Source organism: Lytechinus pictus, chromosome 12 (genome assembly GCF_037042905.1).
Source record: "Lytechinus pictus isolate F3 Inbred chromosome 12, Lp3.0, whole genome shotgun sequence".
Classification (NCBI taxonomy): Eukaryota; Metazoa; Echinodermata; class Echinoidea; order Temnopleuroida; family Toxopneustidae; genus Lytechinus; species Lytechinus pictus.
In genome coordinates, this window is record NC_087256.1 from 7,420,244 (window position 1) to 7,557,824 (window position 137,581).

Below are 137,581 nucleotides of genomic sequence, written 5' to 3' on the forward strand. Positions count from 1 at the left end.
GAAGTGGATATTGGCCATGAGTGTATTCCTATTTTGAAGGTTTGATATCTAAATTTCACTTTTAAATGTTGCTGTAACATTAACGCTGTCACCCAGCAACATTTTGATACATGAATGACGTATTTATGGCATATACAAGCGGAGATATGGCAACTTACATTTCACCTTTCCCTCAAAGGTTATTGATTTTTTTTTTAAAGTTTTGCTATTTTACATCGCTCTTTAAATTCGAATGCAGAAAAAAAAGTGATACCACAATTTGAGACTACTACCTACCTAGCAGTAATCTAGAGGGTCCATACTGTCCCCCCTATGGTGTCAAACCTTTTCTGTGGTGGGGGTTGTACGAACTCCTTAAATAGGGCCCCTATGAGATTTTGCTCCCGGACTAGAAAGGGAGGGGGCATGTTACGTGGATTGTATTAAGAATATGATGGCCATACCTTGTTTTGCAAGCGGGAAAGATATATTAAAGTACTCTTCGAAGTATGTGGTGAGGTTAGACCCGATGTCCAGTGAGTATTGCGTATTATTGACAGCCTCCGGACGCGACCATACTCGTAACTAGATTGATTTAAAAACAAAAATATGACATTGAGTGAAAGAGCACAATGAAAGTTTTTTTTCAATTGATTTCTTTTTCTTTTTGTTGTTTGTTGAGGTAGCCCCTATGAACTCTGCAGCACAGTTTTCCACCGCATAACATCAAAGGGGGAGTTTCGCTCCACGAGGCATGACGGATTCAAGAACATATATAATGTACTATCAAATGCCCTTCATGACAATGAACAGTCTAGAAGTCTTTGTCGAAAATTGGGAAATAAAACAGTAGTTTCGTCCAGGACAAGATACATTTTTGTAATTTTTATCATCTCCGAAATCTTGTACGAAAACTGCCGTGCCGATTCACCATTTTTGACAAAGACATCCAAGCTTGATAGAAAAGAAATCTCTCTATCTGAGTTTCTTCTTCTGATTGCAACACATCAATGCTATATAAAAAGAATACCAATACTCGTTTGAGCCATTTTGATATAGTGATAACGGTTCGTTTAGGTTATGAAACAAACGATCGCGTCCATTAGAATTTTGAAATGTGTTATAAGCAAACTTTACTTTCACAGGTCCATGTGTTATACAGTCACATAATTATGATAACGTATTTTTCATTGAAAAAAAAACAAAAATTTATTAATTTTTCTCATTTTGCTTTGGTTAATCAGTTTTCTTTTTTATCATTGAGGCATTCGGCTTGATACAGACCTTTAGTATGTTTCATCAATTCGAGATCATGTTCCAGGCTTCCAGCAATTTCTTTTTGGCAGGTGTTTGTAATTTTTATCAGTGTTGTGTAGTTGATATCCAACGCATAAAATTAAGACTATGTGAACATTCATGACTGATGAATGAAGTTGAGAATGGTATGTATAGCTTATTTGAAAAGAGGTGTATATCAGCAAATACTTCATTTCAAGTGAGTTATGTATTTCTTCCTCTTGAAAACAAGTAATAATTACACTTACTCAGAATACATCATTATATATCGACGGAGATAAGGATATATAATGCGCGGATGTATTTTGTTCATCAATAACAATGATACAGTTATTACAAACTTGGTGAAAACTACCTGACAACAATCAATAAAAATTAAAAACTAAAAAAAATCACATGCTTCTTTTCTTTTCCCATACAAGACCTATTCATGACTTTAATCATTTCACTATTTGGTTATGCATTATTTCCATAAATATATACTTTCAAAGCGAAATATACCAAGCAAATATACAAGAAAACATAATTACGTAAAATATGTAATTATGAACGACCAATGAAACACACTATCCCCCACACCCTCACACACACGCACACGCCCGCACACAAATGGGCGGCGTTGTGGCATGCCCCTATACCATCGGGGACAGTGGCGGACCGTGACCCGGAGGAGACAAAGCATTGGGGGGCGCAGCGTTGTTCACAAACAATACAGTGCCCCTCCAATGCTTTGTCTCCTCCGGGTCACGGTCCGCTACTGATCGGGGATCAAGTTACAAAATGATACGGCCGTTCGAGCCCTGGTGAGCGTTTCATGAAAGGACTTGTCGGACGTTTTATCCGACAAGTCCTGTTTTATCCGACAGTTACTACAGTAACAGTGCTTCTCAACCAATCAGAATCCAGGAAAGTTGTCAGATCTGACAACTTTTTGGACGAAAATATTGATGAAACGCCCCCCAGGTCACGTCTTTCGGATAGTAACGTTAAAGGTTGGTTCCAGACGTAAATTATCATATCTGATTGACACACGTCTGTCAAAACTCAAACAACACCCCCCACCCATATATTCACACACACCCTCACGCACATCAACCATCAGCATAATCGATCAATGGGATAAATGGAAGGGGGCCAAAGCTACAACTCACCAGAATACCATTGTCCGTCCATGTTTCCAGCTTATCGAAGTAACCAACAACGAAAGCCAGGAGGTAAGTCGACATCTTGGGCGTTGGTAGATATCTGGAGATCGTCCATCCTTCGATCTCGCTCTCGTTCGTTCTCGTTTCCATGCCGTTGGAGAGGGCAACCATGTCGTCACGGTGTTCAATCTCAGTTCGGAAGACGGCCTTGAAGTCGGGTTCGTCGAAACATGGGAGAGCTTGACGAGCACTGGTAGGCTGCATCTGGGTTGTGGCTAGCCATCTACAAAGTGGAAAGAGAGAGGGAAAGGGGGAGGGGGTAGGGAGAAGAGGGGGAGAGTGAGAAAAATGGGAGCGAATGAGATATCACGAAGATGAGAAAAAGAGACTGTATTTGTGCCCTTTGTGCGCCAAAATGAATAGAACTTGTGTGAGCAGGGTTGGATCTAGCATTAAATTGAGGTAAGGAGAGGGGCACTTTTTGAAGAAAAAAATGACAAGGCCAAGGTGCATTGGTTTTGTAAAAGTTGCAAGCTGTTGTTTAAGAGTTTGATGTCTCCTCTGTAAAGCGACAGTTCTTCCTGAAAGTAAGTACTTTTTTGTATTTTTTTAGTTGCTGATGTTTATTGAAGTAAAAACATATTTCTTCTCGGATTTAAGAATAGTTTTCTGTTTTCGTTAAAGGTTTGGGTCTCTCTGTGTGTGTTTAAGAAATTTGTCTAACATTTTTTTTCTGTCTAAAAAGAATACAAAAAATACTGATTTCCAACATCTAAATCAGACAAGTTGATAAAATTCTCGTATTTCCCCCAATATAGGTGTAGTCTACTAGCCACCTGTTTTTTTTTTTTTTTTTTTTTTTTTTTTTTTTGGGGGGGGCTTTTCCTTATTCCTTTATTACACTGTATATTAATGCAATATGCAATACAATACAATAATGCAATATATGGTGTGTGCAAAATTACTTGTATTGGATAATTTGTTATACCTTGTTTCATATTATGTCACTTCGCTTTTCCTCAAATGTTCCTCAAATCGTATGTTTTATTACTTTGTATTATTGTTTTGAATAGAATATTGGCAGATGCCAATGATGTACCAATAAATTCATTTTGATTCAGTTCATGTATTTTGTGCTGTTTTTTTTTTTTTTTATAAATGGACTGAAATGAACAAGTTAAAAAAACATACAAAATACTCCGGCACTTTTTTAAAAAAAGCACATGAAGATAAAGAAAAAAATATGTAAGCTCACCTTATTTCATTTCCTTCCTGGTAACTGCTACGGTAGAATCCCGACAGTCCCGCTCTCAGTTGGCCGAGGTATTCGATATATAAGACATAATCTGAATCCGCTTCAAGATCATTGGCAAGATTGAAATGAACGAATTCGTACTTCTCTTCAAGCGAATGGCTACTGATAGTAATATAATTTCCGTTGTAATCTCTCAAAGTGTAGACACCGAGTTCTATATCTAGTAAATGAAGTGTGATAACGTTGGTTGGTACATCACATCTGAAGTGTATTGTAACTCTTCCATCAAACGTGAATATTTTGTCTTCTCCGCCATCCTGGATGACAAGATAGTGAAAGAGGCAGTCATTGTCAATCTATTAACATAGCATAACATAATTAAGTGGCGGTGGTGATTTTTTTTTAAACCTCATTGCTAAGAAAGCATGAATGCCTATAAGCAAAGAACCATAAGACCGAAATGAGGATAAACGCCTTACCAAAGGGCACAAGAGAACCAAGTCATGCAAGTGCGAGTCGAACCTAGTCTGCAGGCACAGACCCTCATTGGAACTTTGATCAACAAGTGTGCCTCCACGCAAAGACTAGCACATACAAAACTTGCTGTTCCAATACCTTCGCGAGAGAGCCTTCAGTACACAAGGCATGAGTAGGCTGCACATTCAGACCCTTAACTCGAGCGAAGGGTTTGCCCAGCAGACTAAATCGAACCCGTGTTACCGGAGTCCAAACCCCCCGCTCTACAGACTGAGCTACATCACACATCCACACGTGTGCCGTTCTAGGACCTCTTGTCATTGGACCCCCCCCCCCCTTCCTGGATAACTACTCCGATGATAATGACAGTTCCCCCTCGGAAAAACCTCGTCCCCCGTGCCACCCTATGCGTGGAGGTTAACCCGTTGTTACCCCTCCTTATAGCAAACCAAATTCTTATTAAAGGTAGTCAGTCATCCCTTATATAAAAGATGTCATCAACTAAACTGATCCTTATAGGGAATTTTTCAGGGGATGGATAAGGGACAAGGAGGGGGAATGGGGAGGAGAAGAAGGAAGTGTTCTGGGGGGTTCGTGCGGGGCTGTTCCCAAGAAGCTAGTTGTTTTTTTTAAGCTGTTAACTGATGCAAATCTTTAATGTGAATATTGATTAAAGTGCATCAGTCGACCTTCCATAGGCCGAATATTCGTCCGAGTCGAAGCATTTTTAGACCAGATTTTTTATGCAAAACATGTGTTATAAAAGTTATACCAAAGTCGAATTTCTCCCTAGCTGAACATATTTCGGTAGTAAAAAAAAAAAAAACTTAGCTTGCAAAGTTACGTAATCTTCAGTTTGCATACATCGGCTTAAATAATTATGCTACAATAATAAACAGAAGAACATATAATGAGTTTCTTACTTCTGGATAGAGGTATGGTCTAAGGTAAAGATCGTAGGAATCCGGGATGAGATCGTACGATAATCGCCCATTCCACGGCTCTACGGTCGGGGCTATCGTCGTAATGTCCCCTTCTGTTGTTCGGCGTGGTTCCGTAACGGGTGGTTCTGTTCGCTCTGGGGTCATCCTCGGCGTCGTAGTCATGGGCTCCTCTGGAGGCTCGGTTGTTCGGACCTCACAAGATCGGTCTGGCAACAAGGCACACATACATCCTACAGCTGTTATCACGCAGGCTGCCGTGATGCCGATGAACACGAGTTGGAACGTTGTCAGGAAAATACCCCCGCTTTCCTTTTCTTCCTTCTCAGTGGACTCGAAATCAAACTCTTGTTTAGTCATCCTTTCCTCATTCACACACCTTACTGTACCATTATAGAAAATATAGAAAAAAGGCCGAAATAGTTGAGAAGAAATATACTGTAATTGTTCTTTATCTGATGAATTTAGGTTCGTTCAAGATTGACCGGTCAGTCATGTTTTCCCAGTTTTCAGTTTTTTTATAGGCCTTATAGTATCTGCATTGAGATTTACTCATAGTCATGATACTATTCTCTAGCAATTGAATACATTTTTAATGGCATTAATTGTCGATCCTGTTGGCCATCGTAATGAAAATGATGATTACGATGGCGGTGGCGGTGGTAATGGTGATAATTTGGTGATGACGACGATGACGATTACAGTGGTCATGATAAGGATTATGACGAGAAAGTATCGAGACGATCGACGATCATGAATCTGGTGGTATGATTGTGGCGTTGGTGACAGAGGTTCTAGGGGTGATGGTGGTGGTAATGATAATGATGATGATGACGACGATGATGATAATGATGTTGAAGCCTGAAGATGGCGAGAATAACATTAATGATTGACCTGCAACAAGAATTATGAAGATAATTGAATTGTGATGAGGTCGTGGTTGTGTTGGTGGTGGTGGCGCTGCTGCTGATGATGATGATGAAGATGATATTGTTGCTGATGGTAATGGTAATTAAAATATTACCGATGGTGGCTTTTATGATTAAAAAGAAATAAGAAATCTCACAGAATGATAGTACAAATGGAACTAGGAAATTCGACACGACAATAGTTTTAAATCATTAAAAAAGTGGTTGCACAAATTAAAAATAAAATATATTCTCGTCAACGATTTTCAGGCTCCCAACTTTCCCATACACCAACTATTCACAACACGGTATAAACAGCTAGCAGAGGGAGTATGATTTTGATCACATTTACATAATAATTGATTAATATAGTTAATGATTATGGGCGAAAACAATAATGGTATCAAGTATAAAGGTCGAGTAGATCATTGCTAGGCAAAATTAATATAATTGTTCATGTTGAACTATGAATGGGCGAGAGAGGTAATATTATGGCATGACTATACACACCATAAATGTTTACAGATGTGATCGTATTTAACATCACAATTCTGCATATTATTGTGAGGCCGATGTGTGACTCGAAAATATATTCAAGAGTTGAGAGCAACATAAAGAATAATTTGAAATGACTTCGTTGAATTGAATTCTAAACAAAAATATACATTCTGAACAATGAATCATAAATTTCTATTAAAAAAATAACCCGCATATATCATTGCGCATCCTAGATTATACAGAAAATATAAGAATAATCATTTCTAAAACGTTAATCCTCATAAAATTGTTGCAATATTCAAGCCTTTGAAATTGAAGATTATTTGTAATTTTCCCCCATTTTTTCAGTCGTTCATAAATATGAAACACACCTGAAAGAATAAAATAAAGTAGATATATTAATCATTAACGCTAAACTGACATGCAGATGCAAGATTATGTCTTTCATACGGGACAGATAGGTCATTGATACCAATACAGTCTGATAAATTATAATTTAATCCAATTCCATTTCATTCAACTCAGTCTGATTTTTAATTCTACTAGGAAAGAAAAAAAACCTAAATCAATATTGAGTATTCTCCTATGAGGTATAAATTCAGGCAGATGACTTTTTGATGAGATACCTTATCTTCTTGTTCTAAGGTTTCTCTTATTTAACCTGAAAATCCACCGTATTATCCCGCGAATAAAAAAAATACATCCGTATCCCCAAAATCAATTCAAGATGACTCCATATGGCTGGGAAATTCACCATTTTACTCAAAATGATAACTTATCTTAATTTTCACAGACGATATGGCGTGTGTCTCATACACAAGGTATTAAAAGATGGTGTTTGGTAAGCCTACTACAGACTGCCCTTGATATTAAATATTGACGAAAAATTCCTACCTGTGAAAACAAATTGGCTTCTTAACACAATTCCTTGCAGTGTTCTTGTCCGATTGAGCTTCTTGTCTGAAGTGCCGACGGTGGAGTATCAGCGTATATATGCATTATTGCTGTTCTATTATTATCTATGACAACTGTACGGTAATTCTCCATCATCATCAGTTTACTTTGGACCCTTTTCACACTGGCCACATTTAGAGATCTAGAGGGGCGATAGATTGGTACACTTGATGATGTTATAGAACGTTCCTTTCCCAAATTTGAACATTTTGGGGAAATTGTTAGACACTCTCAGAACAAGCCAGTTGAAAAGTGGGTAAGATGGTCAGAGAGATACAAATATTATTTCAGTTAACGTTATTTTTTGTTGCATTTGACTAGAGGGTCATTCTCAGAAAAACGTACCAATTGATGAGAAGAAAAACCGTAAAAATGAAGTCGACATAATGGTTTGAAAGATGCATATTGTGAAAGTATATACCATGGATGTGAAAGTGGCAATAGAAAAAAGGCAAGTCGCTGTTGCTGACCGGATTAAACCAAGCACTGTATATCAATGTTACGAAAGTTAATCATTAACATTGTCCATCTTTGTTACTCAATGATATCACTTTTGGAATAAATGAAACAGAAATGCACACAATATACAGTTGAAGAGTGGTAACAAAAATCGTATTTAATTAAACAGAAATTTGTGCTAGATAGAAAAATATTCAATATTGTTTTTCAGAAGCAGTATATTACCAAGTAAGCTAAAACAAAATGCATCATGATAATCATTGCACGTCTTTCGTTCAGTTTAATGTTTTGAAAGAGGCAACCGCTTAATAACTTTGCATCTATAACCTGAGATCCTATAGCATTATTAGGAATCGCTCAATACTTCATCATCAAACCCTTGAGTGGCATTTATACTTTTCAATCTTAGTTACGGAAGTTAAATCAAATTTACGAATTGAAATACTTATTATGTTAGCGAAGGAAAATCCATATTTAGGTATTCGTATAACTTCTTTATAATATTTCAAAACAAATGTGAAACACATTGCTTAATTTTGCCCCCCTCAAAACAAAATGTTTAAAACGGAACAAGAAACGGGTATCTTTCATTGTTGTTGTTGTTGTTTATAGTTGGAATGAGAAAACCAAAAAAATGGCGGGCCACAGAATTGTAGTTCAACTAAAAAGTTAATGGACCTAAAGAAAACATGCCAATCTGATTACGAAAATTTCCAATGATTCCAATGATGTTATTAATTATATTGGTGCTAATATTGATGAACTTAAAATTGATTTAGATCCAAATGATGGGGCTTCGAGTGTCATATCCTCAAACTACTATACACTCAGGCTTCAGCCAAAAACATTTTCAAAGGTTTACCTTCTTCCTGCTTGTCTATTTTGCATCTAAATAAATTTTGAACAATTTCGTATATTTTTCGATAACTCAGGTGTTCCCCAAAATACAGTAATATACGTTTAACTGAGACATGGCTGTCAGATAAATATATTAATATGAATGCACTTCCAGGTTATGATATACTTACAAAAAATCGTGTTGATGAAATTGGTGGTGGTGTTGCAATTTTTGTGCTGAGTCAATTTGAGTATGTTATTATTGAAGATATGAATTTAATGATTGAAACTGCAGAAACTTTATTTATTGAAATTAGTGATCGTGATAACAGAAAGACTGTATTGGGAGTTGTTTTTAAGCCTCCTCGCAGCAATAGTGCTGATTTTCTAGACACTTTAAATAATTTACTACATTATCATTCTGTTCAAAACAAAAGATGTATCATAATGGGAGACTTTAACTATCACCTGTTAGCGAGTGATACTAATATTTTTGCAAATGACTTTTTAGAGACATTCCTTTCTGCCTCCTTTTTGCCACTTATTTCTAGACCCACTAGAATCACTAACACTTCCGCAACTCTGATTGACAATTTTTTCTCCAATATACGTTCGGAATTTAAAGCTGGTAGAATTATCTCAAACATGTCTGACCATTTCCCAATTTTCATGTATTGTTCTAATCAATATCAGCCAAACAAACTTCCCGATTATGTTACTCAATGATATCACTTTTGGAATAAATGAAACAGAAATGCACACAATATACAGTTGAAGAGTGGTAACAAAAATCGTATTTAATTAAACAGAAATTTGTGCTAGATAGAAAAATATTCAATATTGTTTTTCAGAAGCAGTATATTACCAAGTAAGCTAAAACAAAATGCATCATGATAATCATTGCACGTCTTTCGTTCAGTTTAATGTTTTGAAAGAGGCAACCGCTTAATAACTTTGCATCTATAACCTGAGATCCTATAGCATTATTAGGAATCGCTCAATACTTCATCATCAAACCCTTGAGTGGCATTTATACTTTTCAATCTTAGTTACGGAAGTTAAATCAAATTTACGAATTGAAATACTTATTATGTTAGCGAAGGAAAATCCATATTTAGGTATTCGTATAACTTCTTTATAATATTTCAAAACAAATGTGAAACACATTGCTTAATTTTGCCCCCCTCAAAACAAAATGTTTAAAACGGAACAAGAAACGGGTATCTTTCATTGTTGTTGTTGTTGTTTATAGTTGGAATGAGAAAACCAAAAAAATGGCGGGCCACAGAATTGTAGTTCAACTAAAAAGTTAATGGACCTAAAGAAAACATGCCAATCTGATTACGAAAATTTCCAATGATTCCAATGATGTTATTAATTATATTGGTGCTAATATTGATGAACTTAAAATTGATTTAGATCCAAATGATGGGGCTTCGAGTGTCATATCCTCAAACTACTATACACTCAGGCTTCAGCCAAAAACATTTTCAAAGGTTTACCTTCTTCCTGCTTGTCTATTTTGCATCTAAATATCAGAAGCCTTAACAAGAATTTTGAACAATTTCGTATATTTTTCGATAACTCAGGTGTTCCCCAAAATACAGTAATATACGTTTAACTGAGACATGGCTGTCAGATAAATATATTAATATGAATGCACTTCCAGGTTATGATATACTTACAAAAAATCGTGTTGATGAAATTGGTGGTGGTGTTGCAATTTTTGTGCTGAGTCAATTTGAGTATGTTATTATTGAAGATATGAATTTAATGATTGAAACTGCAGAAACTTTATTTATTGAAATTAGTGATCGTGATAACAGAAAGACTGTATTGGGAGTTGTTTTTAAGCCTCCTCGCAGCAATAGTGCTGATTTTCTAGACACTTTAAATAATTTACTACATTATCATTCTGTTCAAAACAAAAGATGTATCATAATGGGAGACTTTAACTATCACCTGTTAGCGAGTGATACTAATATTTTTGCAAATGACTTTTTAGAGACATTCCTTTCTGCCTCCTTTTTGCCACTTATTTCTAGACCCACTAGAATCACTAACACTTCCGCAACTCTGATTGACAATTTTTTCTCCAATATACGTTCGGAATTTAAAGCTGGTAGAATTATCTCAAACATGTCTGACCATTTCCCAATTTTCATGTATTGTTCTAATCAATATCAGCCAAACAAACTTCCCGATTATGTATCTAAGAGGCGTGTGTATATAGTGATATAAATGTATCTCGTTTGAAACAGAGTTTAGAAGAAGAATCTTGGGATGATGTATTTAGTACAGAATGTGTTGACGAGTCCTACGAAACATTTATTGATATCTTCATGTGTCATGTTAATGAAAATATTCCTTTTGCAAAGCCCAAGTCCAAAAATTATAAAAGATCACCCAGACTACCTTGGATAACGAATTCAATTCTTCGTTCGATAAATAGAAAAAAATCGATTATACTATAAATATATATCAAGATTAACTGAGAATACTCGGAGACAATATACTAATTATAAGAATATACTAACAGGGGTCATCCATACTGCTAAAAAGGCATATTACCATGATCAATTTAATCAATACATGAATGATCTTTAAAAAACATGGAAATTGATCAATTCTACCGTCAATAATGGACCAAATTGAAAGTTTTCAAACATAACTAAGCTTATGCATAATGATTCTATTATTGAAGATAAAGTTCAGTTGGCAAATATTTTCAACAATTACTTTTCACAAGTTGGATTTAAGCTCTCTATATTTATAGAAGTATACCAACAAACTCCCATTCATTTCATCAATATCTGGGGGATAGAAATCAAAGTTCTATGTTTTTCTCTCCTACGAACGCACAGGAGATAATTAAAATTATATCTAGCCTAAAATCAAATAAAAGTGCAGGATTTGATAACATTGATAACAACCTTTTACAGAAAACTATGAATATAATTGACCCTCTTATTTATATATTCAATTTGTCATTATCATCGGGAAATATTCCCAAATCAATGAAAATTTCTAAGATAATACCAGTCTTTAAAAAAGGTGATAGTTCTTTAGCAAGTAACTACAGACCTATTTCATTGCTTACAAACTTATCTAAAATTCTTGAAAAATTGGTTCGCATATATGTTTTTTTTTAAGCACAACATCCTATCCGATACTCAATTTGATTCCGGGAAAGGAGAAGCACTTCCCACGCAATACTTTCTTTAGTTCAAACAGTTGCCAAAGCTTATGACAAGTCTTCGAATACGATTGGTATATATGTTTTTAGATTTTTCAAAAGCATTCGATACAGTTGATCATAACATTCTCCTTTATAAACTTTCTCATTATGGAATTAGAGGGGAACCACTAAAGTGGTTCAAGAATTATCTAACCGGGCGTTCACAGTTCGTTTCACTTGATTGTAATATTTCTGAACGTAGACATGTCCTTTGTGGAGTTCCACAGGGCAGCATTCTTGGCCCACTTTTGTTCATTACTTATATAAATGATATTGATATGTCATCTAGATTGCTTCAATTTATACTTTTCGCTGATGACTCTAATATATTTCTGTCGCACCCCGACCCAGAGCAATTGACGCAAATATTCAATGACGAACTAAAAAATGTTTCTAATTGGATAACAGCTATAACAAACTCTCTCTTAACCCAGAAAAAAACTAGCTACATGCTATTTAGCAACAAGATTACGACTGTACCAAAAGATGTAATTTTAAATGATACTGTCATTCAAATAGTGCGATCTACTACATTTTTGGGACTGATCATTGACGAAAACTTTCCTGGAAATCACATATTGATAATATTTGTAAAATCATTGCTCGCAACATTGGTGTCATTAGAAAATTAAGTTCCTTCTTACCCCATTATATTTTGTTATCATTGTATTCAACGTTAATTTTACCTTACTTGAATTACGGAGTTGTTGCATGGGTAACGCAGCGAATTCTCAAATTAATAGACTTTTTATTCTACAAAAAAGAGTGATTCGTATTATTAGTCATGCAGAATTCAGGGCACATACAAATATTCTGTTTTTGAGAAATAAAGTCTTGAAGGTAAAAGATTTATATTCTTTTCAACTCGGACAGTTAATGTACAACTTATCAATAAACAATTACCGTTACCTTTTAATGATATGTTTGTAAAAAATGATACAATTCATAAGCACTTCACACGCCAGGCGAGTTCCTTTCATTTACCTCTGAATAGAACATCGTTTGCACAGAAGACATTTGTTTTTACTGGTCCAAAATTATGGAATTCTTTTTCAAAGGATATTATACAATGTAATTCAATACAAAATTTCAAAAGAAAACTTAAAAAATATCTTCTGAAGTCATATTAGATTATCGTTTTTTCCCAAAGTAATGTAATTCAGAACTTAATATGTAAATGTATTTATTAATTTCTCTTTGTATATATGTTGAATCGTTTTATGATTTCTGTATACAGTGTATACTGAATCATTTATTTTTATTATTATTTATTTATTTTTATTTTTATTTGTTTATTTTTTTATTCATTATATATATATATTGTTTATTTCTTTATTTTACCTTATTTTCTATTAATAAAATTAACTTATAAAAGGGGGCCTGCACCCTACAAGCTCTGCTTTTTAGTTGGTCTCCTTCCCTTTCGATTTCATGGTATTATTGTATTATAAAAAATGATTTAAATGTTATATTTTGTAAATATGTATATTGAACTATCATTGTAAAAGTAAAAGATTGAAAGAGAAAATAAATGAATTGAATTGAAATTGAATCTCAGGCCCGTAACCAGGAGGGGTCCCTGGGTTCTGAGGAACCCCGCCGCAAGTCCAACAGCAAAGAGGGAGAGAGAAAGGAGAAAAAATAACCAAAAAGGAGAGGAGACGAGGAAGTGAATACAAAAGGGAAGGTGACTGAAACAAAGGGTTTAAATTAGGTCAATATGCAAAAAAAATCTACTGTCTATATGATTTAATAGCGATTTGAGTTTCATTATTTTGTTTCAGCGAGATATACACAATTATGCATCCTGTTAATGATAACAAAAAGTGCTGAATATAAAAAATGTTTGATAAGCGAGATATGTATTACATTCCTAAATTCCAACGAACAGTGAGTGTTTGAAATATCCCTTTTCCCTGTTTTTAGTTCAGTAGGCCTATATAATTTATTTAAGCGCTTTTCATTCACATTAGAAGGGTATATACTCTAGGCTGAGTATTGTTTGAACGTATAATATCAGAAAAACAAAATACTGCAAATATGATCTAAATTGGACAAGGAATAAATAACAAAGTAATGTAATTTTAAAGATTTACAGTATTTCGTTGAAACAGTTCAAGGCATGTCTTCATGAATATTAAAAGGCAAACTGATATGTTCATACCCCCACTTGTTCTCTTGTATTTTATTGCAAAATTATATTATTTTTTATTCAAGTCAAATTATTTTTATTAAAAAACGTCCGGTTTTCATATCTGAATATTACAAATTTTCAGCTGGCGCTTCGCGCTTGCATCATTTCCTTAGCAAGACACCCATATTTTATGATTACTAAAAGTGAATATAATTTCCAGCTTTGTGGTCTAAACCTAAAAAAAGCTCAAGTTTCACATTTGCAATTACAGTTTATTTGTTATATATCTTGTTGAATGAAAACGTCCCTAAAGTTTCATTTTTGTCAGAAATATAGAAAAAAAAATTCAGCGCGCGCTTTGCGCTCGCATTAATTATTCATTTAGATTCCCATCATTATAACTGGTACAACAAGTGCTTAGAATGCCAAGCTTTCTGGTCAGGATATAAAACTATATATAGTATATAATACTAGATCCTTAACAGAATTGCCAAAGTGCATTAAGGTGCGTTATGGATGCTGTTCAGTCATACACTTAGTTGTCTATAATAGTCCTTCATTTCCGCGTAATACATGAACCAATATGATACTTCCCTATCAATTATTCATTAATGAGTATCACTCTACTTGCAAACACGTTATCTTGTAATATCAGTCATTTTGAAAGGGAAAATCGTGGCAGTATTCGGAGGTTAAATTGAGTTAGGGACAAAGTTAAAAGTGAAAATAATATCAAATCGATCACCAAATACCAAGCGCAATACGTCAGACAGCTAACCCAAGCTGCCCTCACCAGACATTAATGTAAGTAAGAAATACAGAATACATAGGAAAGAGAATGATAGTAAAATCTAAAACTGACCAGAGACAGTACCGATTCTAACAAATGGCAAAAACGTAATTGTAATGAATGAAAAGCTTTACAAGCCACTAGTCGCAAATGCTTTGTGGAGCCAGTCTATTAATATCATTGTGTTGATAATATTTGTTGAGAAAATGTTCAGGGGTGTGAAGCTATAGGGGCCATAAGATAGTCGAGACACTTTTTGTGAATTGTGACGTTTTTAGAATGACCCTAGAACGTGGTAATTTTTCTGACTAAAATAAACTCATTGTAAGATTTGACTAAAAGTATTACAATAGCCTAAATCAAATTGATTTCACTTATTGTATTTTGCAATTGCATAACTTTGCTTTGATATATTCAAGAACCCTTATCAGACCCGTGGCCAGCGTTTTCAATCAGGGGGTTCGATTTCAGGAGCGGATCCAGCTTTTTTTCACGGGGGGGGGGGGGGGTGCTCAAAAAATTAATTTACAGTTTCCCGATCAGCTGCTCGAAGAGGGGACGGGTAAGTTAAAGGATATTTTATCTTTATTTTCATCAACAGGGTAATGTATCTTATAAGACGTTAACAGATACTGTGAACGCGAAGCGCGAATTGAACCGTTTAATATGTATTTGGACCTAAAATGGAACACTAAGCACTTTTGTGAATTGTGATCATGAACCAAAATAACCAAAAAAATTGATGCGAGCGCAATAGCGCGAGCAGAAATTTTGTATATTATACTGATCTGAAAAGCCGGGACTGCTTTTAAAGGAATCATGAGAATGCGAGGGGGAAATGTGAGCAGTATAATTATTTATACTCAGTCCTGGAAACTGGACATTCTAAAAACTTTTAGTAAAGATGCGTAGGCCTAACTAACAAAACAATGATGCGAACACGAAGTGCGATCCAGAAGTTTGGATACACCAACATGAAAAAGGGATTTTAATGACCTTTTGTTGGAATCTAGGAAAAGGATGCGAGCTCGCAGCCCAAGCTGATCAGTTTTGACAATCAATCACACCTGTATATTTTGAGAACTTTTTGTAAGAATTCATGAAGAAGATAAGTACTTCCCACAAAACAATGCGAGCACGCAGTGCAAGCTGAGAGTGTTTAATATTCTGAAAACGTGATATTTCAACCATTTGTTTAATCATGAACAGGGCCGTTTAACATCACGGCGAATTATTGTTGCAAGAAATTCCTTTACTATTTAAAATCAAATCACCTGAAAATGTAAATGTAATTCTCAATGCACATGATTTTGTTTGGAAAACGCTTTGTTCATGATGAGGAATCCTCATGTTAATCAACAGCGACGTTAGACTTCACCGTCAAAATATAAACAATATTGGGGTGTGGCTCTTTGGAAAACGAAAAAATATATACAAATATAAAGAAAGGGTGTGTATTGATTACCCATTGATCCGGAAAACACCGAAATTCATTAGTAATAATTTAAAGGTCAAGTCCACCTCAGAAAAATGTTGATTTGAATCAATAGAGAAAAATCAGACAAGCACAATGCTGAAAATTTCATCAAAATCGGGTGTAAAATAAGCAAGTTATGACAATTCAAAGTTTCGCTTATTTTTAACAAAATAGGTATATGAACGAGCCAGTTACATCCAAATGAGAGAGTCGATGATGTCACTCACTCACTACTCCTTTTGTTTTTTATTATTTGAATTATACAATATTTCAATTTTTACGAATTTGACGATTAGGACCTCCTTGCCTGAAGCACAAAATGTTAAAATAATGGAATTCCACGTGTTCATGGAGGAATGAAATTTCATTTCACAAGACAATGACGAGAAAATCAAAATATTTCATATTTCATATAATACAATACAAAAGAAATAGTGAGTGAGTGATGTCATCAGTTCCCTCATTTGCATACCGACCGATAACTGTTTTGTGAAATGAAGCGAAACTTTAAAATGTCATAACTTTCTTATTTTACATCCGATTTTGATGAAATTTTCAGTGTTATGCTTGTTGAATTTCTCTCTTTTTATTCAAATCAAGTTTTTGTTGGGGTGGACTTGTCCTTTAAAGTATGAACAGGGTATAAACTGTTTGCAAATAGAAATAAGAAATGAAATCTACTTAAACCAATAAAATGAGACAAGGTTCATTGATAAGAAGATAGAAACCCGTGACTCCTTCAACCCAAAACACGGAAAACTTGACTACCTGTGAACTTGAACTTTGTTTTGGGTAACAGAATAAAATAATTTGAATCCACTAACAATATAGGGCTAATCATTCGGTTCATGTAATTTATAATTATTCAAATAGACTATACTTCAAATTTGATGGTGAAGCGGGGATTAGGGTTTCGTCTACTTCGAAACTGCATGAGCCCAACACAATTAAAATACACGGGCGTAGGCTAGTTTGCACATGCTGGGGAGGTGGAACTAAAGTTTATATTAGGGGGGTGCACATCTTGGGGAGGTGGAACTAAAGATTGAAAAATCAGCTGTTGAAAGCAGAAGGGGTACAAATTTCGTTTTGCTTGCCAGTGTCGGAACTCCTCTGCCTGAGCGGCAGGGTGCACATGCACTCAGTACACCCCCCCCCTCAGCCTACGCCCTTGATGCAATATCGTTTGTCGGTGTGGAGTTGGTTCCGCTTTTTTGCCGTTGTGACCGCAGCACTATGCAAATGTGTAAAAGTGTTTACAATAATCCATGTCCTTATAAAAATGATCTCGGGTGGAATTCAATTTTTTTTATTTTTTAGGAGAGGTTCGTAATAAAACCATTGAGACAGTGGACTTTCTTAAACCACCTAAGCATTGCCCTGGGAAGCGGGGGTGCGGGGGTGCTGCAAATGTTATTTACTATAGGCAGCACCCCTGGAAATCAGATTAACAAGCGACAAAAAATTGCTATTGCTCCCAAATGACAGAGATTTGGGAAAAATATCCCCCTTTCATTAGGAGGGAGGGGGCCGGGCTTGTCCATTTTTTCTCTTACCAAAATTCCCTTCATCTTGGAGAGATACCTTTTTTGACATTTCCCCCCAGTCCCCCTGTTTCAAAATCGTTCCCAGGGCCCTGGGCCTGAGTAATAGTGAGACAGGTAAAATCAGGAAGAGTTTGTAAAAAAAATATGAAGTCGTACAAAATCAATATGCACTTCCACATTGTACTATCATTCCCTGCAACGAGAGACTTGACCTTTCCCCCGACCCCATCGTTTGTTAAATATTTCTGGTTCAAAATTTCCATTCACCAACAATTTACCACTTGAATTTTCCTTCATCTCTGAGTAATAAACATATTCATTCAAACTTAATGGTCAAGTCCACCCCAGAAAATTGTTGATTTGAATCGATAGAGAAAAATCAAACAAACATAACGCTGCAAATTTCATCGAAATCGGATGTAAAATAAGAAAGTTATGACATTTTTAAGTTTCGCTTATTTTTCAAAAAACAGTTAAATGCACAACTCAGCGATATGCAAATGAGAGAGTCGATGATGTCCATCTCTCACTATTTCTTTTGTTTTTTATTGTTTGAATAATACAATATTTCAATTTTTACAAATTTGACAAATAGGACGAACTTAACTCAACCATAAACTGTTAAAATAATGACAATTCCACATGTTCAGGGAGAAATAAAACTTTGTTTCACTTGACAAGGAGGAGAAAATTAGAATATTTCATATTTCATATAATAAAAAAATAAAAAAAATAGTGAGTGGGTGACGTCATCAGTCTGCCAATTTGCATACCGACCAGGATGTGCATATAACTGTTTTGTGAAATAAAGCGAAACTTTAAAATTTCACAACTTTCTTATTTTGCATCCGATTTTGATGAAATTTTCAGTGTTTTGCTTGTTGGATTTTTCTCCTTTTTTACAAATCAACTTTTTGTTGGGGTGGACTTGTCCTTTAAATTAACAAGCATAACTTGAAAGTATGCATTGTGCCATATCAGCACAAAGTCCAATGTATGGACAGCTCGATCTGAAGATTATGATGATGATAAATATGGGGGAGATGACGTATATTGCAGCACAGGAATATCTATAGTTAGCACTAAATCGTGACTTTTAGACAGACTTAATAACTCCGTGAAACACCCGTTGACGGCGAAGTTCAATCTGACGAAAAGTTTATTTAAGCTTTTCATTTGTGACGTCATAAAGGAGCAGTTTCTCCATTATGTTTTGTAATATAAACTGCATAAATTTCTTTTCTTTTTCCAAATTCTAATAACACTTTAATCTTTTCTTGATTTGACCTTAGACCTTCATTAACCATTTTTTCTGCTATTTTTAGAATAAACTTTTGGTCAGGTTGATCTACCATGCAGCTACATGGTTTGAGAAAAAAATTAATAAAACGGTTGTTTTCAACTCGTACGGCTGCCACGTCGTAGGGGAAATGTGACTGCAGCATAAAGGGTGGTGTTCTGATGATTATCTGTTTGATTTTGCCAGCGCCATAATGAGGCTGCGATGAATGCAAGGAATGCTCCACAGCACTGGCGTAAATCCGTGTTGATGGGTGGGGGGGATGACTGAAATATTTTGGCATTTTTTTGCAATCATGTTTTTAGATATGCAAGGAATTGTCATTGATATGTCCACAGTGGCGTACCGTGGGTCACGGCATGGGGGGGGGGGGCACCAGCAAAATTTTTGAATGACTGAGTGAGTGACCTGATAGAGACATTTTAAGGACAATGTCATTAAACGGATATGTATCTCACTGATCAAATAATGCGAGCGCGAAGCGCGAGCTGAAATTTTTTTATATTCACACCTAAAAAGGGACATTATAATCAAATTTGTGTAATCATGATAGGTACCTGTCTCGCTTAACAATGCGAGCGCGAAGCGCGAGCTGAAAACTTAGATAATTCAGACCTGAAGTGGGGCATTCTAAGGTTTCTTTGTAGGAATTAACTAGGACCATACGTATTTCATTAACCAAATGATGCGAGCGCGAAGCGCGAGCTGAAAATTTTGTTAATCAGATCAGAAGAAGGGACATTTTAAGGACTGATTTTAGGAATTCATGAAGAGCAGACATATCTCACCAATCCACTAATGCGAACGTAATCACGGACAGGAAATGTTTCATATATACGAAGACCTTAACATGGGGCTATCACTTTTGAGTCATGAAAAAGAAGCACATGTCACTACATAAAACAATGATAACTCAAGTGCTAGGAAATATATTTGGTTTATATTGACTTGAAAACGGGATGTTTTAGTACAACATGATTATATATCTCGTTAAACAGACAATGCGAGCACCAGGAACAATGAAGACGTAGGCCCTGGGCAAATTATGTTTCATAAAGTTATGATAACAATGTTTCTTATGTAATGTAACTTAACATAATTATAATATAACATTATAATGAATAATATTTTCTTCTTTCCCACTACGTTTCTCTTCCTTTCTCCCTCTTTTCTCCTTTCCCCCTTTCCCTGTTTTTTTTGGTCAGCCGATGGGGGGGGGGGGGGGATGTGCCCCCCATGTCCCCCGTAGTTACGCCACTGTATGTCCATATGGCAAATACCCCTCCAATATTATTATTTTTTTAACCACATGATGGTTTAATGGTTTTATTAGAGATTACATTAAAAAAAAATTGTCATTCCATCTTTATATCCCTTCCCAAAGACCCCAACATTGATGAATTTGAAGAAACGGGGGGTTCTCTTCAATGTTATAATAAGGACATAAGTATTTCGTTAGGAAATGGTGAACTGGCTCTTTATTTGCATTTTATGATTCAATAATATTATTTTATTTGTTAAGCGGTATTTTTGGAAGAATTTTCACCAATAAAACAATTATCTCTTGTGATTTTTTTTTCATTTCTTTCGTAAAAAGTGGGGGGGATGTTTGTACAGGCCATCCCCCCCTCCTCGAAAAGTGGGGGGGATATATCCCCCCCATCCCCCCCGGGATTTACGCCAGTGCTCCACAGGGAGTGGAAATTGTGCACTTTTCGTGCGGGATTGAAATGAATCCAATGACCGGGGTAATAATATGCTGTAACGCGCTTTGAGCCATTCTGGGAAAAGCGCTTTACAAGAATTGGCTATTACTATTATTATTATTATAGTTGTGCTCAAAAGTTAGAGAACCCCATCACAAATGCACTACTTCATACTGAGTGTTGAATGTATACAACAACACTACAATGTTCGGCGAGCACAGCAAAACAAAATTAAACTTTTGAATGTAATTATTTTCATTACCCGACTCTAAAACATGGCAGAACTTCTGGAGGGGGTCACCAACTTTTGAGCACCATTGTACATGGATTAACCCCAGACTATCCAACAGTTTTAGTTCATGCTTTTATGAATCGGGGTTTCATGTTACTTTATTTATATTCATAGCGAAGATAATGTGCCAAATGATTTATCAAAATTGTTTACTGATGTTTCTAATACGGCACAATTATTCTGGGGACAAATTTTGCACCAGTATTAGAATGATCTTTATCTGGTGAATGAGTTGACATCTGGCATTCCATAAAAATGTTTTCTCAGTTTACCTGCAGGGTTAACTAATCCATTGTAACGAGATAACCCCCCCCCCCCCCTCCAACCACATGAACTGAGTAAAGTCGTCATTATTGTACTAATTTGACACCTCCTTTAGAATCTAATGCGAGGTTGGAGTGAACTCGGCCTTTATTTGGATGCTCTGAACTATCATTACCAGCTCCCTCCACTCTCTCCCACACAAACACACACCCGTACCCCACAATCAATTTTTTTTTTGGGGGGGTTCAATGGTGCTTATTTGATGCACAAATGCACCTGGAAATATAAGAAAGCCTGGAAATCATCTACACATGATACCCTTGGGCACAAAAGGGGCATTTTTATAACTTAATCTGAGAATGAATCGCCAGTTCTGGATCTAGTATTGGCTTAAAAGTAATATTTGATCCCATGTCCTTCTACCCCCCCCCCCCTCTCTCTCTCTCCCCTCCCTCCTCTTGATATATACTAGCCACAGAATCAGTAAATAATCAGTATTATATAAATTTTAGATGAGACCTTAGATAATTCTCAGATCCACAATATTTATTCCCACATTTACAATTCATAAAACATTTGATTTCACTGCACACTATGAACAGTTCATAGAAAATTTTCAGAGAATATATAATATAATATTAAACCTTCTTTCATATATCCCATTTCACCTGATAATTCTTTTAAGTAATATTTGTCTGATACACTACATAAGACTTTGAATCTTCAGTCTCAAATTAGGCAAATCAGGCATATTTTAGTAATTAGTAGGAATAGGAGATATGCATGCAATTGCCAGCATGTACTTGCCAGGTAATCTCAAGTGTGAACCAAAACTTTTCCTAGTAAATAAATATTGAATATATTCCAAATGTCTGATTAAAATGTGGCCAGTGATATTGTTTACATTTATAATATTTTCATCAATAACTGTCAATAAACCAGCAGTTTGTAAAGTTGTCTGTAACTTTAAGAACGCCATCATGAGACACCTCCTTGTTATAACAAGACTTGTGCCCTACAGCACGAACTGGTGGGTGTTTCATAAGGCTGTTCATAGGTTACAAGCGACCTTACAAATGTCTGGTGATTCTTTCTTGTGGTAAGGGATACACATCAGATTTTCAATGGCGTTGATTTAATTGCTAAGGATCACCATTCGTTCGTAAAGTTGCTCATAACTTACGAACAGCGTTATGAAATACCCACTAGATGATGATGGAGCAACTAATTCATTGAGATTGTAAAAACTAAATGAAACTGTTAAAAATGAATAGCATGATGCATAGTTTCATATCTAGTTCAATACCAGTGATATTTATGCCATCTGAGGCCAACATGGAGCCCACTTTCTAAAACAGCATTTCAGTTTTGCCAACAACTTACAGATACATGACATTGGAAGATCAAACACAGTCAAGTGCATGACAGACCAAAAACCCAATCTTAGTACAACTACGAAAATCCATCAATGGCATTCATCTTCGTTTAAGAAATATACACAACTTCTCTTTTGGAATGAAGATGAATACCTGATTTCTCAGGACAATGTCTTATGGTCTGACTGGCTTTCCATAATTGTAATTGAATGGATCAATCAGTGCTTTGTGAGACAGGGCCCTGGGAAACTCTCACCATGTTTGCAAGCAACTAGCTTCACAATCAATTTGATCAGACTTCTACAGAATAGGTCTACTAGTATTGCATAGCATTTGGTTGTTCAGATAATTAACGTACTTGATCAGCTCGGCTTATTCTCAAATTTGCATGATCCCAAATAAAAAAGAAAAATTATTTACCCCATGCACAAGGCTGATTACATTGAAAATTACAATTGTTTGACAGTAGTGTGAGTAATCTTTAGAATACAACGGACAATATGATGTTTTCCATTTGAGCATCTTACAAATGATGATAGAGATGGTTATGGAGATAATGCTAAAGATAAAAATGATGATTGCGATGGCGATAACGATGAGGGTTTTGATTATGATGCTCATGGTTCTGATGATGTTGATACTGACAAGTTTTTTTTTAAAGGGGTTTGATTTGGCCTTCTCCGCCAATGGTGAGTCAACTATAATATATCATATTACTTGGCAGTTGTGAAGAAACTACTCAGATTATTGTCTCATTTTACAATCCATCACAGACCCTTTTGTTCCTGGGCCAGATATCTGCTTAAAATTCTCTTAACAAAATAAAACAGTCATAATTTCATTACCATCCAATTTCCAAAAGTCACAAACATCATATATGACATGCACTTTCCCCAAATATTGGTTCTTGCATCACCCAAAATAAAAAGATTCTATGCAATTGCTGCTTAGAAAAACGATATGGATGACCCCCCCACCCCCCATCTCATGCACAAACGCAAACATAGATATTATTCAATGGCAAATTTTAAAAACATGTGGCAATTTTTCTAAAATAATAAAGTATTGGATGTCATATTAAATATGAAAATGCAAGAATAAATGTGGGTGGGTCATTAAATGAATAATTTACTAATAGTTTGATTGCCCCCCCCCCCTCAAATAGCATTTATCATACTATAGAAACTTTGATCATTAGAACACATTTTGGTGTATCATATAGAAAGATAATTGAAAAATAAACAGAACATATTGTTCTCATCAAGTTTCATTAAAAATGATATTAAATCTCATTCTCTTAAAAATATGATTTTGAAATAACTATAAAAATTATTAAAGGGAACTATATAATTTAAACACACGGTGTAAGATGATAAAGAAAGGGAAGGGAGCACAGCAAGGAAACTAGCCATATGGATTGATAAATACATATAAAGAACGTTTAAAAAAATAGAATTCATGATAGAACTTAAGATAAAGATGTATAATATTCATACTGTTAAAAGTTGCCTATTAATATTAAAACAATGCTTTATATTGGTCCACATGCAGATATGTTCATATTCAAGTTCTTCTTGAATATATTGCACAATCATATGCATTTCATTACCATTTACACAACATAGAGAATCCTGTCAGACTTACTGCTATTCATACATAGCCAGAGCTAATAAAAATGTCTATGGCCCGAATTCACAAAGGTGGAATAAAGTTATACCGGGGTATAAAACGCGTCATTTGACGTCATTTTAATCCATGGACTAAAGTTAGCACCGGGGTATAACTCAGCCGTGGGTTAAATTTAACCCCGGGTGCTAAAGTTCGTCCATGGATTAGTTAGTCCTCCGTTTGTGAATAGCGCGGTGGACTAACTTTATACCCGGGTATTAGTTAACCCCTGGCTAAATTTAACCCCGGTATAACTTTAGTCCACCTTTGTGAATTCGGGCCTATAAGTTTAAATAGAAGCCAATAAATAAAAGGAACATGAATCTGATACATGGAAGATACAGTCAACTGCAGAAATACAATTGTTGCATTTCATGATATGTGCATGCAAGTTGCGCCTTAAAAACGTTCTTCCACATCAGGAGAGACTAATCACAGTTTTTCATTTAAACACTTCAGTTTTCCTGGGATGTTTTTTTTGTAGTTCTATTGAATAATCCTTACTCTTCCCAATGCAAGGAGATTCATTTATCAATTAAATATTTCTATAATTTTTCAATTCACATTCATAGTACATTCTATTTTGTATGTCTCAGGAATAAGTGATTGACCCATAAGTCACTCAGGATAATAATGTTGGAGACACAAGTATCATAGAATGCAAGAACTGATGGCACTTACAAACTGAACATGACAACTGATTGTAAATGGAGTACAGTGTGGGACAAACAGTGCATACCTACTAAAAATTAAAATTCATTATGAAACAGACTATAATTGTAAACTTGTGGCTATCCATGATCTAACATAATACAAACAATTTTTAAAATGTTATCTTAAATTCATGGCAAACTGTGCTCAAAATGTAGTCAACTGGAAAAATTGATTGTATCTCTTCATACTACAGGGTCAAGGTGGGTGTTAATAAAGCTATTCAGAAGTTACGAATGACTTTATGTCCGACTGCTGACCCTTTCTTGTGCTATATGACATTACCGAGTAGCTGACCGAGAACCTTAGAACATGTTCCAATCTTGCATTAAACTGTGCGTAACTTTGCAAAGAGCTTTAAGAAAAACCCAACAGGTTTGTAACATTCAGATTAAAACCAATGTGACAATTGGCAACTCTATATCATGTATTTCAAAAGATTTATATCAAGACCTATAATACACTGACGTTTATCGGGCTAATCAGGCATTCACTTGGTCAAATCTTTGGCCAAGTTGAACCAATTTGTACCAAATTTTATTATCATGATAAATGGGATTAATTTTTTGAAATCTAAGATATGAAACTGTTCTCTGTCATATCCTAAATTCAAAGGACTCTGATTTCATTAAATGTCATCATATTTTTTTTTTTCAGATCCCTAATGATTCAGTCAAGGAACAATAGCTATGTCCATCATAAAGTTAGTTTCTAGAATGCATGATCGATCAGTAAAGACCAAATTGTAAGTACAACACTTGTTCCCAGACAGATACAAGGTGTTAGAGATTTGGATTCTGGGTGTCCTCAAAGCGTTAAAGGAGAAGTTTACCCTGACGAAAAGTTTGTTGGAATAATACCAGAAAAACTAATAAAAATATTGAAGGTTTGAAAAAATCAAACAAAGATTAAGGAAGTTATTAGAATTTTTTATTCGAGCAGCTGCCCTATACGTTATGTAATATAAAATGCATAAATTTCACATTTTTATGGTTCATGATAACTAATTTTTTTTTTTTTTAGGAATGGTTCTGAAAAGATTCGTCTGTTGATAAACTGAATGTGCAATAAAATCCATTTATGTTTTTTGGAGTAAAGGACATTTCATTTATTTTTTTCCTACATGACACACCTGTATATAGGAAAGCTGCTCGCATTTAATGTCACAAATATAAAAGATAAAATTCTAATAACTTTTTTAATCAAAGATAGATTTTCCTAAAACCTCCACAAATTATTTTTTCTGCTATTTTTACAATAAGCTTTTTGTCAGGGTAAACATCCCCTTTAAACCAATATTGAAAGTATTGTGTGGAAGTAATATAAAGAGATAACTCACTCTTAACCCCAGCTTATCACAGACAAATACATATCTAAGGGACAAGTGGGGCACTTGTCCCGTTGCCAATATTAGAGGGCAGAAGAGAAATCATCCTAATGGAAATCAAGAGATGTCACCACAGTCAAAAGTTCAGAAGGGTGCAATTTAAGCACTTGTCCTCAGCATTGATTTAACTCAATACGCCCCTGGATGGACAGTCTTCACCTGTATGGCACTGCCCACTTTTGCTGATCCTGAAGCTTAGAATGGCATTCCCAACTTTTGTAGTAGTAGTAGTAGTCAAAGGGATGAATGGTTGGGACTATGTAGCTTCTGAACCTCCTGCATGTCTGTAGGTTCTGCCAGTTCTGCAGATCCTCAACATTGCACTATTTGCATCATGGATTGATCATTTTAACAGTCCTTTGTAGTCAGTCGAGTGCAGTGGAACCTGCTTTGTGCCTGTGTCTGTCAGTGTCTGTTGACCGATCCTCAAAGCTTTGATTTGGCATTGTTTGTGTTGTGTGGAGGAGGTCTAGGAAAGAGTGGAAGACCACTCTTGAAGAGGGCTATATCACTGATGCCTTGTGGCTGTGGATATCATCAGGAAATAAAGCATGTGATACTTTTAAATTTGATTTACAGCCCTCCTTCATTGTCTTTTATATTCATCAAAACATATTCAGTAAAGTTGTGGTAACTGATCACTATATGGATTCTGACAGATTCCAACAAAAATAATCAAGTCAAGAGTATCCATATACTAATAGAATTTATATACCAACTGATATATGGTAGGAAACGAGCAAATGCTCAGGAATGAGCAAACTTTGAGCAAATGTAACCACCCCAAATGATCTACTGTTAAATGTAAATGCCAACTGTGAGAGGATACCAAAATGAGTCGGAACAGAATCTATTAACCACCCATGTGTTTGTATGTATAAATGAAAATGTGCAAATTAATTCTGATAGAAAATGTGCCATTGCCGAGATGTTTGCTTATATTTGCTGACAATCTTAGGTGTGATTCATTTTTTTAGATCTCATGATTTCACAAAGTTAAATGTACCAGACCTAGATCAACTATTAAATGATAACAATTAGCCTTGATTTTAACGACCATATCATGAAATAATCTACTATTAATCTACTATTATAAAATGACGACAATTAGTTTTGATTTTAACAAACTTATCATGAAGTACTGTATTGCTGCTATTATACTAGATTAGCTTTAAGAACATTACAAAAAAATATCAATGTAAAGGGCGTAAAACAAAATCCTAACAACATACCTCAGGTAGGATTGGAGCCTCATGTAGATCCAACTTATCTTTGGTTGCAGCATCGGGTTGGTCTTGACCAGCAGCCGGGATCTGATCAATCCCCTCAGGAGCAGGTGGATAGACATAGACGGCTAACTTGTGCCTCTTGGGGGCAGCAACCATCAGAAGGTTACGGTAGAAGGTCAAAAGGTCATCCTTGGTGATGGTCTTCAAAAAGGACACCTCAAGGTCAACTGAAATCGGAAGACAGATATGCACCAGATTATTTGTCATCTTGAACATTGTCTTGTGGATTTCCTCAGTAGACGGGTAAATTGCTTCATGGTCTGCACCCCTTTTGTCTTCTTCTGTTTGATCTCATCCCACATGGTGCGATCCTAGTTTTTCTACAATCATTTTGTCTCCTAACCCTCATAGGCGGCGGAAGCGGGGAAGACCTGTCCCCCCCTAAATTTTTTGCTGGTAACTTTTTTTTTTTTTTTTTTGCTTGTCAATTTTGTTTCCTGCGTCCCCCCCCCTAAAATTTAGGTTGATGACCTTTTTTTTTTTTTGCTTGTCAAAAATTTTCGCGATCCCCTCCTAAAATTTAGGTTTTCCCTGTGTCCATCAAAACAATTCAGGTGGGCCCCCCCCCTAAAGTTTTGGGCTTCCGCCGCCAATGCTAACCCTTTAGACTAATCACATGTCAGTTCGTCGTGTCGGTGCAGAATCACCCTTGGCCCCGCACTTACGCGCGTTGCAAGCGCGCAGAAACGCCCTTAGTAAGGGCATTTCTGCACCGGTGTGGTGCTAAGGGCGTTCCTGCACAGACCTGTCGAATTAGTCTATTCAACATTTTGTAGAATTTCAAGTTCAAGGCTGTTATTAGTCTATTATTCATTCATTCAATCTAACGCAACTTAGGCTATGTGATTAGATGAACTATGTATGAACAAAATGTTCATTTGAAAAGGCAGTAGATAAAGTGGAAGTTATAATCGAACCATCCACTGGTAGACCATAGGTGGGTTTCTCAGGAGAATTAAGTGCTGTTTTGTAGCCATTTTGCTTCCCTTTTTTCTAAACAAAAAAATATTAACATGATATTGGTAAGTCTTATGCTTAACTTTGAATTAATTATGATTGGTTTAATGTCGTATCAGTAATTACTACCCTTTATTACTTTGTTCTATACCATTTTAATATAAATGTCTTTCACTGAAAAGCGCATAGAGAGAGGTTCTATCATTATTTCTCTCCCTTTTAATTGCTGCTTTGTAGCCCTTTCAAAAAATTGCTAGAAAACAGCAAACGTTGTCCATTTAGATTTCTCCGTAGACTTAACAACTAGAAACGACTATAAAATCGTGAATTTTGTCCAGTGTGCACAGCGTTGCTCACGGTGACAGCTTATTTATATTTTTGCTTTTTTTTCTGTAAAAGATTTGTACAACATAGATCATGCTTTGCATCAATCTTCAAATTAAAAAAAAAGAAAAATTTTCTTCATAATTATTACCTCTATCGAAGTTGTATTGTTTGCAAGTGATTTCTGTCCAGTATCTTGCAGCTTCTTCTCTCAATTGCTTGGGTTTTTCTGATCTTTTCACTGCTAATGCGGTCACATGCTTCTGATAATCTTCCTCCGTCATCTCTTCTAAGTGAGCCTGAAAGAACAACGAAGCAGAATTAAGATAAATCATAAACTTGGTTTTATATTTTGGTGTTGTTTAAGTTCAAGTTTCAATTTCCAATTATTTTGATATGTTTGATTTCATGCATAGTGATATATTATAAGCAACATATAGCAAATCGTGTGGACAATATATAGTACAGATTATCATACAAGCGGGTTAACAATGAGGTTAGTAACTTCTCTGTCTTGTACCCTTTAATACAATGGATTATCATTTATAAGATGACAATCAGAATAGAGCCTACATGTTCCGAGACATTTATTTTGTAATCTTATTTATAACTTATGTGATGACTGGTTGTGTATGGTGAATGATCACAATTTTGAGATGAGCTTTGTTCATCAAATAACAGAAATAAAATTACAAATATTTCAAAACATCATATTTTAAGGGCATTACTATAATTACCTAAAAAAGGTACCTCCTAAACAGTTCAATCATCAATTTCGCCAAAGGCATTAGAATTGTTAGAAAGGTACCTTGTGTGTGAGAAATTTAAACGAATGCCTTCACTGATGTGCAAATCTGTTTTGGCTTTTTAATTTTAAGTTTTCAGTTAGAGGGAGACAGAATTTAAAATGATATTCAAATTGCTGATTACTTTTTGAACTTTCACAAAGTCGGGCTGTTTGAAAGTAAATTACACATTCCTCCTTGTTTATACAGATTTCAGCCAAGAAATTCCTATCCTGTAAATTTCATGTCAATATCTTGTACATTACAAGCTCTACATAGCCAAGCTTGTTCATTACACAGCTGTCAGTGTACATTTCACGGAAGTATTTCCTGTGTAACATACAACCTGCCAATCAATAACACCTGAAATGCCAGGTATCACAAATAGGTCATGAGTAGTGCATTTCACAAACCAGTGGTCTTGGAACAATCAAATTCATTGTTTTTAGGAGCTTGAACCAATCACTGCAGTAGCTTATAACAATAATTAGTTGGAACAAGTTTAATGAAACTTGGACATCCTAAATAGCCATGAATTGGTCAGTTGTTGTGAGGGTTCAGTGACCACTTTACACAAGATGTACAACAAACAAAACAGAGGAAGGGCAAACTTTATGCTGTGAAAAGCTGTGCACACCAGAATCGGTAGACTAGCTTAGCCGGGGTAGTATAGGAGCGCCTTGAGCACCTAGCAAGGTGGATACGTGCGCTATACAAGTCCTATATTATATTATTTATGTATGGATATCCATTTAATCATATAATACTATCATTCCTATATTTTTCATACACCATGTAAGATGAGCGAAGGAGAAAGGATAACTGATAAAATATCATATTCTCGTACTCACATTCAAATAGTGGCCTTCTCTTTATATGTATTTTTGCAATTCAACATAGTACAGTACTGATAACATCATCATCTTCATAAAAACCCATCTCATATTATCAAGTTATAAATAACATTGTTTTTTAAGTATTGATACATATAAACATGTAAATTATGCTTTAAAACACCGCTTTAGCATGACATTGTACAGATTTGTTTGAAAAAACAACCCTGTGGTCATATGAAAACAAAATAAACAATGAAACACAGTGTAGGTTCAAAACATAGAATTTGTGGAAACGGTAATGGTTAAGTCAGTTTGGCAAAAGTCAGTCACGTTGTTTGCACAGGAATCCCGCAATCAGCTTTTCATGATCAATTTTCACATTTCATCACAGACTTTTGACAAGTTAGATTGCTATCACTAGACTCACCTCCATGCTACTGAGGAAAGCCTCTATTCTCTGATCTAAATAGGCTGGCGCCCTCTCTGACTGAATGATGAATCGAAGACCCTGAACGCCGTTAGAACGCCTTACACCACTGAATACTAGATAACCTGTTGAAAGTTAAACAGGAAAAAAAATCTGATGATTTTTATGCCTATAAACTAATGACAAACAGAAGAATTGTTAAAAACTAATTGATTTATACAAAGGGAGCAAAACCCATACTTAAAGTTAAATTGTCTTTGAAGATATTTTCTATACATACGTTTTTATGCAAATTAAAATCAGTGATAGGACAATACATCACTACATGATCACATTAACCCTTTGAGCATCAGTACATATTGGTATAATCACATTACAAAATCTGAATAAATTGCTTCCTCTTCCCATTGGCACCAAAAAGGGAATACCTTGAATAACAGTGAAGTTTTTAAAATGAGTACCAATATCAGTAATGCACAAGGCGAATCAGAATTCAAATAAAATATTGTCATTATTTTAAGCAGAGAAGTTTTATTTCTAATGAACCATACCTAATTGTTCTTTTGTTCTAAGCATGTTGAAACAAGGCTCGCTGACGATCTGACAGAATAGTTCAAGCATCATATTATTCTTTGTCTCCTGTACAGCTGTCTGATAATATATCTCAATCCCTGAGTTACTGTGTACTTCATTGTTACGATGGTACGTGTAGTAGCAACCTGCATGTTGGAAATGATCAAGTACATTAATTATTTACAAATTTTAAGCTAATTGTTTATTTCAAGGATTTATATATTTTGATCTAAATGTTAATTCAGTTCTTAACAAGGTAAACTTGAAAGATGGCAAACATTTTCATCAAAAGGCACAACTTACGCTTTTCATGACCATGACAGATAATAGAGTCATGTTTTCTATTGAATGATTTTTTTCATTATAACTTATTTCATCACTATCATCATTATCATTTTCAATATCATCATCAACACAATTATCGTCATCATCATCAATCATCCTCACCAAACCCATGATGAATGATGATGATGATGATCATCATCATCATCATCATCACCATCATCACCATCACCATCATCATCATCATTATCACCATTAACACCATCACCACCATCACCACCATCATCACCATCATCACCATCATCATAATCACCAGCATCATTAATTGCATCAACTTCATTAGCTTCATCCTCAGGGACGCTGATCCAGGATTTTCCAAAGGGGGGGGGGGGGTGCCTTTTCCCTAAGAAAATTTGACAAGCAAAAAAAAGTTTTCACTACAAAATGAAGGTCATTTTGTCCCACGTAAAATTTGACAACCTCACTGGTGTATGAATGTCACATTCCCATTAAAAATGCTGTGATTCTCAAAAGGGGGGGGGGGGGGCACACTTGTGTATGAACGGCATATTTACATAAAAATATTGGCTATGACTCTCAAAAAGAGGGCACCGGCCGGATGTTCATCATCATCATCATCGTCATCGTCATCGTCATCATCATCATCACCATCATCGTCACCATCACCATCACCATCACCATCATCATCATCATCATCATCACCATCACCATTTTCATCCCCAAAGTCATCATTCCCTCCATTATCATTCTCTTTCCCCTCATCCTCCCTCTCTTTTTTCATCTTTCAATAACCAACACCCCCCCCCCCTGTATCTCACCATCTGGTAGCTGAATCTCCCTCTGTTTCTTCAGCTGACTGGGAAGGAGCGGTTTACTCCTTGTATTGGTCTTGAGGATATTCTCTAGGCTCTCCATGGTGGAGGCTGCCTGCTCCTGGGCTACGTTACCATGGAAGAGGGCCTCCATGTGGAGGTTGGACAGGAGCAGAGGAATAAAGCTCTTTAACCTCTCCAACGTAACCTCTAAAAAGATAAAAAATAAAAGACAGAACAAATGTAATCAATAACAAAAAGCAGTATTAAAGAAGGAATCATTTTGATTTAAAAAATCCTGGAAATGTGAAAAAAAAATGGTATGTATGATTTTTTTTTCAATTTGCTATCTTCAACATAAAAAGATTTCCAACATTTATTATGTAACATATATGTAGAAACCTAGCTTTCCTCTCCCCATTCACAAAAGCAATGCATTTCAAGTAATATTCACATTTCAAGTATACTCTTCCTATAGACCATTTCATAGTCACTTCATGAGCAATTTTGGTCAAATGACCTTTCATTTATTTCATTATGATAGACAGATTTCAAAGCAGGATATTATGTAAGCATGCCTTGCATAGCAGAATGAAGAAACGGAATAGAACAGGTGACTAGAATAGCACATCAATGAACAGTCTATGAAGCTATTTGTTGCATTTCTACTTTGAATACATTATTACCATGTTGTTATATAACAATGTACTTAGCCAACTGTGAAATACCAGTTGCTAGTGGACGTATTGTTTTTTTTGTGGATCTAATAAAAAACACACTTCAAAAGAATATATGAATAATCAAGACATCAAAGTTGGTGCTTATCTCATTAAATATTAAACCACCATGTCACTTTATTACCAATGACCTTCTTCTGATCATGTGCAGAATTTTCTTATCATGCGCAGAATGGAATTACGAATTGGCTTATACCCTCTCATGTTTTAATTCCCTGCCTGTTCCAATATTCAAATATTACAGCTTCTGTACATACACAAAATGTTTTAGATACTCTGCAAACAGATCTGTAATCAAATCAAACAGAAATAAGTTAACTTTTTTTCCCAATGCCCCCCCCCCCCATGTTCTTACAATCTAGTTATCCTATAATAACCTGATTTTATGGAAGTCTTGTGTATTTGAGGCTACCTTACAATGCCATACATGTATACTGGGCAGGTCTAGCTTGGTCCAGTCTTTTCATCTATTAGAACTACAAGTTGATTAAGTATGTTATTGCTTTCAATTTTTCATATCACAGTAAATAGTAACACTATCAAAACTTCAATATTACAAAATTTTAAAACTATTTTAAGGAACCTTACCATCCATACACTGGGCTAGGTCCAGCTTGGTCCAGGCCTGCTCCGCTACTAGCACTGATGTATAATACACAGCATGTCTATGAGGTTGCTCTGCATGGAAGTTTGACAACATTCTTGAATACTAGAGAAATAATGAAAAGAATAACATTTGTTTAGGATTGTGTCACATCAAAATACAAAGAACTATAATGCCAAGATGTGCATGCCAATTGGTTTAGCTTTTAGTAATATATATGATCATTAATTTTTTTAAATATGAGTTTTATGAAACATGGCAAAGTAATATTTCCTTTTTCATCAATTAAAATCACAGTGACTATGATTACGGCAGAATCATTAATAATGAGCTAAGAGCAAAGTTTTATGATAAAAGGATAAAAGATGTCACTCCACAGCTTACATGTCAAACATTTAAGGAAGATAAGCAATCATCTCTAATAACTGGATATTTATTTATAAATGTGTCTGATGCCTGGATCACAAACACTTTAACAATGATAGTCTGATATCTCATACACAATTCTCATAAAAATGAAGCAAGCTCTTATGTGTTTAGCTTTAAAATCAAGGCCCCGTCTTACAAAGAGTTGCGACTGATCTGATCAACCACAACTTTTGAAAGCCAGTAATGCCAACATTTCAAATGCATGTTTATTCACAATGTTTTCTAGATAATGTACAACTCTACATCCATTGTTTGTCTTGATCATTCAATGTCCTTCCTACTTGTTTACAAAGGACATCGTGCAAATTTCAGGTAGGAAAAATGATGACATTGATGGATTTCCATAAAGTTGAGGTTGATTGGATCAATCACAACTTTTTGCAAGACACGACCCAGAATACCAGTTGGAAGGTAGATGAATGTACTCACTGTTTCTCTGATGACATCAAACCTATTTTCATTGATTACAAAGTTAGTCATTTTCTCAAAGACTCTCTGTAGTAAGAGAGCCATCTTATCACTGTAGCCTCCCACTCCGACCTACATAAAAATGAAACAATGGAAGAAAGAAACAAATCAATGAAGGATCAACACAAATCTAACAGTGGATAAAAAAGAAAATTCATCTTTCAAGCTTTACTTTAAGCCCCTTTCACAATTGGTGGTGCGAGTGCTTACAACCGTTGCGATTGTGTGCAACATATATTGTGACCAAATGATCGCATACGATTGCAAGAGCGATTGTGAAAGCCCCTTTATTAGTGCAACTTGCAAAATGCCTAATGATTGTAATTCTTGCACCTGACAGGTATATCAATCTGCCAATGAATTATGGTAGGCCACCACTGCAAAATAAATAATGATGCTGTCTTGCTCCCATTCATTGTACTGCAGCTCTAATGCTTTAATGTTTAAAGCAAAATCTAAACTTGTTCATCAAATGGTGTGGTACAGCAGTGCAAGATTACCATAGTCAATGCAGCTGCACAACTTTATGGCATCACAAGATACAAGAGCAAGCAAATTAAGGAAATCAGCAGCCTAAGATTCCTGGTTCACCACAGAGTAGGTCTTTGGGGGTATATGGATAAACAGGGCAATAAGCAACAACTGCTCTTGATGCAAGCAGAGTATGTGCCAGAGCTAGCTTAATGGGTGTCAGATGGCCAATATCTGTCTGATGAAATCATCGGCGAACAACTTGAGCTTTTATTCTTACACGTTTACATCAAAATTTTGTTCCAATCTGTCATACTTTGAGGAGCCCACAATATACATGCTTTGCAGCTCTCCAGTGGGTTCCTCCATTTTTGCAAATTATAAATCATATAATCCTTTGTCTTTATTTTTTCATAACATGTCTAGTTTAAGTTGCTTTAATAATAATAATAATATTCTGCATTTATATAGCACTTAAAACACATCGGAACGACGTCTGTAAGTGCTTTACAGATATATTATTACCCCGGTCATCGGATCCTTGCATGCCCGCATACAATGTATGCACCTTCTCCACTCCCTGGGGAGCATTCCAACAAGAGTTCCAAGACTCAATTACTAGGCATACTACATAGGCTTTCGCATCATATCGGGTACGCATTTAACACCTGGGTGGAGAGTGGCAAATTGTGGATTGACGCCTTGCCAAAGGTCGCTAGGCCTTGGTGGGATTCGAACACACAACCTTAATGACCTTGGTATGTTGTTTATTACATTGACTTGTTATCATTGTATTTACTTTGTTGATATTTTGTTGATAATGATATCAATGAAATGAACATGAAATGAAAAGAAAAAAAAAACATGAAATCATACACTCATTATATACTCTGTAAATGTATTGCTATTTAATCTTGTATTTCATAATGGTTGAAATAAATCATATTGAACTCACCTCCAAACCATAGATAGTGCTGTCTATTGAGTAACTAACTCCAGCAATCTCTGCTGCATATGCATACTCGTTGAGGGCGTCCCGTAACAAGGTGCAGAATATTGAGGTCAGATTACAATGCAGGGGATCAATGTATGCCAGGGGGCTGAAAAGACAAATAACACATGATTCAAATCAATATTTGAATTAATATCTGACAAAAAAACTCTTTTCAGTTATTTCAATTTCCTGAAAGTTGAACTATTGAGATGCAAAATTAATGTCATCTAAGCAGAGATATACTTTTTTTTAAAACAAAGAAGTGGTAAAGGTGAAGGTTGTATTCATTAGAATTGGAGCCCACAATGATGTCAGTCAAATAAAATGCAGATTTGGAAAGGACATTATTGCAGGTCAAGTCTGAATATATACATGTACACAAAGGGTTACACAGTTAATGCATAATCAAAAGCATTTTATTAGAAACCATGATTTTACCTAGATTTTTAAGCCTCTATGTGTACAAAATCGAGCCGTCTCGTGAATTTCCTCAACTTTACTCATGGGCAATACATACATATTTATGCATACTATAGTAGGTTCAATTATGTGTTCGCTTTGGGTAGTATGAGCACTATATGCATATTACAGAATGCTAATGAAGGCTAACATCATACATGGCAGACATACGTGAGTTTGGGCCATAGATCTATTTAACATGGATTCTTGACTGCATACAGTTATGCGTCTGCTGTGTCCAGACAAAATATATATTACACTCACAACTTATTAAATTTTTCAATAAAGACTTCTATCACTCTGTGACCTTTGACCATTAAACGATTATTTACTTTATCGCAAGAACAACGGGATGGACAGATGGACAATCTGAAAATATTATGCCTCTGCATAATAACAACAGTGGGTGTACCTTGATATTTCTAGCAGCATACAGGCCTTGGGAAGTAGGAAAGTATCATCTTGTTTGAACCATAGTTTACTGAGAGGGGTCTCTCTGACCATCGTTGGTGTGGACATGCCCTCCTTCTCCCTGGGGGCAAGCTCGAAGTTTGTCGGGATGAACTCGTTCCTGGGAGGGAGGCTGAACTTTTCATTCAGGCCGGCTTCATCCCACCTCTGAAGTTTGGGGGAAAAAGGATAGAAGAACAAAAATGGACTAGATTGTAAAATTGATGTGCTTAAAAAGATGTTTTCCTGTAATATATATGTGATCAACCAAACTCATGACCTGGGGTGTGTTTCGTCCTTGACAGTAACATCCACTCATAATTTGCTCTCAGCCAATCAGGTGCAAGGATTTGAATAGCTTACAACAGTTTGAAATAAAAATCATTTAAAATTTCTTTGTGAAAATGCTCCCCTTAAATGTACTGATCAATGTATGGACTACATAAAAAGGAACTAATTTTTTTTTCATGAATAATAATCAAAATTGAATGAATAAAGAAACTTTGAATCACTTTCATCTTTCAAATGATGAGACAAATCCTCATTTCTTAATTGATAAATTTCCACAAAAAATAAAATCATCTACAAATATGAATAATTTGGTAAATCTATGTTTTGCTTATCAATGAATACAACAATATTCCATGAATAAGTAAGCAATATTAACCTTGATCAAACTCGGTTCTATATTCCTGATGCTGTACTCTGTGCCATACCACTTCTCAACCTTCTCTGTTTTACCCTCAAAGGATTTGGACACAACTGCTACTCTGGAATACAAAGATGGAAAAATATGGTTATAGTATAATACTAATAAAACAGAAAAATTATACATTAACATTTTTTCATATTCTTACCCCATTATCTTTCCTTATTTTTTTGTCCAAAGTTTTACATTTCTTACCATGATCTGATCAATGCAAATCAAACCTTAAATTTTTAATTTAATACATTTTAATACATTATTGTTACATTATACCACATGTAACAATAACAATGGTTTCTAAGGTTATAGAATTGGTAAAAATGTGTAAGGCTTTGCACAAGAATCATCAGTACGATGAATGTGTGAGTTTTGGTTTACAAGCAGATATTAAATCCAACAAACAGCCTCTTGCAGTACAACAAAAAATGAATGCACACAAAACATTATGCAAAATGCTTATCATATCATTTCAGTGTAATTTGGTGTCTGAACTTCAAAACACAGAAGTTTTAAATCAAAACAAAGACGAAAGTGCATACATATTCTAAGGGTTTCTATCTAACCTGATATTTTCTGGAGTGAGCCTTTCCAAGATCTCAGTGATCACATCTGGTTTGAACTCAGGCATCAGATACGAAGCACTTAACACCTCATCCATGGGGTAGTCCTGAAAGACATACATTTCATAAGATTAAAAATCCTCAGGGGGACAAAACTCAGAACACAACAAATCTGTCATAAGCATAGGTCCATGTACATTACAATAGTCTTGAATCATACACCTTTTCATCAGTCAATTCGAAAAATTTTGTGAATATTTGGTTTGAAAAAAAAATATATGATGGTCTTTTGATCTCCATTGAAAAACAACAGTGACTGGAAGCATATTAAAACATTTATTTCTTTGAAAATAAGGTGGTATGAAAGCTGTAAATATCAAAGAAGGAAATTATTCATTATTGCAGGGAGTATATAATACATGGCTACATATCTTATTATGGAGTCTTATTATAGGTCTGTGTGGCTGTGAAATAATGGCTTTAATCAAAATCATTATTAATGGTCATATTTACTTCAAAGACATGAATTATATTCGAGGATTAAAAACGTATATTGCACTTTAAGACAAAATCAAGAGCTAGCCTTACGTGTAAGAGATGAGCCACTTTGGTGACGTACCCCGAGGGCCTCTCTTTATCCTTGAATCTAAACCTCATGGCATCCAGATCTCTACATTCATCATGGGCCCATTGCTGGGCACCCTCTTTCCTTAACATGTTCAGATACTGAAACATGTGCAGGATGATATCATCAACATGATCTGTTGGCAAAAAATGCAAACACAGATAAATATGATATTTGAGCCTTTTCCAGAAACCTTCAAAAATTGACCTGGTCATTGGATACTAGACCTGGGCCCTGTTGCACAAAAGTTGCCATTATGGTAACTATACCATCCATTGGTAACTACCATGGTAACGCTGATAAACAGCCATAATTTGCCCCTTTCCAGAAATCTTCAAAAATTTGACCTGATCATTGAATACTCGACCAGGGGCCCGGTTTCATAAAGAGTTAAGACTATTGTTACTTTGACATTCTAGCAAATACCTTGGAAACCTTGATTGTGATTGGCTGCTAAGCCATGTTTCCATGGAAATTGCCATCATGTCAAAGTTACAATAGTTGTAACTCTTTATGGAACAGTACCCAGAGGAGCATTTCATGAAAGGAAATATGTTTTACCTGACAATTGCCATAACAGTCAAACCCTCAACCAAACATATAAACCATCATCTCATACCTGAAACCCTGAAATTATTCAATTCAGATGAAAATACATGTATCTGAATTTATCATTAATTATAGTACAAATAAATTTGTACAAAATAGAAACAAATAGGTTTGAATAGCTCTTGTGTTGTATTTCTCAAATAAATTTCAGTCCTTGCTGGGACCTACCTAATCCTTCCTCACTCAAGTCAACATTGATGATGAAGAAGGCAAATCCTTTGGCGCCATCTTTCTCTCCCCCACATAACGTGTTCACCCATCCTCTAGCTTTGAGTTCTGAGAGTAGACTTCCTGGACCTTCATGACCAACCATGTGGCCTAGATAGTGAGCAGGCTGATAAGAAGAAAAATTATCATTACTATTTATATGACACCTAGATAGATTCTTGTGATTTGATTGGTTGTTGGATATCGTTCATTCAGCCCATTTTGCAATGACGTCATCAACCACGCAATTTAGGATCCATTCATCGTGCAATTTTGGATCCATATGATTTTGTCCATTGCACACGCGCACCGAGACTGCTGCAGCTGTAGGCACCAGCAGTGCGCATGTTGTAATGACGTAACAATCAACAGACCGAATTTGCAGTGCATGAGCATGTTTTGCATCGAAATTCATAAATTTCATATAAAAAAAAAAATCAATTTTCAGGTGTCATATAAACCAAATCATGAATGTTTTTTTCATTCCTACAATGGACAGAATACTTCATTCGGTGAAAGATGAAATAATGATCCATTCAACTCGGCTACTCCTCGTTGAATGGATCATTTCATCTTTCACCTCATGAAGTATTCTGTCCATTGCACTTATAAACATTCATTATTTGTATATTATTTGGCAAAATGAAAATAATACATAACATATCAGAGAACACAAAAATAATAATACATGATAGAAATTAACCATTGGAATGACAGGGGCAGAAATAGTTAACCTAGTAACTGTGACATTAAGCCTTCTGCCCCACTTCCATTGGTTATAAACATAGAATGATATACATAGTACTTGATTTCAAAACATTAAAACAATATATACACAAATTTTATTAAAATATATATTTCTTAATAAACAAACTGCAATATCCTATACAATATTATGAATGAATACATAAAGGCTTATCTACTTTGTAGATTTAAATGAAAAATAGCCCATAAAACAGCAGTTATACTTGAATAAACTTGTTTACAATCAAAAGCAAATGTCTACTGTAATATATATATATATATATACTCTCTGTTGCAAGGTGAAATACAATTAATTGAAATTTGTGATTTATTAAGACTTAGGATTGATTTAGGAAAGCAGGTTTGATGATTACCTTTGATTTATAATGCTCTTGTAGATCAGGGATGGGGAAACTGACATTGAGCTGTCTCAGATCTTTTACTGGCACCACTTCAAACTTCACCTACACATCAACAAAAAAAAAACAGAAATATTTTTTTTTACAAATGATAACATTCCCATTGTCCATGATTATTTATCAGATATCAATAATCAGGATAAATTCTAGATTTGGTAATCAACACAAAATTAATTCCAAAAAATATCCATCAAAATTATCAAATAAATAATGTCACACAACATCAGAGTAGATATGACTTGCCAAAGATGATACCTTGGGAACAGGGTTATTGTTCTGTTTTTTTTTTTAAACTGTTTTAAAGGTATCAAGTGTGGGTTGATTGATATACCACTTATAGGGACAGTGATTTTCCGCGATCATGGAAAATGGACGGAATTCACGGAAAGGGCCTTTTGAAACGGAAAGTGGAATTTCAAACGGAAAATCACGGAAAACATATTTTCCCTCAAAATTCACAGAATAGCAACAGAAATTACTCCAAAATCACAACAAAATGAGAATATTAAATGGCCACAAAACCCCAGAAAACACGATCTCACTTTGCTACTACCATGACAATTCACACATTGCGACTGCACTCGACATCAGCACACTCGATTGTACCCCGCATCCGTACCCGGCCGGCCGGGTTGGGCTTCACATGCACACATATCGTTCAACTACACGGTCGTGTGTTGCTGCCCTCTACGTTTGAAGATGTAACAGCGCGATATCGTGGTTTTAAAATCCAAGATGGCGGATTGGCAAAAGCCGTTAACTGATGATAACGATGTCCAAAAAACCCCAAAATTATCGATGAAATATCATTTCACCGTGAAATAAGTTAAGAATGTGAAAGGTGAGGATGTATGCATGCTAAATGGGTTTGTAAAAATATTTTATGCACCCGCATAGATCCGATTAGAACGGATTCTATTGTGTTGTTGGTACAGTAGCAGATACAAATTTTGACCAGTGCGAGTGTACGTGTTGTGATTTTGCTATTCAATGTGTAAACGGAATTGTCACTTTTCCGTGTGTACAAAGTCTATGGGGAAACAGAATTTCCGTTTTCTGACATGCTGAAACGGAATTTGAGATTTTCTGAAACGGAAAAGGCAATTTTTTGAAACGGAAAATCACTGTCCCTACACTTACCACCAAAAAAAAATCAGCATGTGCATTGAATTGTTTTTCTTGAATAATGATGTACATCTAATTTGATAGATCATCATCATCTTAGACTATGACCAGTCATACAACACAATTAAAATTATTAGGATCGATATTATCTACATTTTTAAAACTGTAATGTTCATGAAATCTGATATTAAACATAAAATAGTTCTGATATACATGTAGCACACCACACCTTGAAAATAGTATTCATGCATAAAGGAAAAAGATAGAAACATGAGAAACCAGTAGGAAAGCTGCCAGAAATTTTATGACAAAACAATATCCACGTCAAACATTTTAATTGAAGATTTGAACCCCGCAGTATTAACTAAACCTTACCTTGAGTTGGTCTTTACCATATGGGTGTTCCAACCATTCAGATATCCTTACGTTCTTGTTCTCCACATTGGAAAAGAGTTGGAGGACTATCTCTGATAACTGATCCAAGCTTTCTAATAATAAAAACAATCAACAGAAATATACATGTTTATCTAAAAACGAAATAAAATCACATTTTCTTTATGTGAACAACACCTACTTCTGTTTATACTAAATTACATTTTGTTTAAAATTCAAGTAATTTTGTTGTATCAATGCAAGATGCTCAAGGACTTTTCTGCACCGAAGCAGCGCTTTGGGTGTTCTTGCACCGACACTATGATTTAGGGATGTCCTTTTCATTTACATTCTCCGCATTGGTAAAGAACTGCAGGAAGCTCTCTGTTAAATGATCCAAAATTTCTCATCAACTCAAATATAAAACTGAAAATTTTTTCTATGTGGGACCAATGTTTCCTACTACTGTTTTTTTTTTCCAAACTGCAATTTGTATTAAACAACAGGTAATGTAAGGAGGTTGTATAAATACATGTGCAATTCTTTACATTTAGGGGGCAGATTTACCTTTACTAGCCTTTAATATGCAATTACCCCTCTGTCATACATGGGTGAAAGAAGAACAAAATGAACAAAATGATGATAATCTTTTTTTTTTTCCAAATAGATAAAAATAACCCTATTGCTGTTCATGAAGTAGAGTAAAAATGCAATCAGGGGAGCTTTACATTAAAGGTCTTGCCCGACATTTCATCTGACAAGTCCTGTTTTATCTGACATTTACCATAGCATCTCAGCTTCTCAGCCAAACAAAATCACAGAAATTTTCAGATCCGTCATCTTGTCAGACAAAAAATGTTGATGAAATTCTCCTCAGATATGCATGATGTTATTTTCTAAAATTTCCCATTAATCATCGTAACCCGATTGGAATGACAATGGTATGCATGCATAATATTATTACTATTTTATTTTTGTTTGATTACGATCATGTCTAATTATGTAAATATTGTGATTTCTTGTAATTGATTATTTATGAAAACAATAAAAACATAATTAAAAAAAAAAAAAAAAAAAATATTATTACTATTTATTCAGAAAAGAATATTATAAAGAATACTGATTTCAGTATAAACATTACAAGAAAAGAAATATCAACCATGGAAGCACCAGGGACAGAAAAAGTGAACTAAATTACTGTGGCATAAAGCCTCCCGTCCCAGTTCCAATGGATGATTTACAATATATATTAATAACTAAACAATAGTAAAGTACTAGTAATGTAAGGGATATAACATGTGACATGAGTTTTCTATATGTGATATAGATCAATTGCAATATAAAACTATATGAGCCGATTGCTGATTGACTTTATGCATATATTATAGTACTTCAATTGAATGTCATCATGATGAAGACTGCTCTTTGATCTGCCACCAAGCACTAAAAATAATCTTAGGTTCATGTATGACATGGATCGATCAAATAGGACTCACCTCTTCCTAGTACTGCTAATCCCATGATGTTAGACGAGTAGAAATCAGAGTGAAATTTTAAGAGTTCTTTACGGACATCGATCCCCTTTTCCAGTGGTATTGTAGCTAATGTATCCTTATTACCTATAGCAAATATATCATGGGCAAAAGACAGTTAGAACCTCAATCAAAGAGGAAGAATTCACTGAACTTTAACAAGCCTAAAAAGATTGACAAAAAAATGAGTGCCTTATAATAAAACGTGTTACCTCTTTTAGTGGAGGGATATCACAGCACTGACAACATAAAACAGCAGTAAAATGACTTGTAACTTATTTCAAGATAATGCTAAAATGAGCACTTCCCAATTAACTATCAGTAATTTTTTTAGAATCATGATATAAAAAAATTGAAGAGATCCTTCCAAATCGATCTCCACACATGCACTTTTCTCCACTCACTCACCCACATACACAAATTATCTATGGCTATCTATTCCCTGGAAGTAAAAAACACTTTAATATAACAAGGATTCGGTTCTAGGACAACTACCCCCTGGACAATCACCCCCCGGACAACTACCCCCCGGACAATTACCCCCGAGGACAATTACCCCCCGGACAATTACCCCCCGGACAATTACCCCCCGAGGACAACTACCCCCCGAGGACAATTACCCCCCGGACAATTACCCCCCGGACAACTACCCCCCGGACAATTACCCCCCGGACAATTACCCCCCCAGACAACTACCCCCCGGACAATTACCCCCCGGACAATTACCCCCCGGACAACTACCCCCCGGACAATTACCCCCCGGACAACTACCCCCCGGACAATTACCCCCCGGACAACTACCCCCCGGACAACTACCCCCCGGACAACTACCCCCGGACAATTACCCCCCCGGAAAATTACCCCCCGGACATTTACCCCCCGGAAAATTACCCCCTGGACAACTACCCCCCCGGACAATTACCCCCCAGACAATTACCTTCAGAAAATCCCCCCTTCTCTCCAGCATCAATGTTAGAATAAGGCGGGACCCATTGTAAGTTTTGGTTGGTGGCACAGGTTTCCGAAATATTTTCTACTTTATCTTACTTTAATAACTTTTTCTTTCTCTTTTATATTGCTCTTTCTCCTGTTTTCTCACTTTCTTCTTTTTTCCTTTTTTGTTTTTGTTTAGCGGCGCCTTCTGCATCATGAAAAATGGGGGGGGGGGCTTGCACCCGAAACCTCCCGTTTGGCTATGCATATATACATCAGAAAATTTGTAAACTGGCCCTCATTCTAAGTTTTCATAGAACAATTGAACACGATTAGTCATAATAATCACATATGCTGAATATCCCTGATTCCAACTGATCTGATTTTTTTAAATATTTATTTTGGGTTTAATTTCAGGTAAGAAATCAGGCAAATAGATAAAACGTAAAAAAACCACCTTAATAGGTAGAAAAATTGAAAGTCGATAACGCAACTATGAACACTAACACTGTCAAGTAGACCTATAAATCTGTTTTTTTAACAGTTCAACTAACAAGAAGCTAAGAATTATGAAACAATTGGTGCACATTCCAGATTAAGATGTGGCTTTATAACTTAATACAGTTAGCTAAAAAACTTTATGCAAAGATAATACACACAAGAACACCTTGTAAATTACATGGTGTGTTTGTGTGTATTATTCTTGGGTGAAAGCAATTAAACATTAAAGAAGGAAATTAAGTACCAAATTTACTAAATTGTAAACAATATGACATAATCAAATACAGTGTTTTTTCTATACAAATTGGCAATCATGATAGTATACAATTCGTTTAAGGTGCATTTTAAGGACGGTTTGTAAGAATTTATAAAGAAGTAGGCCTATGCAAATCAAATAATGCGACCGAGCACCGTGAGCTGAAAATATTAATATTTAGACCATAAAACGGACATTTTACAGAGCACTTGAAAAATCAATTTGTAAATTAAAAAAATAATGAAAGCTCGATATCCGAGATGAAATATGTTTTGTATATTGACTTCGAAACTTGATATTTTAAGCTCCATATCAGCCTATATTGAGCATGATATTAATCTCATCGAAAAAGCAATGCGAGCGCGAAGCGCGAGCGGAAAATACTTGATATTCCGGTATGAAAATTGTGAATTTGAGCACTATCTAAAGCATTGTGAATGATGCGAGTGTGAAGCGCGAGCTGATATCTTCATTATTATTTTGACCTAGGACCTGGACATTCTAGGTCTAAGGACATTTTGTCATCTTATGAAAATGATGACAACTTTCTTATTCCTCTTCCTGAGCGCGATATGAAACATATGAAACTGTGATATTGTCGATATTCTTTTCTGAAAAGGGACAATTTAGTCATTAAGAATTCATGAAAATTTTATTATCATATTTATTAATGTAATAAGCCTAAATGAGTGAGTAAAATGTGTTGACACTGAGGCCTGAAAACTGGATATTTTAAGCACTTTTGTAATCATGAATAGGATATGTGAGTTGATATATTTTTAACAAAAATGCGAGCGCAAATCGTAAGACGAAATTTTTGGTAAACTGTCATAAAAGGGGGGTTTTAAGTAGTTTGTTATATAATTTGGCAAATCAAATAATGCGAGCGCATAGCGCAAGCTGCAAGTTATATTCACACCATAAAACGGACATTTAACAGAGCACTTAAAAATCAGTTTGTAAATCAAACAAAATTATGAATAATGTCCGAGCTGAAATATGCTTTGTAAAATCGACTTCAAAACTTGACATTTCAAGCTACATATCAGCCTATTTAGCAAGATGTGTATCTCATCGAACAGGCTATGCGAGCCCGAAGCGCGAGCGAAAAAATTAATATAGTGACATGAAATATATTTTTTTATCATTTTCCAAGTCATCCCCTGACCTTTTTTTTTTTCACTCGTCTCCCTCTTATTTTTCCTCCTTTCTTTCCCCTTCTTTTTCTTTTTTCTTTCTTTCCCCCCTTTTTTCTTCATTTGTTTTGCTCTGCCGATAGGGGGGGGGGCGGGCCCCTCGCCCCCCCCTGGATCCGCCTATGGATGGAGCTCAATTTTACAGCTTTCCTACGGCGTACGTTTGATTCCAAGATACTCGAGAATGCCTTGAGTACTTCTTACGTCAAACGTACGGCCGACGTATGACTCTGTGCACTCCCTTTGTCTATATAGGGGGTAATTGTCCGGGGGGTAGTTGTCCGGGGGGTAATTGTCCGGGGGTAGTTGTCCGGGGGGTAGTTGTCCGGGGGTAATTGTCCGGGGGGTAATTGTCCGGGGGGTAGTTGTCCGGGGGGTAATTGTCCGGGGGGTAGTTGTCCGGGGGGTAATTGTCCGGGGGGGTAGTTGTCCGGGGGGTAATTGTCCGGGGGGTAATTGTCCTCGGGGGGTAGTTGTCCTCAGGTGGTAATTGTCCGGGGGGTAATTGTCCGGGGGGTAATTGTCCTAGGGGGGTAATTGTCCGGGGGGTAGTTGTCCGGGGGGTGATTGTCCAGGGGGTAGTTGTCCTGATACCCAAGGATTCATGATAAAATGTTTTTGAAATATATGGCACTGCAATAGCCAGATTTGAAATGTACTATAAACTTCTAAACAAGTGGAACGCCTCTGGCAGTCTCGCCTGCATTACGCAATTTAATATAGCAGCAGTGCTAACTTTGAAAACTACTATAAAATAATCATTCACAAAAACATTCATATAATGACATAATACCATGTTCATTGACCATAAATGACATTTGAACGGAGACTTAACCCTAAAATGGCCGGGGGGGGGGTTGAATCAACCCCCCCCTCAACATTTTCTGCGATCATTTCGCCGTGCAAAATTTTTTGACCGCGCCACTCGCAGAGTTTATACTTTTAAGTCTCGCGCATCTTTTGAGACAAAATTTACGACGCCCGGGTCCGCGGTTTCGAAATTACGCAACATTTTGTAAGTGCATGTCAGACCAAAAATTGTTCCAAAACGTGATTTTGTGTACAAAGTCAATGCAAATTGAGTTTTCTCATCTTATTCATAAAGATATGATTATTTTTACTTTAAACAGCTGAAAGCAATTGACTTTAGCATAATTATGCTTCAAAAAGGTTGTGCAATAAATCTGGTGAAAAAAACAAAGAAAAACAAAAGGTTGAAAAACAAGGAAATACATAAGAAATTCATAAAACAATAAAATACATAAGAAATTGATTTCCAAACCGACGTTTTTTTCAATTGCCATTGTTAAGAATGCTACAAAGAATATTTTTACCAAAAATTAGCATATTAGGAGGTTTATTTAGTGAATTAGAGCAAAAATTATGATTTATGCATAAATTAGCATAATTAATTCATATAAAATAAAATCTCATTATTTTGGACAATTTTACCATACAGCCTTGTAGATTACATCGCACACTACCAGCGTGCAAATTTTTGCGGCGCTCGCGCAAACGACGGCCGAGATCTCAGGGGGGGGTTGAATCAACCCCCCCCCGGCCACAGAACAGCCAAAAAAGCCCGGCCTAGTTAGGGTTAAGACTGTTCAACTACACCCATGTCCACATTTCATTCACTCTATCCATAAACTTTCAAAGTTATGATGGCACTTCGACAATTACCCCAACATGGCCTAAGTTTATTGACCTTAACTGACCTTTGACTTGGTTTTGTGCCCTGAAACTCACAGGGGATGTTCAGTGATGCTTGATTACTCTCATATCCCAAGTTTTATGAACTAGATCCATAAACTTTCAGAGTTAGGATGGTAATTCAACAAATGCCCCCAACACGGCCAAAGTTCATTGACCTTTAATGACCTTTGAACATGGTCATTAAAGTTCATTGACCTTTAATGACCTTTGACCATACCTGCCAACCTTTGATAATAAAAAATCAGTATCAAAGCTACGACGGCACCGAGCGGGTGTCCGGCCCGCTCCAACGGTAAGGACTCTTTGCATTTACACCATGTAAAAGTAGCATTTCCCTACACCTTTTAAAGCAAATTTACCCTAATTACCACACCAGAGGATGACCTACATGTAGTCGACCTTAATTTATCAATTAAAAATTTAGAAAAGGTATATAAAATATCACTTTTGTGACAAAAACCCACCTAATTTCATTCAGGTGTAATTTGTTTTCATCTAAATCTGTAAGGAATAATTTTTCTTGTTCACCAGATCTCTCAAAAACTTTAATTTTAAGCATATTTTTGTGAGGCCCTCTATTGGTGGAAAGAGATTGATGCAGATTCTCTTTTCAATTAGAAAAAAAAATTATTTCAAGAATTCAATTGGATTTTGGGCCAGGGCATATTTTTTATGATAAATTTAGATTTAAGTTAGCCCTACTTTATTAAAAATTGATGTGCCAAAAAATCAAACATCTATTTATCCAACCTACATCATCAATGCAATCATGCATCAAGTCAAGAGGAAATAAGCCAAACATTGACAATCTTATTTCACCACACAGGGGTTACTGACCGAGGACAAGGTTCTATCATAAACTACAATGGATAAGTGTTTGTTGGTATAAGAAAGCAGATTTTCAACCATGATAAAAACGGAGCTGAAACTAACGGCTGCATGCGCCCGACCCGCACCCACCACAGCACTTGCGGTGCGCCGGTGAGACGGGAAGGCTGAGGCGCAGCAACTCGGCGGGCGCCGGGAGTTTAGGCAAGCGAAGCAAGTAGATTTGGTGTTTGACTTCGAAGGCTAAATTGAGATCAAAAGTTGAAAATCTCCTTTCTTCCTCGAAAATTTGACAATTATTTGAGAAAATAAAGTACAGATCAATGTTAAAATTGCATTGGGATAGATCTAAAAGTTAGAGTAACTGCGTCGGTGTGCGGCCATTACTTCAGCGCAGCCCAGCAGACAAGCAATATACCACTGAAATCACCAACACACTCTAGACATGTACACTACACATTCTCTAACTCACTCCCACACTACAAAATCATCCGGCATGGGCAATACTTCAAATAAAGTGATTTCTTCTTACCTAAATCACCATATTTCGCATAAAAAATATCACCATCGATGATTCTTAACATCGTAGTTAGGAAACAAGGGGTCTAAAAAAGTGAAATTTTCACGGGTTTTCCGATGTTCGTGGATTGTGAAAACATGTCCTCACTAAAAACTGGCACTTTCGCGAGCCGATATCAGCCGCCATTTTTTTCCGGAAGTCAACGATAACATCGAAGAATAGCGTGTACACTCGTTATTTTCACATGCATTTGCAATGGAACTGCGCACTTAGCAGTGTTTGCGCGCCGTTTACTGTGTATTTGCGTAGCCGTGCGCTCCAGTCGTTTATGCGTTAGTCGCATCTTACAGCCGTGCATGCGTTAGTCGCATCATACAGCCGTTTCAATAATTTCAACACTAAATTGATTATCGGGTAACCCAAAAATCGGAATTTTGGTTTTAAAATTCGGAATTCGGAATGGAGGTCCAAAAATCGGTAAAATTCCGCCAAAATCGGAATGGTTGGCAGGTATGTTTGACCATGGTCATGTGACCTGAAACTCGTACAGGATGTTCAGTGATACTTGATTACTCTTATGTCCAAGTTTTATGAACTAGATCCATAAACTTTCAGAGTTAGGATGGTAATTTAACAAATACCCCCAACACGGCCAAAGTTCATTGACCTTAAATGACCATTGACCATGGTCATGTGACCTGAAACTCACATAGGATATTCAGTGGTACTTGATTAACCTAATGTCCAAGTTTCATAAACTAGATCCATAAATTTTCAAAGTTATGATGGTAATTCAACAAATACCCCCAACTTGGCCAAAGTTCATTGACCCTAAATGACCTTTGACCTTAGTCATGTGACCTGAAACTCAAGCAGGATGTTCACTAATACTTGATTAACCTTATGTCCAAGTTTCATGGACTAGATCCATATATTTTCAAAGTTATGATAGTAATTCAACAAATACCCCCAACTTGACCAAAGTTCATTGACCCTAAATGACCTTTGACCTTGGTCACGTGACCTGAAACTCGAGCAGGATGTTCACTAATACTTGATTAACCTTATGCCCAAGTTTCATGGACTAGGTCCATATACTTTCTAAGTTATGATGTCATTTCAAAAACTTAACCTTCGGTTAAGATTTTGAAAATAATTTTCCCAACATGGTCTAAGTTCATTGACCCTAAATGACCTTTGACCTTGGTCATGTGACCTGAAACTCAGGCAGGATGTTCAGTAATACTTGATTAACCTTATGTCCAAGTTTCATGAACTAGGTCCATATACTTTCTAAGTTATGATGTCATTTCAAAAACTTAACCTTAGGTTAAGATTTGATGTTGACGCCGCCGCCGCCGCCACCGCCGCCGCCGTCGCCGCCGTCGGAAAAGCGGCGCCTATAGTCTCGCTCTGCTATGCAGGCGAGACAAAAAATTGTAAGTGCCATAATCTCTTCAGATTGTCACTCCCATATGAATTCAAGAATCAAGCTTAATTTTGATATATCCATTGGATCCACCAACTACTGTGACAACCCATATTAAAATGTAACATTTACCGGTTTATATCATCTTTAACAATAGTAATAACATGAGAGATTATATAGTACAAAATGCAATGTTTCTAAGCACTGAAAATTATTACCCAATTTTACCACAGCTACCCTTATCTGGCACTTGAGCATTCAAGGAATTCCTTCCTACCGTGTACCCATTTACAACACCTCGGTGGAAAGTGGCAAATGTATTACTACTTTGCCAAAGGACACAAGTGCTGTGGTGGGATTTATATCCCGGACCTTGAGGTTCAAATTCCAGAGACTTACCAAATGAGCCATAATACCCAACAGGGGTATTATGTTCTGTTCTGTTCATTCCACACCCATGTTGAATTTTTTAAAGGAATGGGATTTGAATCCCGGACCTTGTAACTCACAAAGACTGAGCCATAACATCTCTGTAGGTCACCAAATGACAAAATTTGTTTTCTCACCCGTGTTAAATTTGCTAAAGGGATGGGATGGGTTGACTGTAGCCTTGTCAAGTTGAAAGATCCTCCAAGAATCTGCCTTGAGGTTTTTGTCATTCTCAGAATCCACAGCGTTGACTTCCCTATCTTGGGCATCTTGGTTGAACAGAGGACAGTGAAAGAACTGGGCAAACCTATGAAAATTAGAGTTAAGTACATGTTGTCAAGACAATAACCAATGCACTGTGTGACAACAAAAATAAACAAATACAAGCAGAACTGCAGGGGATGTTCCTGAGGATAGATTATCCATGTGGTATGTTGACTTCTCAGATCTTGTCCTTTGGGGTTAACCCTATCCAGGCTGGGGGGGGCCTCAGAGGCCCCCCTCAACGATTCACGCAATATTTTTGCCGCGCAAAAATTTTTGACCACGCCGCTCGCTGACTTTTTACTTTGTAGTCTTGCGCAACTTTTGAGACCAGTTTTGCGTCACCCGGGTATGCGGTTCCGAATTTACGCAACATAATGTATGTGCGTGTCAGATAAAAAATTGCTCAAAAACGTGATTTCGTGTACAAAGTCAATGCAAATTGTGTTTTCAACCAAAAATCATAAATGTATGATTATTTTTAGTTTTGCAGGTCTAAATATATTTATTTTTTGCTGTTTATGGTCTCAGAAGAGTCCTCAACAAATTTCATTGAAAAAAACAATGAAGAACAAAAGGTCCAAAAAACAAAGAAATAGCAAAAAACAATAAGATACATAAGAAATTGATTTGATATCGCAATTTTTTTCATGTACACTTGCTAGGAACACCTAAAAGAGTTTTTATACCAAAAATTGAAACATTTGGAGCTTTATTTAGGGAGTTAGAGGGAAAAGTATGATTTCGCATACTAATTATGCATAAATTAGCATAATCGCTTAACAGCAATTTGCATGAAACGAATTACTATACAGTTTTGAAGATTATGTCCAAGACAACCTCCGTGCCAATTTTCGGCGCGATCGCGCGGCCAACGGCCAAGATCTCAAGGGAGGGCCTGGGAGGCCCTCCCCCGTCCATATGAACTCCCAAAATACCCCAGCCGAGATAGGGTTAAAGTGGAACAGAAACAAACTTTGGCAATGTAGAAAAGAAAGAGTTGAATAAATGGAGAGGAAAACAATAAAGCTCTCCCATATAAATTTTCATAGACAAGGTGCAAAATTTAATTACTCTCATATCTTGTCAAATTGATTTAAGGTCACAGAAAAAAGAGAGAAAAGGAGAGGACAGGTATAAAATTAACAGAGAGAAAAGGTAGAAGAGAGAGAGAATAATTGAGCAAAGAAATCTGTCAAGAAAGAAGTGAAAGGAAAAAAATGAAATTAATTCTCACCTATCAAGGGCTCCCTGTAGATGTTCATGTGAGACATCAAAGTAAAAGTTGGTATGCTCACCGCTGGTGTATGCATTAGCAAACCCTCCATGCTCGTTCAAAAACTGGGATTGAAAAATAAAGATATAAGCACAACATGAATATGTGAGACAAAATAGGAAGCTTAAGTTTTTCCTGTTGTGTTTACAAAGTGTGAGTGTACTACACAAATGGTTTCAGAATATACAAGAAAACCATTAGAGCTTGAATTCAGACATATGCATGGATATTGGCTTGCTCTTGTTATTTTGAAGTTTATGTTGCTCTGTAGTCTGAAATATACTGCAACATGCTTTGAGAGGTGATATCGTCTAACTAGAACCCCCCCCCCCCAAAAAAAAAAAAAAAAAAATCTCTCTCTCTCTCTATATATATATATTTAGAGTAAATGTCACAATTTTGGTAAACTATGTTCAGCCCTCATTTACAGCAATGACAAATCTGTCTCTCTTTAGATACAATCAAACAGCTGCATTGTATCATGCAGGGAGAACATATATACAGAAATAAATTGAAGTATACTGAAGTAATCCAAGATCAATGATTCTATGAAGTGGACAATCATATCATTATTTACGGAACTGGCGACATGCATGCTGATAAACGCAAGGTCATTGTACATCTAGGGACTACATACAGCTTGTACACCTAGTGATATGACATTTGCTCCGGCCTTAATCTCTCAGAAGGCATAGGGTCAGGGTTAGGATTGTAATGTAGTTTTTATCTCAAAATAATGTAAAGATAAGGATCAGGGATTATTCAATTTTGGAGGTAAGGTTATATGTTAGACTCAACATGCCGATTTTCCATCGGAGCAATTGTCACCGGAGCAAATGAAATGGAACCTGTACACCCAGGGAGTGTTTCACGAAGCAAACTGAATGAAAAATTTGCTCTGAGCCTATCAGATGCAAGGATTTTGGTAGCTTGTGACAAAGTGTTTCATGAAATGCTCCCCTGAACTGTCCCTGATATAAAATTTTGGACTTCTTCAAGAGTGATCCAACAAAGGAATTATAGACAGGTCAGGGCCTTGTAATATACATGTAAAGTTTAGCAATTGATTGTGGAGCTTATTTTTATGATTGATTCCATTGGTTTAAAAAATTGTAATGATTAAAGGAGAATGAAACCCCTGAAACCAGCTGAATCCATATCAAAGAGAAAAATCAAAGAAACATATTGTTGAAAGTTTGAGGAAGGTTGAATGAATAATAAGAAAGTTATGAGCATTTGAATATTGAGATCACTAATGCCATGTAGTTCCTCCTATTGGCAATGCGACCAAGATCTGTGATGTCACACACGTACAACTCCCTCATTACTTTAGTATTTATTTCACTTATATTCTCACTTTTATAGAGTCTATCACAAGGTGAGGTGTTCTCTTTATGAGAGGACAAGTACAGAGGTTTCACAACATTATATCATTGATGAATCGTTTGTCATATGATTAGAATGAGCAAAAAGAGATGTTTTGGGGTATATTTTCAGTGTCCAAAAGGGGAGAGTTGTTCATCTGTGACATCATAGATCTTGGTCGCATTGCCAATGGGAGGATCTCCATAGCATTAGTGATCTCGACATTCAAATGCTCATAACTTTTCTATTGCTAGTCCTATTTTACTCAAACTTTTGTTGATCTTATTCTTTGATTTTTCTGCTTTAACAAAAGCTAACTTGCTCCAAGAGTTTCATTCTCCTTTAATCGTGAAAATAAGCTCATGATCAATAACTAATCTTCATTTTACAGAAACATTTCACAAGAAGGAATTGTTTGTTGGACTTACCTGTGAGTATGCATTTTCTGATGGATACTGTACAAAGGAACAAGCAAAGGGAATGGTTTAGGTGATGTGTGCAGTAATCTGTTGAAGGTTGTGAATCTTAATCCTGAACAAATGATTGGTTGAGGGTGTAAATGTGAGACAGGGTGGGGGGTTCACAAAGCATGATTAACCCTATCTAGGCCGGGGTATTTTGGGAGTTCATATGGCTGGGGGGGGGGGGCCTCTTAGGCCCCCGCTTGAGATCTCGGCCGTCGACCGTGCGATCGCGCCAAAATTCATCACGCACGTTGTCTGGGATATAATCTACAAAACTTTATAGTAATTTATTTCATGTGAATTGCTATTAAGTGATTACGCTAATTTATGCGTAATTAGTATGCGAAATTATACTTTTCCTCTAACTCCCTAAATAAAGCTCCAAATGTGCTAATTTTTGGTATAGAATCTCTTTGTGGTGTTCTTAGCAAGTGTACATGAACAAAATTGAGATATCAAATCATTTTCTTATGTATTATATTGTTTTTTTCAATTTCTTATATATTTCTTTGGTTTTTTTTACCTTTTTTTCAATGAAATTTATTGGGGCCTCTTCTGAGATCATAAAAAGCATAAAATTAATACATTTAGACCAACAAAACTAAAAAAAATCATACATTTATGATTTTTGGTTGAAAACACAATTTGCATTGACTTTGTACACAAAATCACGTTTTTGAGCAATTTTTTGTCTGACATGCACTTACATAATGTTGCGTAATTTCGGAAACATGTACCCAGGTGACGCAAAATTGGTCTCAAAAGTTGCACAAGACTTGAAAGTAAAAAGTCAGCGAGCAGTGCGGTCAAAAAAATTTGCGCGGCAAAAATATTGTGCGAATCGTTGAGGGGGGGCCTCCGAGGCCCCCCCCCCCGGCCTAGATAGGGTTAAATATCTCACTTAAATGGGAAGTTCATCCTGACGAAAAGCTTGTTATAAAAATACCATTAAAAAATATTGGTGAAGATCTAAGGAAAACCCATCTAAGATTAAGAAAGGTATTCAAATTCTAAGTTTTGGATTTGGGAGGTCAATTACGAGCAGCTATCCCATACATGTATGTTATATCATATAAAATGCATGAATTTTAATTTTTTAATGGTTCCTGATGATTAAAATTTGTTTCTTTCAGGAGTTGGTTTGAAATGATTTGTCTCTTGATATACTGAAGGTACAATAAAAACAATTTTCATTTTTGGGGGAAAAAGACATAATACAGATTTTTTTACTACACGATATATGGGGAAGCTGCTCATAATTGACGTCACAAAAAAGAAATTCTAATAACTTTTTTTTTAATCTCTGAAGGATTTTCCTAGAACGTTTGCCCATTGTTTTTATTTTTTACAACTTTTACACTTAACTTTTCTTCATGGTGAACTTCCCCTTTACATTCCCAGTTGCGTAAAGTATATAACACATCATCATATTGGTCAGATCGTGCTTACATTGTAGAGGACGCACTTTTCTGCATATCAATCAGGTTATATGCAATACATAGTATGCGTGCTGGTGTTTAAGCAGGACTTTATAAAGTAACACATAAGTGTAACTCCTCGTGAAACCCCCCCCCCCCCCCCCCCATTGACACTCATTTTGCCAGACATGCAATTTTGCTTATGATCGGTGGTGAGTTTTCAAAAGTAAAATACACGTATTACCAGTCATGGTTTAAAGATGAGTATGGTTAATGTAATAACAGGGATCCACCCCACTATTTTACAAACAAATAATACATACCTTGGCTCTGTGTTTACATAAAGAGAAATATTTGCAAATAAGCAAATACAATACGCAATTTAATAACAATACCATTATCATTTAATAGTTGATATTTTTAAATTATTACCAGGAATTACAGTTGACAAAATGGATTTAAAATACCCTATCGGATTTGATTGGGTGGATCTAAGTTTCTTTTCCCATGTACACATTGTAGTTACATGTACATTTAATAAAACATAATCAAATGGTAATTCAAAGTTTATACCTTCTCGGTTCCAAGAAAGAGCATGTGCTCAAGAAAATGAGCAAGACCAGGAATCTCCCACGGGTCTGACAAGGAACCTGAAAAACAGAGATGATAAGAAACCAAAAACTGTGACAGAAAAATAGCCATCTCATGCTGATGAGTAGAGTAAACGAAGAAACCAGCTGATTCTATATGTAGTTATGAACTGTGCCTCGTAGTAGAATGCTGCAGTAACCAAGAAAAGCATTCTCTGTCGACATTTTGAGATGAATCCCTGCCGATGACACATTGTCAACAGAGAAATGCCTGGAAAATGCTCTGTCAAAAGATTACTACATGTACATGTAGTATGTGCACCTGTAGCGTCCAAACACTTGCATATGAGTGGTCACTGAAACTACTGATCGAGAAGTTACAGTAAGATCACTATGACAAGATTTGTTCCACTAATAAGGTGGCACAAGTAAATTGGTGGGAGTAACCACTGTCATAAAAGCTTAGAAAATACTTTAAATCAATTTCTATCATTTAAATGTACAGGTGAATCTGCCCAAGTAAATATTTTAGGACCACAGAAATCTATTTGACTTTAATAGTGCTTTGATGCTTTATTTGACTTATGGAAGATCAAATTGAGCAGATTCTCCTATATTCTATATCGCCAATTAAGGATTTTAGAGTGAATAAGTATAGTTGATACATTCCAAACACTTCACACAGCATCTCATGATAAATCAGTGATATGAATAATAATCCTTGCAAAGAAATTTTCATGAAATAGAGCCCTGTATTTTCTACATACCAACATGGACGTCAAGGGCAGCAGCAGACTTCTCTGTTGTAGGATCACTAATGAGAACGATCTTCATGCCATTATTGAGTTGAAGGCCTCGATAGAGTCTCTTGTCCTGGGCAGACTTGATTATGTTCTCATACTCCTTTGCAATGGCTGGATTCTTTGAGGAAGTCATGTTGGCAGAGGTCTGATAAGCAGCAAAAGAACTGGTGAGAGAAAGAGAGAGATTTCAGGAGGGCATAGGGAAGAAATCCTTCCTGGCTGTGATCAAGTTGATGAAAATTTTCTAAATAATTATTTATAATTATGTGTTGAATTTTAGTATTTTTTAAATAATAAGTTTTATCTATAAATTGTTCTTCAAAACAGCATTTTTTAACATCGCTAATCGAAGGTACGTCATAACGAAGTGGTTCAAGGGTCAGACCTATTGTATTTGCTTTGTTGACAAACGGATCGAGGGATCTACACGAGATCGGTCTGGTAAGAAACCTTCAATTTTTCACCTTTTTATTAACCAATTTTTTAAACCTTCATACGCATTAGGCGTATGAAGGTGTAAAATAAATAAAATCACAAACATTTACGCGATTTCTATCTACAAAGATGAATTTCCTTGGGAAATCCATCTTTGTTTTGATGTGTCTCTTATACATATATGGGAGGTGGTTCAAGGCTCCATGATGAAGAAGTATATGTCAAAATATTTAAAAATATCATCATGGAGTCCTGAAGGCTAACTTTAACCAATTGAAGACGAGCTGATTTTTATATAACAAGCCAGCCCGAGTATACTCCAGACTCATCTTCAATGGGTTAAATGCCATCAGATGTCTTTTTAAATAAACTTTCCTATGATACCAAATTTAGGTAGATGGATCTAAAAATTCAAGTTAACTTTGTTAGCTGATGTTGGATTGTTGTAAATCTGACGTTCTAAATTTTTTTTCCACAGAACTGGAAGCCCGACTGCTGGGATCCACAGCACTCTTCCAGAATCTCGGGTAAACGGGTAAAGGTAAAAACAGGCAGAATGAAACACTGAATCTTCTACGTTTTAACTTGAAATACATGATTTACATCTGTAAGTCTATAAGCTACTGAGCCTCAGTTATTTTAAAGCACCATTCTATTTCTCATTTTACAAGCTTTCCAATGATACCAAACTTGTTGGGGTTCCTTCACAAATTCAAAATGTCATTGTCCTCCCTAATTTTTTATATCCCCCCCAGAACTTCCACCTTTGGCCTTTGTCACCTGGTCACTCGGAGTATCACAGCAAGCTTTGTACATGTACCTTGCTGTTTGGGTAGGTGTAGCATAGTAGCGGTAGTGAAGTGGAGTGGAGCCCACGTACGTGCAGTCGCCGCTGGCTAACGTCAGCTTAATGGACGATGCCATACTGCCAGATGTGGCCCGCGCCCTCACCGGCTAACGCTCGAACGCCATTCATCCATACACTAAATCCCCTTGATTACCGTTGATAAAAAACCTCTGTCAAATCTTTCCCAGCGTTTTTATGAATTAGCGATGGATGTTTTTCCGTTAATCAAATATCCTTTATTATACCCATATTTTTGTAATATTTATAACACTTTTATTTCAATCACAATTTCAGTCCAAACGCGGGTCAGTTTTTGTTAACCCACGTTGTTTGTGCAGGCCCACGTATAGCCTTACGCGTAGTGAAAGGAATGATGTTGGGTCGAACAACAGAATTGTTGTTGTTTGTTGGGTATGAAACTATGATGGCAACCAGTCACGTTTGACACTTTGACTGTACCGCCAAATTAAATAATTAAGGTCAAGGTGAGATAAGAGAAAGGAGCAAGGGGCTTTGTGGTGGGGGGGAGGGGAGGGAGAGAGAGAGAGAGAGAGAGAGAGGGGGGGTAAGAGGTCGGAGTGGCGATACAGTTTCATCATACAGTACAGGGCGTCGATGAACACCTTTTTTCTCCAAAATATATAAAGTGACAGAAAAATCAGAAAAGGGTTAATTGGTTCTGATTTTGCAAAAAACAACAACAGAATTTATCAAGATTGCTGTTATTCTTCATCATGGTTGTAGAATTTAATTTAGTTTCTCTGATAAGTAATCTTTTAAAATTATGATAATTCTTTCAAACAACTCAAATTTTGATTAATCATATTTGATTTATTTCACTCTTTTTTTTGCCTCGTTTTTTTTCTTCCTAAAAATCAGGGAGCTGTAAATATGAGAGCTAGAACCTAAAGATATGGGGTAGCTATGACGTTGGAGAGGGCGCAGCCCCATGCACTTGCAGATCCAGATCGATTTTCATAGGGGACACTAGCTTAGAGTGCCCCTATTTCTTCAAAACTATTTTAACAAGCAAACAAAAGTCAAAGACATCATGCCACCGACAGCTGCCTCATCAAAGGGGGGCGGTCAATTATTTTGAACATTTTTCTTTATTTTGTCCTCGATAGGGGAGGGGGGGTCAATTAATTTTATACACATTTTTATTGTGTTTATGGGGGGGTCTGCTACTGAGCATTTTTTTAAAGGGCTTTCTATAACAGAAATTGTATGATTTAACACAATGTATCATGGAGGTTTATACTAAATTAATACATAAGTAATAATAATTGTTTTAATTGAAAATGAAAATAATAAAGGCACCCATAGATCTTACAAACATCTCATAAATACAGGCCTAAACCTGTATTTGAAGTTGAACAGGCATAAAGTATAAATGTTTAGCTATAGCTGATTCTTTGATCCCGCAACCAAATAATGTTGGCATAAACTAGCTGTTATATCAGTGGCGTAACAAGCGCAAAAAATTGTGGGTTATACGATATGGCGTATCAGGCAAAATTTATGAATATAGTTGCGAGCAAGCGACATGAGCATAATTTTGACGTTATTGTTACAAAAATCCAATTACAGGATTTCGCACGATTCTCTTTCCTTTTCCTCTTTTTTTTCTTGTTCATGAAGAAATTTAGAGGCAAGGCCCCCCCCCCCCCATAAAGCACCTCTTTTTGTTATGCCACTGTCTAAAATTTGATGTAAACTTTGAGAATTTGAATTTCTTATCTAATTAATCAAAACAGACAAGACAAAAATATTTGCAGATTATTTATTTCAAAGTATTTTTACCTAACTCCCCAACTCTGCTCTAGCTGCACTGCACGTTGCCCAACGGCCACCCACCAAAGGGCCAGCCTGACTCGCCCCGTGCGCAAGTGACCGCATTCGCGTAAGTTCACCCGAAGCCATGACTAAATTCTGACCATAAACATCACCTAATTAATCACTCTCTGACAATATTTCAAAGTATCTTTTATTCCAGTTGATCCTTTGGGCCGTTAAACGATAATATTTCCAATGTTATCATGACAAATAATTTTAATGAAATAGTGGCATTGTAGAAAAAACAAATTTATAAGCACGAAATCCACCGGATATCTCATCAAACATACAGCACAGCGTTCGGGAGTGGTGAGCGGTACGGCTCGCTTGGAGTTTTCGCCCCGATGAATTCAGCAAAAACGTTACGATTGCGCCGTGCGAATGTACAATCTGCGGCTCTCAATCAGAGACTTGAATGTCTCTTTTTGCATTATCAAAAATGTATCAATAAACTTTGTTTGATTTGTTTAGACGTCCTTGCATATCCGTCGTGATAATAAGAAAATCCACAATGTCTTCTTCTAATTCTGTAAAAATTACGTCTTCAAAGTGCCTGTGTCAGAAAATTGCCTGAAATCGTAAAAACTAGCCTAAAATTTCTCTTTTTGAAAGTTCATCCATGGTCTGGAAAAAAATAATATAACTTATGTAGACAAACACCGTGAACAATTGCATCCTCGATCACTGAAATGAAGTGTTTGCTAAGTTTTTTTAATTCAGACCGCGTTACCATGGCAACTTGGGAAAACCCTTATTTAAAAAAAAAAAAATTCTGGTTTAAGGGTCATTTTAGAGACATAAAACTAACCCTATTTTGAATTATTGGGTTTAAATTTCACATAATTAAAACTGAATTATTTATGTTTATACTTTCGTAAATGAATATTCATATTTCTTGTAGAATCTTAGTTTTTGATTGGTCAATGTTTCAGTCATGGATAATGACTGAGCGTAAAAAAATCTGAAAATGCGCATTTTATCGGCGACTAACAAGCAAGATGGCGGAACAAATTGGCCCGTATTCTGAAGTTAGGTTTAACTTAACCCAGGGAGCCCAGGGGCTTACCGTGTATTTGACCATACTCACGGGACTAGCGTGATTTATGGTCTAAATATTTCTCCAAATGAATTGTGAAAACAGAAATTATGCACTTACCACGATTATTTGGATGAAGGTCTAACGAGTGGCAGTTTCCTGACATCGGGGCTCAGACTGGAACCTCAAAAAACGAAAAGTTCTCTCCTTCTACCCCAGTCTCGATCGGCCATTTTGTTACGATTCATAACAAAAATGGCCGTTCGAGACGGGGTTAGAAGGAGAGAACTATTCATTTTTTTGAGGTTCCAGTCTGTGCCTCGATGTCAGGAAACTGCCACTCGTTAGACCTTCATCTATATAATCGTGGTAAGTGCATAACTTCTGTTTTCAAAATTTATTTGGAGAAATATTTAGACCATAAATCACGCTAGTCCCGTGAGTATGGTCAAATACACGGTAAGCCCCTGGGCTCCCGCCCGCGCAGCGGGCGGGAGCTCCCTGGGGCTGGGTTAGGTTTAACTTAGACCATGGTCTAACTCTGTGCTAAAATTATGGGAAGCCAAAAGTGTCAAAATTTTTATTGAGTTGTATATATTTCTTATGTTTACTGTGCTCTTTCTTGATTCATCGATGGTGAAGACAATTATCTATTTATACTTCCTAGACAATTGTGAATGTTTTGAGAGCCAAATGAGCTGAAATATGATATCTCCACCGTTAGGCCATGAGAAGTAAGGCATTAGATTTGCGTCCGAAAAATTTTCAAATGACATGAGGCTTTTTTTCATTATTCATTATTTTTTGCAGGCATGTACATTTTTGCTTATTACATGACGTCATCCAGCCACTGCCGAGAGCCAATTTATGAATGAAAATATAGTAAGCATGCGCATTGCATAGCCCCACACAGTATTCCACCAAAACAAGTGTGCAATTCTCTATCACCTCATACCAAAATCGACCTAGAAATTCACTTCCCTATATTTTATATGAATTATGAAAGGTATTCTCGGAGGGTCTATTTTCTCACCAATACCGCACAGGTAAGTGAATTCGATTACTTCTTGCTTTTCGGTCAAAATCTTACGAATTAGCGTCGATATGGCATCGTGTTCGTTGGAGTTTGTAGAGTCTATCGCAACGTGTACAAAGTCAATTGATTTCCGGGTTTCGGAGCGTCGCGTGAATATGCATGAAATTGCCGAGTCTCGATAATTTTTGATCGATACTGGAGCGATCCGATCACGAACCAAGACCATCTCTCGCATAGACAATGTGACCGGTTATCGTTATCGTTATCGATACTTTTGCACGCAGTCCGAAGGAATTATTTTGGCGACCACGTTGTCATGATGTGATCTGCGCGATTGGCCAATCAGCGATCTCCGATTCGCTGAGCCGAGACGGTCTATCCGTTGTACACAGTACAGTCTATGGACGAAGGTGCGCTGCAGCAGTGGTATACCGTATGCACGTAGTAAGTGCGTATTTACTGCCCTGCAATGATTTGGAACTTGTAATTTCGTGATAGAGAGTAAATAAATGAATTTTTTTTTAAATAATGACATTTTCATGCAGGAGGTTTTGGAGCATGCGGGCGGTGGACGCAAATCTAAAATTTTCATTCTCTTGGCCTTAGTGATTTATGTAACAATTGGCTATCCATACTTAAAGTTAAACCACAACTTTAAACCCGAGTTTAAGTTAAACCCGACGCCACATCTGTTACCCGACTGGACGGTGTCGTAAGAAGGGACGGGATCATGAGGTAACCTTGTAAGATACGATACTTTTTACAGGGCTCCACACTAACCCTTTTTTTCTACTGGTCCAACCTATTCATGTCGGACCAGTAGATACCCAGTTTTTCAATTTTTTACTGGTCCGAACCTAAAATCTACTGGTCCCAAAAAATAAAGAAAACATTAAAAAAAGGCGTGAGTTTATTTTGCTGTCCTTTCTTGTTACCCCCCCCCCCCAAAAAAAAAAAAATGAAGGAATGAATGAATGAAAGACAAAAAGAAAGAAAGGAAGAAAGAATAAAAGAAAGGAAGGAAGGAAGAAAAAAGCAAAGGTAAAGAAAGGATAGATGTGAAGGAAGGAAAAAAAGAAAGAAAGAAGGAAAGGAAGGAAAGAAAGAACAAAAATAAGAAAGAAAGAACGAAAGAAAAAAAGGAAGGAAAGAAAGAAAGAAAGAAAGAAAAAAAAAAGAAGGAAAGAAATGATGCAAGCAATAAAGAAAGAAAAAACAAAAGACAGAAAGTAATGAAAAAAGAAAAAGAAAGAAGGAAAGAAGCAATAAAACAAGAAAGAAAGGGTAAAAGGAGAGATGGAAAGAAGGAAAAAAGAAAGAATAAAAGAAACGAAGGAAGAAAAAAGTAAAGAAAAAATGTGAAGGAAGGAAAAAAAAAACCAAAGAAGGAAAGGAAGGAAAGAAAGAACAAAAGAAAAAAAGAATGAAGGAAAGAAGGAAAGAAATGAAGCAAGCAATATAGAAAGAAAGAACAAAAGACAAAGTAATGAAAGAAAGAAAGAAGGAAAGAAGGAATAAAAAAGAAAGAAAGGGTAAAAGGAGAGATGGAAAGAAGGAAAACAGAAAGAAAGGATTGAAAGAAGGAAGAAATCAAGAAAAGGGAAAATGATAGAAGGAAAAAGGAATGTTGGGAAGGAATAAAGAAGGAAGGAAGCAAGCAAGCAAAGAAAATGTAAAAGAATAAATGAAAGGAAGAACAAAAAAGAAAGACCAAACTTGGCAAAGAAAGAAAGGAAAGGAAGCAAGCAGTAAATAAAAGGAAGAAAGAAAAGGTAAAAGGATAGATGGAACAAAGGGGAAAAAGAAAGAACAAAAGACAAAGAAGAAAGGAAGGAATGAAAGAGAGAAAGGGCTGAAAGAAGGAATAAAAACAAGAAAGGGTAAAGAAAGGATGGATGGAATGAGGAAAGAAAGAAAGTAACAAAGAATGAAGGAAAGAAAGGGGAAAAGAAGGAAGGAAATGAAGAAAGAAAGAAGAAATAAATATAGGATGGATGGACTCAAGAATTAAAGAAAGAAGGAAATCAAAAAAGAAAGAAAAAGAAAGAGCATTAGAAAAAACAGGACAGAAAGAATGAAAGAACAAAAGACAAAGAAAAAGGGAAAATTAAAAAAGAAAGACAGTAAAAGAAGAGAGGGAAGAAACAAAGAAAGATTGAAAAGAAAGAAGGAAAGAAAGAAGGAAAGAAAGATTGAAAGAAAACAAAGGAAGAAAGCTAAAACTATCATCATAAATAAATTATCAGTTCCTTTTTGGCTCAATTAAAATATACTAGTACTAGCTACGAAAGAAACCAAGTGTATCAACACACACACAAATGCATATGTGGGGCTATCATGTATTCAGACGATATCACTCGAAACCCGATCTCTTTGAACTAAAACAGAAGTGAAAATTTCTCCTTTTACTGCTTACAAATGACAGAGTTACCCCAATTTTGGCAAATTTTTAGGAAATATGGACATTATAAGAGCTTTTCATTAGTGTGAAATGTGAATTTTGACAGTTCTGTGAGAGATTTCTGCCAGAGGTTAGCCAAGCTTCGTTCGTGCAGCCAGTAGGAAATTTACCATGTGGGCTGTGTGGCTGGCTAGCCACGTGTACACTGTATGTTACCCTATCAAAAATTGCATGCGATTCATTCTGTGTGTGTTCTGTGTGTGAATGCCAGAATTTAACGGGAGGAAAATGGTTCGCAATTTGAGTCATGGAATATTTTTCATGTTTATGTTGGACTAGCGAATTTGACCATTTCTGAAAAAGTTACTGGCCCAACAATAGTTTTTATTACTGTTTATGTCGGACCCATAAATCTTGCTATTTTTGGAAAAATTACTGGCCCGACAATGATATTTTTTACTGGTCATGTCGGACCAGTAAATCTTGCTAGTTCTGAAAATCTACTGGTCCGACAGTGATTTTTACCGGTCTGGGACCGTCGGACCGGCGCTAGTGTCGAGCCCTGCTTTTTAATAATAATAATATTCATATTCATAATTAGAAGAAAAAAAACAAAGAAAGGAGAGGAACGATTTTAAACTACTAACTAGGCCTAACTAAAAGGACACATCGAAGAAAAGAAAGAAAATAATAGTTGGCCTAACGAGTTGGTGGTAATAGTCACACGTATTGCGAGGTTAGTATTAATTAGTATACTAACCTCGCACCACGAACCGCGTTTGGCAGTGGATTTCTAACTAGTGCCAGTGGGTCGCGCGTGCTGGGATCTCACTTCTTGGGTCCACAACACACGACTTCTATGCCTATGGCTTGATTTTCTGTGCGTGGCGGCATGTAACGAACCCTTGGGTGGTAATACTAATAGTCAAATATGACTGGTCGCCATTAATTTCCAACAAACAACAACAATACGGGCCATTAAGTTGGCGCTATGCACGTACAGCACTGCCATGCCCATGGGCGTTGCGCGAAGCAGCGGGCGAGGTTCACTTTGTTACCCGTTTCTCCCCGGCCGCGCGGGAGAAGCTGACAGCTGGCCGGTTGCCGGAGAAGCCGTAAACGGTAAAACAAACCCGATCCGAGGGTGGCCGGCACCTTTATGAATTATATAAATTTTTTAAATGAAACAAACCTTTCTATTGATGATCTTGCCAATTTTAAACCTCTGTACAATGTCTGGATACGTAACATCTAGTTCTTTCTCCACAAGCGATGCCTTAATCTGTCTAAATTTTAAACAACTTCGCTCTGGAAACGCCACATCTGTTACATGTAATGCATGCAGAGACACCGTACCCGAATACCAGTCAATAGATTAATTTCCAGTCGTTAAAAAATATTTTTCACAAAATAGTTTTCCATCGGACCTTCAAATCTTCACATGACCACAGGGGCGGATCCAGGATTTTCCAAAGGGGGGGCAAATTTTTCGGAGGAAAATTTTGACAAGCCCAAAAAAAAGGTTTTCAACCACAAATAAAGGATATTTCATACCAGAAAAAAATTGACAAGCAAAAAAAAAAGATAACAAAGAAAGGCCACCACACAGGATATTTCGTACCCTTTTGAGCAGCCTATAGTATAGTCACATTTCCCCCTAGTGCATCCTTTTTTATGTGAGAAACACCCCCTAGGGTGGGGGCCGGTCCTTATGGGAAAGATGTGTCCTTTTTCCTTAATATAGTTTCGCAGAAATATTTGAAAAAAATCTGTGATCATATCTTGATCCTTCATGAAATCATGCCCGATCAGCTCAGTGCTGTCGCTATTTGTTGATCATGCTTTTCAGTTGGGACCTTGACATGGAGTTGCATAGCTAACATAACTATCTCAATTTTTTAAAACCTCAATTATATAGGCCTACGTACCTGTCTCACAACCACTCATTTATATAGATTTGATGAAGATTACAAGAGGTTTGAATGGGTGAGTTTTGGGGGTTTACAGATGTTAAATCAGACATGATCTATAATAGCTGGGGATTAAAAATTTAATAGGCCTATATCCAAATGGTCTACTGCCAACTCGTCCACTCACCACATGGTATATTTTCATTTAGTCTAATGCCATTCCGTCCTTCAACATTTTATCTAACAACCATATTTGGTCCAATAATCATTTGGTCCAATCATCACTTCGTCTAATCACCTTTTTTTCTATGACCATTACGTCTCATAAACAGTTGGTCTAATAATCATTTCATTGTCATTAAATTTGCACAATTAACACTTAGTCCGATTAGACCAAATGGTATATGGACTAAATGCCTATTGGACCAACTGGATATGAGGCAAAATGGTGAGTGGACAAATTGGCAATGTGGATAGTGGACGAACTGATGGTAGACCAAATGATAGTAGACGAGTTGACAGTTGGACAAATTGACCTCAGACGAATTGGAAATAAACCGAGCCAGGCACACAGATTGAACCATAATAGATAGACAGATTAGATAGATTAGATTAGATAAATAGATAGAGATAGATATAGATAGATAGATAGATATAGAGATAGATAGATATAGAGATAGATAGATATAGAGATAGATAGATATAGAGATAGATAGATAGACAGATGTCGCACAAATACAAGAGACAGAAATCACTCAGCTCTTTGGGCAATTATGAATATATGAGGAATAGCATGATCCATTTTCAAATTTGAGTGTCAAGTTGTGGTCAAATTATTGTCAAGAAAGATCGTAAGATGCAGTTGTTTATGGGGGGGGGGGGACTAGAAGGCCCACTGACATATTTATTTACAAAAGAAGGCACTGGAGCCCACAAAGGGATCTACCATCGATGACCTGTCTTCTGCTTCTTTTTGCTGGCTTTATAATGCGAAGTTGGCAACAATCAGAATTGACAAGTTTTGCCAGATTCTTTTTGTTTATTATTTTGATACCAGTCGACTGCTCGTTTAGCCTTTCATATACTGGTGTGTTGGCTCAGTTGGTAGAGCGTCAGTTTCAAAAGACGTTACAAAATGGGAGTTGCTGGCATGCTGCTATGCTGTTTGGCATTCAACAATTCAAGGGATAGAGGTATGTCGATCTGGCGCTACACAGTGGCTGCCGAGCCAACAATCAATTGGGCAAAAGGAATATTTAGAGTATTTCTATTTCAGATTCCATTTCGAACAATCAAATATGGATTTTCTATCATAACTGCTTTACTAGGCTGTTCTATAAGGTCATTGCTGTGAAAATCAACAGCGCCTAATCAGGCAATACTCGTAGTACTCAGCAACTGGTCTATTTTTGCCAAAAACTTGCTGTCTGGTTGCCAGGGGTTATTTTGAACATATCTTTAGACAGATAAATCTTAATAAACCTCCAACAGACATAAGTGTAACATATTAAATTTTAATAATAATAATAATATACAATACTTATATCATACATATACAATATTCTAATAACAAAGCCCCCAAGGTTTCAGTAGAGTGTTCAAAACCCTACAAATATCCTTCAAACAGATTTATTCACTTGGCCAGCCTATGGCTAAGTAATTGAAGTAGAAATTTGTACCGACATGCATGTATGCGTATGATTTTTCAAAGTAATATGTTGCTGTTTTCCCTTTTCTACATCAACACCATAAAAGAGAAAAAGGTACAAGTACATTTATAAGAAAGCTTCATATGTTGGAAAGTCTGTTTTCAGATTTCCTTTCCATTCTTGACAAGAATATGCAGACAGAAGACAGGTTGACAACACAAACTGACAAAATGTACAAAATATCAAGATTTTCATCATTGAAACATCTTACAAATATATAGTATTCTGTAGAAATGTATACTTTTTGCTCTCTGTACTGACTATTCTAATTTGGTACTGTAACTTCATTCTATTAATGAATTGAGTTTAATATGAATGGAAAAGAATAATATTTCAACACATGCATACATGTATAATCATAATGATATATTTGTTACAGAAATTGGACAAGTTGAGGAGCATTTCATGTAGAAATTTTACTGTGAGTTTCATTGACCGATGTTATAAGCTACTGAAATCCTTGCACCTGATTGGCTGAGAGCAAATTAGTCAGTGAAAATCACTGAAAAAATCTCTTCATAAAATACTCCTCTGCTTGTATCATTCAAGGCACATGTACACACAATGTACATCTTTTTCTGTCGAAGAAATTCCTATCAGAACTCGGCAGCATAGCTTTTCACTGCATTAACGCCAAGCTAGTAAAACCAATCACATAGGCAATATTTAACGTCTAATGGGGCATTGCAAGAAACTTTCATCAAGTGCAAGTCTATTTTTGGTCCCTAAATAATCATGTTTTGCAACTGGATCTTAGCCTTGAAATACTTTCTAACAATTACCTACATGTATATGCATGAAACTTGTAAATGACATTCTGACAATATTTTTTATACATTTCAGGGGTAAAGTGAATTTGACCTACAGCCTCTTACATAGCTTAAACCTTAATGGTAACTCAATTTTATATGCAAAGTAATCGTGTGGAAAACACTATAGGCTATGAGCAATGCTTTTGGATTAATTCTGGACTGGGTACGGTATACATTTAGCTTTTAGACCTGAAGATGCACATGGGTGGAAGAAAATTGAACTTCTAGTTCCCAGTCTTCAAATCAGCGATACCACTGAAAAATGACAACTTCATAAAGTAGATGTCAATTGGATATGAAATTATCATACACTTATGGATTTCAACAACCTCATGTATACATGCTTCATTATTTCCTAACAACAGCAGGGTTATTTATTATTATCATTTTTAAGGGAAAGGGGGATGAGAGTTAATCTATGTGACTGCAAGAAATCAATAAAGTAAGCCTTCTTTAAATCTAACCATTGCATAGCAAAAAATACTAATAAGTGGTAATGCACAGAGAGTCCACAGAGTCTACAGAGAGTCTTGTAAAATTTTATGTCTCATATTTGCATAAAACATAGTTGAAAGAATGAAATATCTTATTTTCTATACATGATAAAAGCCTAAAATTTATTTAGGTCGATACACAGTGGTACAAGAACAAATAAGGTGTACAATTAAATATTTATCCTTAATATGTCTTACACTGGTTACCCCATAATAGTTATCAATGCGTATGAAAATAGTTGCAATACCGGTACCAGCTTTGGAGCATTTGTTTTCATCTAAAAATGCCTTCAGTACTAAAAAGGAAAATTCACTTTGCCATGTACATGTAATTACAGACAAACACTTACAACAAGGCTCGACACTAGCAGTGGCCTGGGGCTACCAAAAATGAAAATTGGGCCACCAAAATTCTTTAAAAGCCAATACTTGGTGGAATGGTTGGGCTACCAAAGTTTTGATAAATTGTAATGTTTTCTATTGTTTCAGGCCACTAAATTTGCTTTGGGGCCACCAAAATTATGAAACTGATGATTTTGGTGGACCGATCGGGCCACCAAGAAAGAATGTTAGTGTGGAGCCTTGCTTACAATAAGTAATAATTAAGCAACAGATACGATGCCTCTGCTTAAAGCAAATCTCAATTCTACAGTGCATCCCAGAAAAAAAAAGAAAACCCATTTTCAGAGTTATACATCACAATCACCAGATTTTGGTTTCAAATTTTACGCAAATACAATGAGTGAAATTTCCTCTTTCGTGAATCAGTCACGCATGGCAGGCTATGACCAGTCACAAAACTGTGTTCTAACAGAAACACTCTGTGCGGAATATATGTTTGGATCTGCATCCACTCTCTTTAAGAGATCCGGTGAAAGGAATGTAATGAATTTGATCACCAAAAGAAATGTTAACGAGAATCTCTTTCTTCTGCAAGGTCATCGTATCTTAACAAATAAAGTCAACCAATTTGTTTTCCATCTTGCTTTTCGGCATTGAAATTTCAAAACTCTTTTTGATTTTAACAGATATTCATAAACAATTTTCCTATGCTAAAAAAATATATAATCCATCCTAATTTTTTCTGGGAAACACTGTATAATGTATACATATTTCAGGATTTTAATTTGTACTGGTCTCCTTCTGCATGTTATTGTTCAATATTGATTTATTACCTTGCAGCATTTATAACACAGATAATCAAGTGGATCTAATATTTTCCAGGCAACAGACATCTACACTTTTGACAAAATCCACATTTTGGGGGTAATATTGCTTTTGAGCAACATACATGTACCCCACCATTTTCATATGCATTTCAGGATTCATCAGATTCATCACTGGAAAAAAAATCTTAAATGCCAGATAGGAAGGGGTTACATCTATAAGTAAATGGCAACACTTATTTGTAGAGGTGTTGTGGTTTGATGGAGAAGTCTCTGGACTTTGAACCACAAGGTCCGGGATTCAAATCCCACCACAGCTCTCGCGTCCGTTGACAAGGCGTTTATCTACATTTACCACTCTCCACCCAGGTGTAGTAAATGGGTACCCGGTAGGAAGGATTACCTTGAATACTCAAGTGTCTGATCAAGGTAACCATGCTTATGCCTGGGTAATAGTATGCAGCCCTTATGAACATCTTTGTTGACAACATAAAGATGGGAGATAAACTCCATCAAAAAAGTTGGTGTGCAATGATTTTGTCCACAGTTGCATGATTCAGATGCTTGATGAAATGCTCCTCGGTACCCGATTTGAAATCTCATGCAGTTTCTCCAAATTCACTTGGCAGATATTGATAATTAATACACTGTTCTACACAATATGGCACTAAATGAACGGCAGATCAATTTAATCACACAATGTCTTATTATTCCTTGTAATGAGGCTTGACAGTTTCATTCACTACAGGAGAAACCCCAATGATGGCCCTGTAACAAATATATATATAATCCATCATAAAAAGAATTTAAAAGCTCACAATATTTTTCAGTCAAAACTAGAATATAATTTCAATGGAATATCTCAAACCATTAGTCTCATCTCTCTCCACACCAAGTGTTTGGACAGTTACTGCCAATTGGTCTACATCCACTTGGTCTACTTCCAATTTGGTCTCATCCCACATGGTCCAATCCTTGTTCATTTACAACTGGTCTAATTGTTATTTAGACCATATACCATTTTGTCTTATTTCCAAATAGGATATACCCATTTGTCTAATATTCATTTGGTCCAACACCATGGAGTCTTTATGACCTGTATATGAACAAGATTTTCATTTGACCAAAGTAACAAAATGAGAAGTAAACGAGATGGAAATTAGACAAACTGGGCATTAGACTAAATGAGACTAAGTGGGTATTAGACCAAATGTGGGGTAGACCGAATGGCAATTAGACCATTTAGTAGACCAAATAGGTTTAGCCCATGTGGTATCAGACTATCAGAGAAGTAGAACAACAGCACATGAACCAAGTGAATATAAACCATTAACACCATCAAACATACCTATACTGCAATATGTCATCTACGCATAAAATCTATACTCGGAAGCTGCTTCACTAAAATGTTGGTGAAAGGGTAGCATTGTAGTACTGTCCATCTTGGATCTGTGTCTCATCATCATCTTCGTCGTTCATTTCATTGTTCATGTCAGGGTTTTCAGTCGCCTCCAGACTCTTCCCATCGGCTTCTCTGGATTCCAGAGTCCTGTTATCCCCTCCGTTCACACTGCTCTTCGCAGGTCCTTCCATAGATGAACTGTCCTTCCCTGTGGAGTTGACGCTGGATGATCTGCTTTTGGACAGGCTCTGTTTCATGTCTTTGATAAGTCCAGCAAAGGGATCGGATGATTTTGCTTCCATGGGTTCCTCTATCATGGAGTTGTCAGGTCTTGAGGCTCCTACAGAAGAATGTTTCTCTGCAGATTGTTCTGATATCTTAGGATCTAATCCAAGGCAATCGCTTGATGCCGACGATGATGCGTTAGAAATGGTGGAGGTGGGTTTTGTTTCCAATGTGATAGGCAACTGTTGCTCATATGATGTCGAAGGCGGCAGTGTAGGAAGACCTGTAATGAAAAAAATAAATAAATAAAGTTTGACATTGAACTTGTGAATTCTTCAAATAAAATGTACAATTAATATTCAGACCAATATGCATGGCACTACGAAACATGTTTATCAATCAAATAGAGAGTTTCTGCACAACAGAGTCAAAGTCAATCACATCCCAAAACCAGATATATTAGTTATAATAGGACAGGAAAAAAAAACACACACACACTAAAAACATGAAAACCAGTCAATGAAATTCTAGCAAAGTCTCAATAGAAGGTAAGTTCACAACCCTCTAAAGTTGTGATCAATCAGAAACAACCAAAGTTGCCAACCTCAATTGGGAAAAAAAATCCTTGTGTTTATTTCCTTTTATCCTATTTTCAAGCCTCAATTGTTATTTTCTTTAAAATTTTGAAAACATACTATAAATCCTCTGTCTTACAAGTTTCAAAAATCCTCTTTCTAGGGGGAAAAACAATTTAGTGTCATTTCCCCCTTACAAATCCTACTAAATAGGATAACATCCTACTAATTGGCAGCTCTGCACAACATGCTTGTGTCAAACTGACTGGTTTCCTTGACAACACAAACCTGCATTATTGTTGGTGTTGAGGACCTGTCCAGCCACTCTTTGTCTCTCTGCCTTGTCATGTTTCTGCCTCTGGGCTCTTCGTCTTAACTCGCTGACCTCTTGACTCAGAGTCCCTAGTCTTCCTTCTGTATCAGTCACTTTCTGCTTTACTTCCTGTAAATCATTAAGAAAAGGTCAAAGGTGAAGTCATGGGATGTGACTTTGCTGTAATTGTTTTGCTGTACAGGTACAGTTATTTTAAAAAAAAAAGGCACATCCATCCATGTGAGTGTCTCCCTTTCACCTTGCCGGCCATTTTTTCCCAAAATTTTGTTCATAGTCTAAGCCAGAATTTCACTTGTCAGTGAAAACTACTCCATGAAATCATCTGTATCATACCAGAGGGAGGGGCACCCCTGCTTCATTAAACTTGGTCTTACACAACCAAATAAGCAAACATCTTCTCTTTTTACCCAGTATTTTTTAGATTATTGTTTTACTATCTATTATATGTTACTCGTTTCATAATGCTTGATATTATAAATCCCTTGGGAGAATTGATGACTTTGGTTTCAAATGAACAACCAAACAAAATCAACAATTCATTTTTTAACCCCTAGTGTTTTTAAAGTGATATCTCTTTATCATCTATTATACCATTGACTTATGGAAGCAGATGATCCCTATAGAATTTAACTGTCAGCAGTAACTTCTGAAGGTTTCCATGGCAAAGAACAAATCATTATGGGGGCTCTACGGTACACCATGTACTCTCCAGTGGATGTACGTCTTTTTTTAGTTTGGGTGGTCCATTTCAGGACCAAAAACATGCCCACAAAAGAATACCATAAAGCCTCCATACTGAACACGTCAATATTTGCAATTTATTGCAAATAAAGCTACTTGTATCTCCCATGGAAATAGCCATTTAGTCTTTGCCCCCTCCCCCTATTATAAATACCTGTAGTTTGTTATGGATGTCATGTGTCAGGTTCCGTACTGTCTGAACGCCAGATAGAGTATCATTTGGACCTAATAATTGTGTGCTGGATCATTCAAGATGAGACAAGAAAAATATTGATGATGGAAAGAAGTAAAGACAGCAAATATATTTTATAGTCATTGTTATAGGTAACTTATTTCTCTCTTTTTTTTTTTGGGGGGGAGGTTCATCCCACTTCTCCTTCCACTACTCTTCTTTTCTCTTTCCCTCTCCTTTCTTTTCTCTATTCTCCTCATCCCCTTCTTTTCTCTACCTTTGTCTTCCTTCTTTGTTTTTTCCTTCATCTCCTCCTCCTAATTTATTCCTTATCTTCTTCATCATCTACTTCATAATATTCTTCCGCCTCCTCTTGTTCCTCCTCCTCATCCTATTTATCATCATGGTTAATCTAGTAAACAAACCTGTAGTTTTGAAGAATATGTTGAAAGCCACCACTGTTGGAAGCAAGTGAGGATTGCACGGGTGAGAGCTTGTATTCAGATTCTGCTGTGTCTCCCAAATTTACCAAAGACACCTTTCTCGCTGAAAAACCACTGTACAAAGATAACGATGACAATCATTATTATAAAATGTGCATTTATTAATTGCCTGTTGGTTATCTAGAGTTATAGTGGTATTAGTATCTCTCTTTCAAACTTTAATTCAGTACAGATGAACTGAATATACAAGTAAAAATGTTAATCTCGAGTGCTGTTGAAAGTTAATAAAAAAAATATCTAAAACACAGGGCCAAGGCATAAATTAATCGACGGCCATTTCTTCAGTGTTTATGAATATATCACTAATGCTATGGAGATCCTCACATTGGCAATGCGACAAAGATGTGTGATGTCACTTGTGAACAACTCTCCCTATTACTTTAGTATATATTTCACTTAAACTGCCTCTTTTATCACATTTTTCAGTAGATCATGTGTTCCTTCTATATAGGAGGGTATGTAATACAGATTTTAAAAAAATACATCATAAAGAGTTTGTATCACCTTAAGAAAAGGCAAAAAGAGACATTTTGGGGGTATTCTAGAGTCCATCAAAGGGAAAGTTGTTCACATGTGACATCACACATCCTTGTCGCATTGCCAATGGGAGGATCTCCATAGCATTAATGATTGCAATATTCGAATGCTCATAACTTTATCATTGTTTGTCCGATTTTTCTCAAACTTTCTTTGTTCTTATTCTTTGATTTTTCTGTTTCGACACAAGCCTATTTGTTCCAAAGGTTTCATTCCCCTTTAAACACAAGCAAAATATTTTCAGACAAAACAAGATTCCATTTGGCTTACTTGTAGTTGTAAGTGAAAAGTTGATAAGGAAAAGAGTGAGTGGCTAGATTAGGGGTGCTGTTGCCAGAGAAGATTCCTAAGATGAAGGTTGCTGGTTGAAGATCACCAGGGAGACTGGCTAGAAGACGCCGATAGAGGTTGATCTCTCTGAGAGAAGGCTGTAGTATCGTGTTACGACGGAACCGGTAGAAACCAATGACATTCTATATGTAGGAATGAAACAGTCAAACTCTTATTCAAATCGTACATGTTGTTGTTGCTTTGTCAACATTACCATCATTTTTGTCATCATCACTATTGTCATCTCCATCATCATCATGATTACCATCATCATCAACATCATCGTCAACAAGAACACCATTAATATCATCAGCACATGCCATTACCACCAGCATCATCATTATCATTATTCTCATCATTGCAATCCCCACAATCATCACTACTGACATCATCATTGTAATCATCATCATCATTTCATCATTACATTATAATTACATCACCACTTCCAGCATCATTATCTTCACCAATATCATCATTTATCATCAAACTCAATTCAAAATGTTATTCTTATTTCCCCATGCATAAAGTTCCATTTTCTGTGGTGTTTAACCCACTCTAAAGTATTTGTGTTGTTTTATTTTTCTGTATTATTTTAAGAGTCCATTGTTATAGATATTGTATTTCTGCATTCTTCATTGCACAGTTAGATTCAAAACAATGTACTCCTAATATGATTAGTGCTGAAATGAAACGTCTACTGAACCAAACTGTTCAGTCAAAACCAGTTTTCAATTCAAACACTCTTGAATTTCTAGCTTAAATTGAAGTGCAAATATCTAACCGACTACTAAAGATTTTTAAACATAATTTTCTGTCACATTCTGCGAATGGAATTTAACAAAAAAATATGTTGGTGTTTCATTCTTCAAATTTATACATATGATATGAAGAAAATGCATCTCACAATGGTAATAAACCTGACAGGATTTGACTGATGGATTTACAATAATTAATTTTCCAATAACACACTATTACAACCTAATGCTGATAAAATGACAAAATCATGTAAATGATCTATTTTATAGTCTTTTAATATAAATACCTTATAGTTTGCTCTGAGTTGAGCTAACATCTTAACTTGATCAACATGGCCAGAAGAATCATAGAAACTGAAAGGAAACACAGAAAATACACAAATAGGACTAATTGTTCATTTTAATACAATTCATAATACTGAAGAAATAAGTGGTGGAGAAGAGTGGGATGTTGAAGTAGGATGCACTTAATAAAGTGAAATGGAGGAAGTGGGTAGGCGGAGCTAATTCAGCTAATCAGTGCATGGTATAGTCACCCCCTGAAATCAAGGAAAACAGATTCAAAGCCATTACGTGTATGACATTAACTCTTTGTGCGCTGGACCATGAACCCATCTGTACTGAATTATTTTCATGGAGGGAAACAATGCATTGTTTGTTGAGTGTGAAATGCGAAGTTCGCACGGCACCGAGTGTGCATTGGTGCGAAGTACGCGTGGAAAGGGTTAACAACATGTTAATTTCCATCAAGTTTGAAAATGAAAATTTTTATCTTCTAAAATCAAACTTGCTGTAAGAATCATAACACCTACCTTAATGGTTCTCTACAAGGACAATGGGAGGTGACATCTAGAAGAAAGAAAGAGATTAGATTATTAGAGTTATAATTAGCACAGAATGTAGTTAGGAGGGAGTTGGCTCTAACAAAAGATCAATCCAATGATAATAAAAAAAGGAGAAAATATGGATAATCTACATCAAGCATAACAATATAATATGTACATGTATGACTCATCTACACATAATGCTGTTTCTCATTTTCTTAACTTAGAACTGAAATTACAATAAATTTAGACAGTATTTAAAATGAGAACATGTATGGTAGGCAGATGCATGACAAAAATACAACATAATTGCCCAAATTCACAAAGGTAGTTTTGAAAACTATAAATTATGCTTATTTACTGCAAATATTAAAAAATGTCCAATGCTGATGTGCACTTTTGTTCCATTGCGCAAAATTGACGCCTGTTGCTGTGGTTATCCACGCTATTTTATTCACGAGTCCACTGTCTGAAGAGTGGACTCATTAATTCAAAACAGTGGACTCATTAATAAAATAGCGTGGATAACCACGGCAACAGGTGTCAATTTGGCGCACTGTGACAAAAGCGTGCATCAGCATTGGACATTTTTTCATATACACGGTAAATAAGCGTAAGTTATACAGGAAATCTGCATAAACCATGGGTTCAACCGATGGTTTTAAAAACCACCTTTGTGAATTTGGGCCTACAAGTGTATTAATGAGAATTTTCAAAATTATGTTTAATTGTTAAATCCCTAACATTAGAAAAGAAGTGCAGGTGAACTAATAATTTGACCTTCCACAAGTCAAATATCCGCCCAAGTCAAAGCAATTTTGCTAAGACCAGCTATGCAAAACATGTGTTATAAACAAGTACCTCTTCTAACTCTAATATGGTCCAAGTCAAACAGATTTCTGTAGTCTCAAAAATTACACTGATGCAAAATTATCTTAAACCATCCCTTCCTGATTGTCAGTTAGCACTGATGTTATAAAATTAGTATGTGTTTATTTAAATTTCACATCTATCTATTCAATTCAATTCAATTCAATTCATTTAAATTCCATTCAATAAAAATACAAGATACAATATCAGATAAATATATAGTAACAAAACAATTAAACATACATAAATATAAAATGAAATTTGGGAGACTGCAAAAGACCGAAAGGTCTTGATGAGGCAGACCCCGAGTGCCATCATGGCAATACATATATTGGCATAGGTTAAAATGATGACATGAACAGGATGAAAAAAATATAAATACAAATGTCCTAACCCCCCCCCCCCCCTCCCCCATCGGGAACTGGAAGCCAGTGAGAATCTATCTGATTCACCATCAAGAATTGCATCTCTTTGTACATCTTCTGTCCATTTTAATCTCTATTTTCTCCTTTTTTCCAAACTATTTGCGCAATACACTCTCATTTACCATTGTTTGTTAAATGTATATATCATGTACACTTGTACAGTATGTTGGATATGTAGTATGCACTATTTTTTTTCTTAAGTCCATAACACATTTTGTGTATTTTTACATGACAATAATTATCTTGAATCTAGTGGAGTTTTGCTCCACTGGATACTCCAAAAAGATTTGACTTTGTAGTTTGTCTGATTCAACCACTGGATAGAATATGATAATTCCTTTATTAAACTTAAAGTAGAAAGACCATATGGCGTCTGTAACACAAAGCTTAGCAATCAGAAGAATACCTTTACGACTGAATGCATTGACCACGATGTACATTCAATTGTGAAATTCAAGCGTATTATCAATCGCTATCGTTTGTGTTACGGTACCCATGTCACTCAACCAAAAACCTTTCCAAGATCCATGTACCTACAAGGATATCAAAGTGTGAATTTAAAAGACTAGTAATTTTAGGACACTCACTGCATAGTCTATACCTGTCTCTCCTATAATTTAATGTATCAATAATCGTGGGTGTTTTCTAAAGATGTTTGTAAGTTACGAATTACTTTCTGCATAACTGGTGACCCTTTCTTGTGCAAAATGATACGTCCCTATGTAGCTGACTGAGAACCAACATGTAAGAACATGTTTCAAGTCATTCATGCTAAAGTCGTGCGTAAAGTCGTGCATAATTTTACAAACGGCTTTATGAAACACCCACCAGAACAAACTTCAAATTAGCTTTCAACCAATAAGATGAAAATTGTCTCTAATACCCACACACAATAGTGGTCAGGTGGTTACAGCATTGGACTCACAATTGGAAGGTTGTGAGTTTGAATTCCTGCTCTGCCATTGTCTCCACTTTGATTTAAAAAAAAGACCCACAAGTAATTTCTATCACCTGTAAGGTCAGCCATTATGCCTGATTAACTTAAGGCCACCGCACACCTTACGACCCGACTGGTCTACGACTGGCTTGCGACTGACTGAGTAGAGATGAATCACAAGGCAGTCATAAGCCTCGACACCGCACACCTTGCGATCCGACTACCATGCTGTCTGCAACTCACTTATGCGCTTTTCGCTTTTTCCATAGCAACTGAGAAAATGGCGCTTACTACTGCGTATGCGCGTTTTATATCATATACGCGTCGTGCAACTTTGCTGTCTGATTGGCTGAAGTTGGATTGAGCTTGCGATCCAGTCATAAGGATTCGACATGTCAAATCCTTACAATTTTCCTTGCGACTTGTCTCTGACTGGTCCGCGACTCTCAAGCTGACAAGAGCTGTGACGTCACATCTCCCCTCACTCAGTCGCAAGCCAGTTGTAGACCAGTCGGGTCGTAAGGTGTGCGGTGTCCTTTAGACGTAAAATATTTCATATTTCCTATATACCAGCTTGGTGTTATGCCAGCAGAAAGCTGTCCTACCGAGTACCTACAGGAGTTATCATAACAGAAACAGAAACAATCTTTCTAAAGCCAAACAAGGATACTTACTTATATCCACTTCTTCTGTTTTCCTGTTAATTTGAGAATCACTGATATTTGTTGTCTCTCTGTAAGTGACTTCACCAATGAGAAACCCTTCCTGGAAAATGAAGAAAGATAAATGAAAGAATATCTCAAGTCTGTAGTAGTATTACGAACTTTAAAGGACAAGTCCAACCCAACAAAAACTTGATTTGAATAAAAAGAGAAAAATTCAACAAGCATAACACTGAAAATTTCATCAAAATCGGATGTAAAATAAGAAAGTTATGACATTTTAAAGTTTCGCTTCATTTCACAAAACAGTTATATGCACATCTCGGTCGGTATGCAAATGAGGAACTGATGACATCACTCACTCACTATTTCTTTTGTATTTTATTATATGAAATATGAAATATTTTAATTTTCTCGTCATTGTCATGTGAAATGAAGTTTCATTCCTCCCTGAACACGTGAAACTCCATTATTTTAACATTTTGTGCTTCAGGCAAGGAGGTCCTAATCGTCAAATTCGTAAAAATTGAAATATTGTATAATTCAAACAATAAAAAACAAAAGAAATAGTGAGTGAGTGACATCATCGACTCTCTCATTTGGATGTAACTGGCTCGTTCATATAACTATTTTGTTAAAAATAAGCGAAACTTTGAAATGTCATAACTTTCTTATTTTACATCCGATTTTGATGAAATTTTCAGCATTGTGCTTGTCTGATTTTTCTCTATTGATTCAAATCAACATTTTTCTGAGGTGGACTTGACCTTTAATTATCCTACTTAAACACTCCCATCTGTACACAGTAGTACACGTACAGGACATCTGGGTTGACGACGATAATAGTACAGAGTATTCACATTTCAAGTGTAAACTAGTCATAATTTGGGGTTCTGACTAGATTCAGAACATTGGTGCCTTAATTTTTAAAGGACAAGTCCACCCCAACAAAAAGTTGATTTGAATAAAAAGAGAAAAATCCAACGAGCATAACAATGAAAATTTCATCAAAATCGGATACAATAAGAAAGTTATGACATTTTAGTTTCATTTAATTTCACAAAACAGTTCTATGCACATCGATTTATTCCCATTTTCTCCTCATTGTCCTAGAAACAAAGTTCCATTCCTCCCTGAATCTGTGAAATTACCATCGCCTTAACATTTTATGGTTCAGTCAAGTTGGTCCTTATTGTCAAATCTGTAAAAATTGAAATATTCTATATTTCAAACAATAAAAAACAAAAGAAATAGTGAGGGACATCATCGACTCTCATTTGCATGTCATTGAGTTGTGCATATAACTGTTTTGTAAAAAATTAGCAAAATTTTAAAATGTCATAACTTCCTTATTTTACATCCGATTTTGATGAAATTTTCAGCATTATGCTAGTTTGATTTTTCTCTATTTATTAAAATCAACATTTTTCTGAGGTGGACTTGACCTCTAAGTTTTACACACAAAAAAAGGATAGAAAATGATTATAACAAAAAACTTGAGATGATATTAAGGGGGTAGCTGTAAATAAATATGAAGTGTACACATTTGTAAAAATAATGTTTAATAAATTGGCATTACACAGTTGAGCACTTCATTCTAGATTGCCACTTCATGTAAAATTTGTTTAGTTTTGAGTGTGTGCATAGTTTTTTTTTACAAGGCACAAAATCCAGTGTTATGTAACAAGTGGAGATCATACTGGAGGGGCGAAAGGAGCAAATATATAAAAGAAAAGGGGAAAAGCAGAAATGAAAATAAAAGCTAACATTCAATTAGAAAAAATTAGAAAATTAGAACAAAATACAAATTCGGAGGAATATTAAAGGTATGGGAAAAGCAAAGATTACAATAAAAGCCAGGATTAAACCTGGATTAAACGAGGTTAGTATACTAATACTAACCTCGCACTAGTGTGAGTGGGATTAAACAAGAGAAAGAACAATTTAAAAATGGTTTGACATGTCTAATTTGAGCACATGATGAATTTTTAGCATTACTTTCTGCAAAAAGACTGCATGCTCTACCCATAATTCATATCCTCATTGAATTTTTGAAGACGAATTTCGACATCAACTTAAACTACTACTGCACAACCGCAACCACTGATTAATTTGACAAATTTTAATACAATGCATTGTCAATGAGGATGATTTAACATTCATTTACACAATTTTGTGCAACAATTAAAGAAAAAATAAACCAAGAAAAAGATATTTTCATGTGTCACGTGAATAGGACGTCCAGCTGAGCTGAATTTCCCACAACATAAGTACTATTAGGCCTAACAAAACGTTAGATTTAAGTTACAGTTATTATATTTAGTCTCTAATTATATACACACAAACACGATATTCAACGTGTGGGGCTACATTACTAAGAATAGATCATTGCCCCGCCTCTGATTTTCACAATTCGATCATTCAAAAGTCGATGGCCGTTGTCACTTATACATCATGTTATCCCCCTTCCAAATCACAAAAATATTGTATCTCTCAGTATTTGGTAATACCTGATCGCCATCACGGCAACTGTTGTCAAAATGTATTGAACTCCAGACACTTCCGCTGATATTTATTACTGCCATCTTGAACTGAGGGTCGTGCAGGCCGGTGTAGCGGCGGATTCGGTTCCACCGGCGGATACCGTATCCGCCGGCAGATATCGTTCTTAATGGCCGATATCGTTTTTAATCGGAACCATATCCGCCGGGTTTGACGCGGCTTGATGTTTGCAGATTTGGTTCCTCGGCGGATTTGGTTCTATTGACGATACGTGTAATATTTATTTGGACAGACGTCCAACCTCGGCAGCGCGCGCATGCGCGGCTCTGGCAATGTCGTTACCAATGGGGGGAGGGGATTTTCGTCTGCCTTTAGACTTTTAGTGAATTTTTATTCAGGGGCGGATCCATACAGCTTTTGACGAAGGGCTCGATGGGGGTGAGGGAATAGGAGAAACAATGACTCGATATATCATGTATACATAGACCTGGCACATGCGCCAAAACTTTGCTATTTATTATTATCAGATTTTGATGAAATTTTCATCATTTTGTTTTGTAGGCCCTACGTGAAAATTTATACTACTTTCAGTCCGCAGTATGCATCGATATCTTTAACTGTGCTTTTTCACACCATGATTAGTGTAAGTTTGCCAGACTGGCGAAAATTTGTACCCCCATATAGGCCTATGGTTTTTATAAAACTACAGATTTTCAACGAGTTAAAACTTCATAATTTCAAAATAAATGAGGCAAATTAGTTTATGAATATATATTGCTGTTAACTCATATTATTGCTTGTAGAGTGCTAATTTTTTGTGAAAACATTTTTCAAACAAACATTTAAAAAAAGAATTTCAAAACATGATTAATATCTTATGTAGTTTATTGTAGGCCTATTTTTAATTTGTCATGTCTTTTTTTTATTTGTTTTTCTTTTATTCCTTTTTTTTCAATATTTTTGTTAAGGAATCTGAATTAAAGGGATGGTCCGGGCTGAAAATATTTATATCTTAATACATAGAGTAGAATTCACTGAGCAAAATGCAGAAAATTTCATCAAAATCGGATAACAAATAATAAAGTTATTGAAGTTTAAAGTTAAGCAATATTTTGTGAAAGCAGTCATCATGAATATTCATTAGTTGGGCTGATGATGTCACATCCCCATTTTCCGTTTTCTTATGTTATCACACAAAACCATATTTTTTTCATTTATTTCATACTTGTGTGAATAATATGTCTCCCTTATAATGAAATAAGTTGCAGCAATAAATATCTAATGCACTAAATCAGTTGTCAATCCAAATTTTCTAGTTCTTGGAGGAAAAAATTTGAATAAACCTAATTTCATATAATAAATTACAAAAGAACAAGTGGAGATGTGACATCATCAGTCCACCTAATGGATATTCATGACGTAACAGGCGGGGGGGGGGGGAGTTGCCCCCTTGCGGATTTAACCAGGAATAAAAGAAAAACGGGAAAGGAAAAAAAAGGAGGGAGAAAGAAAGGGAAAGGGGAATGAGGGGAAAAGGAAAGGAAAAAGTGAAAAGAAAACGAAGAAAAAAACCCTTTTTAATGGAAAAGGAAGGAAATCGGGAAAATGAACGAAAGAAGAACATTTGAGAAAGAACAAATCATTCCAAAACAGGCATATGTAATGCAATAGCACGGTGGGAAATAAATTAAAAGATGACAAAATGGCAAACAATAGCGCGAAACGAAGGTAAAATGCAATTAGTCAAAAGCTAATTTTTGGAAAACAAAGAAAAGGGACAAGAAAAAAAAAATAACACGACCGGGCTTCCGATGATTGAAATTAAAGAGCGGGAAGAAAGATGGACTGCATACAACATTGTGCTATAAGCTAGCTAAATTTTATGTAAATAAGCTACCGGGGCTTTGCCCCAGACCCCACACAGTAGGGGCTCTTCATTTATACTGAACCTCAAATTGCTCTATAACGCTTCCCGTTCACAATCACGTTCAATTACTGCACATGCGCCGGGGGGGGGGGGGGGGGGGGGTCTTGGTTCCACACCCAAGAGAAATAAAAATAAATTAAAGGAGACAAGGTATAATGAAATGAATGGAAACAATGAAATTTGTTAGTTGCTGAATCTAATGGAAAAATCAATTACATAATTAGAATTTAATTTCAAAAGGCATTTTTTTCCAGCTCGATCGCTTTGCGACTTTTTACAGATTTTTCCCACATTACTATGTTTTGCCCCTCAAAATATTTGATTCATTACGCAACTGGGTTGAATAAATGTGTTGTGTAAAAGCTATATCCTGTACATTATTTTTGTTGTCGCTTATTCGTTTTATTTTGATATTTGTGGATTACTTGTTTTAAGTCTGTCTTCTGTGTCCGTCTCGATTTTTGTATAGAGTTGTATATATAGTTTGTTTATAATTAGTATTGAAACTAAGTTTAGGGGCTTGCCTTCTCTACAAGCTTTTGCTTTTCTTGGCAAGTCCCTCCGTTCATTTCTTGTTTCTTTTCATTGATAATGTTACTGAAACAAATTGTAGATTTGTTTAATTTATATTCAACATTTGTTACGAAATTTCATTGATTTGTCTGTATTATCGATTATATTGAATATGTATTGTTACTTTGATTATATTTTGAAAAAAATTGTTGAACGGAAATAAAATCTAAATCTAAATCTAAATCTAAAATCTAAATCTACATGCCCGCGATTTGATTAAAATAGCGGCAATCTGCGAGGTTTAAATGGCTTTGATATCAAGAAATTCCGGACTAGAAATTCTCCACTAGAACTTAGTTCCAACCAAATGCAAACTTAATCTCTGATTAACGTCAGTCTGAGTCTGACTCTGTCCCTAATCATCAGAATAAAGGCAAAATGTTGAGGCTTTCCTCTTCAAGGCCTAATGTAACTAGAATCCGAAAGGTAGCTGGCTCTCAATTAGACTAAGGCTAACCCACCTCTTCTTCGAACTTCATTTCGCAACGTTATTCACACCGCGCGTGCATGCATGACGTGTGAACGTGATGAATGAAGGATATCGCGATAGCGCAAGAACGATATCTTCCGAATCTTCCGAAGGGAGTGGCCTTTTTTGGTACTGAATCCGCCGGAGGAGAACCATATCCGCCGGCGGATTTGGTGCCTAGAACGGTATCTGCCAGGCGCAGGATCCGCCGGTACACCGGCCGGTGTAGCGGCGGATTCGGTTCCACCGGCGGATACCGTATCCGCCGGCAGATATCGTTCTTAATGGCCGATATCGTTTTTAATCGGAACCATATCCGCCGGGTTTGACGCGGCTTGATGTTTGCAGATTTGGTTCCTCGGCGGATTTGGTTCTATTGACGATACGTGTAATATTTATTTGGACAGACGTCCAACCTCGGCAGCGCGCGCATGCGCGGCTCTGGCAATGTCGTTACCAATGGGGGGAGGGGATTTTCGTCCGCCTTTAGACTTTTAGTGAATTTTTATTCAGGGGCGGATCCATACAGCTTTTGACGAAGGGCTCGATGGGGGTGAGGGAATAGGAGAAACAATGACTCGGTATATCATGTATACATAGACCTGGCACATGCGCCAAAACTTTGCTATTTATTATTATCAGATTTTGATGAAATTTTCATCATTTTGTTTTGTAGGCCCTACGTGAAAATTTATACTACTTTAAGTCCGCAGTATGCATCGATATCTTTAACTGTGCTTTTTCACACCATGATTAGTGTAAGTTTGCCAGACTGGCGAAAATTTGTAACCCCATATAGGCCTATAGTTTTTATAAAACTACAGATTTTCAACGAGTTAAAACTTCATAATTTCAAAATAAATGAGGCAAATTAGTTAATGAATATATATTGCTGTTAACTCATATTATTGCTTGTAGAGTGCTATTTTTTTGTGAAAACATTTTAAAAAAGAATTTCAAAACATGATTAATATCTTATGTAGTTTATTGTAGGCCTATTTTTAATTTGTCATGTATTTTTTTTATTTGTTTTTTTTTATTCCTTTTTTTTCAATGATTTTGTTAAGGAATCTGAATTAAAGGGATGGTCCGGGCTGAAAATATTTATATCTTAATACATAGAGTAGAATTCACTGAGCAAAATGCAGAAAATTTCATCAAAATCGGATAACAAATAATAAAGTTATTGAAGTTTAAAGTTAAGCAATATTATGTGAAAACAGTCATCATGAATATTAATTAGTTTGGCTGATGATGTCACATCCCCATTTTCCGTTTTCTTATGTTATCACACAAAACCATATTTTTTTCATTTATTTCATGACGTAACAGGCGGGGGGGGGGAGTTGCCCCCTGTCGGATTTAACCAGGAATAAAAGAAAAACGGGAAAGGAAAAAAAAGGAGGGAGAAAGAAAGGGAAAGGGGAATGAGGGGAAAAGGAAAGGAAAAAGTGAAAAGAAAACGAAGAAAAAAACCCTTTTTAATGGAAAAGGAAGGAAATCGGGAAAATGAACATTTGAGAAAGAACAAATCATTCCAAAACAGGCATATGTAATGCAATAGCACGGTGGGAAATAAATTAAAAGATGACAAAATGGCAAACAATAGCGCGAAACGAAGGTAAAATGCAATTAGTCAAAAGCTAATTTTTGGAAAACAAAGAAAAGGGACAAGAAAAAAAAAATAACACGACCGGGCTTCCGATGATTGAAATTAAAGAGCGGGAAGAAAGATGGACTGCATACAACATTGTGCTATAAGCTAGCTAAATTTTATGTAAATAAGCTACCGGGGCTTTGCCCCAGACCCCACACAGTAGGGGCTCTTCATTTATACTGAACCTCAAATTGCTCTATAACGCTTCCCGTTCACAATCACGTTCAATTACTGCACATGCGCCGGGGGGGGGGGGGGGGGGTCTTGGTTCCACACCCAAGAGAAATAAAATAAATTAAAGGAGACAAGGTATAATGAAATGAATGGAAACAATGAAATTTGTTAGTTGCTGAATCTAATGGAAAAATCAATTACATAATTAAAATTTAATTTCAAAAGGCATTTTTTTCCAGCTCGATCGCTTTGCGACTTTTTACAGATCAATTAGACTAAGGCTAACCCACCTCTTCTTCGAACTTCATTTCGCAACGTTATTCACGCGCGGTGCGCGTGCATGCATGACGTGTGAACGTGATGAATGAAGGATATCGCGAGAGCGCAAGAACGATATCTTCCGAATCTTCCGAAAGGAGTGGCCTTTTTTGGTACTGAATCCGCCGGAGGAGAACCATATCCGCCGGCGGATTTGGTGCCTAGAACAGTATCTGCCAGGCGCAGGATCCGCCGGTACACCGGCGCGGGCGCGGCCGACCGCGACATCTCGAAAACCAATGAAGTCATGATTCAAATGACACCAAAAAATTGGAAAACTATTCATTAAGGGTATGAAATTAGACTGGGAAGGATTTTTAGCCTTCCAACTTTTTTTTCAGTTTTTGAGAGCCCCCCCCCCCCTCCGCTTGAGATTGAGCCTGAATGATGTACGCATGAATTTCAGAGCCTTCAATTTGATAATAAATTCTGAAAATTAGGTCATCAACTTTCACCTACCTATCAATCATTAATCAATAATTTATCAATCAAACATGAGCCTTTTCAATTAATTAGCAATCAAACATATATTCAGCTTTTAACATAAATTATTTCATAAATCATCATAATCAGTCAATTTAGTCAAGCGCGGATCCAGGGGGCGCGTGTCCCCACCCCCCCCCCCCCCCTTGAGATGCAAAATTAAAAATTTGTAATGTAAAAATGCCATGAAAACAGAGGTGTGCCCCCTCTTTTGAACTTGAAAACCTTTTTTTCATTTGGGCTTGTCAAAATTTTCCTCCGAAATATTTGCCCTTTGCCCTTTGGAAAATCTTGGATCCGCCCCTGATTTAGTAATCATTCAACGAAAACAAAACAGACCCATCTCATCGGTAATTTTCACCATCCTGGAGAGAAAGGGGGGGGTGGAGGGGTGACGTGAACGTGACTTGTATTTTGTAAAAGAACGCAAAGAAGAAAAAGCCCTTGCATGCAACAGGTACCATCACATACTGTGACTATCGCGAACACACTGCTAAGATCCACATGATTATAACTTAAAATGCTACACTACAATTCCTGTTCGCTCATACATTTATTTTGCTTAAGAAACCAAAACTGATCTCAATTGCAGTGGAAGGCTAATTCCTGCCCACCCTAGCTATATATAGCAAAGCCAAAAGTCTCTCAGGAGGGGAGAAGGGGGTAAAGAGGGGGGGGGGCGGCTAAATGTTATCCCAGGACAAAAATCCAATTGAAACCAGTTGGATTTCCAACTGGTTTCAATTGGTTTCAATTGGTTTCAACTGGTTTCAATTGGTTTTAACTGGAATATAACAATTTCCAATTGAAACCAATTGAAACCAGTTGGGCAACTGGAAATCCTAACTGGAACCAGTTGGGTAACTGGAAATGACTTCCAACTGGAAATGATTTCTAACTGGAACCTGTTGGGTAACTGGAAATCCTAACTGGAACCAGTTGGGTAACTGGAAATGATTTGTAACTGGAACCAGTTGGGTAACTGGAAATCCTAACTGGAACCAGTTGGGTAACTGGAAATCCTAACTGGAACCAGTTGGGTAACTGGAAACGATTTGTAACTGGAACCAGTTGGGTAACTGGAAATCCTAACTGGAACCAGTTGGGTAACTGGAAATGACTTCCAACTGGAAATGATTTCTAACTGGAACCAGTTGGGTAACTGGAAATCCTAACTGGAACCAGTTGGGTAACTGGAAATGACTTCTAACTGAAAATGATTTCTAACTGGAACCAGTTGGGTAACTGGAAATGACTTCCAACTGGAAATGATTTCTAACTGGAACCAGTTGGGTAACTGGAAATCCTAACTGGAACCAATTGGGTAACTGGAGATGACTTCTAACTGGAAAGGTGATTAACTGGAAATTAATTATATAATTGGAACCTGTTTGGTAACTGGAAATCCTAACTGGATCCAGTTGGGTAACTGGAAATGACTTCCAATTGGTTTCCAATTGGAAATTTTCCAGTTACCCAACTGGTTCCAATTGAAACCAGTTAATTTGCATATTATTTGCCAGTGTGCACAGATTAATGTTTTATGTGATTCATCATCATTTAAACTGTATCTATTTAATTCTTTTGTAATTCAAGTACCATACTTGTTTCAAATAAGTGTTTAGAATGCTTCGCAGTGAAAACCACGTTCATAAATGTTATAGATTATAATTAAAACAGATTATAAGATAATTAGTACACCACTAACTGTTACCAAATTACATCAAATACAAATACATATATTTGAAGATCTTTCATATAAATATATATACATTAAAAAGTCTATTTTATCAATGCCCTTTACATTGGTATTAATAAACATATAGCACTGCTTCTTTGTTGGCATGAGCAATATAGTTAGTGCAAATTCTAATTAATTTGTAACTAATTAACTCATTCCAACTGGAATTTCCAATTGGATCCAGTTGGAAAACAATTAGTTTCAACTGGTTCCAGTTGAAACCAGTTGCCTCCAATTGGTTTCAACTGGAACCAATTGAAACCAGTTGCCTCCAATTGGATTCAACTGGTTTTAATAGGGAAATTGGAACAACTGGAACCAATTGAAACCAGTTGCCAACTGGTTGCTTAATTGGTTTCAACTGGAACCAATTGAAACCAATTGCCAACTGGTTCCAGTTGCCCAATTGGTTTTAACTGGAACCAGTTGGCAACTGGTTTCAATTGGTTCCAGTTGTTCCAATTTCCCTATTGAAACCAGTTGGCCAACTGGATTCAATTGGTTTTGCTCTAATTGGTTTCAACTGGATTTTAGTCCTGGGATCCCAGTTAACCTACTTCACCCACTGAGTATCTTACCCATAGAGTCCACCTCTGTGATCTCACCTCTATTCTGATTTCCCACGAACACACTGCTGAGATCGGGGCTGAGATCCACATGAAAAAGTCAAAATGCTGCCCTAGACATGCTAAAACTTGGAATTCATGTTCACTCATGCATTAAATTTTAATTTAATAATTCATGATATTTGCTCATACAGCCTAAATTGATCATGATTAATCATTAATTTATCACAACACCCTAAACTTTTGCAAGTTCCAAGGGACTCGCCTCTCAAAAACTGAAAGAAATTGGAAGGCTATATTTCTGCCAAGCCTAATTTTCATACCCTTTGTTTAAGTGGGTAGTGCTCACTCAAGCATGAATAGTTTTCCAACTTTTGGTGTCATTTGAAAGTTGACTTTAGTTGGCTTTCGATATATATAATAATAATAGGCATACATGAGATTTGTATAGCGCACTTTCCATCTTGATTAGATGTTCAAGGCGCTTCAGAGCAGAACAAAAAAATGACACATATAATACATGTCTGAACAATAAATCAATGTCTATCAAAAAGCACTCTTATACAGGTATGTTTTCAGGTTGTTCATGAAGGTGGTCTGGGTTTTCAAAACTCTGTGGGAGAGAATTCCACGGGCTAGGCCCTGCATGAGCCGCGTGAAAGGCCCGTTCCCCGCATGATTCCTTAGCAACTGAAATTTTTTAAAGATTAGAAGATGAGGATCGTAATTTTCATGAGGGTTGGTAATTATGCATCAAGCGCGTAGCCAGGAGGGCTGTGGGGGCGGCCGCCCCCCCCAAAAAAAAAAACACTCCCAAAACAAAAAAAAATAGGGAAAGGAAAAAAGGAAAGGAAGGTATAGCTTTTGTTGTTTTTTCCTTCTTTTTTGGTCAAAAGAAAAAAGAATAATAACCTAAACAAGACGTTTTTCTCTCTTCATGTTAAATATTTTGCTTCCGCGCTCCGCGAGGGAAAAATATCAAATTTGCCATTCCCTTTTGTTTCCCACACCTTTTTTCCAGGGGCCGCGGAACGGTTTTCAAAGTGGGGGGGGGGGCTGAGCCAAAAGTGGGGGGCCGACCATGCAAAAAATCACAATCCTATGGTCATTTTTACGTTTTTGTACACGGTTTTGGAAAAAAGTGGGGGGCTGAAGCCCCCCCCCCCCCGCTTCCGCGGCCCCTGTTTTCTACTCCGTTTCTCCCCTTTCCGGCCGTGGGAATCGTATATTCTTGCCAGAAATTATAAAGTATACATGGGTGTAAAGAGTATGAAAAGTATTTTTTTTAATATTGCATCAACACAAAATTTTGGCTCTTCGGTTTGGATCGGGTAAACAGTACCGTCACTTTCCGAGTCCTTAAAAGTTATTTCTTCCGCTTTTCAGCAAGTAATTTTTGGCAAAGTATCTGCTCAAAGGGTGAGGAATCAAATTCGTGCCGTGCTATATGCAAAAGTATGTACGATATTTAACTTTCGCTGCAAATCCATCTCCTGTCTTGTTTTGCGCCATTGATTTGAAATTTTGAATATTACTGAACTTTCTTAAACAAAAGTAGGCGCTATAAATATGAGCGATTTTTTTTTTCTTCCAAAATAAATCACAGATGTTTCCGTGCTTCTCGAGCATGGGAAAGGAAAAGTCCATCTTCTAGCTTGCATCATCCTTTTCACATTTTGAGCTCGTTTTTCTTCTTAATCGAGTTATATATAATCTAAGAAATATAAAAATTAGAACAGGTTAAAGTTTCAGATACATTTCTAAAAATCAGAGCTTCAATGCCATTCGCAGGAAGGAATGGGCCTCTTTATTTCTTGTAGACATGTGTACCTGTCTCTTATACTCTGTTTTGCGACTTGAGTTAACGGAATTTAATGGGGACAAACTTTTTACACTCAAATCGGATGTGACCAAGGTAGGCATAATTGTATTATTTCTGTTCTCTAGTTTTATAGAACGTTCGCGCGGTAAGAGGAATTGTTTCAAATTGTCCAATCTTTTCCCATTTTTGGGGCGCTCATAATTTCTTTCGAAAAACGTTTTTTTTTAATCACAGTAAGTCAGTATTCGAGTTGATAAGGGTATAGAGACGCAATTGAGACACTTTCTTTTGATTTGAATTTGATGAGATATCAAAATTTTCGCGCTCCGCGCGGGAGGGGATACTTCCCCCTAAGGAGCGCATTCGCGTGCACTAACCGCCCCCTCCAAAATTAAATCCTGGCTACTCGGTTGGCATCAAAGACCTCTAGAAAGAATTAAATTAATTCTTTGATTAAATTAATTAAATTCTTTAAATTCTTTAATTAAATTAATTCTTTAATTGAATTCTTTCTGAAGAATTAAAGACGAAACTAGTTAAGGTGGAATATTTGAGCATTCTTTGACTATTCTTCATTTAGTTTGATTATTATTTTCTTTCCGTGACGGGGGACATACTTCGTTATTTCATATATATATTATGTATATAACGAGAGAGGCGTGGATATATGTACCAATCGCTTTGATCATTGTTTATAATATATGTGTGAAGAGTAGAATCAAGGATGAAGCAAAGTATACACTTTGTTGTAAAGCTTTCGGCCCTGGCCTTCTTCAGTTTTTATTTGCCGACATGGGTCATAGCAAATTCTTCTGAATTAGGGTTGTGTTGTGTACCGTGCGTGTGTTATTTACATATTATGTATATATATATATATATATATATATATATATGGTTACAAAATGTGCCTAGAATATCTAGTTTTCATGTCGAGAAATTAAAAATGTTTAGCTTTCGCTTCGCGCTCGTATTTTTGTTTGGTGTAATGTGTATTCTATTCAAGAGTCACTGCAAACAGGTACTGTTGCAGGTCAGCTAATACAGATATAACAATTAACGTTGTTTATGTTATACGCAACTATTCCACCATCCCATGGAAAGTTTCACAAACCTGATTACCTTATCATTTATGATAAAATAAATAATTCATTGGTGGACTTTTTCAGGTAACTTGTTAAGTTAACCAAAGACATATCTCTGGATATAACTGTGCAAGTGCATAGGCTGTTTTTGGCATGGGGAGGTGCACTGGAACTAAAGTTGGATAGGGGTGCACATCGTGAGGAGGTGGAACTAAAGTTTGGATAATCAGCTGATGAAAGCAGAAGAATGGATACAATTTCATTTTGCTTGCCACTGTCGGAAGTCCTCTGCTTCAGCGGGAGGGTGTACCCCCAACCTATATACACCCTTGCTTTGTATTAAAATGTTACTTAATTGAAAAGACGTTATCATTAACTGTTTTTCATGGTCTCCATCACGTTAGTAGATGCAATAAAAACATCACTTAAGGGGGTTCAAATTAGCAACAAAACAAAAAATCGGCTCGCAGCTCCTTCTGGATAAACCCCCTCGGAATTAAGCTAGATCCGCCAATGCCAAGTAACTGAAAAAAAAAATAAACATTGCGATACATTTTTATATGTATCATACCCAGTTTCGTAATGTGTCCCGGAATGAATCAACATTTTTGAGTGGGCCAGCCAGCCAGACATGGCATATCGGGCAAAATTTGTAAAAATCTGATTTTGTGAGTGAGTTTGACATGATATTCAAAATATTTCTCCTTCTATTCTTTTTCTTGGACGTGAAATAAGGGGGGGGGGTATTTGCCCCTAAGCTTAAACAGATAACAAATGATAATGATAATAATAATGATATTTATATTGCGCAATTTCTATATGTATATACTAAACTTCGCATTAAAATACTTAAAAAATAAAAAATTAACAAGATAAGTAAACAAAAGTACAATTAATTTATAATTACGGGAATAACCAACGAAAGCTCAAAAGACTGATAATCATAGGATTAATTGGTAGCTATAGCTACTGAACTAATTAAGTCGGATATAGCTGAAGTTGCACGGGGCTGACCGGACAGATCGGACCTATAACGCCACGGCCCCTGGCCCCCTTCTCGATTACGGATCTCCCCTCCTTCTAATCCCTGTCCTCGATCCCCTCAGTGGAGGGGGTGGACGCTGTATGGGGCCGGTATGTAGGCCTTCTCAGGAACGGACCCAGGGCTAGAGTGAACACCCTTTCCTTTCTGGAAAAAAAAAAACAAAGAGAGAGAGAAAGAAAAAGAAAAGAATGGGAGATAATATCAGTGCTCCAATTTTAATTTTCAAGTCGATTTATCAAAAAGTTTCAACTTACGATTCACCGCAATTTAAAAAACAAATCTGCTTTAAAAGTCTAACAAATATCCAGGTTTATATATCACAAAATTGATGGGTGCAACTGTAATTATAAGTGATATTAATTTGATTCGATTCAGTCTATGAATAATAATGGTTTTTTTCTTACCTTAAATTCCGCGGTTGACTTCCACGATGGAAAATGTAGGTCATAGTTATTTTCAACAGAAGTCGCAATCCTTACCATTTTCATGATTTTCAGGGCGTCATACAAAATGCTTGGACATTGTTTCGCGTTGTTTTGCTGTCCCGGTAGCGTCGCGTCCCGGTAAATGGCGTCTCAGAATGAAAAATATATACATATATATATTCCATTCCATTCATTCCTTGTTTTTATTTGGGAATTGGTCATGAGTGACTATTTTTGCCACACACACTGTATGTTGAATTAAGTAGGATAAAAGAAATCATTTATTATTTTTTTTATTCAGTTTTAATATACGGGTATACATGTACAGATTTAACAGTTGGGCTCAAAAGTTAGTGAGCCCCACATCAAAATGCACTCCTTCATGCTGAATGTAGAAAACATTAAACACTACAATGTTCGGCGAGCCCAGAAAAACAAACTTTAATGAACAGATGAATGTAATATTTTATCACCTGACTTCACAACTAATTATCTAAAACATGTCGGAACTTAAACACCTTAAATATATCTATTTCATGGAGGGGTTCACTAACTTTTGAGCACCACTGTACTAGTATGCAGGTTCTGACCTCAATCTAAACTGATCAACAAGACCACTTTCCTCTAAAGTGCGTCCCACAAAAAACGAAACCGAGATTTATCGATGATTTATCATAACTTAATCACAAATACAATAGACAAATGACCTACCATTGTAGAGCTTAGAATCTCCTCTTTCATCTGAAATTACTTAGATTATTTCATTCACGCATGAGTGAGCAAAAACAATTTGAAGAGGGGATACCAAAAAGTCATTTGGCGGGCTGTATCTGGGTTTCAAAAAGAAAACCACATTTTTAAAATGTTCAATATCTGTTCTTTAATTTGATACCTCAATTACAGAAAATGGTCAAGAAATAACAAAGTTCTGGTTATTTGAAATAAGGCTTGAATTTCAATAATTTCATAAAATGAAGAGGTTCTACAGGCTAGCGTTCAAACTCACTTGACACTCCGTTTTGTTGATGATCAGCCATGCATGCATTAAGTCTTTTGTTAACCATGCGATAGCTTCTGCGGGAAACCGGTGAAAACACGTTTATTTAATGAAATTATGGAAATACAAGCATTGTTTCAAGGGAACATAACTTTTTTACTTCTTGACCATTTTTTGTGATTAATTAAGGTATCAAATAAAAGAGCAGATATGGAACATTTTAGACATGTGATTTTCTTTTTGAAATTCAGATACCCCCCGCCAAATGGGTTTTTGTATCCTTTCTTCAAATTGTTTTTGCTCACTCATGCGTGAATGAGGAATAATCTAAGTAATATCAGATGAAAGAGGAGATTCTAAGCTTTACATTGGTAGGTAATTTGTCTATTGTATTTGTGATAAAGTTATGATAAATCATCGCTTAATCTCGGTTTCGTTTTTTTTCTGGGACGCACTGTATAGTGAACTTCTGATCTTAGTTTCATAACCATATGTGAGTCTTTTGTCTTTATTCTCCGTTTATACACATCCTATTTGTTACATTGTAATCGTCTAATGTAATCAGTGCAGTGTTGGTCATAGGTATCGATTTCTTGTGATGAGTGAAGTCTGAGTCTCGGCGAGGGAGCGAAGCGAAGCGACCGAGCGGGGATGTTGGAGGGGGTAGCCCCCTCCCACGGTAGGGACTTTTTAAGAAATTGACATGCGAAAATCGAATATTAGAGCACTAAATCACCATCTAAGCCATAATATTGTAGTCCATTTTTACTATTAAATTACCAAACATTGTAACACACAACAAGTTTTAAGTTTACAAGTAGGCCTATTTTATTTACGACTTTGGATTATTGCTTTGTTACCCTTCAATCCGCATGTTAATTCAATCTTTCAAACATACAAGGCAAATTTGTAATGAGCAAAGGAAAAAAATGTGTTATTCAACCTGTGTAACTTCTGCTAAATGAATAATAACATATAAAATGCATTTGTTGTTAAAACAATTTTGCTTTCATGCACCATGCACCAATGAGAGAGGGCCTAAACATATGCATTTATCCATGGCACATGACATTACCCTGTATCGGCAAGTTCAGATGCAGTGGCGGATCCAGGGGGGCACAGGGGGCGCGCGCGCCCCCTAATATTTGAGAGGCGCAGCTTGAAAAAATAAAAATAAACGAAAGAAAAGAAAAGGCGCCGCTTAAAAAAATTATACACTGATATAATATTAGCAACAGTAAAGGAAAGAACTATCCCCCAGCAAAGCACAATCATATCATCTTCCTTATCTTTTCTTTTAATTACCCTTTTCCCAACAACTTCCCCGGTTGAAAATAATCAGCAGTGCGCTGCCTGCATATAACTGGCGCCAACCAAGAATAATCAGCGCCATGCACCTAAATCTAAATCGGCGCCGGACAAGAATAACCAACGCCATCTGGTTATAAATCGGCGCCGGTAAAGAAAAATCGGCGCTGCCTGAGTTCTTAACCGGCGCCGATCAAGGATAATCAGCGCCATCTATATCTAAATCGGGGCTGGTCAAGAATAATCAGCGCCATCTGGTTATAAATCGGCGCTGCCTGAGTCTTAACCGGCGCCGATCAAGTATAATCAGCTCCACCTAAATCTAAATCGGCGCCGGACAAGAATAATCAGCACCACCTGGCTAAAAATCGGCGCCAGTCAAGAATAATCGGCGCCTCCTGGTTCTAAATCGGCGCCAGTCGATTATGAATTGCCGCTGCCTGAATCTTACGTGACGTCGGTAAAAATAATCAGCACTACTTGTTCTAAATCGGCGCCGGTCAAGACAAATCGTCGCTGCCTTTGTCTTAACCGGCGCCACCTAAATTTAAATCGGCGCCGGTCAAGAATAATCAGCGTCCCCTGGTTCCAATAAATAGGCGCCGGTAGAATAATGAAGAAGGGCCTATTGCCAACCAAATCTAGATCGGCGCCGGTCAAGAATGATTAGCGGCACCTGGTTATACATTTTATTGTTGAATGGTCATAACGAATAACAAAGCTTATCGCATGCCCTTACAGCATGAACAGAGTGGACTGGGCGGGGCAGTTGCCCACAGATGTCATGAAATCTTTAATTTGTTATTTAAAAAATCCCAGAATCATACAAAAGTGTAAAGCAAATCCTTTATTTTTTATCTTATTTTCCAATGCTTTAATAAAAAAAGGTCAGTCACTTTTCTTCTTTACACATTCCACATTGTGCCACCTCTATGGCCTTTAGTGTAAGACAGCTACTTTTATGAAGATGATTCGATATTTTAGTCCAAAGCTTTGCTAAAACCCGTTGCTAATATCGGGAGTGTATAATTACATAACCAGATGTATATTCGTTAGACCTTAAACCACTAAATATAATTTTCAATGTATAAATACAGTTTGTCAATACCTTTATTTTCATCTTCCATTAAGTTAAATATTATTCATCTGATCACTCAGGAAGAAGTTAAAAACAAAGATAACGATACCTGTAAAACTGGAGAACTATTTCCAAAGCTCTGTCTTGAAGGATCTCTTTCTGTATTCAGGTCTTAAGCATTATATCCAGTTTCATCAAAGTAATTAGATAAACATTACTCATCATTACAAATTGCATTATATTTAGTGAAAAGCATCACAATATATATATAAATACCAAATTCTGTATATAGGCCTATACATCATGTACATGAAAATTGAATGATAATATATAAACCTGGATTGTTGATGTATTCCAAATGATTCATGATGTAGTATCATTATATATACAGAGGCGTCGATCCTGGGGGGCGATCGCCCCACCAATGAAAATACTTGGGGGGCAAACATATCGTTTTGCCCCCCCCCCCCCAATGATTCCGCATGTGCAAAAATAAAATAAGATGGTAATGTTACACAAAAATCAGCAAGCGAGAATGCGAGATTGAGCTTCACAACTCGTTCTTTATTTAAAATCATGCTCAAATTGTCCGCTTTTCAGATTGGAATATAAAAATTTTCAGCTCGCGCTTCGCGCTCGCACCATTTCTGTAGCAAAACCCCATACTTTTTATGATTAAATAGGTGAATAGCATGTCCCGTTTTCAGTTCTAAACCTCAAAAGAAATCCCGCTTCGATTTTCAATAATCTTTTGTTGGATATAATCTTGTTCTTTATTAAAAACGTCCCTATTAACTGATTAAACTGTCATTTTTTTTCGATCGAAATATCAAAATTTTAAGCTCGCGCTCGCATCTATTGTTTTTTCTAGATACCCATCTTAATCATTGGTACCAAAAATGCTTAGAATATCAAGCTTACTGGTCAGAATATAAAGAAATTTCAGCTCGCCCTCGGCACTCGCATTATCTGTGTAGTGAGATATGTATCCTCCTCTTGCGTTACTACAAACAGTCCTAAACAGGCACCTTTTTCCTGTTTTCAGGTCAGTATACTAAACAATTTCAGCTCGCGCTCGCATTAATTTGTTGGTGAGATATGTGTCTCTATCTCATGAGTCATATAAATAAATAAATATATATATATATGCATATGTGTGTGTGCGTGTTTGTGTGTGTGAGTTTGTTTGTTTTGTGTGATCGAGCGCCTTTGGAAAGTTGATTCATGATTTTGCCCCCCCCCCATCTGAAAAAGGATCGACGCCCCTGTGTATATATATATAGTAAAAAAAAATTGTATCTCAATTAATATACAAAAGTATTGGCCTCATCGCAATAAAAGGCTTAGTTCACGAGATTTTGAAATAGCACATAACATGCATAATTTGTGTTACTTTTTGCTTGTTTCTTTCTTTAATAAGTTTTTCAATCTCTCTCTATATATGTTTTAGAGATATTATATGTTAAAATTGATGTATATTTTCTGTTATAATGAGATATGTTTAAGTGGACTTCAGGGAATGGTCGTACGCATCAAGGGGGATGGGGGGGGGGGCAAATTCCCGATCAGCTGTTGTGAAAACACTTTTTTTCCTTAACATTTCATGAAAACTATGAAAAATGTGCAAATGTGAGATGTGCACTAAATACTTTTATTACACTTGTAAAAAAAATTATGGCCCCATTGAGCAGCTCGGTCCGTTTACTCTATCGTTTTTATTTTATTTTTTTTTAATAAGTTCGAGTCTTGCCCCCCCCCCCGGAAATATTATCTGCGTGTGGTCATGCAAAATGGCAAAATAAGATTAACTGCATGATTTGGGGAACGAAATTTTATTTTTCTTTCTTCTATGTTGTCAATTTTTATTGATTTCATGTATTTTAATAAAATAAAGATATACTTTTTTCATGCCCGTCGAAATATATTGGAGGGATGATTGTACAGGCCACCCCCCTTTGTGGGGGACATATCCCCCAATCCCCCGGGATCGACACCCATGGTGTTGGTACAATTCTGTATTTTGAAAAACAATAAAATGATCATTATACCATTTGTATTTTTAGGGACCTAAGAAATAAAAGTACTTACTACCTAGTCATAGAATACTTTGTTATTTTTCTAGATATTTTTTTCCAACTTTATACTGTAATCCAATTATTCTTTGTTTATATTGAAAGGAAATATTATTGTGAATTGTAAATGAAAACAAGAGTGGAAAAATAAATTCAAATCAATTCTAATCAAACGCACGGTTTGCACAATACTGCATCATTATATAGGGTTGTGTATTGAATGAAAATGATAGAGGGGATCCCTCGTGCCAAAAATATATAACACGAATGAACGAGGAAACAAACGGGGAAGCAGAAATATATACACATTAAAAGAAAAGTCATGCCAAGGGATGAGAAAAGAAACCACCGAATCTTAACATGAACCTAAGTGGATATATAAAAAAAAAGATATGTAACCCCAAACATGTCATATTACAATCATTGAAAAACAATCCTCGGATGTAAAGTTCGGCGTCATGCCTATCGAAAGGGTGTTATCAGCTCATGTAGTATCCGGACAACATGCAGACTTTTTTAGGGGACAGGCCCTTAAAATACCAAATAAATGATGAGTTCCGGTTGAAAGAAAGTAAACCATCGGATTTTAACTTTTACATGAAGCCAGCAGGAGAGGCGAAAAATGAACACCAGGTGGAACGGATGAAATAAAATCAGACAAACAAAACACTGAAAAAAAATTATCATCACCCGGACAAGGTATGACAAAGTTATTACGTTATAATACAGGGGTCGCGGAATAGTTTTGAAAGTGGGGGGCTGAGTCGAAAGTGGGGGGCTGACAATGCAGAAAATCACAATCAGATAGTAATTTTTACGTTTTTGTACAAGATTTTAGAAAAAAAGTGGGGGCTGAAGCCCACCAGCCCCCTTTCCGGTTCCGCGGCCCCTGTCATATGCATCATTTCGGTGAACAGTTTTACACCCTATACATGTCTGCATGATGAGCAAGATGATGATGTGATATCCCCACTTAATTCTTTCGTATTTTCATTACTTGAAATTATATATCTTTTATTTTGTCATCCCAGAATGAAAAGCATTGGAATTACTTTATTGATTTAATGAATGACATAATCAGTGCTGCATTTTTTGTTACAATATCATACACACAGTTATGAGTATATGAAACAATTATGATTTTGTGTAATAACATAAGAAAAGGAAGAAGGGGGACATGACATCATCAGCAAACCTAGGGCCTCCTGTCCTAATCCATATTCATGATGACGTATTTGATTATTATATGTTTTCACAATATGAATATCGCTTAACTTTAAAATTGAAAAAAAAATCGTTACCTACGGAGCCTTTAAAGTGCCATCGACTTGACGACTTGGCGAGATACTTAATCTTGCCATGTCGACATAATAACCTTATTATGTCGACATGGCGAGATACGTTATCTCGCCAAGTTGACTTATAAAAAGTTATATGTCAACATGGCGGGATATTTTATCTTGACAAGTTGAGTTATAAAAAGTTATATGTCAACTTGGCAAGATAACGTATCTCGCCATGTCGACATATAACTTTTTATAAGTCGACTTGGCTAGATAACGTATCTCGCCATGTCGACATAATAAGGCCTTTAAAGTGCCATCGACTTGACGACTTGGCGAGATACTTTATCTTGCCATGTCGACATAATAACCTTATTATGTCGACATGGCGAGATACGTTATCTCGCCAAGTCGACTTATAAAACATTCTATGTCGACCTGGCGAGATATGAAATGTCCGAGGCCCGACGAGAGTCCAAATATCTCGCCAAGTTGACATATAACTTTTTATAAGTCAACTTGTCAAGATAAAATATCCCGCCATGTTGACATATAACTTTTTATAAGTCGACTTGGCGAGATAACGTATCTCGCCATGTCGACATATAACTTTTTACAAGTCGACTTGGCGAGATAAGGTATCTCGCCATGTCAACATAATAAGGTTAATATGTCGACATGGCAAGATAAAGTATCTCACCAAGTCGTCAAGTCGAAGGCACTTTAAAGGCTCCGTAGTTACCAGATTCCCATGATCTGATGATTTTTTCTGAGTTTTGCTCGGTGAATTTTATTCTATTTATTTGAATATAGTTATTTTCGGCCATGAGTAGGCCTTGCTAAATGAAGGATATTCCTTGGATGCAAAGTTCTATGTGATCTGTTCATAATGATAGTGTTTTTTTCAGCTCATCTATAGTGTCCGGACAACACTATAATAATAATAATAATAATAATAACAATAATAATAATGATAATAAAATTGACAATAATTATAATGATAATAATAGTAATAATAACAATAATACTAATAATAACGCAGTTGTTGTATATAGCGCATATCACATTTTGACATAACGTCCCTATGAGCTTCCAATTAAAGGACTTGGATATTATTACCCTGGCTTTAGCAAGGTAGCCTCTTACAGCGCGGAATCATTTGAAGGAATATACCTCATCTGGGTTGAGTGCAGCATTATATTGTAGATGAATTTCTTGCCGAAGGAAATTTCGCCATGGGTCCATGGCTGCATGGGATTCGAACCCACGACCCTCTGTTCGAAAGTCACAAGACTAATCCACTGGTGGGCCACAACGCTCTACTTAAAGTATAATTTTATGTAGATTATCTTTATAGGGGACAGGCCCTGAAAATACCAATTTAGGATTGATTTCCAGGAGAAATTCAATAAGACAATGAAAAGAAACCACCGGCGGATTATCTGATGCAAATCGGAAATTATAGTCAGAACAAAAATATATGTAACTCCATACTTCGCGTCCTTGTCCAATGGAGAACAATCCGGATCATAAAACAAAGTTCGCTGTATTCCATGTAATCTGTTTGGAACGGTTTTATCAGTATATCTCGTGTCCGGTCAACATCACGTAGACTTTAGAATGGGATATGCCCTGAAAATACCTATTCAAGACTGGTTTCCCGTAAAAAGTCAATAAAATAAGGATCTATCGGCCGTTTTGTTTCAGACTTCAGCCAGGCTCCAGATTTACTTCACATGCTGATTATTATAGGTAAGACTCAATCTCTTCGATGTGCGAGAAGATTTGTCGTTCATCAAGGTCTGTATACTCATGGGGGTATTTTATACCTCTCGACGAACAACATTATAACTTTGCCAGAACAAAATAAATTGTCCATTATATAACACCATTTTCGGGCTTGGTCAGTCTGTAGATCGGGTCGCATACGGTCAAAAAATTGCTATGAGTGCCACTGTTATCATGTAATTATGAGGTAATTGTGTCCTTGTGTAGGGTTTTCGAAAGATAATAGAGTCCTACGTAGAGTAGCTTGGACAGGAATTTTGCAATGAATCTTGAGAATATCAGATGAGTCAAAACCTAAGTTAATCTCCGAGACCTAGCTGTTTTCTCTCAGTTCATCGCAAGTAGGGCCTTTGTAAATTAATCCCAGGGTTTCTTTGTGTTGGAAGTCATTTTTTCAGAGTTTGTCGTTTTGTATTTGCTCCAGCAGTGCCTACTATACCCGGAACGATCAAAGATGAATGCATCGATGATGGTGGTTGCCTTCCTGATGTTAGGCCTCCTGGTGGCGCCATCTAGAGCCTGGCCGGACTGGTTGGACCGCACAAGGGAAGCCTTCCAGGGAGCTCGGGACATGCAGCGAGCTTACAAGTAAGTGTTTCTTAAGTACCCAGGGAATAATTAGTGACAAGTCGTCGTCTAGTGGTTACAACTCTCGTCTTTCAATCAGAGGGACGTGGGTTCGAATCCCAGCCATGGCGTGTTTTCCTTCAGCAAGAAATTTACCCACATTGTGCTGCATTAGCAGGTGAGATGAATGGGTAACCGGCAGTGGCGTACCTAGGATTTTCCACAGGGGGGGCATAATCGGCCGCCAAAAAATTTGACAAGCAAAAAAAATAAAAAATAAAAAAAAAATAAAAAAAAAGTTTTCGTTCCAGATAAAAAATTTAAGGGAAAAAAAAAAAAAAAAAAAAAAAAAAGGGTCTTCAATAAAAAAAATTTAGGTGTTTTCGTACCAGAAAAAAAATTGACAAGCAAAAAAAAAAAAAAAAAAAAAAAAAAAAAAAAAGGTCTTCACCTTGTCAGGGTGGGTAATTAAGGTCTTCAAGCTCGTCAGGGGGGCAAAAAAGGTATTTTAAGCTCGTCAGGGGGGCCAGGTATATGTCTTTTGTATGGGTTGTGGCTCGTCAGGGGGGGGCAGAGTGCCCCCCCCCCCCCCCCCCCCCGTAGGTACGCTAGTGGTAACCGGTAGGATTTATTCCTTGAATGCTTCACCTATATGACGGTTCAGCTACATCCGGGGTAATAATATGATACGAAGTATCAAGCGCAGAAGAGTATATGCAATTGTAGTAGCTGCGCTATATAATGGACCATGTAACATGTTATTATTAATGATTTTCTTAACTGGTGCAGTTTGAGGAGAGACTCTGTAATCTGATAAGATTACACCAACTTTGACCTTCAGGCCTTTTTTATACCGATTTATTCCGTTTTTATCTGTAAGAAATTATCTTTAACAAATGCTCACACATCTCGCATGCATATACCTTTTGATAATTGTGATTGCACAGTACAAAGGCTCCAGTGAGATACAAAGGCAAGGGGTGTAGCTACGGGGGGGGGGGGGGGGCTGGGAGCACGTGCACCATCCACAAATTTTGTGTGCCCCTTGATCCGGGCCCTTGATGGGCCCCACAGAAATGAAGGACTGGAGGCGGGAAAAATTCCGAAACCTTCAACTTTATAGAAATAGAAATGGAACGTCTTGTGATGCAAGAATGCATTTCAATACAGTATAGCAGTGCATGCCATGCAGTGCCCGCTTACTAGTCGGGTTAATCGAATTTGCTCTTTTTGACGAAATCGCATCATCTGATCCCCATAAGGTGAATTGCCTCGACAGTTCATTGCTGGAAGATACATCAGTTCAGTTTTTACTTTCGTATATGTAAACCTCAACTTCAAAGCATGTCTTCACAACCTTTTAACAAAAAAGAGATAGGTCTAATATAATTTTAAAAGAAAACAAGATACTAATACGATTGACAGTGTGAGGAACAGCTAAATTACTGGCTTAATCATTATTTTTCTTTTTTATTAACAGTGACATGCGTGATTCCAACTGGAGGAATTCAGACAAGTACTTCCATGCACGAGGCAACTACGATGCCGCACAGCGAGGACCCGGAGGAGCTTGGGCAGCTCGCGTCATCAGGTAGGGGACTGCGAAATTATATGTGTATAGGCGGTAAAGTAGAGTGGGTTGGGGGCGCTCCGTCAAAAAATATTATTGCATTAACTGTTGAGGTGCCGTGGCCGAGTGGTCTAAGGCGCCTGGCTATACATTGAAAGTCCGGGGTTCGATCCCCGGCCGCGGCACCTATGCCCATGAGCAAGGCATTTAATCTACAATGCTCTTTTATCCTGCTTTCAAATAAATGGAAATGCTATATGCATTATTGGAAACTAGATGTGCACTTGTTAAAAAAAAAAATTAACTGAAAAACGGGGACTGAACTTTGGCATTACATTAAGACAATGCTCTCTGGTCACTTTAGGCAGTGACGAGAAATACCATACTATAGCTAGTCCTTAGAGAAATAAGAATACAATCTTTGTGAAACAACCTTTATCTCTTGAAAGGACCCATCAATATTTCATAAATCGTGGTTATTTTGGACTACATTTGGGTCATAATAATTAAGTTACATCTTTCTTTGTTGCCAATAATTACGTTGTGGTTTAAAGATAAATGCCAGTTAAAATGAGTTCGTATATAATTCAATACATTGACCACCAATTATGTGCCAAAGGATTCTCGAAGAGGGTCTTATTCCAAGCAATAATAATAATACACCGCTCCATGATAGTGAATAAAGAGGCTTCCTATTAAAGCCTCTTTATTTACTATCTATTGTCCACGGCGGACTGCATTAGCATATTTATGAGTCAGAAAGAAGAGGATTGAGGGTATTGGACTTCCAGTTCATCGTGATTTAGCCATGAACCAGAATAGCCAGGTGGTTAAGTCGCTGCCCGAAAAGCAGTAGATGGCAGGTTCGAATCCCACTGCATGGTTCCAATTTTTTCTGACTTATGATTTTCATTACAGATCGAGCATGCGATCTTAAACACATAAGAGTAATGCCGAAAATTTGTTTACACACCGCTCCATGACTTTATCTGTCACGTTTGACGATCTTTAGTATTTCCTTTCTCAGCTTAGGGGATTTCACGAAGTTCAGTTTCTGTAAATGTACCAGATCTGCATATATGATGATATGACGTTGGTTTGACAGACTCTCTCATGAAGTCAGTGTTAAATGCAACGGCTTTCATTTATCTTAAGAGTGTTTCATGTGTTTAATTACCATTATTTTGTTTCATAACACAGCAACGCACGCGAAAATTATCAATCTGGCCTCAGCGGTCAAGGAGCCGCGGATACCGCAGCTGATCAGGCGGCTAACCACTGGGGGCGCAACGGTGGAGACCCCAACAGATATCGACCAGCAGGACTCCCTGATCGATACTAACCTGGCTGCTGCATGCAAAGCTGAAGAAGAGTTGATATCTGCGAGCCGACACCCCCGTTTTCTGTTATTAACGGCAGCGAGTCAAATCGCTCGTAGACCATCGATCCTTGCTCAACTCAACTCGCAATAACTATAACTTTTGTTTAACATTTTCGTTATGCATACCCTACAAATTAAGATTTTCAAATACACACTCTGTTTTCGTTTGAAGGGCATCTGATACTCTATAATAGAGGTTTACTTTTATTTAGTTTATTCAAAAAAATGGTCACTAGCTTTGATAAATTAATTAATGAATTAGATTAATTAATTAATCAAAGCTAGTGACCATTTTTTAAATAAACTAAATAAAAGTAAATATATTATTTAATTAATTAATATTACGAATCCACAAGGAAGCCATGAACATAATGAATGCTCGTATGTGTGTTAACTTATGCATTGTAGAAACTGGTCTAAAATAAAATCAAAATAAAATATATTTGACTCCAATAATTATACACCAGCCGTGTCATGTTGTAAAGTTCGTTACATCTAAAGAGGCAAACAGAGAGAGGGGGCAGAGGGAGAGCGAGAGAGGGGGGAGAGAAAAAAAGACAGAACGTCACGGTGACAGATAATAAATTGGAAAGAAAAAAGAGACAGGGTGAATGGAAAGAGAGGGGTAGAAAGGGGGAAACAGACAGAAAAGAGGAGCAAGCAGGTTGCGATATAATGAGAGTAAAAAAGGGCTCGGCCCAGGTATTGAGGAAGAAATAAATGGTATAGATTGGAGGGGAAAATTAGTTTAAGACATAAGAGAGGAAAAGGGAGAAAAGCAGACAGAAAAAGACGGCCGGTTGGTTGAAATAATTGCCACCTTTCGCAATCCTCACGGACGCTAATATTAGGGTCTACTAACACAAAAGTTGACGCTTAATCATACACTTGATTTTTAAGATTGATTGTACATTATAGTCAATAGAATCAAACGTAGAGAACTGCTCTACAATCAATGCTAAGATTTGTGTTACAGGGGGGGTTACAGGCCCTACAGATCTGCTTTTCGTGTGCAAAATTCTTTCCCGCGACACCCGCGCGCCATACATGCATGTATTACGACTGATGGCTGGAGATGTTCGAAATGCAGGACCTAAATTAGAATATGACATGGATAAGAAAGTGGTTTTTCAACAAATCGAGTACATATTGAGTGAGGAAAAACTTACTAAATTAAGGCTTAGATATAGATCATTACAGTCCATCGAATCGATATTGCATTTAATGTGGATTATTGGTGGATGACTGGCAATTGATTCCATGGGTCAGATCAACTCTCAAGCCGAACCCATTTCGCATATGTACACAGCGTATGCAATACGTTCGATTCTTTTGTTTCGTTTGTTCACTCCTTCTACACAAACGATACGCCTCTACCACACGATGTAAAGGGTATTATGTTTTACTTTCCCCAGAAATGGGGGGTTAGATTCAAATTCCGGGGGGACCACTTCCATTGATGAGTGGATACCAGGCACGACCATGGGGTTTCGAAAAGTACCCTAAACAAGGGAAGCAAGTCTTTTCCAGATTATGAAAATGCATCTTTTAACAATTATTTGGCTTATGAAACCCTACAAGTATTGGAAATATATCCCTTTTTTCAGTATTTTAATCATCGTTTTTGACAACTTTATAACGTTACATAGGCCTATACGTAACGTACTTACCCACTCTTTCCCTTTTTACGCGTTGTTGCGCCTGGTACCCACTCTTCAATGAAAGTGGGCCCCCCGGGCGGCCTCTCGAGCTCTGGGAGGAACCAAATGTGGATTTGGAAAGTCGTCCTAAATCGGATATATCGCTGTTACCATAGTAGCAACCAGAATTTTGCACACGAAACGCAAATTGAATGTTTCCGTTCCAGATGCGAAACGAAAAAAAAATCTCATGTCACACAATTTGCATTGCAGGACAGAGTTTTAAGACCATGACGACGGGCCCAAAAGTCTCTTCCAAAATCAACTAACGTCGTAAATAAGCGTTCGCGTTCTTCCAACGAAAGGTCGGGACTGTCTTGAGAGCGAAAACAGGGTAGGAAGAGGTAGAGATAGCGAAAGAGAGGAAGGAAGAGAAAAACTAAGAGACAGAGAGAAAAAAGAAAAATTCCGATCAGAAAATGAACAGAACGAGAGAAAAAGTAGAGGAGAAAGATCCAGTCACATATTAAGATCGAGAAAAAAGCGGAAGAGAGACGTGTGTTGGAGAAAGGATAAAAAAGTGAGACAAAGATAGAAAATAGGAAGAGAAAGTAATAGAGAAGAAGAAAGAGAGAGAGAAAGCAGGAAAATGACGATGGTTCTTAAAGAAACGATAATGTCTGAACCTAAAATGATTTCCGGTGGTATGAATTTTTGAAGAACTTGTTACATAAATCAAAAAGCGCAAATGTTTGGTAAAGGTTCCTACACTCTAATAACACTGAGTGAAATTTTACCCAATATTGGAGAGGAAGGGAACATGCATGTTCGCTAGGTGTTTTGTTCACCCCATACTGGACAAAATGCATGTGTAAAGGGTGAATTTCAACGCAACATTGCGTAAAATTTACAAAATATTTGGTATCTTTCTACCCAACCAACATGCATGTTCCCATTTTACCCAATATTGGGTAAACCTGTTTTTAGTGTATTGGACATGTTGGGTGAAACTCAGGAACCGATGTCTATTCTTCTATGGAATATTAATCTGCCCAAGCTCGCGGTTTTGTCATTTTTGCTACAGCTAATTTTATTACCGACCCAATTACTATAATCTATTACATGAATACTCTAATGCTAAACACACACCACCCCGCACGCACACACACATTTGACAATCAGGGACTCACTATACTCGCCAACGTGGGGATGTGTCGGCTGTCGGTCTCATACTCAAAATTGAATTTAATCCACTAACCGGGATCGTTTTTTAACAGAGGTGAGAATTGTTCGCTAACCGAGGACATTTCTTACCACCCTGCACACACAACTTGAGTTTTAACTGACCGAACGGGAACTTTTTTTTTACAGTGCGTTATTATGAAACGGTTTGAAATGAGATGACGAATTGATTGACATGGATTCATGAGCCGGGGACGTCTCTTTTACTCCATTCCTTCCCCCCTCTCACCCCCCCTCTTTCTCTCACACACACACACACACATACACACCCCCACACACACATGTTCATCTTTTCTCGATCTTAATATCATTCTCTCCTTTTAACACCCTGTTTTTCGGGGGGGGGGGGTTCCAGTTACTCTAATGTCCTTCATCAACTGTTCACTTGTCACCAAGTCACCAAGGTTTTATTTATCGGCATTTTATTCAATTGAAAAGACTCATACACATTTAAAGAAAAATCCTATACAGACATTAGAACTCTACATAATGACAAAAGAAATGAATACATAGTTAATTTGAACCGAATTGATAAATTTTGATAAGATTTGAGTCATGTTCACTATGCTGCTTACGATACTTTCTTTTTGTTTAAATAAAATACCCATCCTTATTTAGGCAAGTTTGTTTTTGGAAATTGTATATGGAAGTGATCATGTTTATATTATTTTACTTATTTGTAAAAGATTCTGCAAATCAGCCTCTGACTGCAAATTGATTTCAATAAACCATCACCAATACTAATACGAATGCCATAGTTTTAAACACGTTATGTAATGACTAATCTAAAAAAAAAAATCCAACTATGCACATTCATAAAACTACCAAATCAATTAGGCCTATTAGGGATGACTCCATGAAGGACATAGCCTTTAATTACAGAGTTTGACCATTTTGCTTTCAATGCCGGGTTACCAACATGGCGCATAATCTTTTTTAGGCAAGTCCAATTCAAAAGAAATTGCGTCATGTTGGTAACACATTGAAAGCGATAAAAATAAATGGCCAGCTCTGGTCCCTCTGGTATGGGATCAGGACGATCGCCCTCTATAAACTGAATGTATCGGAAGAGAGGGAACAAGTCCTCTCGTGGCTGAATTCATGTCCCTGCAAAATCTCGTGAATTGTGAGACTTTCTTTCTCAAAGAATTTAACCACTTTTTTCTTGAGTAATATTGATTATTTTTGTACCATGGGAAAGAGTAAATGTTACTCTTTGATATTGATTATTTATTTTGAATAAAATATTTTGATAAATAAGTGATTTTTTTACCTGAAAAGATGCATCAAACAAAATTTTCTTCCTCTGTTTTCACTTGCAAATTGTGCAATATTTTGTGTTTTAAGCACAAACATTATTTTTATCATCAGGGGCCCGTTGCATAAAACTTTTTACCTCAGAAAACTCAGGTTGTTTTTACCGGAGTTTTTGCCCTGTGTTAAAGTCAATGGCAGAAATCAGACTAACCTTAGTTTCCAGTTTTTACCAGAGTTTTCTCAGGTAAAAAGTTTTATGCAACAGGCCCCAGGAAGCTCAAAATCTATACTTTCTTACAATGTCACTCTTGATATGTGGCATTTTTTTTAGATGGGTCAGCAGCCAGCTTTTCCATCAAGATGCAAGACGAGATTTCTGAAATTTCTGAGTAACATAACTAAATCCAGAGGTCTGATTGGCTGCATAATGTTTTCCAAACAACAGGCGCGGGTAATATGAAGAGATTACCACATGGTGAGTGTGACCTTACAGCGGCCCAGTGTGGGGAACATTAGAATTTGCGTGGGTGTGTGGTCTCTGACCAATTAGAGCGCAGTATTCTTGTTTTTGAGCTGCTAAATGTACTTTGCCTATGAAAAGTTGGCTGCTGACCCATCTAAAATACATCTTCTCATAAAACTTATATCATATTAAAGCTAAGATCTTCAGCCTTATTATGATCTAAAAATCATTTGTGCTCAAACAGAAATTAAGTGTGAAAACAACAACTTTTGTTGCATGAAAAAAAATATTTTTTTTCATGTTTTAGATCAAAAGTTTCCCCTATATTACATAATCATTTTAAAAATCCAAACACATGACCTAAAAGTATGATTCTTCTTCTTTACAAAGATACCAAAACATGAAATTTGGTCAATATTTAGAGCAGCAATGGCCGAATAAGAAGAGGTGTTTTGGTCCGCACCAAGCTCATTAAAAATGCAAAAACCCTCTAGTCATGAATATCACTTGGATAAAAGAAGCTACTTTTACAGGGCTTGCCGACTGACTGGGAAGAGAACAGAATCATAAAAAAATAAGTAGAAAGACAAAGAGTACAACAAAGAAGAGAAATCCGGACTGTGCAGTAATATTCTTTAATACCTTTCTCATTCGAAATGAATATAGAAAAAAACAAAATTTATCCTTTACCCATCTTTTCCTTCCTCCCCCCCCCCCCCCATTGAAATATCTTGACATAGTAAGGGGCGGCAGGTGATGTAATGTAACAAATATACATTAATAGTGCCATGTTGGTTTCGAATAATTAATGAATGGAGAATAGGTCGCTAACAAGAGTGTTTCATCATCATTTTTTCCTAAAAGTTGTCAGATCTGACAACTTTTCCTGATCTTGATTGGCTGAGAAGCACTGTTACTATGGTGACTGTCGGATAAAACGGGACTTTTCGAATAAATGGAATTTAGGCTTAACCCACTTGGCCTATAAGCGTCATTCCCGACCTTTCGTTGGAGAACGCGAACGCATATTTACGACGGAAGTTTATTTTGGAAGAGACTTTTGGGCCCGTCGTCATGGTCGTAAAACTCTGTCCTGCAGTGCAAATTGTGTGACATGAGATTTTTTTGTCGTTTCGCATCTGCAAGGAAACATTCAATATGCGTTTCGTGTGCAAAATTCTGGTTGCTACTATGGTAACAGCGATATATCTGATTTAGGACAACTTTCCAGAGCCACATTTGGTTCCTCCCAGAGCTCGAGAGGCCGCCCGGGGGCCCCACTTCCATTGACGAGTGGATACCAGGCGCGACCACGCGTAAAAGGGGACAGAGTGGGCAAGTACGTTACGTAAAGGCCTTTGTAACGTTGTAAGGGTGTCAAAAACGATGTTTAAAATACTGAAAAAAGTGATACATTTCCAATACTTGTAGGGTTTCACAAGCCAAATAGTTGTTAAGAGATGCATTTTCATAATCTGGAAAAGCCTTGCTTCCCTTGTTTAGGGTGCTTTTCGAAACTGCATGGTCGTGCCTGGTATCCACTCGTCAATGTTGCTACTATGGTAACAGCGATATATCTGATTTAGGACGACTTTCCAGAGCCACATTTGGTTCCTCCCAGAGCTCGAGAGGCCGCCCGGGGGCCCCACTTCCATTGACGAGTGGATACCAGGCGCGACCACGCGTAAAAGGGGACAGAGTGGGCAAGTACGTTACGTATAGGCCTTTGTAACGTTATAAAGGTGTCAAAAACGATGTTTAAAATACTGAAAAAAGTGATATATTTCCAATACTTGTAGGGTTTCACAAGCCAAATAGTTGTTAAGAGATGCATTTTCATAATCTGGAAAAGCCTTGCTTCCCTTGTTTAGGGTGCTTTTCGAAACTGCATGGTCGTGCCTGGTATCCACTCATCAATGGAAGTGGTCCCCCCCCCCCCGGGAATTTGAATCTAATCCCCCATTTCTGGGGAAAGTAAAACATAATGCCCATTACATTGTGTGCTAGAGGCATGTCGTTTGTGTAGAAGGAGTAAACAAAAGAAAAAACCCCGCAAATTTGGCTGGTATTCAGACGTATACATGCTGTGTACGTATCAACGCATGCGAAATGGTTTCGGCTGGAGAGGTCATCTGACCCATGGAATCAATTGCCAGTGATTCACCAATAATCCACATTAAATGCAATATCGATTCGATGGATTGTAATGATCTATATCTAAGCCTTAATTCAGTAAGTTTTTCCTCACTCAATATGTACTCGATTTGTTTGAAAAAAAAAAACTTTCTTATCTATGTCATAATCTATTGTGGGCCATGCATTTCGAATATCTCCAGCCAGCTGTCATGGTTCGCCGCCGGCTCAGGGGGCATATACGATAATGACCAGACGTACATATGCATGCAAACGGGTGTCGCGTGAAATAATTTTGCACACGAAAAGCAGATCTATACGGCCTGTGTCACAAAGCTTAGCAATGAATGTATAACAGCTTTCTATGATTGATTCCATTTATTATAATGTACAATTACTCGTGAAAATCGAATGTACGATTAATCGTTAATTTTTGTGTTAGGGGACCCTAATCTTACCGTCCCACAGGTTTGCGAAAGGTGGCCATTGTAGAACTAATGCATATTCTTTCGCCAATACCAATGATTTCGTGTTTTTTTCTTTTGTTGTATTTTATGATAAGAATGAAGTGAATGATAAGCATCCACATGATCCATGCATGTAGCCGAAAATTTCGCATTGAAAATGTGAAAAAATATCGGGCAAAAAGATAAAGACTTAGTAGTTTTCGTAATTATTGGATGTCGATTTGCTATAATATGAAAACTAAGGATCTATTCTTGATCAATATGAAGCAAATCTTTGACCCCAAGCATGCATAATTAATATGATTTTGTTCACACCATGTCACTTTTTTATTCGTCTATTGGGCAATGGCATGCCAAATTGTAACATGATCGAGGCAAGTTTTTCAACTGGATGATAGGACGACGTTTATAATTGTGCAAAGCAATAGTTTTATATAATTATGATCTAGATATTTCACGTGTTTTCATGCTATGTAAACCAAGGTGTTAAAACTTACACCAATTGTTGTCCCTTCATGACCATACCCTATCATTTGTTGAAATTACACCTTATATAGACTTTGAACTTAGCACAAATCATGCGTGTGTTATTCACCAAAGGCGGCACCCCATGGTAACCAGATAGATGCTAAGAACTACAAATTTAACCCAAATCACCTTCATATTGGAGTGAAAACCCTTTTTTTTCAAAGCAGCCCCCCCCCCCCTGTTTAAAACTCGTTCCCAAGGCCCTGACACAAAATTAACGAGTGGTGAAGTAATAACCGGTGTTTAATTGCTTTAACATATAGATAGCGTTTTTGGTATAAATCTCTATATCCTCTATGTGTTTTAATAACAACAATCAGAATGTTGAGTTAGCAAAGAATTCAACATCACATGAAATCCGTAAAAAAATAATGTTGTGGTTCCCCATTGTCTTTCATTTAGACAAGCGAAGGACACCAAAACTTTTTGCTGTTTGTAAATCGAGACCTGATAACAACATGGACCTATTTTATTTTAATTGGTCCATGATAACAAAGACAGGAAAATATACAAGCCAACTTGCACTATTACAATTTTATGACAACAAATTTTTGTTGTTAATGTCATACAATCTATTCTATGCCAAGTGTTCAAAAACCATTTCACTTACAAATTGAAAGTTTGAAATGACGTAAATTCAAATTTAAATTTTCAATTCAATTCGCATTTCTTTCATTTTTAGTAAAAACATACATAATACAAAATATACAAAATTATCAACAAGCAAAAAGGAAGGAGAAAACGAGATCGACCCAAGAACACCTGGCGACGGACAGTGGAGGGCGAAATGTCTAACCTCCGACAGACCTGGGTATCACTGCAGAGACTGGCCCAAGACAGACGGGAGTGGAGAGCTTCTGTTGCTGCCCTACATGCCAGGAGGCATAACGGGCAGTAAGTAAAAGTAAAAATGAAACAGGGAACTGCAACAAAAAAGCCAAGAGGCCTTGTACATGTGCAGTTCCCAAAATATTATGCAGATTGTAAAGAAATGACAAGATGAAATATACATGATATGAACAAAGACAGTATATAAACTGAGACAAAAAAGACAATTTACAGTAAATAAATGATTATACGCATTCAGATAAAGAAATTGCTTCAATCTTTTTTTTTAAATGAATTAACTGACTTACATTCAATTATATCTTTAGGGGTCGAGTTCCAAATTACAGGGAAATTGTGTCTTACGGATTTCTTTACATTATTTAACATGCCATAAGTGAAACAAATCTTTAAAAGGGGTATTGTGATGGTGAATTTGGCGATTGAAAGTAAACATTTCATGGACATTAAGAGGTGATTTATTCTGAAAATAAAGAAAACCAAGGAGAGCAATAGAGAGCAATAGATAGTACAAATAAAGAATATTAATAGATTTTAGTTTTCTAAAGAGTGGGGCAGAGTGAGCATGATAATGATATCCTATGCAAATACGAAGGGCTTTTTTCTGCAATTTAAATAATTTGTCTTATTTCATTCGATTACAATTTCCCCCAAACGGCAAGGCAATAGTTAAGATATGAGAGCATGAAAGAATTACTAGTGCAAAAGAAGGACGGGAATCTTTTGATATATACAGGATATCAATACATTTAGATACTTTTTGAGTGACTTTTTGTACATGGGTGTCCCATTGCATATTATAATCGATATATACACCAAGAAAATTAACACTATTTACTTTATTAATTGGAATTTTGTCGATTTGAAGTAGTAAATTATTTAATGAATTTGAAATATGAGACTGCCTATGGAAAAAGGTAATATAATTTGTTTTACTAGGATTTATCAATAACCTGTTCGCCTTGAACTATTTTGTTACTTTATCTAATTCAACATTGATATCGTTTTGTAAATTAAGATTATAAGGTTGGTTGTGTATTAAAGTTGTATCATCGGCATACATAATATAGTCAAATTTAATAGAGGAATGTATGAGATCGTTGATATAAATTAAAAATAATAGCGGGCCGAGTATAAGACATTGCGGTACACCATGCGTGGTATTAGAAAAGCCTGATTAACTTTTATTAAAAACAACATATTAAGATGTATCAGAAAGATAACTTTTAAACCAGGAGAATGGTAAGCTCATAACCCCATAGTGTTCTAATTTGGAAAGAAGTATTTTTTGATTAACAGCATCAAAAGCTTTAGAAAGGTCCATGAAAATTTCAATGCAAAACTTGTTTGTATATAATTATGAATGGCTGTCAAAACTTTATCTTGTAATTCTATCAAAGCATATGCAGTGGAGTGATTTTTTCTAAACCCATATTGCGAATCAGTGAGAATTTCATTATTTAAACAAAATGAATATAAACTATTATAAACACATATTTCAAGCAACTTAGAAATAGACGGTAGAATGGATATAGGCATATAATTATCAAATTGATGAGGGTCATCTTTTTTTTTAAATACTGTGGTTATCATAGCTATATTTTAAGTTTATCCGGGACCAAGCCTGCAGAGAGGGCGAGGTTAAATATAAATACCAATGGTTTTGTTATATAGAATATAATCTCTTTCATTAAATTAGTACTTAGGTTATCAAATCCAGAAGAATTACCATTGCGTAATGAATTACTTAACTGTATGGACCTCATATTCTGTTATAGGATATAAGAAAGAAAAGATTTGTTAAAAAAGCCAGTAAGATAATCTTCAAAAGAAGTATCATTAGGAGAATTTAGAAAAGATGATGTTATCCGTCTAGAGCAATTTATAAAATTTGTATTATATTCAGTTGCAATGTGTTGTGGATCATAGACCTCTTCAGTTTCGATGATAAAGAAATCTGGCAAAGATGTTCGAGGTTTGTTTAATAATGAGTTTATTACTGACCATGTCTGTTTTGTATTATCTTTATGCTGTTTTAATTTGTTAGTAAAGTATGTTTTCTTTGCATGTTTTAATAAAGTATTCAATTTAGTTCTTTATCTTTTGTATTTTCTTTCATTATCCAATGTACTATTTTGGAGAAAATTTTATGATAACGATTTTTCTTTTTAATGCATCTAAATAAATGTGTTGATATCCATATATAGTTTTTTGATGCCGTGATTATTATTTTTAGTTTTAAGCAAGGGAAGGTTTTTGCCAAACAATTGAGTAAAATAATTGATAAAAAAGAGTATGCATCATTAACATTTGTAATATTATAAAGATTATTCAATTTTTCGTTCATACTGAAAATTTATTACATTATCATCAGAGTATTTACGAGTAAAACGAATTGTGTGAGGCTGGTTACTATGAGCATCATAATATTTGGAGATTAAAAAAAATGGTAAGTGATCACTAATATCTGAACACAGACTACCCGAGTAAAAAAAAAATGAACCCAAAACATTTGTAAATATATTATCAATAATAGTTTAGCCGTGCTTGATGTAATACGAGTTGAAGTTCTTATAACGCGGAATATACCTAGAACAGAATTAAGCCGAAGGAATTCGTTAACAGTATCATCCTCTTTAAACAAGTCAATATAATCACCAGTTATATAGATATTTATGTGTTCAGTACTTAATTTGTTGATAACATTATTATGAAATTCAAGAAAGGCATCATAATTTCATCCCGAACTAAATACATGTATAGTCAGGATCAATATATTATAGAGGGTCAGACTTAGGTTCCATATACAATATTATAGGGGTAATGTGATAATGGTAACATATCAATAATTGGTAAATTCTGAGCAATATTATAACAAAATGATGCATAGTCATATATCTTGAAAGCAATGCATATGTTACTATCTAACATCATTTCTTAGAACACACACATAATAACATAAAAACAATATAAAACAAAACTTGAGAATAGAGGGGGGGGGGTAACAATAAAGTGATTCTATGTGCACTCCTGCATGTGTATGAATATATAAGCAACAGGATGAAAGTTGGGGATGATGAAATGAAGATACGTAAGACACACTTTGTAATGAGTTTAAATGTACATTTCATTGTTTCATTATTTGGGCAGGTTGGAATCATGATAACATGAATAAATAGATGTAGTATTGTGACAATTTAATTTCTAATTCGAATTAGTATTCATTTCCAACAAAGAATAGACAACCATTACTTAATTTAAATCAGAAAGCATAATGTTTTTAAACATTCATTATGTTGTACAATACAGACACATTATGCAAATATAACTGGATATTGAATTTATATCAATCAATCAAAATGGTGCATGACTCAAATTTTATAGATTAGTAACAATCTAAATAATATTTCATAGATAGTCTAGTTCATGATGAATTAGAAATGTACATGGTGTAAGTCTAATTACAATATGCTTTTTATTGCTATTCTTATAATGATATATGAGTATCTTATGAATTTCGATCGATTGTTGAGCATTATATTTAGTTGATTATTACGTTAACGGGGTTACCAATAATTCTTATTCCTGACTTAGTTCATGACTTCTTTGATATACTCCTCTGGGAGGATGACGTAATCATTTTTTTTTCAAGTAGATGGAATCTTCTGTATTATAGTCTGTCCCTCATATTGGCGACACTAGGCGCCACAGCCACTTTGCATTGGCGCGAACTGGTACCAAGTGGTGAGGCGCCGGTCCAGTGGACTCCTAGCATTAGCCACGGGTTTTTTTAATGAGAAGGCAAAAATAACAGAAAAGTATATTCCATCTGTCATGTTATTTGTCGATATAGGGGATGTAAAAAAATTTCTCCAGATATAATCTCGTTCCTTCTAGATAATATCTTCCCGGAATATCTTATTTCTTTGATATAATTAGCTCGTTCCCCTTGAGATATGAGTTGTCCATCGACATAATTATCTCGTTCCCTCAAGAAAATTATCATCTAGTTTCCTCGAGATGTAGTGTCGTTACCTCGATATATATCTGGGATCACTAGTGAGTCTAATGATTGTATTACATTATTGAGAGTGATTTTCACTTTAACAATCATAAACATGATGAAGCTAAAGGAAATGAAAAAATATATATATTTCACGCCATCGCCATATGAACAACAATCATCGGAAGTGAGCTGATTATTTTGGATTTGTTTTATCAGCTGCTATGTTGCCCTAAAAACATTAAAGACCTTTAGAGGGGACAGGCCCTAAAAGTGCGAAATCAAAAGTGGGTTCCGTTTGGAAGTCAATAAAATAACGATCTTTCGGCTGTTTAGTTTCAGACTTCAACCAACTCCAGTTTTGCTTCACATGCTGATAACGGGTAAGATTCATTTAATGTTATATTCATTCTATAAAGTGTAACATTGATGTCAAAGAAGACATGCCGTTTAGCCTCAGAATATACTTTTCGACGAACATTACGTTTCATTGTTTATGTCCTAATTGAAATATTTGGTTAGTGCTGAGTATTTCGAAAGAAATTAATAGGTGTTTTCCAAGAAGTCACACATTCAGCTCAACTCCAAGAAACGAGGTCGAACACTACAGCATCCACTAACAGTTCAGCGAATTGTGTATTGTGCTAGGTCTAAAATATTGTCAGACTGTCCTGTTTATAAAAATCATAGGGTTCACACACTTGATGGTCGTATTTGCTCCAGCAGTGACTACTATAACGATCAAAGATGAACGCATCGACGATGGTGGTTGCCTTCCTGATGTTAGGCCTCCTGGTGGCGCCATCTAGAGCCTGGCCGGACTGGTGGGACCGCACAAGGGAAGCCTTTCAGGGAGCTTGGGACATGTATAGTGCATACAGGTAGGTAGGCCTACTATACCAACATGGCCCTGGAAAGCGGGGGTCCTTGGGGGTGCTGCGTGAACTATTATCCACAGGCAGCACCCCCTGGAATTCTTGTAGGTGTTAAAAAGTTTTAAAATGTAACCAAAATTACTTATGTTTTGTGGTGAAATCCCCCCTTTTTTTTGCTCGTCAAATATTTCTGGACCAAATAACCTTCCTTTTGTAGTGAAACCCTTTTTTGTTGTCAAATTTACATCAGCACCCCCAGCTAAAAAAAATCGTTCCCATTGCCCTGTATACCAAACACACTAGTTAACCCCTAAATATCTTGTACCCCAGATTCGCCTTTCTTCGAACAGGAAAGTGGTTCCGAATCGCAACTTCCATACCATAAGTAATTAATAGATGTCCACTTACTCGCATGTAGTAGAAATAATGAGAGAGTGTGCCTGCCGCAATATCTAGGTCAATTAAATAACCAATTTCGGCGACATGGCAATGAAGTTCATCAATATTAAAGGGACATCACCTCGCATTCTTATGACATTTGCGCTATTTTTGCCAGTCATACATACGAAAGATCATTTTTAACAATGCTCACACTTCTTACAATTACAAGCTTCGCTTTTTAATAAGTCCCTCATTTTCATTTTCACATGCTAACTGTAATCTATAATTTGTCTTATCATCAAAATGTATCTTGAACAAAAAATTGTATACATTTCATCTATTTCCTACGAATTTCTTAATTGATTATTGAAGTATTCATATGACACTTATTCTGTTTTGTACATTTATACATATGTGTATATATGTTTGTTATGTTTATTATCAGAAAATGGAAGTGAAATAAACTAAACTGAACTGAAACTGAACTGAACTGCATGCATATGTAATTTTGTGGTGACACATAATTATGTGCAATATTTCAAGGGCTCGTAGAATCATCTTATTTATTTCGAGAATCAAAATATTTAGAGTGCTTAAACAAGTCTTCAACTTTCAATAAAACCTTGTGACAATATTAAAGAATAACGTTAAATAGCGCCCGCATAATCCGTTTCGATTTTCTTGTTCAAATGTCATCGATTTATTTTTTTTAATACTTTCTTTTGGGGTGTAAAATAAAGCTTTAAACTTCAGTTTTAATTTACTTGATCAAGCGAATATGCTCACTGACTGACGCGATACCATGATCTGTATAAAAATACGGATCAGTGAGTGGTAACCAAGTGTGTCAAAAAACAAATTAGATCCAAGGTGTCGACTGCGTTTTTTTGGGGAAAAGGGGGTATTTTTCAGTTTCGACGTTTTTATGAAAAGGGGTTACCTTTAAGCTGGTCCTTTATTGTTTACAATACAACATGTACATTTACGCTGTTTAATGGTATAGGCGTAATATAGAAATAGCTTATCATTTAAGAAACCTTGTTCCCCAACAGTGACATGCGTGAAGCCAACTGGAGGAATTCAGACAAGTACTTTCATGCACGAGGCAACTACGATGCCGCACAGCGAGGACCCGGAGGAGCTTGGGCAGCTGGCGTCATTAGGTAACGGAGACCGAACGTAGTTGAAAATGAAACCCTTGAAACCAGTTTATATAAGATAACATCAAAGAAACATATCACTTAAAAGTTCGAGCAAGATTGAATGAATGATAATAAAGTTAAGATCATATGAATATTGGGATCATAATGGTATGAGTATCCTCCAGTTGGCAATGTGACCAAAATCTGTGATATCACACACGTACAACTGCCCCATTATAATTAAGTACATACTGTATGTTCCACTTTAATTTTCTCTTTTATCTATTCTTATGAGATGACAATAGGTCTCACAACATAATATCATCGATCGTGTGTGCTATCAATAAAAGAGATGTCATGGGGTTATATTATTTTTCAGTCTATTGTCCAATTGGGAAGAGAATTGTACCTGTGTAAAATAACGGATCCTGTGAACTTGCATTGCCGATAGGAGGATCTCTGTAGCGTTAGTGTTCTCGAAATGCAAATTCTCATAACTTCCTAATCTTTTATCCAATTTACTCGAACTTTTGTTGATCTTATTATTTCGGGGTGTTTTTTTGCTTTCACACAAACTAATTTGTTTCACAGGTTTCTCCTTTAAAGGTCAAGTCCACCCCACAAAAATGTTGATTTGAATAAATAAAGAAAAATCAAACCAGCAAAATGCTGAAAATTTCATCAAAATCGGATGTAAAATAAGAAAGTTATGAATTTTTTAAATTTTGCTTATTTTTCACAAAACAGTGATATGCACAACTCAAATGAGACAATCGATGATGTCCATCACTCACTATTTCTTTTGTTTTTTATTGTTTGAATTATATAATATTTCATTTTTTTTAGATTTGACAATAAGGACCAACTTGACTGAATCATATAGTATTAAACAATGCTCATTCCACATGTTCCGTGAGGAATTAATCGTTGTTTCACTTGACAATGAGGAGAAAAATAGGATATTCCCTATTTCATATAATAAAGTACAAAATAAATAGTGAGTGGATGACGTCATCGGTCTCCTCATTTGCATACCCAACAGGATGTGCATATAACTGTTTTGTGAAATTAAGAAAAACTATTAAAAAAAACATAACTTTCTTATTTTACATCCGATTTTGATGAAATTTTCAGTGTTATGCTTGTGGATTTTTATCTTTTTTATTCAAATCAACTTTTTGTTGGGGTGGACTTGTCCTTTAAATGGAAAAAAAATAGAGTGGGTGGGGCCGGGGTTGGTCACGAAAAATAATATTGGATGGACTTAAATGAATAGATTAAAGTTTAAAGCAAAAATGGGAAATTAATCTTGACATTGCATTAAGACCAAGCGCTCTGCATCAGTATTTACAGGGGAAAAGATGAGAAATACTGTACTAAATAACGAAATAATAAAACGCAATTTAGCTTTTGTGGTACACTTAACAGTTATTCATCATATATGGATATTATACTATTATGGAGTCGTAATTAAATGCCATCTGCTAACTATGGACTTATAACAGTGTAGGTTATTGAAGTATATATGTGTTTGCCATTATTTTGTTTCATAACACAGCAACGCACGCGAAAGTTATCAATCTGGCCTCAGCGGTCAAGGACCCGAGGATACTGCAGCTGACCAGGCGGCTAACCACTGGGGGCGCAACGGTGGAGACCCCAACGTATATCGACCAGCAGGACTCCCTGAGCAATACTAATTTGGCTGCAAACAAGGGCTGAAGAAAGTTGATATCTGCGCCGGGTATCTGCGAGCCGACACCCCCGTTTTCTGTTATATTAACGGCAGCGAGTCAAATCGCTCGTAAACCATCGATCCTTGCTCAACTCATGGACCTACTAGCAGGTCCATGCTCAACTCAACTCGCAATAACTATAACTTAGGGGAATGAAACCTTTGGAATAAGTAGGCTTGTGTCGAAACAGAAAAATCAAAGAAACAGATCTACGAAAGTTTGAGAAAAATCGGACAAACAATAAAAAACTTATGAGCATTTGCAATCACTAATGCTATGGAGATCCTCCCATTGGCAATGCGGCAAGGATGTGTGATGTCACATGTGAACAACTTTCCCTATGATGGACTATAAAATACCCCCAAAATGTCTCTTTTTACTTTTTCTTATGGTGATACAAACTCTTAGTCCATGATGTATTCTTTAAAAAAAATCTGTATTACATGCCCTCCTAGAGAAAGAACACATGATATACTGATAAATGTAATAAAAGAGGCATTTTAAGTGAAATATATACTAATGTAATGGGGAGAGATGTTCAAAAGTGACATCAAAAAATCTTTGTCACATTGCCAACTGAGGATCTCTATAGCATTAGTGATCGCAATATTCAAATGCTCATAACCTTATCATTATTTGTCCAATTTTTCTCATGCTTTTGTAGATCTGTTTCTTTGATTTTTCTGTTTTTACACAAGCTGTCTTGTTCTGAAGGTTTCATTCTCCTTTAACATTTTCGTTATACATACCCTACATATTTGAGATTTTCAAATCCACACTCTGTTTTCTGATACTCTATAATGGAGGTTTTTATATTTAGTTTTTTTTTTAATGGTCACTAGCTTTTATTATAGATTAATTACGAATCCACAAGGAAGCCATGAACATAACGAATGATCGTAATGTATGTTAACTTATGCATTGTAGAAAGCTGGTCTAAAATGAAATTAAAATAAAATATATTTGTCTCCATAATATTATGCACCTGCAGTATTGAATAGTTCATTACATCAAGAGGCAAACAGAGATAGAGAGAGAGAGAGAGAGGGAGAGGAGAGAAAAAAAAAGAAGGAGCGTCACGGTGGCAGATAGTTATTGGAAAGAAAAAAGAGACAGGGGGAGAGAATATAGGGAAACGGACAGAAAAGGGGAGCAAGCAGGTTGCGATATAACGGCTCGGCCCAGGTAGAGGGGGAGAGAGAGAGAGAGAGAGAGATAAATGGTAGATTGGAGGGGGGGGGGAGACATGAGAGAGGGAAAGAGAAAAAAATTAGACTTGAGAGCGAGAACAGGATACGAAGAGGTAGAAAGAGGGGGAGGGAGAGAAAAATAAGAGACAGAGAAAAAAAAAGAACAATTGAGATTAGAAAATGAACAGAACGAGAGAGAAAGGGGACGAGGAGAAGGGTTCCCAGTCATAGAAAAAAAGATGAACGCGGAAGAGAGAGACGTGTGTTGGAGAAAGGACAAGAAAGTGAGAGAAAGAGAAAGTGATAAAGAAGAAGAAAGAGAGAGGGGGGAAGCAGAATAATGACGATGGTTATAGATAATTAAAGAAACGATGATGTCTGAACCTAAAATTATTTCCGTTGTTATATGCATTTTTGAAGAACTTTTTCCGTGAATCAAGAAGCGCAAATGTTTGTAAAGGTTCCTACATTCTAAAAACACTGAATGAAATTTTACCCAATATTGGAGAGGAAGGGAACATGCATGTTCGCTAGGTGTTTTGTTCACCCCATACTGGGCAAATGCATGTGTAAAGGGTGAATTCAACGCAACATTGCGTAAAATTTACAAAATATTTGGTATCTTTTTACCCAACCAACATGCATGTTCCCATTTTACCCAATATTGGGTAAACCTGTTTTTAGTGTATTGGACATGTTGGGTGAAACTCAGGAACCGATGTCTATTCTTCTATGGAATATTAATCTGCCCAAGCTCGCGGTTTTGTCATTTTTGATACAGCTAATTTTATTACCGACCCAATTACTATAATCTATTACATGAATACTCTAATGCTAAACACACACCCACCCACACGCACACACACATTTGACAATCAGGGACTCACTATACTCGCCAACGTGGGGATGTGTCGGCTGTCGGTCTCATACTCAAAATTGAATTTAATCCACTAACTGGGATCGTTTTCGAACAGAGGTGAGAATTGTTCGCTAACCGAGGACATTTCTTACCACCCTGCACACACAACTTGAGTTTTAACTGACCGAACGGGAACTTTTTTTTTACAGTGCGTTATTATGAAACGGTTTGAAATGAGATGACAAATTGATTGACATGGATTCATGAGCCGGGGACATCTCTTTTACTCCATTCCTTCCCCCCTCTCACCCCCTCTTTCTCTCACACACACACACACACACCCTCACATACACACCCTCACACACATGTTCATCTTTTCTCGATCTTAATATCATTCTCTCCTTTTAACACCCTGTTTTTCGGGGGGGGGGGGTTCCAGTTACTCTAATGTCCTTCATCAACTCTTCACTTGTCACCAAGTAACCGAGGTTTTATTTATCGGCATTTAATTAAATTTAAAAGACTCATACACATTTAAAGAAAAATCCTATACAGACATTAGAACTCTACATAATGACAAAAGAGATCAAATGAATACATAGTTAATTTGAACCGAATTGATAAATTTTGATAAGATTTGAGTCATGTTCACTATGCTGCTTACGATACTTTCTTTTTGTTTAAATAAAATACCCATCCTTATTTAGGCAAGTTTGTTTTTGGAAATTGTACATGGAAGTGATCATGTTTATATTATTTTACTTATTTGTAAAAGATTCTGCAAATCAGCCTCTGACTGCAAATTGATTTCAATAAACCATCACCGATACTAATACGAATGCCATAGTTTTAAACACGTTATGTAATGACTAATCTATAAAAAAAATCCAACTATGCACATTCATAAAACTACCAAATCAATTAGGCCTATTAGGGGTGACTGGGCACTCAGTATATAATGCATAGTGGGTATGTGCCGCGGAGGGGACCCCCATTTTTACACTCAAATTTCCGTTCCAAGGCATAGCATTTTTGTCTTATTGTGAAAAAGAACAAATAAAGCCGCTCCAAGGCATAGCATTTTCTTCTTATCGAGAAAAAAGAAGAAAGAAATCCGCTCCAAAGCTTCGCATATTTTTCATTACGCCGTTCCGGTCGCATTGATCTGCTACAATGAGCTGCAATTTGGTGAAAATTCCATAGGGATGCATACGCACTGCACACGCTGGCGATCCGTTCCAAGGACCCCCATTTTCACAAACTTTGGTAGTTCCGAAGCCCGTTCCGAGGATCCTCCTTTTTGCAATAAGCCCGCTCCAGGGCCCCCGTTTTTTGTCTCGCCCGCGGCACACCCCTACCACTTTTTTGGTCGAGTGCCCCCCCCCCCCCCCGGGTGACTCCATGAAGGACATAGCCTTTAATTACAGAGTTTGACCATTTTGCTTTCAATGCCGGGTTACCAACATGGCGCATAATCTTTTTTAGGCAAGTCAAATTCAAAAGAAATTGCGTCATGTTGGTAACACATTGAAAGCGATAAAAAATAAATGGCCAGCTCTGCAATAATGGGCTCTGTTCCCTCTGGTATGGGATCAGGACGATCGCCCTCTATAAACTGAATGTATCGGAAGAGAGGGAACAAGTCCTCTCGTGGCTGAATTCATGTCCCTGCAAAATATCGTGAATTGTGAGACTTTCTTTCTCAAAGAATTTAACCACTTTTTTCTTGAGTAATATTGATTATTTTTGTACCATGGGAAAGAGTAAATGTTACTCTTTAATATTGATTATCTATTTTGAATAAAATATTTTGATAAATAAGTGATTTTTTTACCTGAAAAGATGCATCAAACAGAATTTTCTTCCTCTGTTTTCACTTGCAAATTGTGCAACATTTTGTGTTTTAAGCACAAACATTATTTATATCATCAGAAAGTTCAAAATCTATACTTTCTTACAATGTCACTCTTGATATGTGGCATCTTTTAGATGGGTCAGCAGCCAGCTTTTCCATCAAGATGCAAGACGAGATTTCTGAAATTTCTGAGTAACATAAAATCCAGAGGTCTGATTGGCTGCATAATGTTTTCCAAACAACAGGCGCGGGTAATATGAAGAGATTACCACATGGTGAGTGTGACCTTACAGCGGCCCAGTGTGGGGAACATTGAAATTTGCGTGGGTGTGTGGTCTCTGACCAATCAGAGCGCAGTATTCTTGTTTTTGAGCTGCTAAATGTACTTTGCCTATGAAAAGCTGGCTGCTGACCCATCTAAAATACATCTTCTCATAAAACTTATATCGTATTAAAGCTAAGATCTTCAGCCTTATCATGGTTTAAAAATTATTTGTGCTCAAACAGAAATTAAGTGTGAAAACAACAACTTTTGTTGCATGAAAAAAAAAATTTTGTTTCATGTTTTAGATCAAAAGTTTTCCCTATATTACAAAATCATTTTAAAAATCCAAACACATGACCTGAAAGTATGATTTTTCTTCTTTACAAAGATACCAAAAACATGAAATTTGGTCAATATTTAGAGCAGCAATGGCCGAATAAGAAGAGGTGTTTTGGTCCGCACCAAGCTCATTAACAATGCAAAAACCCTCTAGTCATGAATATCACTTGGATAAAAGAAGCTACTTTTACAGGGCTTGCCGACTGACTGGGAAGAGAACAGAATCATTAAAAAATAGGTAGAAAGACAAAGAGTACAACAAAGAAGAGCATTCCGGACTGTGCAGCAATATTCTTTAATACCTTTCTCATTCGAAATTAATATAGAAAAAACAAAATTTGTCCTTTACCCATCTTGTCCTTCCCCCCCCCCCCCCATGGAAATATCTTGACATAGTAAGGGGGCAGCAGGTGATGTAATGTAACAAATATACATTAATAGTGCCATGATGGTTTCGAATAATTAATAAATGGAGAATAGGTCGCTAACAAGAGTGTTTCATCATCATTTTTTCCGAAAAGTTGTAAGATCTGACAACTTTTCCTGATCTTGATTGGCTAAGAAGCACTGTTACTATGGTAACTGTCGGATAAAACGGGACTTTTCGAATAAATGGAATTTAGGCTGAACCCACTTGGCCTATAAACGTCTTTCCCGACCTTTCGTTGGAGAAGGCGAACGCATATTTACGACGGAAGTTTATTTTGGAAGAGACTTTTGGGCCCGTCGTCATGGTCGTAAAACTCTGTCCTGCAGTGCAAATTGTGTGACATGAGATTTTTTTTCGTTTCGCATCTGCAAGGAAACATTCAATATGCGTTTCGTGTGCAAAATTCTGGTTGCTACTATGGTAACAGCGATATATCTGATTTAGGACAACTTTCCAGAGCCACATTTGGTTCCTCCCAGAGCTCGAGAGGCCGCCCGGGGGCCCCACTTCCATTGACGAGTGGATACCAGGCGCGACCACGCGTAAAAGGGGACAGAGTGGGCAAGTACGTTACGTATAGGCCTTTGTAACGTTATAAAGGTGTCAAAAACTATGTTAAAAATACTGAAAAAAGTGATATATTTCCAATACTTGTCATGCTTGTAGGGTTTCACAAGCCAAATAGTTGTTAAAAGATGCATTTTCATAATCTGGAAATGCCTTGCTTTCCTTGTTTAGGGTGCTTTTCGAAACTCGTGGTCGTGCCTGGTATCCACTCATCAATGGAAGTGGTCCCCCCGGGAATTTGAATCTAATCCCCCATTTCTGGGGAAAGTAAAACATAATGCCCATTACATTGTGTGCTAGAGGCATATCGTTTGTGTAGAAGGAGTAAACAAAAGAAAAAAACCCGCAAATTTGGCTGGTATTCAGACGTATACATGCTGTGTACGTATCAACGCATGCGAAATGGTTTCAACTGGAGAGGTCATCTGACCCATGGAATCAATTGCCAGTGATTCACCAATAATCCACATTAAATGCAATATCGATTCGATGGATTGTAATGATCTATATCTAAGCCTTAATTCACAAAGTTTTTCCTCACTCAATATGTACTCGATTTGTTTGAAAAAAAAAAACTTTCTTATCTATGTCATAATCTATTGTGGGCCATGCATTTCGAATATCTCCAGCCAGCTGTCATGGTTCGCCGCCGGCTCAGGGGGCATATACGATAATGACCAGACGTATATATGCATGAAAACGGGTGTCGCGTGAAAAAAATTTGCACACGAAAAACAGATCTATAGGGCCTGTGTCACAAAGCTTAGCAAAGAATGTATAACAGCTTTCTATGATTGATTCCATTAATTATAATGTACAATTACTCGTGAAAATCGAATGTACGATTAATCGTTAATTTTTGTGTTAGGGGACCCTAATCTTACCGTCCCACATGTTTGCGAAAGGTGGCCATTCATTGTAGAACTAATGCATATTCTTTCGCCAATACCAATGATTTCGTGTTTGTTTCTTTTGTTGTATTTTATGATAAGAATGAAGTGAATGATAAGCATCCACATGATCCATGCATGTAGCCGAAAATTTCGCATTGAAAATTTAAAAAAATATCGGCGAAAAAGATAAATACTTAGTAGTTTTCGTAATTATTGGATGTCGATTTGCTATGATATGAAAACTAAGGATCTATTCTTGATCAATACGAAGCAAATCTTTGACCCCAAGCATGCATAATTAATATGATTTTTTTCACACCATGTCACTTTTTTATTCGTCTATTGGGCAATGGCATGCCAATTTGTAACATGATCGAGGCAAGTTTTTCAACTGGATGATAGGACGACGTTTATAATTGTGCAAAGCAATAGTTTTATATAATTATGATCTAGATATTTCTCGTGTTTTCATGCTATGTAAACCAAGGTGTTAAAACTTACACCAATTGTTGTCCCTTCATGACCATATACCCTATCATTTGTTGACATTACACCTTATATAGACTTTGAACTTAGCACACATCATGCGTGTGTTATTCACCAAAGGCGGCACCCCATGGTAACCAGATAGATGCTAAGAACTACAAATTTAACCCAAATCACCTTCATATTGGAGTGAAAACCCTTTTTTTCAAAGCAGCCCTCCCCCCCCCCCCCTCCCCCTGTTTAAAACTCGTTCCCAAGGCCCTGGCACAAAATTAATGAGTGGTGAAGTAATAACCGGTGTTTAATTGCTTTAACATATAGATAGCGTTTTTGGTATAAATCTCTATATCCTCTATGTGTTTTAATAACAACAATCAGAATGTTGAGTTAGCAAAGAATTCAACATCACATGAAATCCGTAAAAAAATAATGTTGTGGTTCCCCATTGTCTTTCATTTAGACAAGCCAAGGACACCAAAACTTTTTGTTGTTTGTAAATCGAGACCTGATAACAACATGGACCTATTTTATTTTAATTGGTCCATGATAACAAAGACAGGAAAATATACAAGCCAACTTGCACTATTACAATTTTATGACAACAAATTTTTGTTGTTAATGTCATACAATCTATTCTATGCCAAGTGTTCAAAAACCATTTCACTTACAAATTGAAAGTTTGAAATGACGTAAATTCAAATTTGAATTTTCAATTCAATTCGCATTTATTTCATTTTTAGTAAAAACATACATAATACAAAATATACAAAATTATTAACAAGCGAAAAGGAAGGAGAAAACGAGATCGACCCAAGAACACCTGGCGACGGACAGTGGAGGGCGAAATGTCTAACCTCCGACAGACCTGGGTATCACTGCAGAGACTGGCCCAAGACAGACGGGAATGGAGAGCTTCTGTTGCTGCCCTACATGCCAGGAGGCATAACGGGCAGTAAGTAAAAGTAAAAATGAAACAGGGAACTGCAACAAAAAAAGCCAAGAGGCCTTGTACATGTGCAGTTCCCAAAATATTATGCAGATTGTAAAGAAATGACAAGATGAAATATACATGATATGAGCAAAGACAGTATATAAACTGAGACAAAAAAGACAATTTACAGTAAATAAATGATTATACGCATTCAGATAAAGAAATTGCTTCAATCTTTTTTTTGAATGAATTAACTGACTTACATTCAATTATATCTTTAGGGGTCGAGTTCAAATTCAAAATTACAGGGAAATTGTGTCTTACGGATTTCTTTACATTATTTAACATGCCATAAGTGAAACAAATCTTTAAAAGGGGTATTGTGATGGTGAATTTGGCGATTGAGAGTAAACACTTCATGGACATTAAGAGGTGATTTATTCTGAAAATAAAGAAAACCAAGGAGAGCAATAGAGAGCAATAGATAATACAAATAAAGAATATTAAGAGATTTAAGTTTTCTAAAGAGTGGGGCAGAGTGAGCATGATAATGACATCCTATGCAAATACGAAGGGCTTTTTTCTGCAATTTAAATAATTTGTCTTATTTCATTCGATTACAATTTCCCACAAACGGCAAGGCAATAGTTAAGATATGAGAGCATGAAAGAATTACTAGTGCAGAAGAAGGAAGGGAATCTTTTGATATATACAGGATATCAATACATTTAGATACTTTTTGAGTGACTTTTTGTACATGGGTGTCCCATTGCATATTATAATCGATATATACACCAAGAAAATTAACACTATTTACTTTATCAATGGAATTTTGTCGATTTGAAGTAGTAAATTATTTAATGAATTTGAATTATGAGACTGCCTATGGAAAAAGGTAATATAATTTGTTTTACTAGGATTTATCAATAACCTGTTCGCCTTGAACTATTTTGTTACTTTATCTAATTCAACATTGATATTGTTTTGTAAATTAAGATTATAAGGTTGGTTGTGTATTAAAGTTGTATCATCGGCATACATAATGTAGTCAAATTTCATAGAGGAATGTATGAGATCGTTGATATAAATAAAAAATAATAGCGGGCCGAGTATAAGACATTGCGGTACACCATGCGTGATATTAGAAAAGCCTGATGAACTTTTATTAAAAACAACATATTGGGATGTATCAGAAAGATAACTTTTAAACCAGGAGAATGGTAAGCTCATAACCCCATACTGTTCTAATTTGGAAAGAAGTATTTTTTTATTAACAACATCAAAAGCTTTAGAAAGGTCCATGAAAATTCCAATGCAAAACTTGTTTGTATATAATTATGAATGGCTGTCAAAACTTTATCTTGTAATTCTATCAAAGCATATGCAGTGGAGTGATTTTTTCTAAACCCATATTGCGAATCAGTGAGAATTTCATTATTTAAACAAAATGAATATAAACTATTATAAACACATATTTCAAGCAACTTAGAAATAGACGGCAGAATGGATATAGGCATATAATTATCAAATTTATGAGGGTCATATTCTTTTTAAATACTGTGGTTATCATAGCTATATTTTAAGTTTATCCGGGACCAAGCCTGCAGAGAGGGCGAGGTTAAATATAAATACCAATGGTTTTGTTATATAGAATATAATCTCTTTCATTAAATTAGTACTTAGGTTATCAAATCCAGAAGAATTACTATTGCGTAATGAATTACTTAACTGTATGGACCTCATATTCTGTTATAGGATTTAAGAAAAAAAGATTTGTTAAAAAAGCCAGTAAGATAATCTTCAAAAGAAGAATTTAGAAAAGATGATGATATCGGTCTAGAGCAATTTATAAAATTTATATTATATTCAGTTGCAATGTGTTGTGGAACATAGACCTCTTCAGTTTCGATGATAAAGAAATCTGGCAAAGATGTTCGAGGTTTGTTTAATAATGAGTTTATTACTGACCATGTCTGTTTTATATTATCTTTATGCTGTTTTAATTTGTTAGTAAAGTATGTTTTCTTTGCATGTTTTAATAAAGTATTCAATTTAGTTCTTTATCTTTTGTATTTTCTTTCATTATCCAATGTACTATTTTGGAGAAAATTTTATGATAACGATTTTTCTTTTTAATGCATCTAAATAAATGTGTTGATATCCATATATAGTTTTTTGATGCCGTGATTATTATTTTTAGTTTTAAGCAAGGGACGGTTTTTGCCAAACAATTGAGTAAAATAATTGATAAAAAAGAGTATGCATCATTAACATTTGTAATATTATAAAGATTATTCAATTTTTCATTCATACTGAAAATTTCTTACATTATCATCAGAGTATTTACGAGTAAAACAAATTGTGTGAGGCTGGTTACTGTGAGCATCAGAATATTTGGAGATAAAAAAAAATTGGTAAGTGATCACTAATATCTGAACACAGACTACCCGAGTAAAAAAAATGAACCCAAAACATTTGTAAATATATTATCAATAATAGTTTAGCCGTGCTTGATGTAATACGAGTTGAAGTTCTTATAACGCGGAATATACCTAGAACAGAATTAAGCCGAAGGAATTCGTTAACAGTATCATCCTCTTTAAACAAGTCAATATAATCACCAGTTATATAGATATTTCTGTGTTCAGTAATTAATTTGTTGATAACATTATTATGAAATTCAAGAAAGGCATCATAATTTCATCCCGAACTAAATACATGTATAGTCAGGATCAATATATTCTAGAGGGTCAGACTTAGGTTCCATATATACTATTATAGGGGTAATGTAATAATGGTAACATATCAATAATTGGTAAATTCTGAGCAATATTATAACAAAATGATGCATAGTCATATATCTTGAAAGCAATGCATATGTTACTATCTAACATCATTTCTTAGAACACACACATAATAACATAAAAACAATATAAAACAAAACTTGAGAATAGAGGGGGGGGTAACAATAAAGTGATTCTATGTGCACTCCTGCATGTGTATGAATATATAAGCAACAGGATGAAAGTTGGGGATGATGAAATGAAGATACGTAAGACACACTTAGTAATGAGTTTAAATGTACATTTCATTGTTTCATTATTTGGGCAGGTTGGAATCATGATAACATGAATAAATAGATGTAGTATTGTGACAATTTAATTTCTAATTCGAATTAGTATTCATTTCCAACAAAGAATAGACAACCATTACTTAATTTAAATCAGAAAGCATAATGTTTTTAAACATTTTTTAACATTCATTATGTTGTACAAAACAGACACATTATGCAAATATAACTGGATATTGAATTTATATCAATCAATCAAAATGGTGCATGACTCAAATTTTATAGATTAGTAACAATCTAAATAATATTTCATAGATAGTCTAGTTCATGATGAATTAGAAATATACATGATGTAAGTCTAATTACAATATGCTTTTTATTGCTATTCTTATAATGATATATGAGTATCTTTTGAAAATATTTTCTTATGAATTTCGATCGATTGTTGAGCATTATATTTGGTTGATTATTACGTTAACGGGGTTACCAATAATTCTTATTCCTGACTTAGTTCATGACTTCTTTGATACACTCCTCTGGGAGGATGACGTAATCATTTTTTTTCAAGTAGATGGAATCTTCTGTATTATAGTCTGTCCCTCATACCCACTGATATAAAGGGACATCAATGCTCATACTCATTCTCTTCTCGATCTTAGGCAACTGAAGGCGGTACACAGCGCTGTATAACATAAATCTTAGGTCCGCCCTCCATCCTCAGTAGAAAGAGTTTTAACCTCACTTGGTGCCAGGAAATTAGCTAGATTAGGAGCCGATCTTTGTCTACATATTCTAGACAGAGACTCATGAGTGTCAGTCAATGCAATATACTGGTTGTGTATGGATTGTTTTAAGAATATGGTGATATCATTAATGATTTTTGTTATTCAACTCATTAATACCGGGTAGCCACTTCAGCATTCATGAAATATTCTCTTAGTAGGCCCACATAACTCACTTTAATACGTTTAGCGTCTGACAAGAAGGCAGAAGATCAATTCTTAAAGTCCTTTGAATATTACAGGCAGTTCGGTAGGGGTTTGAACCCACGATCTCTCGTTCACAAGGCGGATACTCTGCAACTAATGGTAGAAGTATACTGGGCCGTCGCCAGTTTGTGCCAGTTCGAACCAATGCAAAGCGGCTGTGTCGTATCGCCAAAGTAGGTGCCTTGTGTCGTGCAGCTCAAACTGCCTCCAAACTGGCGCGTGGTTTCGTGTAACGGCACTTAAAGTTGGATTTGGCTTTTCGTCCAATTTTTGGCGCAGTTTGAGCCACTGCACGCCACTTGGCACCTTATTGGCGACACTAGGCGCCACAACCACTTTGCATTGGCGCGAACTGGTACCAAGTGGTGAGGCGCCGGTCCAGTGGACTCCTAGCATTAGCCACGGGTTTTTTTTAATGAGAAGGCAAAAATAACAGAAAAGTATATTCCATCTGTCATGTTATTTGTCGATATAGGGGATGTAAATTTTTTTCTCCAGATATAATCTCGTTCCTTCTAGATAATATCTTCCCTGAATATCTTATTTCTTTGATATAATTAGCTCGTTCCCCTTGAGATATGAGTTGTCCATCGACATAATTATCTCGTTCCCTCAAGAAAATTATCATCTAGTTTCCTCGAGATGTAGTGTCGTTACCTCGATATATATCTGGGATCACTAGTGAGTCTAATGATTGTATTACATTATTGAGAGTGATTTTCACTTTAACAATCATAAACATGATGAA

At 36.2% G+C, this 137,581-nt stretch overlaps 5 protein-coding genes across 8 annotated transcripts in view; 2 read left to right on the forward strand and 3 right to left on the reverse strand.

The window, feature by feature from the left end:
• The window catches only part of LOC129273254 (aminopeptidase N-like), a 31,944-nt gene extending 24,470 nt beyond the window's left edge, over positions 1-7,474 (reverse strand). The window contains exons 1-5 of the mRNA XM_064107265.1: positions 7,394-7,474; positions 5,076-5,476; positions 3,676-3,992; positions 2,427-2,703; positions 444-564 (exon numbers count right to left, since the gene is read on the reverse strand). Coding sequence (XP_063963335.1) covers positions 444-564; positions 2,427-2,703; positions 3,676-3,992; positions 5,076-5,453 — 1,093 coding nt within the window. The 5' untranslated portion in view covers positions 5,454-5,476; positions 7,394-7,474. The remainder of the gene's footprint in view (positions 1-443; positions 565-2,426; positions 2,704-3,675; positions 3,993-5,075; positions 5,477-7,393) is intronic.
• A 16,873-nt stretch (positions 7,475-24,347) lies between these two features.
• Positions 24,348-67,495, reverse strand: LOC129273458 (insulin-degrading enzyme-like). Its single transcript, XM_054910489.2, has 25 exons — positions 67,228-67,495; positions 58,409-58,608; positions 57,625-57,701; positions 55,598-55,624; positions 53,766-53,869; positions 52,402-52,571; positions 44,421-44,543; positions 42,928-43,040; positions 41,383-41,472; positions 40,226-40,391; positions 39,412-39,584; positions 38,827-38,930; positions 38,225-38,327; positions 37,520-37,725; positions 36,610-36,754; positions 35,145-35,255; positions 34,271-34,391; positions 32,952-33,155; positions 31,809-31,976; positions 31,258-31,382; positions 29,361-29,508; positions 27,872-28,095; positions 25,973-27,164; positions 24,823-25,756; positions 24,348-24,552 (listed from the first exon to the last, which is right to left on the reverse strand). Exons 1-23 carry the CDS (start codon positions 67,284-67,286, stop codon positions 27,066-27,068), a joined length of 3,060 nt encoding a protein of 1,019 aa, XP_054766464.2. The 5' UTR covers positions 67,287-67,495; the 3' UTR covers positions 24,348-24,552; positions 24,823-25,756; positions 25,973-27,065.
• A 2,065-nt stretch (positions 67,496-69,560) lies between these two features.
• On the reverse strand, positions 69,561-84,037 carry LOC129273456 (BRISC complex subunit abraxas 2-like). Its single transcript, XM_064107626.1, has 9 exons — positions 83,929-84,037; positions 81,431-81,521; positions 78,513-78,549; positions 77,988-78,054; positions 76,886-77,088; positions 76,001-76,132; positions 75,558-75,642; positions 74,617-74,770; positions 69,561-74,036 (listed from the first exon to the last, which is right to left on the reverse strand). The coding sequence occupies exons 1-9, from the start codon at positions 84,001-84,003 to the stop codon at positions 73,528-73,530; spliced, it is 1,353 nt and encodes a 450-aa protein (XP_063963696.1). The 5' UTR covers positions 84,004-84,037; the 3' UTR covers positions 69,561-73,527.
• A 19,956-nt stretch (positions 84,038-103,993) lies between these two features.
• On the forward strand, positions 103,994-108,702 carry LOC129272886 (serum amyloid A-5 protein-like). 4 transcript variants are annotated; one of them, XM_064107425.1, is made up of 4 exons: positions 103,994-104,692; positions 105,153-105,316; positions 106,776-106,886; positions 108,066-108,702. In XM_064107425.1, exons 2-4 carry the CDS (start codon positions 105,183-105,185, stop codon positions 108,205-108,207), a joined length of 387 nt encoding a protein of 128 aa, XP_063963495.1. In that variant the 5' UTR covers positions 103,994-104,692; positions 105,153-105,182; the 3' UTR covers positions 108,208-108,702. The 4 variants fall into 4 exon arrangements, with proteins under 4 accessions (XP_063963495.1, XP_054765944.2, XP_063963497.1 ...); XM_054909969.2 differs by having other exon boundaries at positions 104,512-104,692; positions 105,156-105,316; XM_064107427.1 differs by having other exon boundaries at positions 104,646-104,740.
• Positions 108,703-121,365: 12,663 nt separating this feature from the next.
• LOC135153103 (serum amyloid A-5 protein-like) lies at positions 121,366-125,934 on the forward strand. The gene is made up of 3 exons (XM_064107462.1): positions 121,366-121,706; positions 123,134-123,244; positions 124,782-125,934. Exons 1-3 carry the CDS (start codon positions 121,573-121,575, stop codon positions 124,921-124,923), a joined length of 387 nt encoding a protein of 128 aa, XP_063963532.1. The 5' UTR covers positions 121,366-121,572; the 3' UTR covers positions 124,924-125,934.
• Positions 125,935-137,581: the final 11,647 nt, after the last annotated feature.

Coding starts and splice junctions, on each gene's coding strand:
- LOC135153103 (XM_064107462.1), top strand. CDS start 121,573: ATGAACGCATCGACGATGGTGGTTGCCTTCCTGATGTTAGGCCTCCTG. Junction 121,707..123,133: donor GACATGTATAGTGCATACAG/GTAGGTAGGCCT, acceptor GTTCCCCAACAG/TGACATGCGTGAAGCCAACT. Junction 123,245..124,781: donor TGGGCAGCTGGCGTCATTAG/GTAACGGAGACC, acceptor TTCATAACACAG/CAACGCACGCGAAAGTTATC.
- LOC129272886 (XM_064107425.1), top strand. CDS start 105,183: ATGAATGCATCGATGATGGTGGTTGCCTTCCTGATGTTAGGCCTCCTG. Junction 105,317..106,775: donor GACATGCAGCGAGCTTACAA/GTAAGTGTTTCT, acceptor TTTTATTAACAG/TGACATGCGTGATTCCAACT. Junction 106,887..108,065: donor TGGGCAGCTCGCGTCATCAG/GTAGGGGACTGC, acceptor TTCATAACACAG/CAACGCACGCGAAAATTATC.
- LOC129273458 (XM_054910489.2), bottom strand. CDS start 67,286: ATGTTACGTATCCAGACATTGTACAGAGGTTTAAAATTGGCAAGATCA. Junction 43,041..44,420: donor ATTAGCAGTACTAGGAAGAG/GTGAGTCCTATT, acceptor TTTTATTATTAG/AAAGCTTGGATCAGTTATCA. Junction 38,328..38,826: donor CTCACTCCAGAAAATATCAG/GTTAGATAGAAA, acceptor TTTGTATTCCAG/AGTAGCAGTTGTGTCCAAAT.
- LOC129273456 (XM_064107626.1), bottom strand. CDS start 84,003: ATGGCAGTAATAAATATCAGCGGAAGTGTCTGGAGTTCAATACATTTT. Junction 74,771..75,557: donor ACATCCATAACAAACTACAG/GTATTTATAATA, acceptor AATGATTTACAG/GAAGTAAAGCAGAAAGTGAC. Junction 74,037..74,616: donor CAACACCAACAATAATGCAG/GTTTGTGTTGTC, acceptor TTTTCATTACAG/GTCTTCCTACACTGCCGCCT.